The sequence below is a fragment of the Dendropsophus ebraccatus genome, chromosome 9 (genome assembly GCF_027789765.1).
Source record: "Dendropsophus ebraccatus isolate aDenEbr1 chromosome 9, aDenEbr1.pat, whole genome shotgun sequence".
Lineage (NCBI taxonomy): Eukaryota > Metazoa > Chordata > Amphibia > Anura > Hylidae > Dendropsophus > Dendropsophus ebraccatus.
Genome location: NC_091462.1, coordinates 73749315 through 73889754, shown reverse-complemented (window position 1 = coordinate 73889754; position 140440 = coordinate 73749315). Strand labels below are relative to the sequence as shown.

The 140440-nt window shown below is 43.1% G+C and overlaps 4 protein-coding genes and 2 pseudogenes across 10 annotated transcripts; 2 read left to right on the top strand and 4 right to left on the bottom strand.

Moving 5' to 3' along the window:
• The first annotated feature begins 17399 nt into the window (after positions 1 to 17399).
• LOC138801793 (hemoglobin subunit alpha-3-like) lies at positions 17400 to 20672 on the top strand. The gene is made up of 3 exons (XM_069984892.1): positions 17400 to 17493; positions 20218 to 20394; positions 20560 to 20672. Exons 1-3 carry the CDS (start codon positions 17400 to 17402, stop codon positions 20670 to 20672), a joined length of 384 nt encoding a protein of 127 aa, XP_069840993.1.
• Positions 20673 to 27222: 6550 nt separating this feature from the next.
• LOC138802189 (hemoglobin subunit alpha-B-like) lies at positions 27223 to 28872 on the bottom strand. The gene is made up of 3 exons (XM_069985374.1): positions 28724 to 28872; positions 28051 to 28255; positions 27223 to 27441 (listed from the first exon to the last, which is right to left on the bottom strand). Exons 1-3 carry the CDS (start codon positions 28816 to 28818, stop codon positions 27313 to 27315), a joined length of 429 nt encoding a protein of 142 aa, XP_069841475.1. The 5' UTR covers positions 28819 to 28872; the 3' UTR covers positions 27223 to 27312.
• Positions 28873 to 47317: 18445 nt separating this feature from the next.
• Positions 47318 to 86009, top strand: NPRL3 (NPR3 like, GATOR1 complex subunit). 4 transcript variants are annotated; one of them, XM_069983647.1, is made up of 15 exons: positions 47318 to 47391; positions 49083 to 49212; positions 49989 to 50058; positions 53679 to 53717; positions 59637 to 59766; positions 60625 to 60699; positions 66082 to 66235; positions 68375 to 68456; positions 69909 to 70046; positions 71579 to 71735; positions 73353 to 73459; positions 74045 to 74174; positions 75802 to 75991; positions 77382 to 77574; positions 85754 to 86009. In XM_069983647.1, exons 1-15 carry the CDS (start codon positions 47344 to 47346, stop codon positions 85917 to 85919), a joined length of 1809 nt encoding a protein of 602 aa, XP_069839748.1. In that variant the 5' UTR covers positions 47318 to 47343; the 3' UTR covers positions 85920 to 86009. The 4 variants fall into 4 exon arrangements, with proteins under 4 accessions (XP_069839748.1, XP_069839746.1, XP_069839749.1 ...); XM_069983645.1 differs by lacking the exon at positions 47318 to 47391 and adding an exon at positions 47410 to 47495; XM_069983648.1 differs by lacking the exons at positions 47318 to 47391; positions 53679 to 53717 and adding an exon at positions 47411 to 47495.
• A 9747-nt stretch (positions 86010 to 95756) lies between these two features.
• On the bottom strand, positions 95757 to 115490 carry MPG (N-methylpurine DNA glycosylase). Of its 4 annotated transcripts, none has more exons than XM_069985372.1 (4): positions 114789 to 115490; positions 101284 to 101476; positions 98449 to 98653; positions 95757 to 96170 (listed from the first exon to the last, which is right to left on the bottom strand). In XM_069985372.1, the coding sequence occupies exons 2-4, from the start codon at positions 101473 to 101475 to the stop codon at positions 95803 to 95805; spliced, it is 765 nt and encodes a 254-aa protein (XP_069841473.1). In that variant the 5' UTR covers position 101476; positions 114789 to 115490; the 3' UTR covers positions 95757 to 95802. The 4 variants fall into 4 exon arrangements, with proteins under 4 accessions (XP_069841473.1, XP_069841472.1, XP_069841470.1 ...); XM_069985371.1 differs by lacking the exon at positions 114789 to 115490 and adding an exon at positions 107753 to 107861; XM_069985369.1 differs by lacking the exon at positions 114789 to 115490 and adding an exon at positions 102157 to 102323.
• Positions 98978 to 99106, bottom strand: LOC138802265 (U2 spliceosomal RNA; annotated as a pseudogene).
• LOC138802263 (U2 spliceosomal RNA) lies at positions 99295 to 99470 on the bottom strand (annotated as a pseudogene).
• Positions 115491 to 140440: the final 24950 nt, after the last annotated feature.

The following is a 140440-nucleotide window of genomic DNA, read 5'->3' as shown; positions in this document are numbered from 1 at the left end:
TGGTTTCCATTAGCAACCACATTGGCCTCACTTGTGTCAGTAAAGGCCACCAAACTCTCCATATTGTTTTCAGCCACAGCACATTCATCCCATGCAATACTCTGGTCCTTACACACCATGACCTCTAGGGGCAGCACTGTACCTTCATCACATGCAATCTTCTCATCATTACACATCATGACCTTTAGGGGCACACTAGAGATAATCCCCTCTACTGCTTTTTCTGCTTTAGAGGTTAGTTCACACTCTGCATTCACTAGAACTGCCTCTGTAGCACACCCATCATTTACCTGCTCAGGTTGTGTGACATAGTTATGGGTTAAATGCATGTTAGGCAGCAAATCTGACATTACCTTACTACTATCACATAACTGCGGGGTGACATTACTGCTGTCACATAACTGTGGGGTGACATTACTGCTGTCACATAACTGCTGGGTGACATTTTCAATAAACATTGCATGCAATACATTATCATTAAGTTCATCTGACTTTTCAAGTCCATGTTCAGACTGTGCAATAATCTCATCAGACATCAGGATGGTCTTGTCAGCCACAGGATTCTTCTCCTCACTTGGTAGCATTGCTGAACATTTGGACTTATTTTGGTCACAGTTCACACAGTAAGATAGTGAGGCTCCACCCACTGGTAACTCTGGGACATGTGTATATGGTTCTCCTGGTTCCTCCCCCTTAGGCAGTGGTACAGTACACTTTACTGGGGACTCTCCCTCCCACAACTGCCAGAAATAAGGAAAGTCTCTGCCAAGTATGAACTCCACCTGAAGCTCCGCACAGACCTCAAGCACATGATTTACTGTCCCATAACAAGTTTTAAAGTCAGCCAATGTGAGAAAGGTCACCGGCACTACTCCAGATCCAAGTCTGGACCTTGGATCGTGAACCTAGGACTATTGACAGCTCCTCGCGTCGGGGTGCATTTCAAAGTTCAGGTAAAGCAATAGCAAGCATAGTAGAAAAAAGCTGAAAGCACTCACCGCTCTGATGCAAGTTGACTTTATTACGTTTCATGAGAAACCTGTTTGTGTAGGAGTTAGCATCTGCCGTCCTGCAGGACTAATGTCCATGTTTTAATCCATCACGTAATAAAGTCAACTTGCATCAGAGCGGTGAGTGCTTTCAGCTTTTTTCTACTATGCTTGCTAAGTTTTAAAGTCAATTAGAATAGTCTTACCATACGCCTCTGGTCGACTCTTCACAAACAGTATAATATCCGGATGGACCCTGGACACCTCCTGGCGACAATCCAGGTCAACCAGCAGTGGGATTCCACCCACCAGCAATTCACAGGTTTTTGGTTTAAATCTCTCTGATCTCCTGACCAGAGGACAATAAGATGCACAGACACCTGCTCCCATGCACCTCCAACATGGCGCTCTCTGCTCAGTGACTGCCGCTTGCTGTTGGGGTTGGTTGCTCCTAGCAACAACATCATGGCGCCTCTGCAAAAGTGACACTTGGGCTTTGGGAAAAAGCACATCAAATTACACAACAGTCCATTCTCATACATCTCAAGCCTGGCTCTGGCTGGTTGGCTTTAGGGACGGCACCCTCACGCTTTTTATCTGGAGAATCAGACCAGGACGCAACTGGGACCTTGGTACAGCAACCACTGGGCTTGGACCCCTGTGCTTTCTGGTTAGCAGCCCCCTGCAGTGCAGTGCGGGGTGTAGCAGTACATGCACTTTGTACAGAAGCTTGCTTATCTAATGTCCTTTGCAGTTGGGCCTCAACAGCCTCCCGCTCTGCTTCAAACTGCGCAAGGTTATAACCCATCTGTTTGGCCATGTCTTCACGGCGCTGTATGTCCCATATGCGTCTGACATAGTCCTCTACTAGACCCATGGCAACTATATTCTTTATGCAGCAGAAACACCAGCTTCAAACATAAGCAATACTGGCCTTATCCAGACAAGACAGTCTCTGTAGGTCTCTCTCCACAGCAACACAGTCTCTGTATGACTCTCTCCACAGGGACACAATCTCTTATAAGGCTTCTGGCCCTTTAAATCCAGCCACAAACTTCATGTGCCATTTTCTTGCCCGCATCCTCCACCATAGGTGACAATCTGGGGGTTACTCACTCGCTGGGATCGCCATCTCCTGAGCCTGAGACGGTTGGCACATCACAAATTGCAGTCCAGTCAGTGCTGTATGCTTTATACTGACCTCAGTCAGCTTTATTTATCCGTTCAAATAACACAAGACATAGGCAACACTGCCAATAAAATAAAACCTGGGCTGTCTAGCCACTGACTAACACATTACAGCTTCCCTAGCTGACTTTCTGAGCCTACTGCTCTATTTGACCAGGTACACTGGTCTCACCCAGACTTCTTGTCTGCAGCTCCCACAGGCCTAGTGCTGCCTGTTCTCTTCACCTGGGAGCCTTCACCTGAGAGCCCTCACCTGGGCAGCTCTGGAGTCTCTAGTAGAGCTCCACCAGGTGGTTTCAGAGCCTCATTAGCTCTAGGGCTGGAGTGGAGTATCTGGAATAGGAGCTCCACCTGAACTCCAATTCCCACTCCAGAGGCATAGAACTGCTTCTTACAGTCCCACCATGCCACAATATATATATTATATATAGAAAAATAAAACTGCGGCACTCCAAACTTAGGCTATGTACACACTGCGTATATGTCCGGCCGCATATTTTCATATTTTCGCGGCCGGACATATACACGGTAAACTCCGCCCGGGGATTTACGCTACTTGCGGCCGGCTACATACAGAGCGCGAACTTACGCCCGAAGTCTACTTATGCTTCCCGAGTGCCCTACGTAGCGATCTGACAGCGCTCTTTTACTTGGAAATCTTCGCCTAGCCCCGGACACCCCACAGAACCTTTTGGATCGGCACAAAAAGCTGGCAAAATGAAGAAATCACCACTACGTACAGGACCGCATGTTACGCTACGGGCGTAAGTTAAGGCATTTTCGTCCTCAAACAATGGTCTGGTTCATATACGGCGCCGCGTACGATCCTCGCATAAGTTCTTACGTAGTGTGAACTGTGCAGCCATACACCGTATGCTTTCCATTGTACGCAAACTACGTAAGTTTCCGGACGCTTATTCACGGAACGCGCTACATCCGGAGACGTACGTAGTGTGAACATAGTCTCAAATTTATTGCATAAGTAGAAACACACGGAAAAACAGCAGCAATGTTTCAGTCCTTCTATTTGGACCTTTCTCAAGCTCAGTGAATACACACAATCAGGTGAACTTTATACCATACATAATTAACTCATTAGTGACGTGTACAAAGCAACATAAAAGACGTGATACAAATCAATACATGTTGTGATAAGGGAACCCATATGGCTCCAGATGCAGATTATTGTACAAAACCAGTGGATTTCTAAATACGATGACACAAGATACATTTGGGTGTGATCAATGGTGGTGGGCAAGTGTCCTGCTGACCCTTCCTCTATAAAATCCAAATGAGCTGAGACACAGCACAAACCTCTCAGATCTTAAAGGGGTATTCCATCAAAAAACTAAATTAAAAAAATTGTATTGCCTGTTTTGCTTAGAGTGAGTTTCTTTGGGTTCCGTTATAGAACATGAAAAGAAAGTCAGACAAATCAGCAATAGTTAAACATAGTTTATTGAAAATATAATATATCACTTACCACACTGTCACACTTCATTGATGAGTTCCGAAATGGGTATCGTCAGGAAAATATCCCCAAGCCTTTGCGACAGGTCACTTCAGGCTGCTTTAGGCGTCCCCAATAACTGCTGTCAATGGATGAATAACAAAGGCGTGGTGATGGTTAATTGCTTATATACCATTAAAAGTAGGCAGTTACAGATGTGGTCACACATCTGTAAGGCATTGCTTATATAACCAGCATATGATCCAACAAGGTCAAATAGGATCAAGGCCAAATAATGTTGGATGATGTCCCAGAAGAAGTACCCATCCCATAATATGTCAAGTTTGACAGAGGGAGGATATAATACTGTATCTAAACCATTACACAATACATGCGTTGAAGTCAAGGTTAAATAAACTGACTTTTATGGTCGGCCATGTTGTATGGCAGAAGCCATGACAGTATGGTTTGACGCCATTTTATAAGGTTCGCTGCCATCTTGGTGATTAGGCAGACATTTTATGTGCTCTGACCGCCATTTTATTTGCTTACGGAAGTGATTTTAGCTTTTGTATCACATTCCACCCTAGACAGGTCATGTAATCTTATATGTGCCATAAGCTACCCTAACTGCTTGGCGCTGGTTGGTTTACACATTATGTACAAGGATGTAATGAATTGAATATAACAACAACTTGTGATTAAAAGAACTATTATTCAGATTATGATCCCAACAGCTTGTCGAAGATATCCAAGATCGGGCAGGAACGCTAATAGCCAATCCCACCACCCTTGATTTACATCTTGTTTTATATGAGTAACCATTTCATGTAATTGCTGCAATTTATCATGAACATCCTCGGAATGATCAGATAGATTGAATCAACACATTCCTGCAAAACTATCACATCCATGACCATGTTTAAGTAATAGATAATCTATGGCAGCTCTATTTTGTAATATTGCTTGTTTATTTGAGTGCAAGTCATCCTCTAAAATAGCACTGGTAATATTAATATTTTTTACCATAAAACAAACCATGCGTGCTATAGTGCGATGATTATATACAGCTAGACCAGGTACTCCTACCAGTGTTGCAGCTAAACCTATATACTCTGCTCGTGATAGAAGCTATACATCATCATCACAATCCTCAGACAGCTGTTTAATGCTCCTTTTGTGTACAGCCCATTCCTGTGGGGTAGGAACCATCATTAACGCTAACCTAGCTAAGGCACATAGCCCTCTGGTTACATTATCAGGTATATAAGTATAGCTACTATTACTGCAAGATAAAACCCATCCTGGTGGTAGAGGTACATGGTTATATAGCCATGGAGGGGTCAATGTCCTATTACATTGCATTTTCCGTCTTATTTTTAAAACTTAAAAATCACTTTCAGTTCTATCGCACATTTTTAGTAAACTCTTTGGTACATTTTCCTGCTGTTCTGTTTGTACCTTTACTGGTTCTCGGGCATTCTCCTGCTCTTCTATATGTACATTTCTTTGTTCCTGTACATTTGTATGTTCCTCTTTTTGTTCTGCATCATCTGCTTGTGGTAGCACGGGGGGCTGTGCAGGGGTGTGTACAAATAATTTGTTACGAGGAATATAATCTTTATTACATGTGAATTCAAAGCATACTCTGCATCTGTCACAGCCCCGGTTGCTATTCTAATCATGTTTTCTTCAAAATTTGCATATGTAGGACAGACAGTTTAAACAAGCATAATAAGGACTTATCCAATCTCCTTGTGCAAGTAAATCAGCTTTTTCTAAATCAGTGTCATGTAGCTGAATTCACAATAACTGTGTCCATGTTGCAACAGGAGTTGGTACAGTGACTGAACAGGTTTCCCGAACATTTTACGACTATGCATTTTTCAGGCAAAAGTCTGTCATGTTCAGTACTCGAACTAGATATAGCCACATTTTCTCCTTTGTTCTCCATAGTTCTCTTTCCAAATCTCTTGCTTCTAGTTTTGAATTGTTCTCGGACCAGTGGGGGTCTTGATAGGACTTGTACCAGTCCCAGAACAGCCATTCTTATGCTCATATTTTTATTATAACTAGTTCTGTTCTGGAAAGCTATGGTCCACTGCAAACTGCGTGTATTGTGTCCCCCTTCTCAGTATTCAGGTCTGCCATTTCAGTCATTTATTGCATGTGTATTCAGGTATCAGTGTCTAAAGGTATTATGTCGCCTCCTAGTGTTCAAGGATGGTACTCCTCATGTATATTCCTCTGTATATGCCTAATGGTGTGATGATACAATGGCTGGATGTCACGTGACTGTGCCCTGCTTCCATGGTAACACCAATGGTCATCAAGCTTTTGGCTGGGGTTACCATGTGACTTCCTGTGCTACCTCAGTCTATTCCCTGCCACAGAGGGGGTAGGTTGTGAGTCGAGTCTTGTCCTCCACCATCAGGAGACAAGTTGTGCTTTTGTCCTCTCTCTCCCTGCTAAAGAGAGAGGCCTCTGTGTGCTCTGCTGCTCCAGGCCACTGGCTGTGTTCCTGTCTCAAGTCTCAAGATTCTCATCTGGGTGTCGATTCTTCAGTCATTCTTCAGTTCCTCTCATCATCATCTCCTCAAATCATCAACAGCAAGTATTTCATTCAAGTCTCATTCCCCCCAGCATCTCAGCTTCAGTTTCACTACTACTCCCATCATTCAGCACGCTACTCTCACAGCCTATTGCAGCATCACCCATTACTCTGCTTTATCCAAGATTGCCTTATTCCCGGTTGCATCCGGAGAGACTGTTACTACTAGTTACCACCGTTACAATAAATATACAACTACCGTTGTTTCTGAACCTTGGCATTGGTGTGTTCATTGGTGCCCTGACTAAGGACAACGAAGAATCGCACGCCCAGTATTCCCGCATGGTCAGGAGCCCGGTTTCCAGCTGTATCACCCTCGTGCCTACACCGTGACCACACTACATCCTACAGCTGCCCCGGGTTCCTGCACCCTCACAACATCTGCACTGCGGAAGTGGCCCCCAGGGGCCAGGGCGTAGCATTTGGCGTCACGAACAGGATTACGTTTGCATTGTGTGCCCCAAGACTGTGCCGCAGCCCCAAAAAGACTTTGCCATATCACCATGGGGGTAATCGAGGCACTCAGGGCCCTGAACTGTACACAAGATGGCCGCCGTCTTCTTCAATTTCTAACTGTGCCATACCCCGGAGAGGAGGGGGTTAATTGCCATGCTGCCCAAGCGCGGGAATCGCCCGGCGCCATGGACTTTGCATTGACTGCTCCTGATTGGCTGCCAGCGCCAGATGACGTCACTGTTGCCAGGCAGACTGCTGGGCCGGAACTTCAGCCTCTGCGCTCCGCCTCCCCCCAGGTCCTCAAGACCATGCCAGTGCGTAGCAAGATGGCGTCCTGTGAGGAGTGTAACTCCGCGGCTACTGTACTGCCTCTACCGGAGTGTCCTACGCTTCTGCCCGAACTCAATCCAGCCTGTTTGCTAGCCCCGCTGCCCTCCGATAGTGACAGCAGCTGGGGATCTGTCCGGTCCGAAGACGGGGATCAAAGCCGGGCCTCCGCTCCACGCTCCCCTGATAGCGACAAGGAGACGTCTTCTGGACTCAGCGGTGCCTCCAGCCCTGAGCATTCTGGCTCCTCCCGCTACACCTTCTCCACCGGACCATCGCTTTCTTCCGAGGACGACCGGATCCTGGACGGGTCTTCACCGGTGCCTCCAGACCCTGACCCCGGGGGTAAGACTTTCTTTAAGGGCCCAATATCTCTGGGCCTATGGCGGCCTCCAGGGCGTGATTCTCCGCCCCTACCACAATGGGTATTCGGCCGGGAGCCCAAAGTAATGCAGCTAGTAGAGGATTTACAGCGGGCTCTCTCTCTCTCTCCGCCTGCCACTAAAGCTGCCCCCGCTATGGCTACTACTGCGCCTGCAGCCTCCACTATTGCCTGGCAGTCTACCGCAGCTACTACCGCCAGCGATGCTGCCTCCACCAAAGCCGGCCTAGTGCCGGAACCACCGCCATCAGTGCCCTATCCTGATTATGCCCCACTCTGGGGTCATCCATATACCCCCTACCTGGAGTCTAATGCCGCGTCCGAGCGGCTCTTCATCCGCAAATTGGAAAGACCAAGACCAGGTGCAGCTCCTTTGGAGAGGAGAAGGGGGACTATCACAAAATTTGACAAGCAGCGGGGCTATGGTCTGGTGATGGACTCATACACCGGACTGCTGGTGCTGGTCAACAGGCGTGCAGTGATGCGAGATTACCAGCCAGCCTACCTTAACAACCTTACTCCTGGAGAGGTCATTGAGTACACCCTGATAGGGTACCCAAAAGGTCCCTGGGCTGCAGCAGTCACCCGGCCTAAGAATCCGATACAACGGCTTTTCCTACCAACTCCATCAGAGAACTGGGAAGAAGATTGGCAGGATTTCAAGCCTCTGGGCTCTATCACTGCTGCTTCCAAGGCCCCAGGTTCAGCCACTACCACTGCTCACTCCACTGCTCCTGCTGCTGTGGCTAAAGCCGCCTGCTCGACCACCTCAGTGACATACCACGTGGCTCCCATCATTTCCCCCATCACCACAGTGACCCCTAGCGTTGTGGTCACCACCGCGGCAGATGATGCTCCTGCTCCGGCTTCCTCCCGGTATCACCTCTGGGAGAAGAAGAGGGGTGCCACTTGGGGTCCTCCAGGACACCTCTATTAAGTGTTCTCCCCGAAGGCTGAGTTCTATGACTGTTTTTTTTCGTGTGCTGTTAAACTGTTTTGTTATGCAACGTTCAAGGTTCGTGCCTGGTCCTCCTGACCAAGTTCCCTTATTATCATCCAGCTATGTGCTGATGGACACTCATTGACCAAACTGTTCTTCAGAGCCTGTCCCAGAGCCTTTACATGGACGATGTTCTATATTGCCTAAAGAGACTCTACCACACAGAGACACTTATCCATTCCTTCCTAAAGCATTTTCCAGATTATGTGATTGTCAGAGGTTTATTATTGTACTTCAGTATTGCACTTCAGCATTGCACTTCAGCATTGCACTTCAGTAGTCAAAGGTCTATTTTCTTGTCAGAGTCATATATATATATTTTCCTACCTCTGAGTGAGCAGAAAAGTCATTTAGATAGCCTCAGAGAAAGTGTATTTTCTAAAAAGTGTATTTTTCAGAAGAATCTTCTATTTTCTCCATGCATAATCTCATTGTGTATTATTATCATATCTATAGCTGGAAAGATTTAGTTGAGCCAGTTCGTATGCAGATTTTCTTCAGATTTTCATTCAGATTTCTCTCAAGGTTTCCTGCAGAGTCATGTGAGTCAGTTCTCCTCAAGACCTCGCAGTATTTGTTGTCTTTTGTATTTCCCTTCCTTTTGTTTCCAGTATTTGTTCACCTCTGTCTTGTCCCAACACAGTAGTTATCACACATAGTCATACCTAACATTCACACTGGTCCATACATATTGCACCTTGGATACCCTTTCGTGTGTTTGGCCTATTGGATAATTGTGTTGTATGATTGACCGGTATGTAAGGGGCCCCCATGTATGTTTGCTTTTATTATTTTGTTCTTTTCTCTTTCAGGTGTCCAAGTCACTTCACACAGACACGCCATGGTAGTACACAGGTCTTCACAGTTTTCTTTCCAGTAGGGTAACTCATTTCCATTGGAAACCTACTGTCAAACTGACTGGAATATTGAGGGTCGCCCGCCAGCAGTTAAGTTGTCCTGACTTCCATGTCAGATGTTCCACGCACTAACTACCTGTAACCAGAGTACGTTAGGCACCCCTAGGTGAAGTCCTGCCACTAGGGTTTTTCTTTCTCTCTCTCTCTTGTCACCTGTGCCTTGAGTGTGGGAAACACACATCTACATATTCACTCACACTAACATTCCTTCCTCTTGTCCTGTTGTCCTGGTCCTCTATGTTCATTCGGCCACATCTACCTCAGCTTGTGGTTCGCCGAGGTCGGCTCATTTCTTGTCGGGAGGTATGCAGTGTCCCAGAACAGCCATTCCTATGCTCATATTTTTATTATAACTAGTTCTGTTCTGGAAATCTATGGTCCACTGCAAACTGCGTGTATTGTGTCCCCCTTCTCAGTATTCAGGTCTGCCATTTCAGTCATTTATTGCATGTGTATTCAGGTATCAGTGTCTAAAGGTATTATGTCGCCTCCTAGTGTTCAAGGATTTTACTCCTCATGTATATTCCTCTGTATATGCCTAATGGTGTGATGATGCAATGGCTGGATGTCACGTGACTGTGCCCTGCTTCCATGGTAACACCAATGGTCATCAAGCTTTTGGCTGGGGTTACCATGTGACTTCCTGTGCTACCTCAGTCTATTCCCTGCCACAGAGGGGGTAGGTTGTGAGTCGATTCTTGTCCACCACCATCAGGAGACAAGTTGTGCTTTTGTCCTCTCTCTCCCTGCTAAAGAGAGAGGCCTCTGTGTGTTCTGCTGCTCCAGTCCACTGGCTGTGTTTCTGTCTCAAGTCTCAAGATTCTCATCTGGGTGTCGATTCTTCAGTCATTCTTCAGTTCCTCTCATCATCATCTCCTCAAATCATCAACAGCAAGTATTTCATTCAAGTCTCATTCCACCCAGCATCTCAGCTTCAGTTTCACTACTACTCCCATCATTCAGCACGCTACTCTCACAGCCTATTGCAGCATCACCCATTACTCTGCTTTATCCAAGATTGCCTTATTCCCGGTTGCATCCGGAGAGACTGTTACTACTAGTTACCACCGTTACAATAAATATACAACTACCGTTGTTTCTGAACCTTGGCATTGGTGTGTTCATTGGTGCCCTGACTAAGGACAACGAAGAATCGCACGCCCAGTATTCCCGCATGGTCAGGAGCCCGGTTTCCAGCTGTATCACCCTCGTGCCTACACCGTGACCACACTACATCCTACAGCTGCCCCGGGTTCCTGCACCCTCACAACATCTGCACTGCGGAAGTGGCCCCCAGGGGCCAGGGCGTAGCACATCCACTGAGAATCACTAGGATCCAAACCTAAGGAGAACTAAATTACTCACGTAAATACACATTGGTGGCAGGAGTGTACTGATATTTGGTATAGGTTATAGTAACTAGCACATTGTCAGTACCCTTAGCAATCACTTCAGCCAGTGTGGGAGGACCTTGTGCCTGCTTTACCCACCCGTTGGCTCCATCTGAATGTCCGAAACCACCAGGGCCTCGTACAGTCAGCTGTGTAGGAGCTTCTCCTTTGGCTAGAGTAATCCGCAGGTACGACAGGACTAACAAACGTGCCAGTTTCTCTTCCTCCTGTAATCCCAATGTTTCTGTTCCAACATTCTGTAAATTACTTTGATTTCACCTTTGTCATCAGGATCAATTATCTCATTGTTTACCTGTACACCACGTAACCTCAGGCTGGATTGTTCTGAGATTAATCCTAAATGTTCTGGAGGAAATATTATTCCCAATCTGGTGCCTAAGGCTTTTATTTCTCCAGGCATAATGGATTCAGTCTGTGTACAATACAGGTCTAACCCTACTGATTGTGGTGTAGCTTGCAGGGGAGGTTTAGCTGTATCAGTAATTTTCCAATAGATCCCTGTCTGTTGATTTAATTCACTTTTAAGGGCATTACTTGTAGATTGGGAGTAATCATTCGCATTAAAGGAGTCTCTTGCTCAGCTATTGGTCTTTTATTTAAAATAGTAATAGCTTCATTTAACACTTTCCTCCAATTTCCCCATACCCCATCAGTTAGAATCCATTTACACAGAAAGATTATCTGACAGATTATCTGCCAAAGATTTGAAGCCAAAGCCAGGAACAGACTATAAACAGAGATCAGGTTATAAAGGAAAGCCTGAGATTTCTCCTTTTTTCAAATCCATTTCTGGCTTTGGTTTCAAATCTTTGGCAGATAATCTGTCAGATAATCTTCCTGTGTAAATGGACCCTTATGCTACGTTTACACGAAACGATAATTCGAACGATCATACGATTAACAAAGTTGGAGTAACGTTTTTTTTTTTTTCATAATGATCAGCGTTTAGACTGTATGCTATATCGTACGGAAAATTCGTTTTGCGATTGTTTTGCGATCGCTTAAGCCTATCTCACGCATTGGTTAAATCGGCATACGACTGTTCACACGGAACGATCTGGGAATTTTTTGCGAACGCAGATTTGAGAAGTTGTTGAAAGATCAAAATGAACGATTTCGCGTTTGTCGTTTGATCGTTCGCTGTGTTTACACCTACGATTATCGTTCGAATTTGATCATTATCGTGCAAATTCGCACGATAATCGTTCCGTGTAAACGCAGCATTAGTTTTTGTAATTGATGTTTTAACATCCCATTCATTTGCTCAATTAAGCCTGCAGCTTGGGGGTAATAAGAGATATGAAATATTCATTAAATGTTGTGTTGGGCAAATTGTTGCACTCTGTTGTTTTTAAAGTGGCTACCATTGAATTTGCAAAGGTACGCCATAGTACAACACTATATTTTCCACAGGCGAATGGTAGAAGTAGCATTAGCAAACTTACATGGGTGTACCATCAGTACACCTGAATAGGAGTCCACTGCAGTCCAGGCATATCGGCAACCTTGTGACTCAGTTATGTCCCAATATAGTCTTTTTGCCAAATTTGTCCAGGTAATGTGCCTCGCAAGATGTGTCCCTTTACCACCATGGGCAATACTCTGTGCTGTGAATGTTGACACACAGGACACTGTTGTATTATTGTTTTATAACCTCTAACCCGAGGAGGACACCTCGGGTTTGTCCCCACCGGAAGGTGGCTTTTTTCTCTCAGGTGTTCACACTTTTGGTGAGCTCATTTTAGCCAACCCCAATTCCTGGGAGTACTCAAGTTCTTCATCACTGATTTGAGCCTCGGCAATCTTTGATTGTTCATCAGCTATACTGTTGTAAAATCACACTGTAAAGAGAGTTTATGTTAGTATAAGCATCCACATGAAAAACTGTTACTTTCTTGAGTTTCCCCTGGAATTCTGTATTATTTTACATAAATTGTTTTTGTTGCTCTGGGAATCTGAACAGGCTTCATTTCCAATTTTCCCATCAAAACTGGATTAATTTGCACAGATTTACAGCTAAATGTAATTGTATTCCCTTTAAAATGTCTAGACCTATTGTTGAGATGTGGAATTTCTTTGTTATTTTGAGCTAAATAACAAAACAAATAATAACACCGGTCAACAGTTGTTCAAAAGTTGTTTGGTTCAGAAATAAAACTATCCATTTCTTAATTTTTTTTATGTGCTGAATTCAAATATCACAAGGAAAACTGTTAATTGGCTCTAGTTTCTATGATATCGAAGAGTTCTCATGTTACTATTTAGTGAATTGTATAGAATACAGTATAATAGCCGACATATTTATTACTTCTGCAATCATAAGGAAGCAAGTTTACTGCTCATAAACTTTTGAAATATATTCATAGGAAACTTAGTTCTATCTGAAATCAACGACAATTTACAGGCATATCCAAGAATTTTTACAAATCATTTATGTTTATTGAACTCTGGAATGTAGGTCCTTATTCAATGGCTTCTCGGTGCACTTACACATGTCTTTTGTATTCATACATGGGATTGTCTCTGATAACTGTCCAACAGTATTCTGCAAGCATTGATGGGTTGCATTTAACCCGATACCTTAGGCTAGGTTCCGACTCCGTTTTTGCATTGCGTTTTTTTCATCCTTTTTTTTTATGAAAAATGGATGCATTTCTGTGCATCGGTTTTGATCTGTTTTTCCATTGACTTCCTTTATTAAAAAAAAAAAAAGGATCGAAATGGATCCGTTTTTTTAACGGACACAAAAGTAGTGTTGACACTACTATTGTGTCTGTTAAAAAAAAAACGGATCTGTTTTTTTTTTGTTATAATGGGAGTCAATGGAAAAACAGATCAAAATGGATGCACACAAATGTATCTGTTTTTTTTGCAATACTGATGATGCAAACTTTTCCTAGTATTGTATCTCAGGCTGTGAGAAATATAGAAAGTATGTCTATATCTTGAAAATTAGAGCCAATTTCAAAATTTGAACATCATTTTTGATCTCAGCATCCCAAAATTAGTTGAGTTCAACTGTTTTCATGTCAAAACCTTTTTGGCTGTTGACCAGTGTAATCAGCAGATCAGGGAATTGTTGCAGCGCCTTCGTTTCAAGCAGCACCCTGCTTTCCCAGCTCACATGTCACGTGTCTTTATATACAAAATTTATTCAAAATGCCACACACTTAAAGCAATATACACATGTGTTTACATTTAAACATAAAAGTGTTAAAAATGTATCTTTTTCTTACACAGCATATAATCCTAATACATATTGTCAGGGCCGGATTGAAGGGAGGGCACCCGGGGCACGTGTCCCGGGGGTCCCACCAGCCCGAACCCGGAAGCAGAGTTCCGGGTGCAGGCTGGTGGATCTATGGGGAATTCTGTTTCGCGAGCCGCATTAGGCCCCCGACATCTCCTGAAGCAGCCCGCATGCACAGCGCTCTCCTGTGTCCAGCAGCCGGTAGACCCAGGAGAGTGCTGTGCCTGACAGCTCCTCTCTGGTGGGCCGCACGCAAGACGTCATTTCATCGCGTGCCGTCTGCCCGAGAAGGGAAGTGGGGAGGGGGGCTACCAGGACATCAGGAGGGAGATCTACAGCTACCAGGACACCAGGGGGGAGAACTACAGCTACCAGGACACCAGGGGGGAGAACTACAGCTACCAGGACACCAGGGGGAGAACTACAGCTACCAGGACACCACTGGGGGGAGAACTACAGCTACAAGGACACCAGGGGGAGAAATACAGCTACCAGGACACCACTGGGGGGGGAGAACTACAGCTACCAGGACACCAGGGGGAGAACTGCAGCTACCAGGACACCAGGGGGGAGAACTACAGCTACCAGGACACCAGGGGAGGGAGAACTATAGCTACAGGACACCAGGGGGGAGAACTACAGCTACCAGGACACCAGGGAGAGAACTACAGCTACCAGGACACCAGGGGGAAGAACTACAGCTACCAGGACACCAGGGGGGAGAACTACAGCTACTAGGACACCAGGGGGGAGAACTACAGCTACCAGGACACCAGGGGGGAGAACTACAGCCACCAGGACACCAGGGATGTGGGGGAACTACAGCTACCAGGACACCAGAGGGGGACTACAGCTACAGGACACCAATGGGGATGGGGGGGAATTTACAGCTTCCAGGACACCTCTGGGGGTTGACTACAATGCTAGGGGCATTGGGGGGCACAGTACTTTTCCTTGCCTCAGGTGCTGCTAACCCACACACAGCACTTCAGCACACAATATAAGATTAAGTGTGGGCACAGCAGGGGGCATTATTACTATATGGAGGGCACAGCAGGGGGCAGAATTACTATATTGAGGCACAGCAGGGGGCAGTATTACATATTACAATATGGAGGGCACAGCAGTAGGATGGGGCACAGCAGTAGGGGACATTATTACTATATAGGGGAACAGCAGGGGGCATTATTATGGGGACATAGGGACTTTATAACTATTTGGGGGCACAGCAGGGGGGCAACCCACATTTCTACTCACTTTACTGGAAATCACTACTGTTTGGGACCTTATGGGTTGGAATAAGGGAAGGAAGTTGAAGGAAAAGTGCAGAGTCTAAGATGTTTGTCTCGCAGGTTCTGAAGGGGGGAGAACTACAGCTATTAGGACACAACTGGGGGGAGAAGTAGAGCTACCAGGACACCACTGGGGGGGGGGAGAACTACAGCTACCAGGACACCACTGGGGGGAACACTACAGCTACAGGACACTACTGAGGATGGGTGGGGGGGGGTATTTACAGCTGCCATGAGACCTCTGGGGGTTGACTACAATGCTAGGGGCATTGGGGGGCACAGTACTTTTCCTTGCCTCAGGTGCTGCTAACCCACACACAGCACTTCTGCGCACAGTATAAGATAAGGGTGGGCACAGCAGGGGGCATTATTACTATATGGAGGGCACAGCAGAGGGCAGAATTACTTTATGGAGGCACAGCAGGGGGCAGTATTACAATATGGAGGGCACAGCAGTAGGGGACATTATTACTATATAGGGGCACAGCAGAAGGGGACATTATTACTATATAGGGCACAGCAGGGGGCATTATTACTATATGGGGACATAGGGACTTTATAACTATTTGGGGGCACAGCAGGGGATCCTACATACAGGGGGGCAACCCACATTTCTACTCACTTTACTGGAAATCACTACTGTTTGGGACCTTATGGGTTGGAATAAGGGAAGGAAGTTGAAAGAAAAGTGCAGAGTCTAAGATGTTTGTCTCACAGGTTTTGAAGAGATGAATTGTAGCTGCAAGAAATCATCATGGTGGTCTGGGCCGGATGGAGAGGAAAAGGGAAAGTGACGCATCAGATCACAGAAGACGTCACCTGTGAGTCACTGAATGATGTTTCTTTTGTATTTTTTAGAACATTATTCAGTAGGGGTGCCCTGGGGTAAAATAAAAGGTTGGCCATAATACTCACACTGCTTCTCCCTAGCACCCCCCCCCCCCCACACACACACACACACATTTAACTGATTCATGTCTTTTTACATGTTCAAAAATCATTGGCCACCTGCCAAGCATCGCTGCGTTTAATAGTGATGTGTGACCGGTCAGCTAGCATTTCATTCTTTATCTGTGAATAGTTTCCTGGGACTGAGGGGTAAGCAATTGCTGTTCTAGCTCACTGACACAGGTTTGTGTCTCATCCTGCTGCATGTAGGCTGATATCAAAGGTACCTTTTCTAAACATTTTACTACATCTACTGGGCTGCAGGTTCCCAGTTGTTTATCACAGTTTCCTCCTAGTCCTACAACTTTAGCCCATCCCCGTGCTAAAACCGAGTAAGGAGCCAGCTCCCAGCCCAGTATAATATCAGAAGACTTTTCAGAACTGGTTTGTGTCTTAAGCTTAAACATGTTCATAACTATGTTTTTTTTTTTTTTTTTTAATTCTATAATTGGAATCCTGCCGACTACGCCAAAATGTTTTGCTTAGAGTGAGATTCTTTGGATTCTGTTATAGAACATGAAAAGAAAGTCATCATCCCGGGGGGTCTCTTTCTCATTAGCCTGGGACGCTGTAACTCACTGGGGTACGGCTATGCTGTGTTGTGCGGTGCACACATGATAAGGCATCTGGCATGAGCAGATGGAGGAAGGGATAAGACCAGGATGATAATGATGACAGGTCACATCATCCCGGTTACATCCCTTCCTCCATGTACTGTATACATATGGCCATGTATCAAATGTAGCAAACAGTCAGGAAAGGGTCAATTTCAGTTACAACTTTGCAGGGCCGGATTAAAGGGAGGGCACCAGGGGCACTTGTCCAGGGGCCTCCACCACTAGGGGGCCTCCACCAGCCCAAACACGGAAGTGGTGTCTGGGAGCCAGTCCCACGCGCAAAAAGCATGTGGAAACCCTACCTGGACACAGCACTGGCCACACTGCATGCTGTCCATGGAGGGAGGGAGGTGTAGGGTTAATCCTGTGTAAGCATCTCCCTCCAGGCAGGCTCAGACTCCCCCCTGGTGGGTCTTTGAATGGATTCTTCCTGTCAAGCTGCTGGGTGCCTGTCTCCTGCCAAGGTCCTTACTCCCTCCTCGCCCCTCTCCCTCACTGAGGAGAGGACAGTGTGGGACCTCAGCAAGGAAACCTGATCTCTCCAGCAGGGATGTGACATCATGGAGCTTGCTGCAGGATCTGTGACAGCGGCTGACAGGCTGAAGGAACAGAGAAGAGCCAGAAGAGAGAAGACCTGTCATCTGCCCAGATCAGGTGAGTATGAGGTTTTGTTTTGTATTGGCACATCAGAGCAGGGGTATGTAATATAGAAGCATATATCAGAGCAGGGGTATATACTATATGGGCATATATCAGAGCAGGGGTATATACTATAGGGGCATATATCAGAGCAGGGGTATATACTATGGGGGAAAATATCAGAGCAGGGGTATATACTATAGGGGCATATATCAGAGCAGGGGTATATACTATAGGGGCATATATCAGAGCAGGGGTATATACTATAGGGGCATATATTAGAGAAGGGGTATATACTATAGGGGCATATATAAGAGCAGGGGTATATACTATAGGGGCATATATAAGAGCAGGGGTATATACTATAGGGGCATATATCAGAGCAGGGGTATATACTATTGGGGCATATATCAGAGCAGGGGTATATACTATATTACTATATGGAGGACATAGCAGAGGATCCTACATACAGGGGGTAACCCACATTCCTTCTCACTTTACTGCACATGACACCAAGCAGCAGAGTCACTGAATTAAGTTTTTTTTGTTTGTTTTGTAGAAAACTATTTGGTAGGGTGCCCTGAAGTGAAAAGGGATACGTTGCTCTTTGCTATAATACAGAGTTTTTCATAGCAGAGTTTTACTGTATAAGCGGAAATTGTGGCAAAACTGCATGAGAAAATAATTCTATTTGTGAATACAGGATAAGTACGAGGAGAATTCTCTACACCCAATAGTTTACTACAAGAAAAAGGAATTCCTGTCAGGTTGATAGGAGTCCCCCCTTCACTTAGCAGGTGAGAATACCCCTTTAATGTTTTCCTAACTGGACCAGGAACCAAAAATGTATGTGGCAGGCACTCTGTGCTGTGTACATATGGTGCTACAGAAACAATTGTAGCAGTGACTGGCCGTGTTCTAGCATCACTGGTCACATACATGGCTATATGCAAAGTTGCTGTGCTAATGTGTCTGGCCTTGTGCTAGCATCACTGGTCACATACATGGCTATATGCAAAGTCGCTGTGCTAATGTGAATGGTTTGCTGCTGCTGGTGAAATCTGTTTATGTAGGGTGGAACCCTAGAGTCACTTTTCCTGGTGGGCCCAAGTTACCCCAGTGTAACACTGTGGCCCCGCTCCCAACCTCTGCTCCTACCAACTATGAATTGCGCTGTTTCCATTCTCACCGCCACATTCACCAATCCCTTTCCTCTCCAGTGTGCTCTGGCTCCGGTCCAACTCCTTCAGGCAGGATGAACCAAAAGAGTGGACAGGCCAGCCCGCTATATTTTGCATGGGACTGCACAAGTAAAAGCTACTTTACAAAAGGGACTTGATGTTAGGGGACATTGCAGGGACATTACAGGGAAAAACATCATATTACCTCAAGGAAATTCACTTCTGCTACATCTGTACTGAAATTCAGCTCTTCTACTGTATTTGTGTGTTGAATTTCGGCTCTGCTACATCCCTGTGCTTAAGGGCGCCATTACACAGAGTTATCTTACAGATTTTATAAGCCAAAGCCACTGCCTGTGTGCAGTGTATGGTATATAGCCTGTGTGCAGTGTATGGTATATAGCCTGCATGCAGCCTATGATATACAGCCTGTGTGCAGCCTATGATATATAGCTTGTGTGCAGCCTATGATATATAGCCTGTGTGCAGCATATGGTATATAGCCTGTGTGCAGCATATGACATGTAGCCTGAGTGCAGCATATGGTGTATATATAGCCTGTGTGCAGCATATGGTATATATAGCCTGTGTGCAGCATATGGTGTATATATAGTCTGTGTGCAGCATATGGTGTATATATAGCCTGTGTGCAGCATATGGTATATATAGCCTGTGTGCAGCATATGGTGTATATATAGTCTGTGTGCAGCATATGGTATATACAGCCTGTGGGCAGCATATGACATGTAGCCTGTGTGCAGCATATGGTGTATATATAGCCTGTGTGCAGCATATGGTATATATAGCCTGTGTGCAGCATATGACATGTAGCCTGTGTGCAGCATATGGTGTATATATAGCCTGTGTGCAGCATATGGTATACAGTATAAAGCCTGTGTGCAGCATGACATGTAGCCTGTGTGCAGCTATATATGCCGCTATAGATTATACACAGCCTTTAAGTACTTTCTGGGTGCTCTTTACTGCTTCAGGTAGTTTATATGGTTGGGAACTGAAGATTGGACCTAGACTTGCAAATCCAAGTTTTGCCTGCAATTCACAACTGCATATGCTAACTGTGGTGGCTAACACAGTGGACAAGAGAGCACAGAAAGTGCTAAAGTGCTGTGTTCTCGCATTGAATTAAGTTGGAACACTCTGTGATGCTCACCCCTCCCCCATCCTGTCTTACTGTAAGTCCCCTACAGTAATCAGCCACCTGTATAGATTGCTGTATGGTTTATTTGTGGGGGAAGGAAATAGGGGGGCCCCAACAAAATTGTTGCCCAGGGCCTCCACCAACCTTAATCCGGCCCTGGTTACAAGATATGGTAAGCTAACCTCCGATTGAAAGATTCTCTTCCAATGGCATTATGATTTTTTTTTATATTATTTTTTGTAAGTATTAGAAAAAGGGCAAATACAAATTGTTAGAATATTTTTGGAAAGAAATATTCAGAAACTAAAACTGTTGAAAGTAAAACCATTAATATTTTGCTTTTATTTCAATCAATATTATCCATTTGTAAGATTGAATTACTTTTCTTTCTCTGCTTAGAATGTTTTCTGAGCTTCCCCCAGACCAAAACCTACTTCAGCCACTTTGACCTGAGCCAAGGATCAGCTGATCTCCAGAGACACGGAGGCAAGATTTTGGGTGCTCTTGTACAAGCTGCCAAACATCTGGACAACCTGGATGCAAAAAATGATAATGCAGATACCAGGAAAGTAATGTTTTAATATTAGGCAATGGTCTTTTTTCAGTAATTATTGGCTGGATGTTAGGCCATGTTCACACAAGCATAAAGGTTTTGTTCACAGAGCCCTACACAGCGTTTTATAGTAGTAAAATTACAGTAATAGGACAGTTTATACGATTATAGTTGTCTTTGTTATGTAGATGCTGTCTCACTCCATACTGGTTGTCCTGCTGAATTTGATGCCACCACCCATGCCGCTTTTGACAAGTTCCTTGCTGCAGTATCTCACATTCTCACCTCCAAATACAAATAAATGGATGAATTTACTATTTTTTTCTAAATAAAATCTTTGAAATAACGATTTCTGCATTTTTATTCTCATCCTTACAAAATAGATCACTTAGAGAGTGTGGGTGAAACCATGCCTGCACACGATGTCAAATAGCTGCACAATGTCCTTGCAACACTGTTGACATGGTGCACCTGTAGGTGTCACATGGGGGTGTGGTTTTGCTCGCACACAATGATGGGGATATATGCCAACCCCCTCATCTCAAAAAACTTTAAAGAGTCACTGTCAGTTTGTTGTCCTGTGCCAACCCCCTCATCTCAAAATACTTTAAAGAGTCACTGTCGATCTTTGTTGTCCTGTTTTGATCTTTTAATTTGCTCTCTCCATAGGGGAACGATGAAGACGGGGGAGCATTTTTCGGCTAATAAACCCAATAACAAAGTTTCTTAAAATCGCCTGGACTATGGATTTCTGCAAAAAAAAAAAAATTCACAACAGTGACACTTTAAAAGCTTTCTTTTGCTCATTAGGCAAGGGGTTAGGTTAAAATTATTGTAATTTGATACCTAATCTCCATGGAAAACTACTATTTAAAAATGCTGAAAAATCCAATAAAACTTTACTTTAAAAAAAAATAGTATTTGGTTGTATGATCCCAAAAATGGCAACACAAAATAAGAAAAATTAAGCTTCAGGAACTATAAGCAGATCACAATGACATATAAAGCAATTACTTATATACAAAAGCCAGAAAAAGCATCTGTAATCTGTAAATCGCTTATAGCTAGTGATGAGTCAACTTGCCAAATGTTCAAGTTTGTCTGAAAGCCCAGCATTTGACTCCCGGTGGCTGGAGAAGTTGGATGTAGCCTATGACTGTATCCATATTTTTCCAGACTTCCTGGGGCTGTATCCAACTTTTCTAGCAACAGGGAGTCAAATGCTGGATGAACCCAATTTTCTGCAAGTTCAAGCAAGAGCTTGTGAGGTACTCTTCTGTCAGGGGCTGACTCAGAAAACCCCCACCTAGCTTGGTACACACTCAATACACTATAAGTAGAGATGAGCGAACCTCGAGTATGCTCGAGTCGATCCAAACCTGAACTTTCGGCATTTGATTAGCGGTGGCTGCTTAACTTGGATAAAGCCCTAAGGCTATGTGGAAAACATGGATATAGTCATTGGCTATATCCATGTTTTCCAGACAACCTTAGCGCTTTATCCAAGTTCAGCAGCCCCAGCTAATCAAATACTGAACGTTCGGGTCGGATCGACTCGAACCCGAACCCGGTTCGCTCATCTCTAACTATAAGTAAAATGCTCACTGAGAGAAGTAACGTGGAACCATGAACCAATCTAATAGTATAGGTGACAATGGGGTATGAGTTAACAGGTAACGGTAAAACTTAAGCAATAGGTGAGGCTGTAGCCATATAGTCAAAAAATGTTGGGGCCCAGTTACCGTGGATATTGGAACATTTTAGAAATCATAGGTGCTTGCAGCTTGAACAATCCACGAGGTAACAATTTTTGTTAAAAGAACAGATTCCAACAGAGTTTAAGCTACAAGTCTTTATATGTCACTGTCAGGCCACAGCTTAACCAGCCATGTTACACATGGTTACTCGCACTTTTACTGCTGACCTACACATCAGGCTTAATCCAGGTTTCCAACATGGAGCAGCAGCATTTAGGAACGATTTCACAGAGGAAGTGGGTGCCAGGGTCCTCTTCACAGGACACATTGGAGCTGGGGAGTCATGTGTGGACTCAGTCCTTCCTTCCTTACTCATCTGTCAGGTCTCTCTCTTTTACCTCTGACACAGATATAGCACTGGCCAGCACAGGTGGGGGTCTCCTCTCCTCAGGCAATGCTGACCACCTTACACTGTCTCTCTCTGGCTTTTCTCCTTTTCCTCTGTCTGACAGTGCCCCCTTTTTTCCTCTCCACAATGCAGCATCACTTCCTTCTTGCCTCAGTTCACTGTCCTAGGGAGAGATAGGAAATGTAGTTTGAATGCCTCTTGGTGACACTGTGCCTGCTTCTCTTCATAAATCCTCTTCATGGGTTACATATATATTTTTGTACTTACAGATGCGGTCACCCCCTTAATACTGCTGCTCTAGGCACAGGACTATGAGAGTCTAATGGCAAATAGAGCCCTGGCTGCATGCAGTGTTATTTACTATGTCAAACATCCTTAAATTAGCAATGAAGGCTCCTGGTAGAGCCTTCGCCGCAGGTCTGGAGTATAGATTAGCAAACCGGCCGAGGTTCGGGTTCGTATGAACCTGAACTTTCGGCTTCTGATTCCTGCTGTCTGCCCGCTCCGTGGAAAGGGTGGATACAGCCTGAGGACCGCCTGAAAAACTGGGATACAGCCATAGCCATAGGCTGTATCCCAGTCTTCTAGGCGGTCCTCAGGCTGTATCCACCCTCTCCACGGAGCGGACAGACAGCGGGAATCAGAAGCCGAGAGTTCAGGTTGATACGAACCCGAACCTCGGCCGGTTCGCTCATCTCTAGTCTGAAGAGAGTCCAAGACCTCGTTCATACTTCCATAGTTGTGTCCGCAATTGTGGACAGCACTATTGACCCATTAGTTTGGATGGCCCTGTTCACACGTCCATATGTGTTATGGGGCTGTCATCCGTGCCACAAAATAATCACTGTTCTTCTAGGAATAGGTCCATGCATTGTGGACAACTATAGATGCACTTCCATAGTGCTGTCCATAGCTATGGGTTGGCAGCCATGGACAGCATTACAGAACATGTGAATGTAGCCTAAAGGTTCTTATACACCTTATACTGTTGGTTGCCAAACCCGCCCCTGGCTGACATTTATTGAAGATGTATAGGCACCTTTAGCGAATAATACATAAAGTATGACTTGGAGACTTTGTCTGTGTTCGGCACAGTTTGGCAAAAAGTCCCACATTTTTTTGCAACTGGGCATGTGTGGAAGAAAATGGTTAATCCTTGAGCCACAGAAATCCAGCAAAAAAGCAAGGACACCGTGGCACTTACCAATTCAAAATGCTAAATTGTACACTTTATTCCATAAAACGCATGGTATGGGACCGACCGATCACCTGTTAGTGTCTTGTACTATGCGCTTTATGGAATAAAGTATCCAATTTTGCATTTTGAATTGGTAAGTGCCACAGCGTCCTTCCTTTCTTGCTAGATTATACATTGGACTTTGTCTGTACACTGTTGAGCAATGCCCTGGATTTGAAGGGTCTGCAGCACGTGGGTTATCCATGAGGTCACATACAAGACAACTGCTTAACAGGTAGCACTGAGACATTAATTTCTGCTGTATTGGAACTTGAGCAGCAGAAAGTTTACCACAGACTGGTGAATCTTAATTACCATCCAGATGATGCTTGAAGTCCATACCTAGCAATAAATGAGTAATGCTGCGTTTACACGTAACGATTATTGGCCCGATCGTACGATTAGCGATGTCGGATTTACGATTTTTTTTTTATAACGATCAGCGTTTAGATGGTACGATATATCGTACGAATATTCGCACTGCGATCGTTTTGCGATCGTTTAAGCCTATCTCACACATTGGTTAAATCAGCGAACGACTGTTCACACGGAACGATTTGTGAATTTTTTGCGTACGATGAACGACGATTTGATGACCTGATGAAAGATCAAAATGTACGATTTATCGTGCGTCGTTCGATCGTTCGCTGCGTTTACAAGTACGATTATCGTTCAAATTCGACCGTTATCGCGCAAATTCGCACGATAATCGTTACGTGTAAATGCAGCATCACTCTTGCCAGGGGTGGATTATAATGCGGGTTGTTTGGGTGGCCGCACTGGGCCCAAGACTCAAAACTGCCCAATTATCATACACTGCTGCCAAAAGGCACTGCAGTGCAGCACATCACTCAGAGGCCTGTCTACCCGAGGCCCACAGAAGGATAGAAAGAGCCTAGGCATAAAAGGTACAATGCCTAAGTTTCCCCCACCTGACTCACCCAATTCACATTTCTTGTTACCTGCTTTGCCAAAGAGTGACCCATGACAAAACAGAAAAGGTGTGTTGGGTGAGTAAGGTATTGTACCTTCTGTGCCTGGGCTCTTTCTATCCTTCTGGGTTTCAGAAGCATTATATCTTGGATTCAGTACATCACTAGAGATCTTTTTGCATATCCGGCACTTACTACTGCAAATATTTATTGACAGCACTTTTCCTCATTCTGTGTGGTTGGGTGTATCTCCAAAATGACCAGTGGTGGTGGGCAAGTGTCCATTCCTGCTGACCAGGGCCGTATTTACCACTAGGCACCCGTGGTCCGGTGCCTAGGGCAGCACCTTGCAGGGGGGCACCACCGTGCAGGGGGACAGAAAAAACTAATATTTTTGTTTTTATTTTTTTAGTTTCCCTCCTCCCGTTTTCCAGGGGGGTGGGGGGTATGGTAGTATTGGTCAGGTCTGGTATCGCCAATAGGTGCGTAAGGATGGGGCGTCTTCAGGTTTAGTGCCTAGGGCAGCAGCAGCTGTTAATACAGCCCTGCTGCTGACCCTTCCTCTATAAAATTAAAGTGAGCCAAGACACAGCACAAATCTCTTGGATCTTAACCTGTAGCTCATTGTAACTATACACAAGCAAGATGACTTTCTCTGACGCTGAGAAGGCTGCCATTGTGTCCATCTTGGACAAAGCCTTCAGAAATCTCACCGCTCTTAGTGCTAAAACTTAGGAAAGGTAATCATTTTATTCAGTAGTATCCACATCCAATATTCCCATATTTCAGTCACGGCTTATTCACTTTAGTGGAACTGGTCAAGTGAATACACAATAACCAAGCATCCCTGATGGTTGCAGCTGCTCCCATTACACCATATGACCCCCCCCCCTCTACACCCCCCCCCCCCCCTTCTTTCATGAAACTGTCTGAACTCCATAGCTTATACAAACTAGAAGGACTTTCATCATATACTGGGACACTAGTCTTTCGTCTAGGGGCTTATTGGGGCTCATTTGAATCTTGCCCCTCCTCCTTCCTTTTCCCCTTTGATAAAATGTTTCCTAGTTTGTTTGTAATGTTTTATGTAACAAAGTTTGGTCCCCCCCCCCCCCTCTACAGGGGAGGAGAGAGTTAAAAGAACATATTTGTTAATAAAAACACTTTATTTAAAAAAAGAAAAAGTGACTCTCATGGGGGAGAGGGATGTATCAAATGGTCAAATTCTAGGAGATTTGGCAGTACGTCCTTATCAGTGTAAGGGTATATTCACACGGGCGGGCTCGCAGCGAGAATCTCGCTGCGAGCCCGGCAGGTCCTGTCAGTTCCCATAAACTACATACTTGCTGCGGTCTAAACGACCGCAGCGAGTATGTAATTATACCGCGCTTAACCCCTTCTACTCCCGCCGGCTCCCCCGCTGTAAGCAGCATACATTACCTGTCCTTGCTGCACGGGTCCGGCGTCCTGCTCTCCCGCCCGGCCAATCAGTGGCTGCGGCTGGGCAACACACTAATTGGCCGGACGGGAGAGCAGGACGCCGGACCCGTGCAGCAAGGACAGGTAATGTATGCTGCTTACAGCCGGCGGGAGTAGAAGGGGTTAAGCGCGGTATAATTACATACTCGCTGCGGTCGTTTAGACCGCAGCAAGTATGTAGTTTATGGGAACTGACAGGACCTGCCGGGCTCGCAGCGAAAATCTCGCTGCGAGCCCGCCCGTGTGAATATACCCTAACAGTCTTTGCACTGAGGATTTAAAGTGATACTATCATCCCCTTACTCTCACTTCATTTAATTGGTTAACAGTGTCACCTGGGTGGGCTTCACAGCAGTTGGACCCCATCTCTCGGGTAGGGAGAGTGGGCCCACCTAGGTGCCACTGTCCACCGATAAAATTAAGCAATTATAGAGCTGAAAGAAGACACAGACAAGTGTTATACAGGTGTATATCGAATGTGTAGCATCTAATTTTATGGATGGTGCGAAGAACAGCACATAGAGTAAGGGGCTAACAACATACCTTTAAGTTCTTTAATTACCAAAGAGGCAATGTGACTAGAATTTCCTTAACCTGGGTATCACCCTCCAACCCTAAATGTACCTTTCCAAGCTTGTAGTGAAAAAGTGGTTTTGTTGGCACGTAGCACCTATTGCAAATGTCCCACCAGTTACCCCCTAGCCAAGCCCCGACAAAATATAATGTTCTGTAATTGTGATAGAAGTGATGACAGTGTGTCAATAGGTGAAAGCAGGGAAGGGAGGGGAGGGAAGAGATGCACCTATGGCTTGAAACCACCTATAAAACACTAAAAAAAAAAATAGAACGGTCCATTAAATTTCCCTACCACCTATCTACCTGGATCTGCAGCTATGTACCTGGTATGGAGTTGACAGATAGAACAGCAAATCTTGTTAAATCACATTCTTACAAGCCCAAGACTTGTCATATGCCATTGAGCCGTGTTGTGTCCTCCAGGATTCAAAATAAAAGAAAAAAAAAATCTTAATATTATAAATGATGTCATTTTCGCACAAATATTTTCATTTGAAAAAAAGACAATAGTGAAGTTACGCTTTATTGGTATTTCAGATTTTTATTATAACATCATTCCCATACTGCCGATTTGCAATCAAGACTTTTTATTGGACTGATCATCCTCTTGTTCATCTGTATTTGGAGCACAGGGTAACAGAGACGGAAGCCAGGAACTTATCCCAAGCGCAATGGGCACATGGAGTGAAGTCTTTTGGGAAATGAATGGCCAGGACAACCAGGATGTTGTGACAGAGAAGCTAGAAAACAAAGAACATTATCACTTATTATAGGACTGGATGAGAGAGCCGCGTCCCCTTCATTATTTACCATTCACAGCACAATATAGTTTTAGTAGTGGTTGCAACTGGTATATTAGTTTATTGTATCTTTTGAGACTACCGAACTGTGCCTGGTAAATAATGAAGAGTAGCAGCATTTAATGAAGGCCATTTGATCAGAGGATCAGCAGTGGTGCTAAAAGTCAGGGCCCCACTTATCTAATGATGGTAGCCTATCCTACACATAGCATCTTTTTATAAAAAGATCATTTCTTTTTTAAATACTCTTTAGTCTAGATCAGAGATGAGGAACCTGTGGCCCTCCAGCTGTTGCACAACTATGATTCCCATAATGCCAGGTCAGCCTGAGCTGACGCTTAGGGTGTCCAGGTATGATGAGAAGTTTTGTAAAAACAGGTTCCCCATCCCTGGCCTAGATCAGTGCTTCTCAATTCTAGTTCTCATGGCCCACCAAGGACTGAAATTGAGAAACACTGGCCTAGATATTGCTACGACTGGTAGATTGATACAATCTGAGCTCCGACAGAAGTTATATTTTACATTGTTTTCAGTAAAATGATGTCTCACCGGAAAGTTTCCTGGATCCACTCTAAGAATGAATGCGTGGAGGTCACTCAGCTGGCTAAGAGCTGCATCCAAGTCATCCAGGTGCTTGCTGGCTACACCAATGGCATTAAGGATCTTGCTTCCCTGACGCTTCAGATCAGGGGAACCGGCGTCTAGGTTGAACTTGCTGAAGTATGTCTTAGTTGCAGGGAAACTCTTGAAAAGTCTGTAAGAGAGGAAAAGATTATTTTTCCAACATCTGTACACATAATGGGCCACATTTACTATGCCTTATGCACCACAAATATGGATCTGTATGCATTTATTATGCTCTGTGTGTCAAAAAGAATAGGAAGATACACAATGCATGACTATGGTATGTGGCCTACCTAAATGGAGGAGGGTGTCTGAAAATTTGGAAAATTTTTCTTACTTTTTTGGCTACATTTTTTTAGACTGGAACTGTGATAGGCTAGCATGGTTTACCTCCTAAACAACCCCACATATAATAAACCTTACCATAATATTACTATATGTAAATGTATGCATCTGATTATTATCGCTATAGATAACTTACTGCAGAATATATGTATGTGTATATATAGATTTATATATCTATATAGAAAATATAGCTTCAATAGCTAATTGTGTATAGTTTTTATGCACTTTCAAAATCACAAAATCAGAGGCCCACCTGTCCAAGACTTCAGCTCCAAGATCCTCAGCATGGGCAGCAACTTTTCCCCAGATAAGGGCAATGGCTTCCCTCTCTTTAGCGTTAAAAGGCATTGTTCCTGGATTTCTTGGATGCAGTCAATATTAAAACCTGAATGTTACTGATGTTCCAGTTTCTTGGGGTTTAAATATGTATGGGCAGGTCCCCATGTGCAATCAGGGGTCACTTAAGGTCTCCACCCAATTTATTAACATCTGCTTATCAAATGTCCTTAAAGTAATGATTACAGGGTGTGCGACCTCATGATTATTTCGCGTACTTACTGTAATGTGAAGTCCATTACAGTATATATATATATATATATATATATATATATATATATATATATATAATTTTACTTTTTTTAGCCAGTAACTACATACTGTACAGTATATGCAGCAATGATAATGGTTCTCCACTCTATACATTAATAATGATCATACAGATAATAATAAGAATAATAGTAAGAATATAAAATATAATAAAAAGTCAGTTGGTATACTGTGAAATGTTTCCAGCCTATAAAGGTTGTTGTGACAGAGAATTTAGATTGTGAGCTGAATTTGTTGGCGTTATATAAGAAACAGAAAATAAATACCTTTTTAGCTATTGGCCTAAAAATTTTATACCTATTTTAATTGTCGTACTTTGCTTTTATTATACTGTGTGTGTGAACCTAGCCTTAAGGGTACAAACCCACTTGACGTATTTGCTGCGTGAATCAGTCTTAAAAATAAGCAGGCAAAACGCAGGTTGGCTTTATACGATTGTTCTGCATTAAAATACGCAATTGCGTATTTTTGAAGCGTGAAGCTTGTTGTTAGCAAAGCATCAGTTGTTAACAACCTGTGTGAAAAACGCATGTAGCTTCACGCTTCAAAAATACGCAATTGCGTATTTTAATGCAGAACAATCGTATAAAGCCAACCTGCGTTTTGCCTGCTTGTTTTTAAGACTGATTCACGCAGTAAAGTGGGTTTGTACCCTCAGGCTGCGTTCACACTACGTATATTTCAGTCAGTATATGTATATTTCAGTCCGTATATTTCAGTCAGTATTGCAACCAAAACCAGGAGTAGATTAAAAACACAGAAAGGATCTGTTCACACAATGTTGAAATTGGGTGGATGGCCGCCATATAACAGTAAAAAACTGCCATTATTTCAATACAACAGCCGTTGTTCTAAAATAACAGCAAATATTTGCCATTAAATGGCGGCCATCCACTCAATTTCAACATTGTGTGAACAGATCCTTTCTGTGTTTTTAATCCACTCCTGGTTTTGGTTGCAATACTGACTGAAATATACATATACTGACTGAAATATACATATACTGACTGAAATATACGTAGTGTGAACGCAGCCTCAAGAGGTATTCCAGGAAAAAAAAAATTCCCGTATCCTGTGGAGGAGGAGATTGCGGGGGAGGGGGGGGGGGTCCGACCTCTGTCCCCCCCTGCCCCCTATGATATCATATCGGGCCCCAGCTTCTGTATTATGAATAGAGCCGTGGGTACGGCACGTGACCCACATCTGTATTCATTCCTATGGAGCAACAGACAGAGCCAAATACAGCGCTATCCTGTGTACTCGGCTCTTTCAGTCGCCTCCATAGAAATGAATAGAGATGCGGGTCACATGACGTACCCACGGCTCTATTTATGATACAGAAACTGGGGCCCAATATGGAGATAGGTGGGGGTACAGAGGTCAGAACCCCGTGATCTCCTATTTGTCTTCTGGATAGGAGAAAGGTTCATTTTTCCTGGAATACCCCTTAAAGCTGGTGTTTCAAAGCAGTAATAGGCTATGTTCACACATAGTATTTCACTCAGAATTTGGCGGCCAACAACTAAATTTCAAGTGTGTGAACATTGCCTTTCTGTGTTTTCCTGACTTTGGTTGCAAAATACTGACCAAAATACTGAGAAAAAATATTGTGTGGGAACATAGCCATAGGCTGGGTTCATGGTATTTTGGTCAGTATTTGATCAGTTTGCTTTTAGCTAAAAATACTGACCAGAATAAGACATATCAAACCAATCCCTCTAGGTCTTCTGAAATGAATATTGGTCAACCTACAGTTCTATCTAGATTTCACATATGTTCGCTACTAGGTAATACAGATGCCATATGAAATTGGCCTTGTGTATTTTTACAGGAAAGTTTTACAAACACTTTAAGGTGTCCTTGATGAACATAGGAAGGAAAATAGGAAAGAAAAAGATGTCTTTACATCTCAGTGAGAATATCTGTAAGTACAGTTTTTATAGATATATAATGCAGAGCCCTTGGTCAGCTATGGGTCCTCTTGGGAATCTTACGTTGCAAAGAGGCACATAAAAAAAATTCCTTGTAATAATAATTGCATGCTCCATTACTTCTCCCCCTAGAGCATAGCAAGCCTCACACACATGGATGGCCCATAGCAGTCTATGAGTCCACACTCTGCCATTGTCCACATGGAGCAATGCTGAGGTCACTTCCCATGAATTCTGCACAAAAAAAATAAAAGCCCTGCTTCTGGTAGCCGCACTGAGGTACATCTGCTGCCAATAGCGTGACTTTTAAAGGGGGGGGGGGGTGACAAAGCTGCCAATAGCATGACAAAGCGGGACGAAGCGGGGGGGATGTCCTGTAAGAGTTCTTTTTGAGCGCTCACAGTTATATAGCCAGACACAGCACACATTGGCTGGGTGGGCCCCAGCACTTGTCCTGCCGTTGTCATGCACTGAGACCCAAGACGGAGTGCTGTAATAATTGATAAATGTAAGCTTAGGTGCTGGGACTGGCCGGTAGGGGATAAAATAGCTATTTGCACTGTAAAAAAAAAAAAGAGGGGAGTCAGCTCTGCCCACACTGTGCACTGTGTACTGTGTAGCCAAGTATTTCTTGAGGACAGTCTGTACTTTTGAAATGACCCACCCAAGCCTCCCTTTTTCTTAAAGTAAGGGTACACAGATATGCTTACATCTTTTTCAGAGCCCAAAGCAGATACAGCAGGCACACACCACAGGAGAAACATCCAATTGTTGCACTCTGCATGTGGGAGCTGAACCCAACCTAAACCCAATACTAACAGACTGGTGGGGGTCTCGGCAGCTAGACCTAAACAAGAGAAAACCCTTAACATGATGTGTAGTGAAATGACAGTGACAGCTGGTGCTAGAATTACTGTTTTGTCTCTTCACCATTATTAATACTAATAACCTTTATTAATGTTGAGCTGAATATATTTTGTATGTAGCAGGGGCACACCACCACACTAACCCATATCACCCAGAATATTTATATCATAAAAATGAAAGTCTGTCTGTCTGTCTGTCCCAAATAGACTTCCAAACGCCTGAACCGTTTGACCCCAAATTTGGCAAACAGATACATAGGGTGCCCGGGAAGGTTTTAGCGAAGGTCCCGTCCCCGCCAGATGTACAGGAGAGGAGAAGGAGGGAAAAGAGCGCCCCATAGAGATGAATGGGAAAATCTCCTCACTGCAAACACAGGTGATATAATTAGCTGCAGCAGACACGGCAGTTGGAGCCTTAGCAACCAATAGGATTACTGCTTTCATTTTCACAGGGAGCAATGGTTGCTAGGGAAGCTGCCTCACAACATCCACAGTAATAACTGGTAGACCCCTACTCCATCTATACAGTACATGTATACAGGACCCCCTACTCCATCCATACAGTACATGTATATACAGGACCCCCTACTCCATCCATACAGTACATGTATATACAGGGCCCCCTACTCCATCTATACAGTACATGTATATACAGGGCACTACAGGTATACCAAACTGTGACCGGGTAACACTGCCACACCAGACCTGACCAATACTACCATACTGTGACTGGGTAACACTGTCATAACACACCTGACTAATTCCACCATACTATGACTGGAAAAAACTGCTATACCAGACCTGACCAATACCGCCATACTGTAACTGGATAACACTGTCATACCACACCTGACCAATACCGCCATACTGTGACTGGATAACACTGCCATACCAGACCTGACCAATACCACCATACTATGACTGGATAACACTGCCATACCAGACCTGACCAATACTGCCATACTGTGACTGGATAACACCACTGTACCAGACCTGACCAATACCGCCACACTGTGACTGGAGAACACCGCCACACCAGACCTGACCAATACTGCCATACTGTGACTGGGTAACACCATCATATCACAGGTATATAGGACCCCAAACTATACACTACAGGTATACATGACCTCCACCAACTCTATACTACAGTTATACAGGACCCTCAAACTATGCACTACAGGTATACAGGACCCCAAACTATATACTACAGGTATACAAGACCTCCACCAATTATATACTATAGGTATCCAGGACCCTCAAACTATAAACTACAGGTATACAAGACCTCCACCAACTAAACATTACAGGTATACAGCACCAACTATATACTACAGGTATACAGGACCCCCGAACTATACAGTACAGGTATACAGGACCTTCACCAACTGTACACTGCAGATATACAGGACCTCCCTCAACTATACACTACAGGTATACAGCCCCCCCCCAACTACACACTACAGGTATACAGGACCCCCCCAACTATACACTATAGGTATACAGCCCCCCCAACTATGCACTACAGATATGCGAGACCCCTAAAAACTATACATTGTGGGTATACAGAACCCCTCCAACTATGCACTACAGGTATACACTAATTCCACTGATTAACTCAGATGAAACAATACCTTTAGCTTGGCCTCCTGGGCACCTTAGAACAAATCTAATTAACACACTGACACTTTATACCCGGGCAGCGCCGGGTACATTTTCTAGTACATAATACATATCCAAATGACCAAAACAAACTAGCGAACCCATTCTGATATCTAATTTTACTGTATATTTGCAGTTATAGGCTGGGTTCACACTATGTATATTTGAGGCTGTATTTGGTCCTCATGTCAGGTCCTCATAGCAACCAAAACCAGGAGTGGATTGAAAACACAGAAAGGCTCTGTTCACACAATGTTGAAATTGAGTGGATGGCCGCCATATAACTGTCAGGATGGTATCTTTGCGGAGCGTTATGCGCCCCTCGGCTCATGCTGTGCTGCCGAAAAGGCGCTGAAATTCTTGTATTCTGTTTGTGTTTTTGTTTGCAGTGTGTGAACACTGGTTTATTTGCTCACTTTTGTTGGGAGACACACCCGAATTCACCTGCTGAGTTCTGTCTGGCCATGTCAGGGTTTATCTGTGTTCTGGTTCTGCTGTGACTGACAGGTCTTCCTGCCAGTGGATCTGTTTTGTTCTCAGGTGTCTGTGCTTGGAGATCAGGGGGATGGTCCAATTATGTTCTGGATCAGAACCCTGGCCTCCTATATAACTACCTCAGTCTGGGATATCATTGCTGGTTATTGACTTGTCTCTGCCTGCTTGTGTGTTCTGTTTTCTGGTTTCTCCTGACTCCTGCTTAGTATTTTTGACCTCCCTTGTTTGCCGCCTGCCCCTGACCTCATTGCCTGTTTTCTGACTACGCTTTTGGATCCGATTTTGTACTTTTGCTGCCAGATTGTTGTGACCCGGACTGTCGACCATTCTTCATTGTGTTTGTCTGTCTGTTTTGTATTTGTGTTCCACCTAGCCAGTGCAGGGACTGCCGCCCAGTTGCTCGCCGCCATCTTAGGGCGGATTGTGGCAAGTAGGTAGAGGACAGTGGGCGGGGCTAAGCTTAGGGCTCACTGTCTTGTATTGTCCTGCTGTCCGGTTCCTAACAATAACGGTAAATAACTTCCATTATTTCAATACAACAGCCATTGTTTTAAATAACAGCACATATTTGCCATTAAATGACGGCCATCCACTCAATTACAACATTATGTGAACAGAGCCTTTCTGAGTTTTCAATCCACTCCTTGTTTTGGTTGCTATACAGCCTCAAATATACGTAGTGTGAACATAGCCTTAGGCTATGTTCACACATTGTATATTTTCGTAAAACCAAAAAATTTGTGCAACAGCCGTGATTATTACGAGAATATACGTGCCATTGCTGCCTATGGGATTCCGGCCGGAGTGTATACACATAGTATGCGATCCGGCCGGGATCCCTAGCGGCGCCGCAAATAACCGACATGTCAGTTTTCTGCGGTCCCTATTCATTAAATAGAGGCCGCAGAAAGCCCTGTCAGTGCACACTATGGAGCGAGCGAGTGTGGGGAGTTCTGATGTGGGTGCACACAGATGCACCCGTATCAGAACTCTGCGGCCATAAAGATCATCCGGCTTGTACTGCAGTACCGGCCAGGATGATCTTTTCAGAGACCGTTCGTTCTGTGACCCAGCCGGGTCAGGGAAAGGCTGGTCTCTTACTAAGTGTGCACATAGCCTTACAAATAAAAACTATAAATAACATAAATTTCTTGCTTTTTGTGCACAAAATGTTACTAAAAAATTACAGTGATCAACTAGATTTGTATTTCCAAGGAAATACATAGGCGGAAATTTATCAAGGTTTTTGCGCCTATTTTTAGGTGAATAATTGAATTTTTCACTCATTTTCAGTCTAAGTCCTATTTTTTAGATGCAACTTTTTTTTAATCTGCCTGTTTTGAGTATTCACCCAAAAGTTTGCATAATCTGGGATTAGCGCTTAATTTATCATTTGCGACTATCATCTGCACAAACAGGTGCAGGCCTACGTCTGGTCAGTACCAGATGAATATATTTGCGCAATTTGATATTATTTTTGCACAAAAATGATAAATAAAGCAGACCCAGAGTCTGGCCCCACGTGCCGCCCCCTCACCGCCCCCCTGGCAACGGTGGAGTAAAATTGCCAAATGTAAATATTTTATTAGCAAAACAGCCATTTGCGAATAAATTAATTCACATCTGGCAATTTTACGTCAAAAAATACAACTTTTTACTTTGATAACTTTCCCCCAATATTTACTCCACTTATTCCAATGTTTCTAGAAATCCCCCATGTGTGGCCGCAGTGCGTCACCTGACTCAACCACAGGCCGCTGACATGACAGAGAACTGTTGAATTTTGGGGCCTTTTTTTATTTCAGTTTTTTTAGCCATTATACCATGTCAAAGAGTCCAAATATTTGTGTAAGACAACTTGACATTTCCATCTGTACCATTCGGGGGGACATGTGACTCCCTGATCATTTTTTGTTTAATTTTTTTATGAGGTGGTACAAATAAAAAACACAATTTAGCAGCTGTTTTTCCTCATTTTTTGTACCCCGTTTACTATACGTTACAGATGACATGTTATTGTTATTTGTCAGGTCGGAACAATTACAGTGATATCCAATTTATAAAGCTTTTGTTATAGTTTATGGCATTTATACTATGGCTATGTTCACACTGCCTATGTTTCCGGCCGTAGGTTGAGGTTGATGCGTTTGCTTGAAAGTATACGATATACGCCCGCACATTGCACACTATATATGAGCTTACGGCCGGATCGTGTACGGCGCTGTGAAAAATGAACAAGACCATTGTTTGAGGACGGAAATGTTCCAACTCATGGCCGTGGATTTCCATGTGGTCCCGTACGGAGTACTTATTTCAGCCAAATTGAACTTGATTTTTCAATCCAAAAGGTTCTGTGTGGTTTACGGGGCTGGGTGAAGATTTCCAAGTAAATGACCTGTTTCAGATCGCTTCGAAACAAGCTAGGGAAGCATAACTGTACTATGGGCGTATGTTCGCGGTTCGTACGCATCCGGCCGCATGTCTACTTTTCCCACACCCGTAGTTTCAGCCCCACATGTACGGCGGCGTATGAAATGCGTCCGGACTCATACACAGTGTGAACATAGCCAAAAACTGTTTGTGTCTTGCATATTGTAAGAGCAGTAATATTTTTATTTTTTTCCCAAAGGAGTTATGTGAGGGCTTTTTTTTTGCAGCATAAGCTTTTTTTAGTGGTACACCTTTTGGGTACATGTGACGTTTTGATAGCTTTTTTCTATATTTTTAGGGGGCGGGATTAAAAAAATGTAATTTTGGTTAGTTTTAAAAAATTTTTACAGCATTAATCAGGCAGGATAATTAATGTAACAGGTTAATAGACTGGGTCATTATGGATGCGGTGATACCAAATATGTGTATTTTATTCATAGGCGATCATTTCTAAAGGGGGGGTGGGGAATGGGTCATTATGGACGCGGCAATACCAAATATGTGTATTTTATTCATAGGCGATCATTTCTAAAGGGGGGGTGGGGAATGTGTATATATATATATATATATATATATATATATATATATATGTGTGTGTGTGTGTGTGTGTGTTTGTTTGTATATATATATATATATATATATATATAGAAGAATTTTATGGGTACAGAAAAAAGTACAGAGTAAGGGTCATCAGCAGGTACAAAGTTACAGTAGATACAAGTCAGGCATACTGACATTAGTCACTATGCTGATAGCAACACTCCATTTAGCTTAAATTGCATACATTGAGACCCAAGAAAAAAGAGAATAGCTTTAAACCATTGGTAACATTTTAAAGATATCAAGAAAAGGATATAGAGAACAAAAAAAGAGAGAATAGGGAAAGAGAAAAGCCAGCACAGTACCAAAGACGAGAAGAGAGAAATACATAGAAAAAATAAGGCACAGATCCTCCCAAAATACCGCCTCCTATTAAAGGGGTAGTGCGGCATTTAACTTTTTTTCACTAAATAACATACATTACAAAGTTATACAACTTTGTAATGTGTGTTATTTAAGTGAATGGCCCCCTTCCCCATGTTTCCACCATTTGGCGGCCCGGGTCGACAGCGAACACGTAAATATAATGCACCAACACTTCCGGGGTGGGGGGAACATGGGGAAGGGGACCATTCACTTAAATAACACACATTACAAAGTTGTATAACTTTGTAATGTATGTTATTTAGTGAAAAAAAGTTAAACGCTGAACTACCCCTTTAGGCTCTCCTCAGGCAGAATAAAAGCGATACAGCGGAGTGTCCATAAATGCGGTCCATACTGACCACATTGCAGAAATAGCAGCAGAATTTTTATCATGTTCAGTCCTAAGTTCTTACATCCTCTGCAGAAACTGAATTTCCGCAAACCATTCCATAATCGTGGGTGGAGTCTCCAACTTCCTCTTTCTAGGTATCACTGTCCTGGCCACAAGAAGTAGAAAGCGTGTTATAGTCTTTTTACATTGTTGTAGAGTACCGGGAATCATGGATAATAAAAGCATAGAAGGGCTATTAGTCAGTTTCACCCCAGTGATCTGTTTATTTGTGCAATCACTAAAGACCAGTATCCTCGGCATTTCAGGCACTCCCACCATATATTCATAGTCCCTTAATTTTGCCTACACCTCCAACACACATCAGAGACTGAAGGACAGAAAGAGTGCAGCAAAGTCAGTACCCTATACCATCTGGATAAGATTATCCATTTATTATCTATTATTTATTTATTTATTTATTTATTTATTTATTTATTTAATTTATTTATGTATTTATGTTTGTGTTTGTTTTTTCACTTTCAATTTACAGGTACACCTATAATACATTACAGCACATGATTTGTGCTGTAATGTATTATAGAGTGAACGAGCTGTCAGAACACTGACACCTCATTCAAACGTTCAGACCCCTGCTTCAGTGCAGGGGCCTGATCGTTATATACCATAGCAGCCCAGACGCCTTAAGCAGTGTCTTAGTTGCTATGGTAACCCCCTAGGAGCTGGGTGATCGCTCGCGCGGCTCCGGGGGAGGGGGTAAGGGGGGTCGGAGGGAGCGGAGGGAGCGTATTCCCCATAAATGCTGCGGTCCCACCGAGCACGGCGCCTATGGGGTTAACTGCAGGGGGGAACACGGCTCCCCTTTGGGCAAGGGCAGCAGGAGGAGGCTGTGTGAGACAGCCTTCTCCTGCTGCCCGATCGCCGCTAGGGACAGCGGGGGGAGGCAGGGAAAGCATGACGTTGTTGGAACATCATGTTGCAGGAACTACCTGCTTTACATGACGTTCCGGAAATGTTATTTTGCGGCAAGGGGTTAAGGTGCTGACCTTTTAAGAGTGACCTACATATGTACTATCTTTTTAAGACCAGCTTATGTACTGGCCCTTTAAAAGCGACTAAGGTACAACCCTTTGAAGAGAAACTTTAGTGCTGTCCCTTTAAGAGTGACTTTGACCCCGGCCCTTTAAGAACAACTTTAATACTGTCCCTTTAAAAGTGACTTTAGTATTTTCCCTTTTATATTAGCTTATGTACCGTCCCTTTAGAAGTGACATATGTACCATCCCTTTAAGAGTGACTTATGTACTGTCCCTTTAAGAGTGACTTTGGTACTGTCCTTTTAAAAGCCACTTTGGCACCTTCCCTTTAAGGGTAACTGGTATCAGCTTTGCTACATCACCGACTCAGCTCTGCTATGTCATGCGGGTAACAGCTCTGCTAAAAAACCAACTCAGCCCTGCTGTGTCATGCGGGTATCAGTTCTGCTAAAACACAACTCAACTCTTTTTTGTCTTGCTGGTATCAGCTCTGCTACGACACTGACTCAGCTCTGCTATGTCATGCGGGTATCAGCTCTGCTAAAACACCAACTCAGCTCTGCTGTGTCATGCAGATATCAGCTTTACTACAACACTAAATCGGCTCTGCTATGTAATGCGGGTATCAGCTCTGCTATGATACCGACTCAGCTCTGCTGTGTCAAGCGGGTATCAGTTCTGCTACCACACCGACTCAGCTCCGCTGTGTCATGTGGGTATCAGCTCTGCTACATCACCGACTCAGCTCTGCTACAACACCAAATCTTCTATTGGCCAATAGTGGACATGTGACTGCGTGGATGTTGTCAGGCATTGACTGACAAGACCTTAAAATTTCAATTGGCTGATATATTTCAGCTATTTGCATATGTGCGCCACTTGATCATACACTGTAAGTGATACCAATGATGATAATATTTCAAAAAATAACTTTATTCTGTTCAACACGTATTGAAACAACCAATTCCTTCATCAGGGACCTAAAGAAATGAACACATAGGAGGAGATCTACGAAGGGTACGCCAGAGGCGTACACCAGGGAGAAGGTGAAGATTGGCTTCTTCTCCCTGGCGTACACCCTCCGTGCGCCCCGCTCGCCCAATGGAAGGGCTGGCGGAGCTTGCGGGGGCGTGATGAGGCGGGGAGGAGGCCTGGCCTCCTCCCGCGCCTCATTTATCATCATTTTCGCCTGTTTGCAAGCGCAAATCATGACGCAAATCTACACCTGCTGGAAGCTGGTATGCCTTTTAGTGAATTCTGCTGCGAAAAAGGGGGCGGGACATAATTTAAGATTTCATAAATCCCCCCCATAGTATCCTTTTTTAAAACTTTCATGTTAAAACTCCTCTCCTACATGGTAACACTTCTGGGGCTACTAAGCCAGTAAAAATCTTATTAAAACCTATTAAGGGTGTGTTCACTCGTACAGGATCCGCAGGAGATTTCATCTAAATAACTGAACAAAGCATCAAATCTGAACCATCAAATCTGCTGCAGATCTGCTGCGGATCCTATACGTGTGAAAGCACCCTAAGGGTAGCTTTACATTCACCGCTTTGCAGCGGATTTTCTGCTGCGAATCCGCAGCAGATCCGCAGCAGATTAGGTCTAAATAACTGAACACAGCATTAAATCTGCACCATCAAATCTGCTCAGATCTGCTGCGGATCCGGTGTGTGTAAAGGCACCCTAAGGCTATGTTCACACTGCGTATGAATCCGTCCGCAGTTCTTACGCCGCCATACATGTGCGGCTGAAACTACGGGCGGGTGAAAAATCGACATGGTGCCGGATGCGTACGCACCGCGAACATATGCCCGTAGTACAGTTATGTTTCCCTAGCTTGTTTCGAAGCGATCTGAGGCAGGTCATTTACTTGGAGATCTTCGCCCAGCCCCGTAAACCACACAGAACCTTTTGGATCGAAAAATCAAGTTCAATTTGGCTGAAATAAGTACTCCGTACGGGACCACATGGAAATCCACGGCCATGAGTTTTAACATTTACGTCCTCAAACAATGGTCTTGTTCATTTTTCACGGTGCCGTATACGATCCGGCCGTAAGCTCATACGTAGTGTGCACTGTGCGAGCATATATCGTATACTTTCAAGCGAACGCATCAACCTCAAAACTACGTGCGTATATTCGCGGTTTGCACTACGGCCGGACTCATACGCAGTGTGAACATAGCCTAAGACTGTATCACAGTAATTATAAGTGCAATTTAAACTCTCTCTATTATTTCATTAAGTCCATTAGGCACTAAGGTATTTAATTTAAATATCCAAAAACTTTCTCTTTTACAGAGTTTTGTGAACCTATGCAATTGGAAATGAATTCTTTCTATTGGATACATTTTTAGTAAGCTATCATTAGCTTAGAAATTGAGCAAAGTGACGGGAAACATTATGGGGGAGATTTATCAAACTGGTGAGAAGTAGAATTGTCTTAGTTGCTCCTAGGAACCAATCAGATTCCACTTTTCATTGCTTACAGAGTCTTTGAAAAATGAAAGGTGGAATCTGATTGGTTGCTAGGGGCAACTAAGACATTTCTACTTTACACCAGTTTGATAAATCTCCCTCTATGTTTTGGAAATTTAGGTCTAATATTAAATCTATGGGGAAGATTTATCAAACATGGTGTCCCTAGCAACCAATCAGATTCCACCTTTTATTTTCCAGTCTGTGAGGAATGAAAGGTGGAATCTGATTGGTTGCTAGGTGCAACTAAGTCACTTTCACTTTACGCCATATTTGATAAATCTCTCCCTATGTGTGTTAATTCTGTTGCGCAAAGTCTGACTGGTCCTTTCCACACACTGGAGGCCGCACAGGCACTCCAGTATGTACAGTAGATGACATAATCAAATCCACAATGCAAGTAGTATGAAACTGCTACCTCTTCTTGGGATCTTGTACTTTTTATACTCTTTGTATTATTTTCTACATAGGGGAAAGTTTTGCACATTGTTTTGTTACATATAAAAATTCAAATTTTTTTCAGACACCTTATTCTTCCCATATCTCCCTACTTTGAGCCTCTGATATGAGGGGACTATTTGTTGCCCTACCATTTGGGCTCTCCTATAAATCATATTTGGGCCTTGATCAATGACGAACGGATCTCTCAATAGAATAGTCAAATTTTTCTTCAGAATATTTTTTATTTTCACATGATTACTAGATTCTAGATGCATGGGCATTATTTATATACACAAGTAGCCTTGTCCGGCCTGCAGTTATGGGCCCTGATTCCGGACTTAGGATTACACTGCTAACAGCACTGGAACACCCGCACAGTAGGGGGCTATCAGCAGAATAGATTCATCTGCTGTCATAGCAGTGATTGGCCGGCTGCATCAGGTGACCTGGGTGTATATAGACCCAGGTTTCCAGACACTTGAATCACTTGCAGTCTGTTAGCTGTCAGGGAGAGCTGCAGGAGCAGGGACAGAGCAAGTGTAGGGCTTAGATTGGCTAGTTAGATAGGCGATTAGCTTACAAACATACCCAAGAGTCCTTTTAAGGACTAGTAGTAGTAATTAGTCAGTCAGTGTGACTGAACGAGCTAGTTCCATACAATATACCAATATTGGCAGGAATAGTGTAGTGATATATAAGGTAATAGTTGTAGTATATTGACATTCCACAAATATAATAAAGTCCTATTTAAGACTAGAAGAAGAGAAGAAACATCATCTGCGACAGTATACTATGAGGATAGGGCCAGGAAAGGACCCAGCAGGCCAGTTGGTTCCCCTTTGTGTGGTACAGCGAACCTGCTGTACCACACAAAGGGGAACCTACTGGCCTGCTGGGCCTCTCCCTATCCGCATTGTGTCATACACCACGTCATTGGAGTGGTGCCCCCGGATGAGCTGCGGTGGTACTATCTATACACCTCACTTGAATTAGCGCTATATTGTGATACTGCACCAGAAAGCACTCCTGTCTCTTTTGTTTTTCACAATACAGTATACTACCAATATTATCTAGTCTAACCAGTAGCATAGAGCAACAATCTTGGGTTGGTAATCGAGTATACACTGCTGTATGCTGTGCTACACTTTTTTGCTGAAAGTAATATACTCACTGCTGTACAAAACTTTTCTGACTAGTGTTATCTCTTTATCTTTCTGGAAAACAAAACACAAAAAAATCATCTGCCATACAGTATAATACCAGTGTCATCCAGTATAACCAGTGTTCTAGTCCGACAGTGTAGTGGTGGGGATTAAGAATACGACGCTGTATACTGTGCTACACTTATTTGCTGACAGTACTATACTAACTACTGTCTAAATTTGAATATGTTTTTCTGACTAGTGTTATCTCTTTCTTAAAAACAAAGCACAAAAAAAAAATCATCTGCCATACAGTAATATACCATTGTCATACAGTCTAACCATTGTCCTTGTGCAACCGAATAGTGGTGGGGATGGAGTTTACATTGCTGTATACTGTGCTTCAAGGGGTAGTGCGGCGGTAAACAATTATTCACAGAATAACACACATTACAAAGTTATACAACTTTGTAATGTATGTTATGTCTGTGAATGGCCCCCTTCCCCGTGTCCCACCACCCCCACCCGTGTACCCGGAAGTGTGGTGCGCTATACAAACCTGTGGTGCGCTATACGACTCGTCTCTGATCTTCAGTCTGCGATGTCGTCTTCGGCCGAATCCCTCCGTCCGTCCTGAGTGCCGGACACCCTCTGCCGCATCATCGGCTGCTCAGCCGCGATTGGCTGAGTATAACTGTGTTCAGCCAATCACGGCTGAGCAGCCGATGACGCGGCCGCGTCATCAGCTGCTCAGCCGCGATAGGCTGAGCCAAACTGTGCTCAGACAATCGTGGCTGAGCATCTGATGACGCTGAAGAGGGCGGCCGGGCCGAATCCCTCTGAGCGTCCTGAGTGCCGGCCGCCCTCTTCAGCGTCATCAGATGCTCAGACGACATCGCTGACTGGAGATCGGAGACGAGTCGGCACGTGACAGATATTTATAGCGCACCACACTTCCAGGTACACGGGTGGGGGTGGTGGGACACGGGGAAGGGGGCCATTCTGTAACGCCTGGAGTAGTGGATCCACTGAGCCGACACTAGCGATGGCACTAAACCGCACCAGGGAGCGGAGTCTAAGAGGCCGCTGGTTTTCACCAGAGCCCGCCACAAGGCGGGATGGGCTTGCTGCGGCAGGCGACCCCTAGGTCGCTACCCCTGGTTTGGTTGCTAGTGACAGCAGGCGAGGCGAGGCAGGAGCAGTAGGCAGGAGATGGTAATGGCAGAGGTCTGTAGGCGTAACCGCAGGTGACAGGCTGAACACAGGAGCAATAGTGGGACAGAGGAGCAGGAACCAGGAACAAGGACTAGGGACCAGGTAGCGAACAGGAATCAGGAACAAGGACTAGGGACCAGGTAGCGGACAGGAATCAGGAACAACAGGGAGCTGGGCCAAACGCTATGGGAAGCATGTAGAGGCTCCAACACCTGGGAAGGGGCAGGGCAGGAACTTATAGGGGAGTGATTAACACTCAAGCCAATTAGGAGCGCACTGCCCCTTTAAACCTGAGACAGCCGGCACGTGCGCGCCCTAGGAGGCGGGGACGCGCGCCGGCCGGCACAGCATCGGGCAGGAGCGCGGTGAGGTGAGGCGTCCCCCGGGGCCGAAGCAACAACAGCGCCGGGTCCCTGCATATGGACACCGGCTGATGCAGGAGTGGGAGAGGGGGTGCGGCGGCGGTCCGGAGCACGGGACGCCGCCGTGGCCCTAACACATTCACAGACATAACATACATTACAAAGTTGTATAACTTTGTAATGTGTGTTATTCTGTGAATAATTGTTTACCGCCGCACTACCCCTTTCACTTTTTTGCTGTAAAAGTTGTGTAATTCTGGAGTCTATAATGCTTCCATGCATGCTCCCCCTGCTGTGCCAGTTTATACCTACCAAGTGTCCCTCTTTTGGAAGGACAATCCCTTCTTTTGCCCCACATCCCTGTCCCTCTTTGCCCCTTACATTTTCCTCTTTTTGAACTAGAAATGAGATTTCCTTTAATAAACTTTCTATGTTGCTCTAGAAAATGTCTGGTTTCTTACTGTATAATAGGCCCAAATTTGCATATTATTCTATCATGTGGTGCCAGCTGGATCCTGGAAATTGTTATATTCAGATGACATTATGGCCCCTGTCACACACCATTTCACACATGAAGACTCACTGATTTCTTACACACTATTCGGTTTCTATACACACGCCTATAGGTGTTACGGATATGTTTTCGGGATATGATCCGTGCCACAAAAAAACAAACAAACGAAAAAAAATAAATTAAGGCCTCATTCACTTGTTCAGTAATTTTTCTGGACTGCAAGACCTCCCGCTTTTTTTACTTCGTGGTCCATATAAATTCATCCGTATTTGCATCCGTATTTCATCCGTTTCCATTTCCATAAAATATGAATAGTACTAGTTTGCATATATTTGATCTGTGTTTTTTACAGATGCCACGGATGTGACATCTGTGATGTCCATAAAAAATACGGATTTCATAGACTTCTATTGGTAATCCGTACCGCAATGACGGTCCACACTAAAGCATGTGGAATACGAATCAAAACTAAAATGGACTGTGTGAATAGCCCAATAGAAATCAATGTTCTCTAAGTTGAACTGTGATTACAGATCCGCAATTCCAGACAACTTTACGGGACATGTGAATAAGGCCTAAGACATTGCGCGTCTGAGTCATCTATCCGACATTGGGTCCCTACAAATTACGGACAACTTTACGTTACATGTGAATAAGGCCTAAGCCATTGAATGTCTGTGTCACCTATCTAACATTGGGTTCCTACAAATTACGGACAACTTTACGTTACATGTCAATAAGGCCTAAGCCATTGCGTGTCTGTGTCACCTATCTGACATTGGGTCACTAAAAATGCAGTTACAGAAACACATCTGAAATTCTGTCCGCAGTTGTGGGTCTGCAATTACAGACAGGGTTACTGATGTGTGAATGGGACCTAAGAATGCAGTCCCATATACAGGATCTCCTGCAGATTTGCAGATATCAGTGTAACTAAATGCATGCATCAATATGCAGCAGATCCTATATGTGTGGATCTTTGAATTAAAAAGTATAGAAAAGTCTGTAAAATTTTCCTAGACTGAACTACAAGTGTCGATCTTTGTTCAAAAAGTCCAAAAAGTTGGGAGGTATGCCAGTTCCATTTCTGTGGTGTTTTAATTACCCCCCCCCCCCCCAAACGATCAGAAAGCCCCTGAAAAAATGCTTAAGTCCCCCATTGAATTTAATGGGGCTCATTACTTGAATCGAGCACTGGAGCATCGGAAAATACTCGACTCTAGTAACGAGTATGCTCATCTCTACACATTGGTACATATTAACTATTTATGATTTGGTTTTACACATTTACACTTAAAGAAGAAGTTCAGCGAAAATTTTTATTAAAGTATTATATTGCCCCCCAAAAGTTATACAAATCACCAATATACACTTATTATGGGAAATGCTTATAAAGTGCTTTTTTCCCTGCACTTTCTACTGCATCAAGGCTTCACTTCCTGGATAAAATGGTGATGTCACGACCCGACTCCCAGAGCTGTGCGGCTTTGGCTGCTGGAGAGGATGATGGCAGGGGGATGCTCAGTGTCCCCCCAGTGCCCTGTGTCCCTCAGTGTCCCCCTGCCATCATCCTCTCCAGTAGCCACAGCCCGCACAGCTCTGGGAGTCGGGTCGTGACATCACCATTTTATCCAGGAACTGAAGCCTTGATGCTGTAGTAAGTGCAGGGAAAAAAGCACTTTATAAGCATTTCCCATAATAAGTGTATATTGGTGATTTGTATAACTTTTGGGGGGCAATATAATACTTTAATAAAAATTTTCACCGGACTTCTCCTTTAATTTTAGATGAGAGATGTAGGTCACCTAATTTCTCTTTTTCCCCTGATACTACATATAGCACGCACATACTTTGCACTTTACTTTGTCTAGATCCGTTGCACCATTTAGTGGTTCTTTGACATGAATGACCATTATTATGCATTTATGAACACATACACAGTAACATACACACATAGATTATTCATTCATCTTGAGGATGAATTTTACAATTGCTTTTTTTATAATCTGTAACCTCATTTTAGCACAATGCACTTTTTTGGCTCAGTCACTCAGCACTTTACACACCAATAGAATTTCCATGCACTGCACTTCATTGTCACTAAATGGCACTCTTATCTATGTATGTTTACAGCTTATGCAATGTGCAGACATTTGGAATCCTATTATTTTGAGTATGTAATGTGCATTGTAATTAGTTGTGCTTATGCAGGTGCAGCAACAACCAACAACAGCAGTCTGCAATTGTCCGTGCTCTTTTACTGTGCCCTCTTCCAACATGGCTGCCTGCTGTAGCCTCTGGATCTGAGCATGCTCGGTCTGTGTGACGTCATGCCGGGAGGCGTGTCCAGCAGAGAGTGTTCTGGGACATCTGATGTCATCAACATGTTCCGGATTTAGAATCACAACACATGCGATACAGGTGATTTCCAATCTCTGCAGCCTATCCGCGCACACTGCATAATGTCTGTGCTGCTCTCCACCTCAGTGCTCCCTGAGGAAGCTGGGATTGTGGTTACACTGAGGGTATGCATACAGGGAGCTGCATTATATGTAATGCATTCACTGGCTGCCCTGGGCTGTGAGGCAGTACTGTATACCACATTGTACACCTATGGGAGTCATCATGCACCCTATATATGTGTTTTCCTATGTTCCCCATGTCTGTGTCTCTAACAGTGAGTGTCAGTCTCATGAATAAAGTGTATACTCTTTCCTGATTTTAAAGGGGTACTCCAGCAAAATTTGTTTTTCAACCTAAATGGTTTCAGACAGTTATATAGACTTGTAATTTACTTCTATTTGAAAATCTCAAGTCTTCCCATACTTATAAGCTGCTGTATGTCCTGCAGGAAGTGGTGTTTTTTCCAGTCTGACACAGTGCTCTCTGCTGCCACAACTGTCCATGTCAGGAACTGTCCAGAGCAGTAGCAAATCCCCATAGAAAATCTCTCCTGCTCTGGACAGGTTCTGTCTCAGACAGAGATGTCAGCAGAGAGCACTGTGACAGACTGGAGAGAATACACCACTTCCTGTAGGACATACAGCAGCTGATAAGTACTGGAAAAAGTAAAGTGGAAGTAAATTACAAATCCATATAACTTTCTGAAACCAGTTGGTTTGAAAGAAAAATATTTTTGCTGGAGAATCCCTTTAAGTCTTCCATGTCTGTTTTGTTGGACCTAGTGGTGATAGTGGAATCTGCCACTAGAAGTAAGCTCATAATTTATCAAACTTGAATCTATTGAGTCTGCAGTGGATTCACTTAGACTTGTAAAAGATGCTACGATTTCCCAGAGAAGTGCGGAATGAGACTGTGGGCTGCGTCACACCTGACCCGGGATTCGGAATGACTTGTAAATGAATGGCGGATTCATGAGATGTGATTTGTGGCACCAGTCTGAGGAAAACTACTTGCATCCCAATAGTAAGGGTCTGTTGCCCATAGCAACCAGTTAGCTGAGCTCTGATTGGTTGCTGTGGGCAACAATGAAAATCGTACCATAAGACAACTTATTAAATTTCCCCAGTAGTTTTGTGTCTGCTTAAAGGGGTATTCCGCTCAAAAATAACTTTTTATATGTTGCTGCCCATGAGGAGAACATAACAGCCTATTCTTACCTTTCCTCGCTCCCATCTTTGGGGCCCCGCCTCCACTTCAAAGATGGACCCGTCTCGGCAGTGACAAGCCATTCAGCCAATCACTAGCTGAGATAGGACGGTGCCGTAGCCAGTGATTGGCTGAGTGTCCGATCACTGCCAAGAAGTGAGTTTTGGTGCGTCTCAGAAGTATAGGTGGAATGGTTCAGCCGGGAACCCCTAAATGCTGCTGTAAGGATGGGGCTACATGGGGATTTTGGCCACAACAGGGGTCAGAGTTCACCATGTTGCAAACCTTAGATACAACACAACAATCCTGGCTTTGTGGCCAAAATAACTATCCCCTCTCTTATCCTACTTTCTAAGGCCAATATCCCCTGTAAATTTCACTCACACTGAAAGGATCCCAGTGTGTCCACTGATGATCTAGGTGAGCTGTGTAACCTGTGTGGTAACCTGGTGGAACGCTGCGGATATTGTTTTAGTGTCCTAATGACTCTCTTCATTTTGCAGTCTCTAGAGAGGATGGGGGAAAACACCAGCCCTATCAGTGTTATCCTGGTGAGTTCTGGAAGCAGGGGGAACAAGCTGCTCTTTCGATATCCTTTCCAGAGAACTCCAGAGACACAATCCTTACAGACAAGTAAGTGGAAAGATTTGCATACATTAATGCTGAGGACACAGGCACATGGAGTCTTCATACGTCTCACTATATATATATATATATATATATATATATATGCACCTAATACCAATATATGAAGACACTGAAACCCTGAGAAAAAACAAGCCATTAGGCCCCCTAAACCCCCGATCTGGATAGTGCTACCTGTATGAGCTCCCTGCTTTATTTAAGGCCGGTTATATTCAGTTTGAGTCATACTAAATAAGGCCAGGCTGGAACTTGCGTCCATAATTCAGATGCAGAGGTGTATGTACGCTCGTGTGACACCAGCTTCTTGGAGGAACCAGTGTAGTGGTGAACCCAACCCAATAGGATGTTTCAACAAGATGCAAAAACTTGATGTGAACCTAATGCTATCTTCACCATTTATAGTGGAATGGGCCATAATGTAATGATGTCAAGATGTGTTAGATAGTCTGCTGGCAGGAAAGACAGTCAGCAACCCTATAGTTTAGCCAAACCCTTATTCTAACAAAACTATATTATGTTAGTGAAGGTTTACAAAAGTTTATCATATATTTGACCTATAGTAAATTTTATTCTAAATTATTGTTTTTAAAAAGTACCAGTCATGAAAAGTAGCTCGAAGGTAGAGAGCACAGCAGCAGCGCATTTCACTCCCCGGTCGGCCACTAATTCCGACTATGTAGTCTCATAGAAATCTTATTGCCAATGAGATGTAAAAAGTTATTTTTCATGACAGGTACTCTTTAAGACTATTGTTGTTGTTTTAGGTAACCCAAGAAGCTGCTATGCCTTAAATAACACTGGAGACAATGCAGAAGATCCTGATGGCGATTCCAAGTACGATCATAATGCTTTAGTATTGCTTCAATTCTCCCTGGCATTTTACAGACTTTGTAACATATGTTAAGCACAACAAGAAACAACAACATATTTGGTCAATAATCAAAAAGTAAAAGGGAGGCATAAAGAGGCTTTCCCGGACTTAAACATTGATTGTCATCCATATCAGATCAGAGAGAGTCTCCCCATTGACCAGCTGATTGTGGGAGTGTGACACTTGGGTGAGCACAGCCCCATACAACTTATAGCAGCTATGTCTGCATCTTATCACAGCTCAGCCCATTCAAGGGAATGAGACTAAGTTTTCTGTAGTACCCGTCATAGCTGCTAGAAAATGTATGGATGACCCATTCTAGGGATAGGCCGTCAATGTTAAGTTCCCAGAAAACTTCTTTTAGGGGTATGTGCACACTGAGGAACCCAGGTAGATGAGAAGTTCATTCTTCGGGTGGACAGCGGAATCTGCCTGTGCATAGAATGGAGTCTATGGCACAGGTGGAGATGCGAGCAGGGGGGAGCTGTGGAATCCGTGGCAGGTGATCTGCTTAGGTTTCGTAGTGTGCACATACCCTAAGGGGTGGCTCTTTTACAATGAACCAGTTTTTTTATGACATTCACACAGTCCTGACAAATCATGATATGTTGCCGCTATAACCACAAAATTGCAATAAAATGCAGTCTTTTTCAGATATTTCATCATAACTGTTTTACCACGGTTTTCAGTAATCATGGGGAAAAACCTGCACTTTGACTGCACTGTGTGAATATTCCCTTGGGTTACATTTACATGTACCATATCACAGCAGATTTCACACTGCTAGTTTCGCACTAAAATCCACTGTGGAGCAATCGGAGAGCAAATGTATCTGCACATGATATACTGTAAGCCCCGTCTTTTGGTAAATGACCAGCTCTGCAGAAGAACTAGGCACCGGATCTCTGTATGGATGGCACTGCTGGAATCAGCGCAGGGGGGCGCCAGTCTGCTTATGTCAGCACATATGCTGATACATTCACTTTCTAAAGATTCACAGCAGATTTCAGTGCAAAACTCAAAGCATGAAATCCACTGCAATACGGCATATGTGAACGTACCCTAAGGGAATAGTTTTTCTAGATGTTAGAGTTATGACAAAAGCCTTCAATACGTTGTATGTGAATAAACAAAAAAATTGGTATATGTTCTGACCTGATATGTATAACACGTAGACAAGCCTGCCTCATAGTTTGCTGGTAAACTACATTGCATTACAAGTAGAATCAGGTCGTGTAAACTGTATAGGATGTAGCATGTTATATGCTAATAGGTGTGCAGGAGAGTAAGAACTGTCGTAAATGTATCTGTACTTCTAAGATGGAAACTACATTCTACAAAGAGAAGTCAGTTGGTAACTAAACTGAAAGTTGTCTTGACATGAGAAGGTGTTTTTTTCACCACATGGAGTGCCCATATTAAAAGGGGCTATCTGGGTTAGAAAAATCACAGCTATTTTCTTGCACAGAAGAAAAAAGCGCCACTCCTGTCCTCAGGTTGTGTGTGGTATTAGAATTCTTCAATGGAAATGAGCTGCAAGAGTGATGCTGTTTCTGGAAGAAAGCTGTTCTATTTTTCTAAGCGTGGCTAACCCCTTCAAACCAAGAGCAGCAGTCTGTGACTGTCGGCCAAGAGCAGCAGTCTGTGACTGTCGGCCAAACAGTCTCTTGGTGATGCTGGTCACTGAGAATATTTCCATCTACTCTGCTCAGATGAGATGTTCTAGATTGCAGGCCAGAAGATAATATAGCATAATATACGGTGACCTGCATGTCTCATATCTCTTACTGCCAATGAACAGCTAGTGAACTTATCAGAATTATGATCATTTATTGCAATTTGTTAGCGATCCTTTGTCATCCACTCATTTCTGTATCTCAGTGATGGAGAACCTTCAGCTGTTGCAAAACTACAATTCCCATCATGCCTGGAGAGCCAATTCCAAGCTTAGCTGTCCATGCGTAATGGGAATTGTAGTTTTGCAACAGCTGGAGGATCAAGGTTCTGCATCCCTGCTGTACATTATGACTATGGAAGAACATCAGAATAGAGTTTCACGTCACATAACTGTACTGTACTGTACATCCACTTTGGACACCTGTGAATGTTACCTCCTATGGAGTGGGTAGTTTTTTCCAGTTAACTTCAGGGACACTGATCTCTGGAATCATCTAATAAAAATCCAACCTGGACAGCTATTTTCCCCAAGAACAGAAACCAGATGGTGTGTGACAACCTATATAGACACTGGACTGTGTCTGTGGACATGTCAGCATGTGACTGTTCATATTACTGGCCTGTCCAGACACATTAATCTGGATGTCAGTCTGTTACACAGCTGTGTATGAATAATAACTTGTGCTTCTACTCCTGGATGCTCTCTGCATGGTCTACAAGGTGAGCCCGTGTCTGATATTTCATTATGTGTAATACTGTGTAGGTTAGGCAAGCTCTATGCACAGACCTTTGAGATGATTCACTTAGATTCCACTTCTTAGGCTGCGTTTACATTACGATGGCAGGCACATATATGTCAGCATCATTTTAAAATGGGATGCCAACATATCTGTGCACAGACAAACGGGCCCCATTGACTTTAATTGCCCAAGGGTATACATCTAGTGCAGGGTTGGTGAACCTTCAGCACTCCAGGTGTTGCAAAACTACAATTCCCATCATACCTGGGCAGCCAAAGCCTTATTTTTAGTTGTCTAGGCATGATGGGAATTGTAGTTGTGCAACAGCTGGAGCTCTAAAGGTTTGCTGTCACTAATTCAGGTAATATGTCTATTGTCTTGGATATAACTGTGCAGAAATCCATGCTTCTGAGTCCAAGACAAAACACATATCCCCACAAGAAATAGCCCGAGCGTGGTCAGTAGCTGAGTATGTTTGACCCATTGAAATTGGTGGGACTCATGTCTTTTTGTGTATGCACAGTCAGGCTGGGTTCACACACAGTATTTTTGCTCAGTATTGTGGTCCTCATATTGCAACCAAAACCAGGAGTGGATTGAAAACACAGAAAGGCTCTGTTCACACACTGTTGAAATTTAGTGGATGGCCACGCCACCATTTATTGGCAAATAATTGGCGTTATTTTAAAACATCGGCCTTTGTTAAGAAATAACGGACATTATTGGTCATAAAATGACGACCATCCACTAAATTTCAACAGTGTGTGAACATAGCTGTGTTTTCAATCCACTCATGGTTTTGGCTGCAATATGAGGACCAAAATACTGGGCAAAAATACAGTGTGTGAACATAGCCTCATAGTGTAAAGAAGCCCTTAGTTGTTTGGCTCTTTCTAACACTTCATATTTGTATAAATGATCATTTTGTTGCAACACCATGGGTAAAAAAAGTTAGCGTTGGGAGATCAACTTATGAAGGTATCAGCTTGAGTAGGGCTGGAAGTCCCCTTATATACTGTGGCAGCCAGGTGATAAAGGTCTGTGTGTAGTCTTTGCCTACTAGTTCTTGTATAATGTGTGTGAGTACTGTGTTATGTAGTGGTTGGCGTGCACTGTTACGTTGTGTTCTCGTTTTTCTCTGTTGATGGCTCCCGTTCCTATTCCAGAGAGCCTTGTCCTCTTACAGATGAGGAGTTGGTTGCAGGGTAAGACTGGATGTTCTAAACAATAGTGACTTGTTTAGAATGTGCCTCCTTCAGAGTCTTCAGCTCTTCCTATCTGTGCTGGTGTCTGTATCACATTGTAAATAACAGAAACTGGAATATTCCCACTTCTTAATGGACATGTAATTGTCTACTAACGCTTCTTGGCACAGATCTATGCTTTACTGAATTCTGAGAAATTCTTGATTGTGTATTTGTCTTGTCATGAACTGTTCAAATGCTAAATGAAACTGCACAGTGACTATATAAACCAGACTGATGAAGATGATGAGAATGATGATGTATACGTCTTTAGTAAGGTAATAGAGCTCAGAGGCTGCGGGGGATCAGAGTTCTGCTGCTTTCAGCATTTGCAGCATGTGCTTTGACAAATGTGGGCCTATGGCTTTTGTGTATGGACAGAATACACCCTACCCTAAAGAAAAGCCAGTCGACAGACAGATAGGTCAGTGTCAATAAATGTGATCCAGTTCTTTCTCTGCTTTTTGATCCCATCCAATTATAAATGGAGCAATAGATGAGCACTGGAAACTATACCAATCTCGATCAGTAAGTGTCCTGTAATGTAGTTAAGGCCCCATTCTCATTGTGTTTTTGCCACCTGCTTATTCTGACAAAGTCTCAGGTCCATAGGGGTCCATTGTCAGATGAAGGCCAATGAGTGTCTTTTTGGCATCTTTCATGCCAGTATAAGTCAGTTTAAGTACAGTACAAAAGATATCTACCAGATAGGACACACATTATTGTACCACCTCTCTGGAGGGAGCTCCAGAGGAGATCTGATGTTGTAACTTATCATACATGGACAGGTACAGTTTCTGAGCTTCCCTGGAACAACTTTCTCTCAGGTAAAGATGTGTCTAGTACTTACATGGGGCTGGTCTTGACTGAGCACTGGCTGGACATGAAGTACTTGAGACATGCCCGCTGCCCCCCAATGTGACCATCTCCCTTCTGTGACACGGCTCTATTAGAATCAATGGAGCCGCGTCACAGAGGTGAGGGGAGATCGTCACACTGGGGGCCAGTGCTCAGTATTAGACCAGCGCTATGCATGTACTAGTGGTACATTCCCTTTAAGGCTGGGTTCACACTATGTATATTTGAGGCTGTATTTGGTCCTCATGTCAGGTCCTCATAGCAACCAAAACCAGGAGTGGATTGAAAACACAGAAAGGATCTGTTTACACAATGTTGAAATTGAGTGGATGGCCGCCATATAACAGTAAATAACGGCCATTATTTCAATACCACAGCCGTTGTTTTAAAATAACAGCAAATATTTGCCATTAAATGGTGGCCATCCACTCAATTACAACATTATGTGAACAGAGCCTTTCTGTGTTTTCAATCCACTCCTGGTTTTGGTTGCTATACCGCCTCACAAATACAGCCTCAAATATACATAGTGTGAACCCAGCCTAAGGCTGGGTTCACACTACGTATATTTGAGGCTGTATTTGTGAGGCTGTATAGCAACCAAAACAAGGAGTGGATTGAAAACACAGAAAGGCTATCTTCACATAATGTTGTAATTGAGTGGATGGACGTCATTTAATGGCAAATATTTGCTGTTATTTTAAAACAACGGCTGTTATATTGAAATAATAGAAGTTATTTACCGTTATATGGCGGCCATCCACTCAATTTCAACATTGTGTGAACAGATCCTTTCTGGGTTTTCAATCCACTCCTGGTTTTGGTTGCTATGAGGACCTGACATGAGGACCAAATACAGCCTCAAATATACATAGTGTGAACCCAGCCTAAAGGTGTAAAGGAGAACAAAGATATAAAGGAGAACAAATGTGCTGTTTTTCAGTAGAATAACTTTTGTTCATCTATTCTAATGGATGTGATCACTTGAATCATGTCTCATGAATGAAAAAATATTCCAACAATCCACCTTGCTTGCATGTGCAGTAAAGACCCACTGCCAGGACTGTTGGGACTGATCAGGAGACTGTAGTTGAACTGACCCACTTTAGGGCCTGATCTCCAAGGTTGGCACTAGTTTACAGAGCCTATTACAAGGCTAGATGATCATGCAGTCCTGGCTGGATTGTTTGTGCGGCCCTTTGCTTTAAAAAACCCTCAGCCACAGGTAACTATTTCTGACTGGTCAGAATTAAGTTCTGGCCTATTACACAGGGAGATATCTGCCTGGCTGTATTACACAGGGAGTTATCTGCCTGGCCGTATTACACAGGGAGTTATCTGCCTGGCCGTATTACACAGGGAGATATCTGCCTGGCCGTATTACACAGGGAGATATCTGCCTGGCCGTATCACACAGGGAGTTATCTGCCTGGCCGTATTACACAGGGAGATATCTGCCTGGCTGTATTACACAAGCAGATATCTGCCTAACTTGACAGATAATTGTCCTGTCTGCTCCCCGGCGCTCCAGCACTTTAGAGATGAGAGGGGGCAGGTAGCAAGACACAATCATCACATGTGGGCATTATCATGCCCCCATGCGATGCCTAATAGCTGCACAATGTTGTGGTGATATTGTGAAGCTATTGGGCATAGGTTTACCTTCACACAGTGATCACAACTTACCTGTCCTTTCTCGTCTTGGAATGTAGTCTTCCAAAATGTGCCAAGGGTAATAGTGAAGTACCCAGGGAGCATAACGGGTCCATAACCTGTCCCCAGGTCAGCATCTTTAAAGGGGTTATCCAGCGCTACAAAAAGATGGCCACTTTCTTCCAGAGACAGCTACACTCTTGTCTCTAGGATTTTGCTGATCAGTTCCATTGAAGTCAATAGAGCTTAATTGCAAACCGCACCTGAACTGGAGACAAGAGTCATGTTGTCTCTGAAAGAAAGTGGCCATGTTTTTGTAGTGCTGGATAACCCCTTTAAGGGTACAAACACACACGGCATATACGCTGCATATTTACTGCTGCGATACGCAGCAGATTAGATCTAAATAACTGAACACAGCATCAAATCCGCACCATCAAATCTGCTGCGTATCTGCTGCATATATGCTGTGTGTGTTTGTACCCTAAAGAAAATAAAGAAGTGAAATAGACTTTCTCTACTTCTCTACCCGGGTGTTCAGTTAGCAAGCCATTGCAACACTAAATCTACAGTGGTGAGCATTATTGGGTTTTGTGGACGCTGACAGCTTTCCATTGGAGTTACATAAGGAGTCCTCCAGTTAATGTCAGCAAAAATGTAATGGGGATGAGTTGGACACTTGTTTGGCTGTCGGCTCTCTTCTGACCCCCCTATAAACATGCAGGCATTTCCATAGAGTGAAACTGCTGACAGATACCTGCCCAAAATGAATTAAAAAAACTTTTTGCAAATATATATATATATATATATATATATATATATATATATATAAAATCACATATATAAAATCACATTTATTCATGTTTTTATTGCAGTAATAAATGCAGGCAGTAAGATGTGTGACTTTGTCTCCAGAGATAAGTGGGCCGTGCGGGTTACACCCTCTGCGGAGCTCCTAGATAGGCACCTTACAGTGTTATCTCCCTGACAGCAGAGTGGCCGCTCACGTCTGTTCTATGTCTGACATCAGCCCATATGCCCCAGCTCACATTCACACTGTATATTTATATCACATTGATTATATGGGTTTTCATATTATATAAAATGTATTTAGCATGTGCCCAATGGTACCATACTGTTACCATATTTATTAGAGGTAGTGGGCGCACGTGTTGAGGAGTTTTACTGTTTATAAAGGCAGTAAAGAAAATAAGGATTGGATGGGTACAAACATATGTCCACAATATAACATTGATATCACTAAAATGCTACAACAACTAAGTGTCCTTTATGTGTGGAGATATTACTACGTGCCATAACATAGTATTTCCTCCCTGTGTATAATTGAGCTGAGGACATGTTGGCCCATCGGCAGACACACTTTGCTGGCTATAGAATAAGATTACCGCCATCCCATCCAAGGAAGTGAGAGATGGACATTTCAGGAGCACCATTACATTACTATAATGTAGAAGTAGTGATGTCGTCCTGCTTCCTAAAATGTCAGCACAGTAGTAGCAGCTCCATAATACACCACTGCATATCTTACCACCAGTCTGAACAGATTCCAGGGCAACATGGGGATTTTGATGCAGATTCTGCCGTTTTCACCCCAGTACATTACAGGGGTGAAAATATGTGACATCTCCACAAAATAATGACCATAAACTAGAAATTCAACAGCTTGCTTGTTGTGTTGTGGAAATGTAGAAGGGAAACCAAAGATCAATCTGCAGGGAAGTCTTCATGGCACACATGCGGTTGGTGTGAAATCACCATGGATTTGTATGTGTAGACCTGGGCTTAAAGGGGATGTCTGTTATTAGGAAAACATGAATCATTCCTTCTACAAACAGATCCCCACCTGTACATGGATTGTTTCTTATATTGCAGCTCCATTGACATAGGAAAAAAACAATACAACCTGTCAACTCTCCTTGTTTTCCCACCACCACTACCACCACTTTCAGGTAGTCCCTCTGCACATCTCTTCTGGGATCAGGTCGGCACGTGGACTTGCCCATTCAGCCAATCAGTTGTTACAGCAAAGTCTTGCTTTGGCCACTCATTGGCGAAGTGGTGGAGCCAGGAAGGTAAGTATATGTATTTTTTTTCTTTTTCTATTTATCACCTGCCTGTGCACCAAATTACTACACAGACAACCCCTGTAGGTTTACAGAATACGCATTCAGATTGTGTGCCACCATTTCTACTCCTAATGGCTGCACAATCTTGTTGATAATCCCGCTATTGGGGGGAAATTGGGATGTGGTTTCCTCTTTGTTCTGAACGTTTTGTGAAACACAGCCATAAGCTAACTATAGGTGGTCTTATTGCTGTTGGCACTCATACGCACACTTATAGTCATGCATGTATCCTAAATGGGGAGAGGGGAGAAAGCAGCTCTGGCAGTGGCTTATCTCCACAAGAATAAGAGGATCTGGTATTTTGAAATCCAGCATGCCCAACTTTCTCTTACATCTCTTGTTGCGAGACCTCCCCTCCATACACCTTACATAGTGAGCCAATCCCACCGAATTCAGCTGCTTCAGTCAACTTTTCTTTAAGGTATTTGTGCCCAATAAGGGAACATGTAGAACACTCTCCATCATGGTTTGTCCAGTATCACACAAGCAGATTACATGTGCATTACATGTGTGCACGCTCAGGCCCGACCGAAGGTCTGATGACCCGACCAGACAGGTATCCCTTTGGGTCATCAGACTCTGGCTCTGACATGTGTCTGTAATATGGATGTAGAAATGCGCATATAATACACTCATGTGATACCAGCCTTGTGGAAAGGACTTTGATTGGCTGCTTTGAATTGCAAATGGAGTTTTCCAAACCTCTATTCTCCTGACATCTTAGAGCTGGGACCCCCCTTTATTAGGCATTGATGGCTTCTCTTGAGGATTACCTTTACACAATATTCTTCTAACCTCAAGTTAAAATATTGCTTTTTACCTTTATCCACAAGATCCTTGTAATTTATAAGAGTGATCTAGTAATACAGATGCATCTCCGGATTTTCATTTGGATGGTCACATGACTCTAATTTGACACGTTTCCCCTTTAATTCCTGGCCCCTCTCACAGATCAGTAGCTGTTGCGTATTGTGGTACAGTATTGGCTTTGTGATTAACAATCTCTGCTTTTATCTCCAGTCTATGTGACTGCCACAGAGCATGGAATTAATTTGCATGAAGTCACCCTCTGTCATTCCTTCCAGTGTTTGATCACATGTAATTGTTTCACATTTAATAAAATGGTATTTCTTGTAATGATCTGTCACATAGGCCTCTGACCACTAAGCTGATAAGTGCCGTCTCTGATACTTTGTATGGTTCTTTTATTATCTCTTTAAAGATTTTCAGACGTCATACTTGCCACCATATTGGCTACCAAATCTGATATGTGCGGTAAGAAATTTGAGTTGAAGATTGACAATGTGCGTTTTGTTGGACATCCGACTCTGCTGCAGCATGCACTGTGCCAGGTAACGTTCCCACTCCACATATGTTGGTATGTGTAGTAGTAAAGCCTCACACACATTGTATAACAGTAAGAAACATGGAACTCACTAGTGATGTTCACTCTGTACATCAGTGATCTGTCCCAGTCTGAAATACAAAAGTGAAGAATGTTCAAGTGTATTTAGGGAGTGCAGCTCCTGGGGTATAACTACCTAAGAGCAGGAGCCAAGCATAACAACACTATATACAGGGACCTTCACATTTGCTGTTATTTCTGCACCACACAATGTACATTAACATGTTTAGTTATAAAGACGTTAGACATGGGGTCCCCAACTTGAGATCAGCCTCCACTTTGGCAGACAAATCCCGACCATGTAGTATATAGTCATCGGCACTGTGTAAAATTAAATTTCCTGTGCATTGTATATATAACTGACCAAAACTTTCAGGTTTTGATGATACAGTCCTTTTAGTGTATATGAAGCATATATATGTGCCCACTGTGATTAAGGAGAAAAGTATTGTGTTTCCATGTACTGGTCAGGGCTAAACATATGAGGGCACACTCATGCATACATATATTGTATAGAGAAATATTTATCATAGCTGTTTGACATTTTCTGTCCTGGAACTGTGCACACTCCCTCTGGTGGTGAATAGGTGTACTTCAGCTACAGAGTGAACATGGATGTAGTAGAGAGATCATAGTACAATATTAGTTTATTCACTGCTTAATAAATCCTACCATTGTATTTGAAACAAGCTCTGATAGTTATATCCATAGCTTATTTCAGAACAATATAGATCACTACTGATGTGTAAAATGGGCTGAAAGTGCACATTGTACAATATTTATTATGTTTCCATGTTTGTTGTAGGTGTCAAAAACAGATCCTTCACCAAAAAGAGAGATGCCCACAATGATCCTCTTTAACGTCGTCTTTGCCCTGAGGGTAAGGGACTTAATGTTTTTAATCTGTAATAAATGTAGTATGTATTTTTTACTGGTTATCTGAACTTTACTAATCTACCTGCCTACCAGGTAATTCAGGTTTGCCTCCTTCACATACAATGTTTTTTATAATCTCTCTCAATCTCAATTTTACACTGTAGGTTGAGACTATGCAAAGGTAATTTGAGGAGAATTTGTATCTGCTTATAGATACTGCTTCCACATCTAATAACAGATTAATAATTACAACATGATCACAGGGCCCCTTACCAGCATTGCTTGTTATTTAGGGGATGCTGTGCACCTGCTCCTGTAGATTTTTTTTAGATAATCCTGTTGGCACCATTATGTTAATGGGGATGTCAATGTATTATGTAGTTAAAGCAGCATAATTCTGTGTACTGTGTGTGTGTGTGTGTGTGTGTGTGTGTGTATATATATATATATATATATATATATATATATATATATATATATATATATGCTTGATAATGACCTCGTGAGGAGGTCGAAACGTCGCATCTTTTGTATCTTTTGTACTTTATGGAATAAATCACTTTTTCACCACCTATGCTGGCGTGCTGAGGAATATCTGGACACACATATATATATATATACACACAGAAGTAGTGTTTGGAATTCGAACTTTGCTCGGTTTTTGAACGTTTTTCGAACGTTTTTGCGAGCGTGGATGGTGGGTTGTACCTGGCGAGTTAAGCAGTGGTGAGGCTTCACATACAGTACAGTGCTGTATAAGACTGCTGGAGTGCATATACAGTAGTAGTACAGGCAGTGCACCACCATCTCCCATACTGTACTGTATAAGATAAGACTGCTGGAGTGCATATACAGTGCAGTAGTAGTACAGGCAGTGCACCACCATCTCCCATACATTACAGTGCTTGGATGGGGGGGAAGCTATACAGTAAAGGATGGGTGAGGAGTTGGTAACTACTGTAATATAATTGCTGGTTCTGATGAACATTTCTTATGTTTAATGTCCTGTACAGTATAGTGCTGTTTTGTACTGTACTGTAGTGATTATACTGAGCACTTAACACTGTAATAAATGAGTATTGTAGGTAATTATTGGTGGCTGCTGGAACCAATTAATCACATTTACATTATTTCCTATGGGAAGACACTGCTCGGTTTTCAAACTGCCTTCCGGAACCAATTAAGTTTGAGAACCGAGGTACCACTGTATATGTATATCATATATATACATATATACACACACACACACACACACACATACATACACACAGTATGTAATTAATATACACACACACGCATACATACACACAGTATGCAATTAAAGTAAACCTGAATAAAGCATATATACCGTATAAAATACTCTCATTGTACAGTATATTAGGGCTCCGTGCGTGTATGTGTTTGGTGAGATACAGTGACGTCCAGCAGACATTAGGCGTGTCCTCCTGTGCTTGCAGATTCCATTTTCTTTTTTTAATCTATACTGTTCCTGCGGTAAACACTGTTAGTCAGCAGTATAGCAGCTAAAGACACCCTATGGTGATAAAGCAGAATTAGGACTGTACATATCTTATCTGTATACCTCCTCCCTGCCTTCCTGTAATCAAGAGACCATCCCTCCAAATCAGCCCCTACAGAATCATGACACATCAGGAATGTCCGCTTCAAGGAATGCTAAGTCACCCATCCTGGACCAGCTCAAGAATTAAGATCATGACGGACAATTAATTTCTCCTCTCTGGCAATTAATATTACTTGTAGGACATTTTTTTTAGTGTGGCCTGACGAGTAAGTATAGTAATATTAATGTGTTATACAGACTGGGCACTGCTGTAAGTAACATGACAATACCACACATGTGCATAAGGCTCCATTGCCTATTTAATATAATGGGGGTTAGGCCAATGCAGAGCACCCGTTGTAGCTAGACACAGGAAAATGAGTGACCTACTATATCTGCTGCTGGCTTGCTGCTCCTGTAGATTCAATGTTGTGTTCAACTACTCGTTTGATTTGACAGCAGCAAATCTGCAGCAGATCTGTAAATGTACGCTAATGGAGAGCGGCCATGCGTGCACTGCTATTTCTTTGCTGCAGTACAGACCCTTCAGTGTCCAGGCTCAGTGTTGGGCCCTGCAGTGTCACATACTATAACTCTGGCATTATACTGCTTTACCAATTTTAGGAGGGATCATTTACACAGAAGTTTGAAGGTCCTTCGTGCTATTTGGGGGAGGAGGGGGCTTTTCGTGCATTTTTCCTCATTTACTTGAATGGAAAACTGTAACCACAATGACAAGCCACAACCAAACCTTACTTGAGTTCTTCTTTGAATGTGGTAGAGCTATGTGGTTTTCTATAGAAGCCTATTCCTAGAAGCATTACACCACAGACTGCTAACACTAGTGTTTGCGGCCTCCGTCATGGGGTTTTCTGCCCACTTATGGCGCCTCTCACTAAATTGTCCCTGGTTGTAGATGTCTCTATGTTTATATAGATTAATATATCTATATATAACAATTGTATAACAACTAGCACAGTCCATTTACTTACTTAACTACATGGGTGTCCAGGATCTGAGGAGATCTACATTACTTTACCAAGACAGATATAATCCTCTAACACAAGGCTAAATTCACACATGGCGGAAATGCTTTGGATCTTATTCTATCAATTTGACCAGATAAAATCCTCAGTGGACTGTAGTAGCGGGCAAGAGTATGAGACATTACGAATCCCCATGCTGCGGACATTATTACACAGGTATATAGGCATGCTGTGGATATCACACAGGTATATAAGCATGCTGCAGATATTATTACACAGATATATAAGCATGCTGCAGATATCACACAGATATATAACATATCACATAGATATATAGATATATAAGCATGCTGCAAATGTTATTACATAAATATATAAGCATGCTGCAGATATCACACAGATGTATAACATCACATACATATATAGATAGATATCACATATATATCTGTGTGATATCTGCAGCATGCTTATATATCTGTGATATCTATCTATATATGTATGTGATGTTATATATCTGTGATATCTGCAGCATGCTTATATATTTATGTAATAACATTCGCAGCATGCTTATATATCTATGTGATATGTTATATATCTGTGTGATATCTGCAGTATGCTTATATATCTGTGTGATAATGTCCACAGCATGCTTATATACCTGTGTGATAATGTCCACAGCATGCGTATATATCTGTGTGATAATGTATGCAGCAAGCCTATATATCTGTGTGAAAATACCCGCAGCATGCTTATATATCTATGTGGTAATGTCCGCAGCATGCTTATATATCTGTGTGATAATGTCCGCAGCATGCTTATTTATCTGTGTATGCTATGTATGCAGCAAACCTATATATCTGTGTGAAAATACCGGCAGCATGCCTATATATCTGTGTGAAAATACCGGCAGCATGCCTATATATCTATGTGATAATGTCAGCAGCATGCTTATATATCTATGTGATATGTTATATATCTGTGTGATATCTGCAGCATGCCTATATATCTATGTGATAATGTCCACAGCATGCGTATATATCTGTGTGATAATGTCCGCAGCATGTGTATATATCTGTGTGATAATGTCTGCAGCATGCTTATATATCTGTGTGATATCCGCAGCATGCCTACATATCTATGTGATATCTATCTATATATTTATGTGATATGTTATATATCTCAGTGATATCACATAAATATATAGATAGATATCACATAGATATGTAGGCATGCTGCGGATATCACACAGATATATAAGCATGCTGCAGACATTATCACACAGATATATAAGCTTGCTGCATACATAGATATATATAAGCATGCTGCGAACATTATCACACAGATATATAGGCATGCTGCCGGTATTTTCACACAGATATATAGGTTTGCTGCATACATAGCATACATAGATATATAAGCATGCTGTGGACATTACCACATAGATATATAAGCATGCTGCGGGTATTTTCACACAGATATATAGGCTTGCTGCATACATTATCACACAGATATATAGGCTTGTTGCATACATTATCACACAGATATATAGGCTTGCTGCATACATTATCACACAGATATATACGCATGCTGTGGACATCACACATATATATAAGCATACTGCGGATATCACATAAATATATAAGCATGCTGCGGATATCACATAAATATATAAGCATGCTGCGGGTATCACACAGATATATAGGCATGTTGCGGACATTATCACACAGATATATAACATATCACATAGATATATAAGCATGCTGCGGACATTATCACACAGATAAATAAGCATGCTGCGGACATTATCACACAGATATATAAGCATGCTGCGGACATTATCACACAGATATATAAGCATGCTGCGGACATTATCACATAGATATATAAGCATGTTGCTGGTATTTTCACACAGATATATAACATACATACATACATATATGGATAGATATCACATAGATATACTGTATAAGCATGCTGCTGGTATTTTCACACAGATATATAGGCTTGCTGCATACATTATCACACAGATATATGAGCATTCTGTGGACATTATCACACAGGTATATAAGCATGCTGCGGATATTATCACGCAGATATATAAGCATACTGCGGATATCACATAAATATATGAGCATGCAGTGGATATTATTACATAGATATATAAGCATGCTGCAGACATTATCACACAAATATATAGGCATACTGTGGATATCACATAAATATATGAGCATGCTGCGGATATTATCACATAGATATATAGGCATGCTGCCGTCTGTGCTGTTCGTCATAGAAATATTGAATGCGTGGTCAAAATTATGAGTTGAGCGAATCTACAGTAGGAACTAAGCAAATTGCTTCTTTCCTATCTGCATTCTGCTCTCCCAGTTTCCCAGGACTGAATCCATCTTTTCCCAGCACCCGGGGAGGAGCGACACGGAGTGGAGTAGACTTCAAAGCGTGCAGCCTGATGAGCAGAATGCAGATAGGAAGGAAGCAATTTGCTACGTTCCTACTTTATATTTTTTCATCTCTGGTCACAATACCCCCTGCCCTGTGATCACTACTATATATCAGTATATATACTGATACTATATATATATATACTATCAGTATATATAGCAGTATAACCAGGGACCCTACATACATGTGTGTAAGTGATGTAAGCAGCTTTTTATATGAAGTTTAGTGCCCCTTTAATAGTGTCAGATCATTTCTGCTCGTGGACACATTGGTTGTTCTCCTCTCTTGAGCACATTGCCAGCACTTCCCATGTCTGATGTGGCCTTGTGTTTGGCCAGTATTACTAATAATCATGGCTGTCTCTTCTCTTGTTCTCAAGGCGAATGCAGACCCATCTGTGATAAACTGCTTGCACAATCTATCTCGAAGAATCGCCATTGTATTACAGCACGAGGAGCGCCGCTGCCAGTATCTAACTAGAGAGGCAAAGCTGATCCTGGCAATCCAGGATGAAGTGACTGCAATGTCTGAAAGTGAGTAGAAGAATGACCTCTGTGGGTATAAAGGAGGTGATAATAATATCAGTGTTATTGTTCTCACTATTCCTGAGAGTTTACAAGGTTGCTGCAGTCAGTGAATGGAGACAATCATTGTTAATTTTTGTGGCTATAAACCCCTCCTGACCTAAAGCTGCACACAACACTTATATAACTCATATATAGGTACTGGTTTATAAAGCACACAACACCCTTTTCCATACAATGTAGCTCAAACACAGCTAGTTGTACAAAGCTGTATGATCAGCTAACGGCCATTGCTCCTGATCTCTCTGCTTGGCTCAGCAGGATGTCCATGTATTGTAAATGCTGAGAGAGCCATTGCCAGACTCCTCTGGTGGCAGCTTATTTCCACTAGAATAAAGGGATGAGGTTGGTTGAAATCCAAATGCCTATAAATCCGGTCAAAATCTGTGTGTTTGGCCCACCTTAAAGGGGTTATCCAGCGCTACAAAAACATTCTCCAGAGACAGCACCAATCGTCTCCTGTTTGGGTGCAGGTTTTGTAACCACGTTCCATTGAAGTGAATGGAGCTTAATTGCAGATCGCACCTGAACTAGAGACAAGAGTGGGGCTGTCTCTGGAGAAAAGTGGCCATGTTTTGTAGCGCTGGTAACCCCTTTAATATAATGTGCCTGGCCAGCTTGCTTCTTTCTAATAGGCAGATACATTTTTGTGGAAATAAGGTAATATTATTGGAATTATTGCTGCCCCGGGCTATCACCATATGCGAAGATAGAGAATGGTACTGATGAAGGAGTGTCGTGGGGTTTGTCAGCTCTGTTATTGTTCTGGAAGTAGGTTCACAAACAACGTAAAAAAAAAAAATGTCTAAAAATGTTCATAAATAAAGTGTGTGAATTCAGGGATAGAGAAAAAGAAAAAAATTCAGGGAAAGAGGGATTAAAGAGCAACAAATCCTTGATAGGCCTTCTAAATAAAGGGGTTTTCCAATATCAATGTTTATGGTTTATTCAAAGAAAAGATGCATGTCCTACCTCAAGGACCCACACATGTCCTGATAATAAAGCCTCCCTCCTGGTTGAAGCTGACTGTTTTACACAGTTTGTGTGGCTCTTTACTTTATAGTAACTTAAACGGTGTAGCACTGTGAGCCATGCTCTGCATAACATCAAACAAAGCAACAAATTTCCGCTTCCCAGCCACCAACAGCAGCCTCAAGCAGGCCAGAGGGGGTCGGGGGACCCTTGATGTCCGGATGTAGAACCCACATCTATCATACATTTATAGCATGTCCTATCCATATGCCATGTCTAGATGGGAATACTACTGTATAAGTATGTCTCTATGGAATCATATTTTATAGTTTATATTGCCACCTAGTGGCCAATTTAAGTAGCTACATAATTCGGTAAGTTTATATAAGTTATTATTCGGTAAGTTTATATAACAGTAAACCGAGAACTCTAAGCAAAATATATCCATCAGTGCACAACATGTTAGGAAGTAAATGGGGGTGTATGTACTGTCATCTTGTGTAGCGTGTGCAGAGATATAGGGTATAAATGAAACTTGCCTATAAGACTAGCTATAATTATAAGATTTCATGCTGCACATATTTTATACTTGTGAGGTGGACCAGGAACCAAAAGTTACACATTTTTGATGAAATGATTGCACAAAAACGTTAAACTTTTTGACACAAAATCTTGAAAATCCTTTATGTTGTTGTAGTTTTATTCACATATAAATAACCAATGGGTTGTCATCAGTCGCCTCCCAGATTGTCCCATTACTATTTGCCACCAAACAAATGAGTGAAAGTTGTAGTTTACATAAGATGAGATGCAAAGCGCTGTATGTGATATATATTATTTTTAATCACTGGCTGATTGTACGGCATTATCTATAGTCCTGTCCGCTGACTGTTATCTGAGGTCACGCTAGTATTTTTTATATGTGCAGCAATACTGGTTTTGCTGTAAAAAGTAGGCGCTTTTTTTTTTAAACTAACACAAAATCTGCAAAGAATGTAACAATTACCATGCCCCTAACATTATCACCCAATGTGAACATGCTAGTACACATTTCACTTTTGATTGCATAGTTATTATGTTTCTTGGCCAATGCTTATCATATTTGTGCTTTTACAGCGGATGAGGGTCCGCAATCGCCATTCCACCATATTTTACCAAAGTGCAAACTAGCAAGAGACCTAAAGGAGGCTTATGACAGGTATGTCTTGTATTCATATCCTAAATATATTATCATGTACGTTTTAAATTGATTCCACTTTATAATTTTTGTGGGTAATACTCTGTTTTATTCTATTTGTGTGTTGTAAAAATGCAAGTATCCCATGGCTGAAATGGTATTTAGCAGTTAACATCGCCACCTAGTGGCTTTTCTAAATAGATACATGTTTAAAATGACATGGTCTTTTCTAGTGAAATATTGCCATCTGGTGGCTGATTTAAAGACTTTTTTATCAGACGGCCTTCACATAGCGCAAATAACAGCCGTTATTATACAAAAAAATAAAATAAAAGCTGTTATTTGCTGTTTAAATGACTTTGTGAGCATATAAACTGAACAACCCTGGTTAAACCATTATAATATTAAATTCTCAAAAATTGGTTTTATCTTTACAGTGTAATATGGGAATAAAAAACATTTTTTTAGGACTTTCCCAGTCTCTGATATCGCCAGTTATCCGTGACATACATATTCCAGCCCTCTGTATTCTAGATGTACCCACTCAAAATACAGGAATAACACCAGACAGTTTCCTGCTCATCCAGTAGTATTACAGCCTATAGCATGTGAATAGTGTATGTGGATATGGCCATACATGCATACATTAGCAAATGGTGCCAGTAATACGTTCGTTTTACATGCAAAATTGTGCGGCCATTGGCCACAGTGATTTTGTAGGCATGCACTATTCACATTGTTGAACCATACCCTTATTCTTGATGGTAATTCCGCATTAAAAACACTATGCATTAACTCCATTGAACTTCATCAGAGCTAATTCAGGGGTGTATCTGCATATATACTTTGCAGATTACAGAAAATGTCAACTTCAGATGTGGATTTCTCTCAAAACGTGCAACAGAATGATTAATAGCCCAGACGCATGTAAAAGAGTGTCCTTGTGGCATGTGATTGGCTATTCTGGGTCAGCGTATGATCATTTTTTACCCAATCAATTAAATTTCAAACCTTGAATGTCATAGGATTCCCAGGGTCACTGACTTTGGGGAAAGTTGGGTGTTTCAAAGCACTGATTTTATAGGATTAGGATACCAGACTGCTAGATGGCTTTATCCAGGGCAACATATACACATCAAGGCTGTGTTCACACTGCTTTTTGCAATCAATTTTTTTTCATATATTTATGCAAGAAAAGGATGAAAAATGGATGCATTCGTGTGCATCCGGTTTGATCTGTTTTTCCATTGACTTCCATTATGAAAAAAAATAGTATTCTTAAAGGATGTGTTTTGAGCCGTTTTTTTATTTTTATTTAAATGGAAGTCTATGGAAAAACTGATCAAAATAGGTGCATACAAATGCATCCAATTTTTTATCTATTTTTTTGCATAAAACCTGGCATCTAGTGAAGCAACAGGACCTGTGTATATATTGTGTTCATTATCTCTTCCATGACTTGTTCTCTTCCAGTCTTTGTACTACAGGTGTGGTCCGTCTCCATATAAACAATTGGCTGGAAGTTAGCTTTTGCTTACCACATAAAATTCATTGTGTTGGTGCAAATTTTATTCCTCCAGAAGCAATAGAAAGAAGTTTAAAGTCCATCAGGTGAGATACCAACATGACTTAATTCAGCGTATAATTCCATGCAAAAGCTTGTGCACCAATCGTACAATAAACTGTATACACTGTGTTTAGATATGTCTTGGTTTAAAATTACACCCCAAAAAAAGATAACGTTTCCTTATATTTTTAAAGGGGTTGGCCACTTTATAGTGAAATAGTTCAGTGTACAGTATTAGTAAGTGTACTCACTGTATATACTGACAGCAACTCCCTGTGTACCTCATAGAATCAGACTCCCCTGGGCTGCCCCGCTCTGTGGTAAGTCTGTCCAAAGGATGCCAACATGGAGGCACATGTGACCATGCCCCGCCCCCTGTGTCCTCCATAGAAATATGCAGTTTCAGTGGTAGACACTGGGGGGCAGGGCATGGTCACATGCTCCTCCATGTTGGCCATCTTGTTTTGTGTTGTACTTTTCAACCAATTTGACCCTTTTCAAACTACTTTAATGGTAGCACTTAAAACATGTACCTAAGGATACCTATCATTCCACATTATTGGCTTATCTGGCAATTTTTTTTATAAAAGGAATTTGTCTCCTTTGGTGTACAAACCCACAAACCGGATCCGCAGCGGATTTCTTGCTGCAAATTTGCAGCAAAACCAGCTGCGGATCCCTTGTCTTTCAGTTTCTATGAGAATCCATACTCACAGCAGGATGGACAGTATGTAACCGACAGCCCAGTTAAACCCCCCGCCAGCTGGAGCATACTGTACCTGGTCAGCCAATCAGTGCGCTGCCCTGCCGCACCACACTGACTGGCTGAGCGGGACATCCAGACACCGGGAGCTCCTGAAGCAGGCAGCAGCGCGGACCAGGTACAGTATGCTGCAGCTGGCGGGGTTTAACGGGGCTGTCAGTTACATACTCGCAGTGGGATGTCAATTTGCAGCGAGAAATCCCCTGAAGATCCAGTACGTGTGTGTGTACCATTGACAACTGCTCATCTATTTTCTTCTGGATTTTTTTTTTTACCATACTGTGTTATTCTTCATAAAAATCGTTTTATCAGAGCGCTTACCCTTTAAATTTCTCCTTTAGGTGATACTGTGATAATGTAATAAAGATTTTTGTCAGATTTAAGGCCCTATTACACAGCCCGATGACTCTCTGTAAGCTTACTGAGCCCATACACTGCCCGATAAAAAAAAATAAACTCCTACATATCTGTCCATGCTCCCTAACGTCATGCTAGCTTCGGCCCACTCCGGGCACTGTGTAAAGTCACAGGCCGCCCAGCCAATCACTGGGACAGTGCAGTGGAGCTGTCCTGGTGATTGGCTGAAAGGCCTGTCACTTCAGACAGTGCCATAACTATTACACGTAGCAATGTGCTGCCGATAATTTTAGGTCTGGACCTGAATGAACGATCAGCCAATGATAGTTTCATCAGCTGATCGTTGTCTGATTCGGCCGATTTTTGCTCCGTGTAATAAGGCCTTACGCTCGTGTAATAGGGCCCTCATGTCATTTAAAGACAAATGAAGAGCTCAGCTGACCTTTCTGCTTGTAGGCCCTATCATGCTCTTCTGCTCCTTAAGGATGAGAAAAGTTTGCTGAATGACCTCCCACTGGATTGTTCTCCAGCTTTAGTAAGAATTATCAAATCTGCAAGTGCAGTAAAGAATCTACAACAACTTGCCCAGGACGCTGACCTCGCCCTATTACAGGTACCGCATGCATATTATTCTTTCTATTGTGTTACAGTGTTCTGTGCCACTATTCTGTACACATCAGAAGTGACCAATTTCTACTAAGTAATCTTCTCCTTGCAGGATCTGCCTTGTGTGAATATACCCCAGAATGGGTTCTTTCTGCGAAGATGCATTAATTTACGCAAATGTATGCAATCATTGTGTGACTATACCATAAGGCAGACTTGTTTACACTGCAAATGGTAATAGCAACTTATAGCTATAATGATTATATTGGCTTCATCTAGAGCATTGCACTTTGACTGTGGTACAGTATCTCTGTATGCAATGCATGTAGAAAGTCTTCAGACCCTTTCAGAGGACAGGCATCTCTCCAGATGGTGTCTCCAGATGATAGGTTGGGTTTGAGTCAGGACTCTGGCTGGGCCACTCAGGGGCATTCAAAGAGTTGTTGCGAAGCTGATCCTGTGTTGTCTTGGCCATGTGCTTAGGGTCATTTTCTTGCTAGAAGGTAAATCTTTGGTCCAGAGCGCTCTGACTACAGTCTTGAGACTGTTTAAGAGTAACTTTGGATTAAGAGCATTTTGCAAGAAGAGCTCACAGTTTTACAAAGTCGTAACTTGGTTTAAAAGCATTGCTTTGGTTTAAGAGCTCCCTGTACTGGGTGGGAGTAGGGGAGGGGCATGGCCTGTACAGGTTGGTCTACAGCACTGTACTCTGACCCAGGAAGTCTCCCTCATCTTCCAAATCATGGCAGATCCACTTCAGGCTAAGGTTTGCATCAGGGGACAGGACTGTGAAGGTAATCTCTTCATAGCTGTAACCTCTCTCTCCCTGAACAGAGAGTGCTGCATGTATGTGCCCACATCTGCCCTGATCATTCCTTCATGCTCCCTGCAGTCTCTGTCAGCCCTTGTGTTTCCCATCTCTATTTCAGCTATAATGTGCCTGCACTCACTTTCAGCTATACACACTGCTATTATAATGTGCCTGCACTTACACCCAGCCATTCACACTGCTGTATAGAAAAGTTTCTGTCACTGTCATCCTGTATAGCTCAGTAATTCTCAATTCCTGATTGGTCCATGCTGAACACACACCCCTTCCCCATTGCTGTCAGGTGACCACACAGACCTCTGACAGCAGCCCTGCTTCTCTATTCTAGCCTGTTGTACTACACTACTGCATTATGGGGATCTGCAGCTCCATCCTGTATCTACAAACTGCGGCTGTTTTTCCAGATTTATGCACATAGAATATATTTTACTCAGTGTGATGATTGCTATACTGTACAGTAACTTATAATAGCACCTATTAAGCGGTTTCTTGTTTGTTTCATCTGTTCTCATCTGTTATTCAGAATTTAAAAAAAACATTATTTTTGGGGTGTGGAACCAGTTGTCTGCATATCAGTGATTTCTTATGGGAAAATTTGATCATAATCCAAGGCACCACTGTGTGTAATATATATATATATATATATATATATATATATATATATATATATATATAGAGAGAGAGAGAGAGAGTGAAAAGGTTCTGAAGGTTCTAAATGCATTGTAGATATAGTCCCTTGTGATGGGTATAAGTATTAGCAGCTTGTATTATATATTTCTATCTCTCTTCCTCCAGGTGTTCCAGCTTGCTGCACACTTAGTATATTGGGGTAAAGCGATTATCATTTATCCTCTGTGTGAAAACAATGTCTACATGTTATCTCCAAATGCAAATGTTAGTCTGTAAGTATATTCATTATTTGGTAGCAAGTTTGTGAATTCCAGTGCATTTGTAACATTCCAGTGCAGACAGTATGATAGGAGGAACAGTAGGGACATGTTATGCCTCTTCATGTCTTACCATAATACCATGGGATTGTATTAGTAATGAAGAAAATAGTAATAAAGGCCTCGCTTGTATCTCTGTGCTGTTTATTTTATTCAGGCTCCTCACTAGAAGATTTCAGCATTTGATTACCTGTGGCTGTTGGATACAGCCTTAGGACTGCCTGGAAAACATGGATACAGCCATAGGTTGTATCCATGTTTTCCCGGACTCCCTAGGGTTGCACCCAACTTCTTCAGCCACTGGTATTCCAATGCCGAAATGCTCGAGTTGCGCTTTTCTCTAGTCCTGATTTGCTGCCTATTACACAGTACAGATAAATTATCAGATGGTACAGACTTACATTATAAAAAAGGTCCGTAATGTTTGGTCACTTATCAATTTTTTTTTTAAACAAATATGTTAAATGAAAACAAAAACACGGTGTGAACACGCTACTAAGAGATAAGATGTAGTTTTTGTCTTTCTTTTATGTTTTCCAGTTATTCTTCTCTGGCAGAGCAGTTTTCACATCAGTTCCCTGCACATGACCTCCCCTCAGTCCTGTCCAAGTTCTCACTGCCTGTTTCTTTATCAGAATTTAAGAACCCATTATCACCACCAGGGCAAGAGGTAAAGTCATATTAAATGTCCTTTATTATTCTATTACTGCTTTACTTGCCCCTCCGCGACCACCAACATTCTTGTCAGGAACTGCAGGGCTGTAGTTCCCAGTCGCCTGCTTCGATATAGCGCTGCCGCACAGTGTTAGTGATACAGAGCAGGGTCCCGGTCCACACTTGTTCTGTGTATTTTTGTGTCGATCCACAAGTCTGCTTTAGAGTGTGCTTATGCCCCAAGGCTCATCAGTAGTGTTGCCCCAACTTCAGAAAGGTCAAACCCAGACACTTTTCTGAAGTTCACCTAACACGTGGCCGAACTTGAGCGCTCAGCAATCAACTCCTGGCGTCTGGAGAAATGGGATGCCGTCCCAGGGAGTCCTGGAAAACATGGATACTCCATGTAAATCCATGAAGTCCATTAGTGCTGGAGACAGTGGTACTTACATGTACTGGTAACAGATGAATAGAACATGAACAGGAAAGCTATGTCATGTACACAGGTTTGGCCAGATGTCATCACCCTTAACGTCTTTGTAAGAACATTCATTGCATTGTTTGTCCTTGTACTTTAAAGATACACCCACAACATGGGGTCACTGGTCCTGGGCAGACAGCAGAGGGGGCTGTTTGGTATATACAGCAGTCTTTATGTTTTTGTCCTTGTAGAGCACCTCTTTTTATATAATAGCCTTTTATGAGAACAGGAAAAGAAGTAGAAAAGTATCTATTTGATCTCTTTATCAAAGAATAACTAGTCTTAACACCAATAGCAACTAGTGACTGCACCACTTTCATTTTTCCAAATCTGATCTGTTTATGTGGCCAAATGACCAGCTTCCCTGTTAGTTCTGATAAATTGGGCCCAATATCCACACATGTTTTAATTTACAGCACTGCTACATTAAACACTATCTAACATATTTGTCTAAAGTGTTTCTGAAACATAGGTAATGTAATGTAAAGGCCTATTATTCAGAGAGATTATCAGGCACATCTCCCCTTATAATGGAGCCAGCGATCAGCAGACCAGAGAGCATTGGCCACACGAGTATAGAGCTGTATAATAGAACCACATGGTGGGTTTGGTTGCTTAATTTGGCCTTAACATACATCGCTCTATTGCTCCACTGAGCAAGTCAGCATTTTGGAGCAAATAAACACATAGGGGGATATTTATCAAAGCTACGGCTGTGGTGTACGCCAGGGAGAAGGCACAGATTTGCCCTTCTCCCTGGAGTACACCTGCTGTATTCCCCACTTAGCCAATGGGCGGGTGGACAGGTTCGGGGGGGGGAAAGGCCTAAATCATGATCCAAATCTACACCTGCTGGAAGCAGGTGTAGATTTTGTACACTGGGTGCAATTTAGGACGCCCGGCCGCTCTTGATAAATGCCCCCCCCCCCCCCCGCCATATTGTATATAGAAGATATGGATATGGAGGTAACATTGTCAGCTTCTTCACAATATAATGTTAATATTGAAATGCTTTCCTGTACATTTTAGTCTTTCCTGTATTTAATTAGAGATTATGCACAGGATTTAAAAAAAAATTCTTAAAAAGTAGAACTGAGTGAAACATATTTTGCCCTTTAGATTGTTTTATGTTTCCTAACTAACGTCCATGTTGATTTTGCAGCCGCACCTCATTCAGATGGTTATATGGATGCTTCAGCGTCGACTTCTAATCCAGATCCACACATTTGTTTGCCTATTGGTTCCACCCAAAGAAGATGCCAGCTCGTCAAAAGATGAAGATACACCTTTCGCTGCAAGAGTTGGTGGTCGAAGTTTAAGCACGCCAAATGCACTAAGCTTTGGCTCACCAAGTAATGTCTTTTTCTTCGTATTATTACTGATAAATATAGGTATACATTTTGGATGGCTAGTAAAGCCACATCAGCTAAAAGTGTTTTTTTAAAAACCTAAAGTCATAAAAGGTTGTATATAACACAAGCCCTTCTTAAAAGCTTCACAAAGCAATCGGCTGATCAGGTGTGTCTGGTGTGACCAGCCATCCTACTGACAGTGACACATAGAATAGGCTATCAATTTGTGGTGGGTTCTGGTTTTTCTTCCATGACTCCACTAACCATCAGAACAAAAAGGCTGTAGCACTAACTATAGCCCGTCTGTGGAGTACCAATACAGTAAGGGTACTATTACATGGCCCGATAATAATTGTAAACGATCTGCCCTTGTTTACTGGGCCTATTACACGGCCCGATAATACAAGAGCTGCATGGACATTGTTACCGATGTCCTTGCAGCCCTTGCTTAAACTGCATACATTACCTATCCATGGTCCAGGGCTTGTCTTGCGGTCCGCTTCTCCCTGGGTCCCACTCACGGACCGCAAGACGAGCCCTGGACCATGGATAGGTAATGTATGCACTTGGCACATCGTCAGCCGGCCGCGCACCAATGTTACACGTAGCGATGCGCGGTCGGTGCCCGAAAATTATAGGTCTAAACATATATCAATGATCAGCCGATGATCTTTGTCATCTGCTGATCGTTGTGTTTATTACATGGAACGATTATCGTCCGGATAGGGCTGATTCGGCCGATTATCGTTCCGTTTAATAGTACCCTAACATCCACATTTATTTGGCCATGTCTGGTTTTGCAGTTCATCTTTGTTAACTTGAATAGACTGAACTGCTATACCAGACAGACACATGTCAAATGTTTTGATTGGTCAGGGCCTGGGTGTTTGTGTGTTTGCGATCTCTGTCCCACTGCAGGAGATGCTTTGCAGTGAGACAGAAGGTATCGAATCAGGGATTAAAGCGCTTAGCCAATCGCTCCCTTTGGCCCCTTATAGCCTATTGAAAGGGGGTAGGGGGAGGAGTGACCAGAAATAGCTGGTAAATAGCCTGGATTCACATATCAGACTGCTCAGTGCTGGTCTGGGAACTATTGAAGGTTTGCTATAGTGGGGGTGGGATTGCCAGATCGTGCTTTTAGCGATTTCAAAGATTATAGGAGCCAGCACAGATGCCTCTGCATCGACATTGCAGCCATGCATAGGAAATGCAGACAAAGAGAATGGCATATAATAGAGATAGAATGACCAGAAATAGTGTTGCTCTTCATGTACAAACACAGGACAGCTCGTTCTGGAAAGTCACTTTACAGTTACACTATAATACTTGCCTCTAAAACAAAGCGACTGCTACATTTCCTCTGTGGTAATAAATGTCTTCTGCTCACCAGCCAGTAGTGATGATATGACCCTCACCAGTCCAAGCATGGACAATTCCAGCGCAGAGCTGCTCCCAGGAGGAGACTCTCCCGTTAATAAAAGAGCTACAGAGAATCTTCTTGCAAGTCTTTCCCAGAATGAGAGGGAAGCCATTCTTAATGTTCCTGCTGCTCAAAATCAGGAGGACCTCAAAATGTTTGCAAGGTAAGGATTAAGTATAGGGAGTCATGTGCCAAATGCCAGTCACAGATTGTCAGAATAGTGAAGGAGAGCTGTACTGAGTGTCCATTGACCAGAGCATACCCACCTTTATGGCTATTAGCTAAAACTGTAGAAATGAAGACCTTCCTGACCAGTTGCACAATGCCTTTCCGTTCAGTCTCTGTGGGACTGATGGATACAGCTAAGTACAATGCTTGGCTATTCCATCAGTCTTGTAGAGATCTAATGCCGAAGAACTGTGTTTTTTTTATCTACTGCTCCTTTCAAAGAGGACATGGGATCCCCGTTCTCGTCTGTGATCAGACACTTATCACCTATCCTGTGGATAGTTACATGCCTATTTTGGGACAATCCCAAGCACATTGGTAGTAGTCCTTGACCCTAGTCTATAACATTGTTAAAGTCAGTGGAACAGCTGGGATCATAATACTTTAGTGATAATGATAATCCTACAGCTGTGGGTCATATATAAACCCCAATGGAGTGAGAAAAGTGGAGTCATTAAAAACAAGGAATCAGAGAAATGTCTTCAGTGGAATCATTAAGTTCTATTCTAAGATGTTAGTATAGCAGGTAAAGAGCACTCCTCCTCCAAAGCACTACCTGTATGTACTGTATGTAAGGTGGGGGACCACCTTAGCACACAGAACCCCCCCCAGACTATTGTTAGGGAGATGGTACTATCTGCTATTGGCATCATGTATATACCCATATTGAATTGGGCACATTTTCATGACTGTGGTACTTAAAATGAAAAATAGAAGTATATTGTGAAAGCATAGCCCTAATAGTATACAAAATAAATAATACCACATAAAAAGTCCCTATTACATGGGGCGATCTCTGGGAGCAAGCAAGGTCAGCTCTTGCTTGCTCCTCGTTCCCCGCTCGCTGACGGTCCTATTACACATGCCGACTGTGAGCAGGTAAGTGCGGGGAGGGGGCAATCTTTAGATCGTCCGGGAAGCCCATAGGGGATAGCAGCAGTCTGCTGCCACTGTGCTCCTATTACACGGGGCAGCAGCAGGAGATCATTGCCATTGTTGTCCCTTGTCTTTCAACGTGTTGAAAGAAGGCGAGAGACAACAATCAGCCAACATCGTGCATGTCGGCTGATGGTTGCCTTTTATTACACAAAGTGATTATCGCCCATAATGGCCGATAATCTCTTTGTGTAATAGGGCCTTTAGAGCTCTGTATGGCTGTTGCTATGAACCCCCTCCACTGGACAGAATTTGATCCTTTTATCACTGGATTATTGTTCTGACAGCACTTCAGAGGGACAGACATAGAGACTGCGGATATCATCTCTGGTAAATGGTCTGTATGTTTGGGGAACTCTGCAGGCAGTGATGTTCTGTATAGCATCAATGTGTGACAGTGCATTGTGCTGCCGGTGGGTGTTGTCGGTCTGCCTTAATGGAAAGTAAATGTACTGGCAGGAGGAAAAATGATAATGAAAACAGGCCTGTCAGATAAAACGTATTGGTAAAAACAGTGTCTGCTAAGTAGAAAGTATTTTCCATTGCAGCGGGTGGACAGCTACATCATTGGGTCTGTGTCATTTGTCTAGTCAGGCAGTGATCTGAGGTTGCTGCACTGAAGTCTGATCCCACAAGCAGCGATTCTTATACAAACTCCAGGGCTTTGAGGCACATAGAGTGGGGGGAATAAAGATTTGATCCACTGATAATTTTGCAAGTTTTTCCACCTACAATCACATTGTATAATTTATAAATAATTATTTTGCATTTTATTGCATGAAATTAGTATTTGACCATCTGTCAATCTTCCTCAGTCTTTGGCTCCATGCAAGAGCTCGTTTGGCCTCGTTCAAACCCGAGCGTGCAGCATTTGGTTACCGGTGGCTTAAGAAGTTGGATGCAGCCCTAGGGAGTCTTAGAGAACATGGATACAGCCTATGACAGCTTTTTGGCAGCCTTAGGGCTGCATCCAACAACTTCAGCCACTGGTAATCAAATGCTGCATGCTCGGGTTCGCTCATCTCTAGTAAGATTGGTTCTGAAGGAGGTCAGGAATCAGTCCAGAAATACATTGGAGGACCTGGTCAATGACCTGAAGAGAGCTGGGACCACAGTCTTATACATTACCATTAGTAACACACTATGTCATCAAGAATTAAAATCTGTCCGGCCATGCAAGGTCAGCCTGCTTGCAACAGCACATGTCCAGGCCCATTTGAAGTTCGCCAAAGACCATCTGGATGATCCAGAACATCATATTATAGGGTTCTTTTCTGCAAAGGTGACAGGACAACTGCACCGTATTAAAGGGAGGATGGATGGGGCCATGAATTGTGAGATTTTTGCCAACAACCATTCCGATTTTCAAGGTCCTGAGAGTGGAATAAAGATTATAGACCTCTCCACTCTTTGTTGGTGGGAAAAGTTGCAAAATCGACAGTGTATCAATTACTTATTTCCCTCCACTGTATGAGTGGAGGCAGCAAAACTTTGTATTTGACCTCCTGTGTTCTGTAATTTGTTAAATCAGATGGTCATTTTTATTATTGGAATTTTTGTCATGTTAGCAAGAAGCAAAGCTACTAGGAATTCCCTGCCCCTGTCCTGTAGTTATAAATGGGGCACGGAAAATAGTCTGTGGTAAACGGTCTGCCTAGCCTTAAAGTTCTCACTGTTCCTGTCCTATTCGGTATTCCCCTGTTAAACATGGAAGCCACGCCAGTATCATACTTCTGCACCTACATAAATGCGGCCCCACCAGAACAAGCAGTTGTTAAAGGAGCTGTCCCATTGAACATGCTATCAGAGCTGCAGACATTTAACCCCCTTCCCTATGCAGTAGTTTTTGCTATGTTTATTTTATTTTACTTGAAGTACTAAGATAATATCTTCCAGAGGGAGTCCCAGGAAATGTGAAAATGGCAGGCAGGGGGGGAGCGGGAACATAATAAAGAAAGCATACTTACCCATTCACATGCCTGCATTGCGCTGGTCTCTCCCAGCTTCCCAGATGTCATCTTCGTCTGGCATCCGGATGGCATTGCCCATTCAGCCAGTCAGTGACTGCAACTGTGTCCTGTCCTAGTCACTGATTGGCTGAGCAGGCAAACCATAAATGGGCCCATGCTGGAGATAACGGGAAGGCATCACTGCAAGGGCACAGGGATGGGTAAGTATACCCTCTTTTATATGTTGCCACACACCCCTGCCTTCCTGTAATTTTTAGGATTTATGGGACTTCTGCTTTTTGTGTTCTGCACCCACAATCAGATTGGGGGGAGGGGTGTATGGGAAATATGAAGGGAGTATAATCTCTGCTGAAACTTTTGTCACAAAACTGTATCTCCTGCTCTAAAACATACTGCCTGGAGCTCAGGTAGCAGATTCAACATGACAGTTTCTCTTTATAGAATAGGAGAACGTGTTTTCGGTTAGATGACATGGAATGGTGACATGGAATCACCAGAGCTAAACCAATGAGCTTTACTTACAGGCTTGTTCAGGTGTATTCTCCACCAGAAGCCTTTACGTATCAGTGAACATATTGGGTGTACTAGTATTATACCAGCAATGTGGAGTTTACAGGGAAAATAAATTTTAACTGTCTGGATATTTTTAGCTGCAGGATATAACTGTGTTCTGTCAGTTGTATTAAACATCTGTTCTATCCTAAGGCTATGGAAAATCCCATAAACTAAAATCCTCAATTTGTTTATTATTTAAACAAGCGTATTCCCCAGAGGACGAGCGCTGGCAGATGATCCGAGAGGAAAAGCAAAGCAGATATTACTTTTCCCACAACAATGTTTCCACCCAGCAATTATGAGAGTACAATGGTTTGGCTGCTGGAAGTGCTGTAGTAAGCGCACAAGAGTGTTTGCAGCTGCACAAGACTCAGGGAGGGTCACACTTTAAAAGCGAGTGTGAATGAGAGCCGCATAGTTTTGCCATAGTTAGCCAATTGGGTTATAGTCCAGTGTGTGATAGGCAATCGGAAGCAATACTTCCGTTTTCTAACCAATGAGCCGAGAAATGGTTGCATTAGAATTAAAATGACTCAACCTCCAGGTATATCTACGTTTGCTGTGCGGAAGAATCTATTGTCTCCTGTTATCAGCTGTCCCATTTATTTCAGTCACTTCTTTAAGCCATATTACACTGGCCGATGCACCAGGTAAGCAAGGTCCGACCTGTCAACTCAGTGCTCGCTTCCCCCTCGTTCCCCGCTCATCACACTGTACTATTACATGCACAGACAGCAAGCGGGGAGCAGTGCATGTCGGCTGATCGTTGCCTTTCAAATTGTATGATTACCGTTTTTTTCGGTTTGAATGGTCGGTAATCGGCCAGGTTAGGCCGATAATCGTTCAGTGTAATAGGGCCTTAAGTCATACGTGTTACAGGAAAGCTGGGTAATGTGTAAGGGCCATATTACTACATGAAGGATGCCAGGATAGGAAGTCTTTAGAAACAGGCAAAGCAATTCTACATGACTGGCAGTTCCGTATAGCTCATTTTGGCTAAACAGAAGTAAGAGGTCAGTGGCTTGGCTATGTATTGTTTTCAAGTAATAAAAGATATTTACTTACACATTTTTAAAAAATTAATGGTGATTAATGTTATATTTTAACATTTCGCACCTTTCATTCTGGCCACTAGGCCTAAAACTAAACCGAGGCCTTCTGTTTGGTACTTGTCAGTAGTGTCCTCCTTATCATCACAGGCATGATTACAGTGAGAGGTGACATCAATGTATGGTCACAACAGTAGGTACACCCAGAAACTTTTTCCCTTTCATGGGACAGCTCCTTAATACTATGGAAAGAGGGACAGCTCCTGTGTATATGGGGCTTGCAGCGAATGCCCTTTATACTGATGTAAAATAATAAAATAAAAAGAAAAATGACAATCAGAAAGTAGAATCTGATTGGAAAAAAAACATGTTTCAGTATCTGGCTCTAATTCAGGGGTGGGGAACCTTTTCCATGTCGAGGGCCGGTCGGGCATTAATAAAATCATTCGAGGGCCGCATACCGTGCGCGGCAGTTAGTAGCGGGGGTTTGCAGCACCCAGGACAAGGCATAGTATTGTTCCCCTAGTGCCCCTGCTATTGTAGTTAACCCCCAGTGATGCCCCTTGTAGTCTAGTTAACCCCCAAGTCATGTCCCTGGTAGCCTAGTTAACCCCCATCAGGCATGTCCCTTGTAGCCTAGTTATTCCCCCCCCATCAGTCATGTCTCTGGTAGCCTAGTTGTCCCCCCCATCAGTCATGTCCCTGGTAGCCTAGTTGTCCCCCCCCATCAGTCATGTCCCTTGTAGTCTAGTTAACCCCCAAGTCATGTCCCTGGTAGCCTAGTTAACCCCCATCAGGCATGTCCCTGGTAGCCTAGTTATTCCCCCCCCCCATCAGTCATGTCTCTGGTAGCCTAGTTGTCCCCCCCATCAGTCATGTCCCTGGTAGCCTAGTTGTCCCCCCCCATCAGTCATGTCCCTGGTAGCCTAGTTATTCCCCCCCCCCCCATCAGTCATGTCCCTGGTAGCCTAGTTATTCCCCCCCCATCAGTCATGTCTCTGGTAGCCTAGTTGTCTCCCCCATCAGTCATGTCCCTGGTGGCCTAGTTATCCCCCCATCAGTCATGTCCCTGGTAGCCTAGTTAACCCCCAAGTCATGTCCCTGGTAGCCTAGTTAACCCCCATCAGGCATGTCCCTGGTAGCCTAGTTATTCCCCCCCCCCATCAGTCATGTCTCTGGTAGCCTAGTTGTCCCCCCCATCAGTCATGTCCCTGGTAGCCTTGTTGTCCCCCCCATCAGTCTTGTCCCTGGTAGCCTAGTTGTCCCCCCCATCAGTCATGTCCCTGGTAGCCTAGTTGTCCCCCCCCCCATCAATCATGTCCCTGGGATCCTAGTTAACCCCCAAATAAAAAAATAAACATCCCACTCACCTTACCTCCGCTCCCACGCAGTCCAGGTCCTCTTCTCTCCCAGGTCCTCTGTGCCGGTCTTCTCCTGCAGGCGGCGCGCGATGAAATGACGTCATCGCGCGCGGCCCGCAAGAGACTAAAGACACGCGCCGCTCTGCTGGGGAAGAAGCCGGCACAGACAGCATCCTCCGGTGTCCGCCAGCTGTCACAGACACCGGAGGATGCGGTGTATGCCGGCTTCTTCCCCAGCAGAGCGGCGAGCATCACAGGGGAGCTGCGGGCCGCGGGCCGCATCGGGAGGTCTCAGGGGCCGGATGCGGCCCGCGGGCCGGAGGTTCCCCACCCCTGCTCTAATTGGTAAAATAAAAGCTAGGTGATACATTCCATTTACTGCCATCCTATCACTTTGTGTATGCAATGGTTGCCGCCCTGATAATCTAATCCGATAGACCCTTTCAATATTATGAAAATTTTATGACAAATTATTACAGCCTAGGGCAGACCTGGGTATTGTGCAGCCTGCGGGCCACATCCGGCCTGCTAACTAATTTTTACCGGCCCGCATCCCCCTTTCAGCATCCTGCCGCGCAGCTTCTAGGGATTCCACGCCGCTGTAATGTTAAGCCCGCTCACTACAGAGTGAGCGGGCTGAACAAAAGAAACAGAATAGAGCAGTAGGACCTGTCAGCGTCATACTGTTCTATTCATTAGTATGCAGGAAAACTCATCACTCGGAGTGCCGAGTTTTCCTGCATACTAAAGACTTTGTATTTACGAACACCGGGCTTGGCTGATGTGCCGTTCTTACTCCTGATTCTAGACTGTTATATTCATTGTTATAGGCTGTAGGAACTTTGTGCCTTTAGCTTATGAGAAGCCGGGATGTGATCTCTCCAGCAGGCGCAATGATATGATATCATTGCGACTGCTGGAGGATCTATCCCCACAGCTCATAAACTGGAACCAGAACATGAGGATACCTGCTGCATTCCTAGAATAGGTGAGTATGATTTTTTTTCTTTAAATGCTGGAGCACAATGGGGGGAGGGGGGAGTTGTATACAGCAGGGTGCATTATTACTATGGATGGGGGGGGGGAGTATACAACAAGGGGCATTTTTACTTTGGGTGGGGCAGCTGTACACAGCAGGTGGCAATATTACTTTGGGTAGGGAGCTGTACTCAACAGGGGGCATTTATTATGCATGCGGGGTGCATAGCAGGGGCATTATTACTATGGGTGAGTGGGGGTCTGTTCACAACAGGGTCATTATTTCTATAGGTGGTGCATAGCAGGGGGCATTATTACTATGGGTAGGGGGCTATATACAGCAGGGGGCATTATTACTATGGGTGGGGGGGGTCTGTAAACAACAGGGGCAATATTACTATGGTTGGGGGTACATAACAGGGGCAATGTTACTATGGGGGATGGGGGCATCATTTTATCTATGGGCGTAGGAGTCATTATTATTATCTTGGTAGGGGACATTATTACTATGGGTGAGGGTTCATAGCAGGGGGAATTATTACTATATGGGGGCACTGCAGGGGAACATTATTACTATATGGGGGCACAGCAAGACACATTTTTTACTATGTAGGGGGCATTATTACTAAATGGAGGGAACAGCAGGGGGAATTATTACTATAAAGGGGGCACAGCAGGTGACATTATTACTATATGGGATGCACAGCAGGGGACATTATTACTATATGGGGGATCCTACATACCTACTATGAGACAACCCACATACCTACTAACCTTACTGTGCATGAAGAATTACTACTGTATGGGACTCTATAGGTGAGAAAAGGGAAGGAAATTGAAGGAAAAGTGCGGAGCCTAAGATGTTTGTCTGGCTGGTTCTGAATAGATGATTTGCAGCTGGAAGAAATCATCATGGAGGCCTATGCCGGATAGAGAGGAAAAAGGAAAGTGACGCCTGAGATCAAAGAAGATGTCACCTTTGAGTCACTGGAAGTTTTTTGTATTTTGTAGACCATTATGTGTAGGGGTGTCCCGAGGTGGAAAAGGTTGGGAAAAAAAAACACTCCTGCTTCACGGCCGTCTCTACGTACCACTGTTCCCACAAGAACCGAGTTAAATATATTGGTCTGGCCTTCAAAAAACATTTCAGTTTTGTCATGTGGCCCACACCTGGCCTTAGGGCAATGGCTCTCGAGCCAGGCAATGAATAATTTAGTATTCAGATGATGCATGTATTCATACAGTACCTCTCTCTTTCCTCTTAGGCTTTTGCACTATTTCCGAGGTCGACATCATCTTGAAGAGATTATGTACAATGAAAACATGCGCAGATCGCAGCTATTAATGCTGTTTGATAAATTCCGGAGTGTACTAGTAGTGACCAACCATGAGGATCCAGTTATTTCTATCTTTCAGTCTGTCTTTCCTTGACAGATTTGCAAAATGCTGCTAATGTTTTACTTTTGTACATATTTTATTTATTAAAGCACTGAAAAAATGCATATTGTTTGACTATATTTCACCTAGTGTTGTGGTCAACATTATTGGAGCTCACGGAATATTATGTACAACATCTAAAATATCTCCCAAAATAAAGTGCAGTATGTAAACTGAAGTTTGATACAGAAAAACTCAAGAATAACATAATAATGCCAAGACATTGGTACTGGCATTGCATCACTGAGTGTTCATAAGCCGATTCAGCTGTAGAGGGGCCCGTATTCGGCCGATAATCGTCTTGTGTAATAGAGGACAACGATCAGCTGACATGATCGTTGTCGGCTGATAGTTGCTGTCGTTTATCTTTCAACATGTTGAAAGACAAACGACCAGGATAGCGGCGATATGCTGCCGTAGCTCCATGGCGACAGCAGACCGCTGCTATCCTCAATGGGCTACCCGAACGGGCTGCTTGCTGCCAACGTGTGGAATACATGTGTGGTGTGTGTGTGTGTGTATAAATATTTATACATATATATATACACACACCAATTCTCTCTGCACAGAGGTCCCCTCTACCTCACTCTACCTCAAAATCAAATATGCAAAAACTAAATTTGTCTCTCCTCTTAAGGGGTGTAAATGCCTGTTGTATTCAGCTTAAAACAAAGAACAAGATAAGACTAACCTGCGATTAAATAGGAACCAAACTCCCATGTCTCTCCCTTATCTGCCTTGACATGACTTGTCATCATTCTATGCATGCTAGCTTTTATGCTTAAAAAGTCTTTTATTATGTTTCTGTTCACAATAGCAGAGACAAGAAAGTCTTAGTGCTCTTTTCATGGAGCAATTTTCATCTGTCTGCAGCTGCAAATGTAATTGGCACTCATTTGCAGTCGATTAATAGCACGGCCGGCCATTAACATTTATTGTTATTAGCCACACATCCACTATTTACAGAGATATGTGCAGCCGATAACAATAAACTTTACTGCCAGTCAAAAGATGTGATCAGCCCAAGAGTAGGCGTTTTCCTGCTCATTAGCTGATTGCTGGCATTTTTACACTGGCCGTTTATCTGCTGAATCCGCTTTTCTAGGAACACTCATTGCCAATAATCGTCCCATGTAAACAGGGCCTTAAAGGATAATTATTATTAAAGCATACTAGTCAGTTCAATCCCTGTTGGTGCACAAGTCCCCAGCAGTCTCCTCTACTTCATGTAAGTATAATTCAAATCATAATGACTGAATGGAAAAAAAAATATTTAAAGGGGTATGGCGGAGGCTTTTAACATTTTATTAATACATTGCTTTAATACAGTTATATTACTTTGTAATATAGCTTCATTAATATAAATGTATACTTTTTTCTGTACTTCTCAACCTCTGTTGAGTGGCAGCAGTAAGGGGTGACATTGGGACCGATACCCAGGGGGGGGGCTACACGACACTATAGGACAGTGTGGCAGCCTCTGTACAATGAGGTGATTGCTGCCACCATCCACTCTGCTAATGGCAGTAGTATACTACAAAATCCCCTAAAGAGCTCCTTACTAGAGGTGTGCACAGCTGGAATCTGTCCAAGCTCAGAAGTCACTGGTTACCAAATGCCGAGACTTTCAGGCTCATGCGCCCGCATCGCGGTTCAGTAGAATTGAAGTTTATCCTGGCCGGTATAAACTTCACTGACACCGGCCATTCTGTGACATGTGAACCGGGCCTTAAACAGTATTTCATGACACACCCACCTTGAAATTCTGTGCTTCTTCTGATAGAAAACTCAATGCATCAAGATTTTAACCCTGCTGTTCTGTTTGGTCAAAAATGACCGAATTTGAAATTTGATATTTTTTGAAATATTCATTATGTGGTTCTGATATTTGTGGTTCATTGACTTTTCCTCATTTGAGGGGTTCTTACTAATAGCAGTTTTTATTTATTTATTTTTTGTTTACTTTTTGTTCCACGTCTTTTTTTACTCTTGTACTGTTAGGTCAAAAATGACCGATAGCCTTTTAAACTAATCTAAGCCATTTTTTGAAAAAAATAAAGCAGTTATAATCTCATTTTGGTCTATATAGTTCATCTACTACTATTTATCAGTTTATTTAGGTCCTTTTGGTCCATGCTGAGTTACACATACACATACATTTTATATAATGCTGGTGAAAATGTGACTGTAGATGAACAACTGGTGTCATTCAGAGGTAGGTGTCCATTCAGACAGTATATTCCAAGTAAGCCTGCAAACTATGGCATCAAAATATGGACTAATAATAATATGGAATAAGTTCATACACTGTAAACGCTCGGGTATACCTAGGAAAAAACCTTGGAGAAAGAGCTGAAAAAATCAAGGTATGCGAGTAGTTTTGGATTTGACACATGGGCTCAAAGGATGTTACATCTGACAATTTTTTCACATCACACCAACTGGGGAAAAAGAAAAATTACCATGCTGGGTCCTGTTAGAAAAAAGAATCCTGAACTGAGGCAAGCTATCCTCAGTAAGAGATGTTTATAGTTCTACGTTTTATTTTACAACAGTAGTTTCTTACGTTCTGATGAGCACAGTGCACCATGATAATGCAATCAGTAACTGAGATGACAGAAAGCCAGACAGGATTGTACATTACAATGCCACAAAAGGGTCAGGTGATACTCTACATCAACTCTCTAGGCACTTACACCTGTAAACGCAAAAGTAATCGGTGGCCAATGGTTGCTTTTTATAACATTCTTGATGTGTTGGCACACAATGCATTTGTGTTATGGCGTGAAATGGACCCAAATTTTTTTCGCAAATAAGGCCATGTAACATTTTTTGACACAAAAAAATAAAAATTAAGTTTTTGATTTCATTTTTAATTTGTTTATAAACAACCATGTTCACATACAGTATAAGGCTATGTTCACACTACGTATATTTCAGTCAGTATTGTGGTCCTCATATTGCAACCAAAACCAGGAGTGGATTAAAAACACAGAAAGGATCTGTTCACACAATGTTGAAATTGAGTGGATGGCCGCCATTTAATGGCAAATATTTGCTGTTATTTTAAAACAACGGCTGTTGTATTGAAATAATGGCCGTTATTTACTGTTATATGGCGGCCATCCACTCCATTTGAACATTGTGGAACAGAGCCTTTCTGTGTTTTTAATCCACTCCTGGTTTTGGTTGCAATATGAGGACCACAATACTGACTGAAATATACGTAGTGTGAACCCAGCCTGCTAATGCAAAAGAAATTCAAATAAAACACTTAAATTAGTTAAAAAGCCAGACTTTAACCCTTTGAGGACCAGGCCCAAAATGACCCAGTGGACCGCGCAAATTTTGATCTTAGTGTTTTCGTTTTTCCCTCCTCCCCTTCTAAGAGCTCTAGCACTCTCAGTTTTCTATCTACAAGCCATGTAAGTGCTTGTTTTTTACAGGAATAGTTGTACTGTGTAATGGCGTCATTTATTTTACCATAACATGTATGATGGAATTCCAAATATATTATTTATGAAGATATAAATAGGTGAAATCGTAAATAAGAATGCAATATGGTAACATTTGGGGGGTTTCTGTGTCTACGTAATGCACTATATGGTAACAGCGACATGACACTATTATTCTATAGGTCAGTCCGAACACAACCATATGCAGGTTACACAGATTCTCTAATGTTATATATGTATTTTTTTATGAAATCCTTTTTTTTGGCAATTAAATATTAATAAAATGGGCCTATTGTGACGCTTATAACAGTTTCATTTTTTCACCTACGGGGCTGTATGGGGTGTCATTTTTTCCGTCATGATCTCTAGTTTTTATTAATACCATATTTGTGAAGATCGGACGTTTTGATCACTTTTTATTGATTTTTTTTAATATATAATGTAACATAAAATCGGTAATCTGCGCACTTTTCCCCCTTTTTTCGTGTACGCCGTTCACCGGTCACAATGACGCTTGTTATATTTTAATAGATCGGACAATTACGCACGCTACGTTATATTATATGTTTATCTATTTATTTATTTTTATATGTTTTATTTATATAATGGGAAAGGGGGGTGATTTAGACTTTTATTTGGGGAGGGGTTTTGGGGTAGTGTAATAGTGTTTTGAACTTTTTTTTTTTTTACACATTTGAAGTCCCTTTGGGGGACTTTTACATACAGTACTTGGATTTATACACTGATCATTGCTATGCCATAGCATTGATCAGTGTTATCGGCGCTCTGCTCATTGAGCCTGCCTGTGCAGGCTTAGTGCAGCAGATCGCCGATCGGACCGCACGGAGGAAGGTAAGAGACCTCCGGCAGTCCGCTTCAACGATCGGGACCCCCGCAGTCACACTGCGGGAGTCCCGATCGGTAAGTGACAGGGGAATCCCCCTGTCACTTACACTTAAACGCTGCGGCGTTTAAGGGGTTAATGACACGCTGCAGCGTGTCATTACCGGTGAGGTCCCCCGCATCACCATATTAGGGAGACAGGGATAAGCTGGGGTGCCGACCACAGAGCCCTTTGGCACCCCAGCTTATCCCTGTCTCCCTAATATGGTGATATACAGCCTTGGTCATTTTCTTTTATAGCTATCATTATTTAAACTCTTTAGCATCTCTCATTTCTATCATACTTTTGTTGTATATCTTATATGTATTGTTGTGCTATGGTGGTTTTTCTTATACTTTATATATACCTACATCTTTTTGCTGTATCTCTACTGTACGCATTGTTGTATCTTTGAACTAGACAGGGATACTGTATGTATTGTATATGGGGTTGCCACCTTGGATAGCATTGGATCTTATGCTCTCCCTGGAGTTTTTTGGGGATTTTAAATGGTTTTAATGGGGATTTTTCATTTGTATCTTTGTACCTGATTTAATAAAGTACTTTTATATATCGTACATTGTGGTGTGCCGATGTTACCATTATAGTACACGTCTTTTGTTTTTTCTTTCGGAACATTATATGTGTATAATAGAACCGAACAGAACAGCAGGGTTAAACAGTATTGGACGAGTGTAATACAATAGCTATGCTGTGTATTCTTTGGGGTAACAAGAACTGGTCCAACCATAGGTCTGATAACGAACCGATTCCATTATAGGGATCTATGTGTCTGTATTATGCTCATGTGACACATCCCATCACGCACACATCTAACGTATTGTGGAGAGACTGACTGTTACCAAAGTAAAATAATCATTTATTGTAACTTGATTTACTGCTGTTTTTTGTTAAATAAAAATAAAAGCCCCAGTGTGTGGTCAGATGTGTGCGCTGTACAGCCTTGGGTATAACATTTTATCTCATTTTATGTGGAAAAGTTTCTGGACATAAGTGATGGAACAGGGTTGTAGTGGGTTGGGCAGAAGAGTGAGATGCATGAACAATAAGTATACAGTACAAGTAATATGGAATGAATGAATTATGTGTCAGGCATCCAAAAACAGTGAAAAATGAGAGGTCTGGGAAGAATTCCTACAACGGCATGGCCTGTTACTGCTGGAATGCTTCCCTATGTTGTGAGCATGAAGAGCACTTCATGCATTAGTTTGTTTGTTAATGTCATGGTGTAGATCACAATATGGATGCTGGCCAGTTCTCTGCACAGTCCACTACAGGCACTATTATAATGTATGGTTCTATAGTCAATAAAACATCACATCTTCCATCTACCTAGCTAAGTGCATGGATAATAAAAACAACAGCTGCACAGAAAAGCCACCATGGTGCCAAAAATGAAACTCTGTCATCTATCCCCCTCCCGGATTCCCTACCAGTGTGTTCATGTCAAAACATTTGGGTGTGGAGTATGTGACATCATACTATGAAAAGGGGGAAAACAGCAGGTCTACAGCGTCCTCAGAAATGGTCAAATTTTAGCAGAAGAAATGGCAGAACATTGGTTCTTGAATGCCAGCTGTAAAGACCGAAAAGTAAAGAATAGGTCAGAAAATGGCTTGTTCTGTGTCATTCAATATCACACACCCTTCAGTGCAATCTGTGGACACTGCGAAAGGGGAGAACATGAAATTAGGGTGTGGTAAGAAAATATGTCTGAAATAGACCAGGATTAGGGGTGTGACCCTCGTATGAGCCAAGAGCTTTAGAGATCTTGAGTAGGAAGCGGTGGAAGACCTCTGGCAATCCGTAATATTTAAGGTTTCATTTTACTAGTCAGACTCAAGGCTGGGAATGAAGCGAGGATGGAGCAGAGAGAAATGCTGAAAGGCCATAAGAAACAGTAAAGCAGTAAAAACGTAAGACTTCAGGCGTTTTACACCCTTGGTCACTTGCACCCACACAACTACGTATGGATTTGGGTCTGTTTTAAATATCTCAATGCAAAAAGTTGATTAGCATATAATAAATCATGTAAATGCCCAGGTGCCCACTGTCATGGCTGCAACATAATGCAAACACAGAAACTACAGCAGCACCACTGTTCATTGTAGTCATCATTCATCTGTTTGTTTGCAGGGTGCAACAAGGTGGTATCTGGTTGCCCAACCTGTCATGATTTGAATTTCTATGTAGCCCTAGCCCAATGCTGCCTGTTGGCTTATTCTTTCCCCCTGAGCTATAATTAATAGATCTACATCTACGGCTATGTGGACACACTTTACTTCTGCGTCTCTATTAGGCGCTCAATGTGAGATACATAGAAGGCAATAAATTCCTGTATACACAGCAGTAGCTGTCATTTAGACAATCAGCAGGCTGGAACGGCATTGTAACCAGGATATTAAACTGGTGGGAGGAGAATAGGATTATGTTAGGGCTTTACTAAGTTATTTTTGTCCTGTATCCACAGGACAGGTGACAAGTATTCGATCGCAGGGGGTCCAACCCCTTGCATTGTCATACTTGTTAAACCCCTTTAAAGGGGCTGTCTAGATAAAATGCTGTGGGAAATGTCAGTATTGTTTCCTTACCTGTTCCACCCTCCCTCCGCTGCCGGTTTACAGGCTGCTCACTCTGCACTGCTATAAGTGTTTTTATGACATCCGATGATGAAACCCCCAACTCCATTAGAATCCCTGCGCCAGCGCTGTTCTATTCTTGTGAAACACCTAAAGCGAACGTACCTGATGGTACATTTGCTTTAAGTAGAACAGAATGCAGCTGGATCCTACATGCCCTGAGTTAATTTTTTAGCACTAAGGCAAGAGAAAGTTGGCTCTGTTGAATGTTTGGGTTCCTTGTAATAAGGCTGTCTTTACAGAATGGATGGCCTGACACAATCTGTGCACGCTAAAAATCAAAATTTTTCACTGGTTTATTGCTATACTCTTTATAGTTAATGGAGCCTAAAATAGGACGCATCTTTGTTTAGTCTGTACTTACATCTGTATTTGAATCCCATCTGTGAAAGGGTAGACATTAAGCTGTAGACAAAAGCTACAACATATTTTGAGCATTTTTCTTTTTTTTTGGGGGGGGGGGGGGGGGAGGGGGGTAACTGTTCCTCCACTGGTCTCTCTGTGGGTCTCAAAAGTAAACAACCTGATGTAAATGGAAGTTTACTAAAACTTGGTATGGATGGATGTCTTTTAAAGACATGTCATAGTACCTAGCATTACTGAGGAACCAGGACTCAGGCTGAATTATTGGTCCCTTCGTCTTGGGAACTACACAGGGTCGGTGGACTAGACTATGTATATTCCCACATATTATGTATAGGATTTCCCATGATATTTCTATTAAACGTCTGCGCTTATTATCCCAGCCCCCCCTTTTTCTTTCTCTCATCACCTCTCCCCCCTTTCCCTAACCCCTATTCTTTCTGGTTGGTACCCCCACTGTGGGGTGTTTTCTTTTCCTCCTCCTCTCCTCTTCTTTATCTTGACCTTTTAGCTCCTCTCTTAGCACCCTACTGGGTGTATTTAAAGCGATTCTGTACCCACAATCTGACCCCCCCAAACCACTTGTACCTTCAGATAGCTGCTTTTAATCCAAGATCTGTCCTGGGGTCCGTTCAGCAGGGGATGCAGTTATTGTCCTAAAACACAACTTTTAATCCTACAGCGCTGTGTCTGACGGCCGGGGCTTACATTTGTATATGCATTAGGCTGGCACCACCTCTCCGTCCTTCCTCCCTACCCTCCTCATCATTAGGAATGCTCCAGGCAGATTGTCTCCTATTCCCCACCTGTGTGCATAATGAACATGGGCTGGATCGTTAAGACACCTGTGCAAAGCTCAAACTGTGTTCCTGGATCATTCCTAATGATGAGGAGGGTGGGGAGGAAGGACGGACAGGTGGTGCCAGCCTAATGCATATACAAATGTAAGCCCCGGCCGTTAGACACAGCGCTGCAGGATTAAAAGTTGTTTTTAGGAGAATAACTGCATCACCTGCCGAACGGACCCCAGGACAGGTCTTGGATTAAAAGCAGCTATCTGAAGGTACAAGTGGTTTGGCGGGGGGTCAGATTGTGGGTAATGAGTCGCTTTAAATGGTTATAAAAACCTTCTGGATGGGCTATTAGGCTATTTCAGGTCTGAGACCACAGTAGCAGACATTTTAACTAAGTGTATCCAAACTTTTGCATGGCACTGTAGCCCTTACCTAATAATTCTCCTGCCTTGAGCACTCAATATATGATTTATCAATGCTTACACCATAAGGCTATATTCACACATCAGGAAAATGTCGGCTGCCTTTATGGACGCCCATCATTTAAGGGCAAAACATGGCTGCATATAATGAACAATATTTCTGGCCATCTATTGATAATGACAGCCGCAAATAATGTTCATGTTCATTATTTGCGGACATCTTTTGCAGTTAAATGATGGGCATCCAATAAAAATGGCTGTCATTGTGGCAGCATGTGTATATAGCCTCGTTGTTGCAAATTTGTACACAATGCTCGCAAAATGGGATTTACGTAAATGTGACTTTTTTACGGCAGAAAACTGGCAAGCAAGCCTTGATACATTTCTCTCTCTATACACAGTATATATATATATATATATATATATATATATAGGACTATGTCTATAGTAGGTTCTACTATTGTTTACTGTAGAAAGTCTGCCTGTTCTGTATATTACATGGTATTATATCATGTGCTTTTATTTTACCAATAGTTCATTTAAAGGGTAATGTATCACCTTGAAATTGTTTTACTGGTACTGAAACATGAATCTGTTTCTATTTTCTGATTGTATTATTCTTTTGTACATTTTTATGGTCATAGATTGTGAGCCCTCGCGGGCAGGGTCCTCTTCCCCCATGTACCAGTCTGTCTTTTGCCTTCATGTAATGTTTTCTGATCTTGTATTGTTCCTGCCTGTTGCCTATCTATTGTATAGCGCTCTGGAACTAAGGGCGCTTTATAAATAAATAATAATAATAAATAATAATAATAATGGTGGCTGCCATCTTGCCAGGAGTTGTTTTAACAGCATTTAGAGCTATGTTTTACAGCAGTCCCAATGGACCATAGGCTACAATAGATAGGATGGGTCCCAGTCAGATTAATAGGCAGCCTCATTGACCATAACAGGCTCCTGGGAAGGCTCGATGACCTTCACAGTGGTCATTCTACAGGGAGGAAGCTAAATTTTGAGCAGCAGCCATTGTGTGTACCTTTATTATCTATATACTGGTGTCACAGTTCTCCTGTCTGTATTGATAAGAAGAGCACTGCTGGGAAATGATCTGCACAAAACTGGAAATCTCAGCTTAGTTTTGGGTTTAGTGGCCAGAACTGCGATTTTTCAGGTTTACTTTAAAATCTAATTATTAGGTTAAGAATTAAATTCTTAAAAAATATGTTTAACATAAAACTTGATTTAAACAACAGGTCATTTTCTGATGGCACATTCCCTTTAAATCAATGTTCTATTCATATTATGCATTTACATTAGTCTCTGCAGTTTTGTCCTGCACACTGACAAACTTGTTGTCTTTAATATAAAATCGTAGAGGTTTCCGAGTCCATTCTCCAGCATTACTTATGCCTATCCGTGCACAAGATACAATGTCCTCCTCCAAAATTTCTGGCCCAGCTTCTAGCCATGTGTTCTCATCACTTGAAAGGTCTTGTCGATCAAAATTCTTTTCAATAGAAAGAGCCTGGCAAAGTTTTGAGGGTCCATTACAAAGTTCTTTATCTTTTAGTGGCTTCTGTACATTTCTTTTTACACTTCTGAACTTTCTCATTGTTTCAAGACCTTCAATTGGCTCCAGTGAGCGCAGGAGGACAGCGGCTCCATCTCCTGCAGACAGTAAGAAATTAGTAGAAAATTACAATTTCATAAAGACAAATCCGCTTAATGTCATCTATATGGCTTGTACGTGAACTCCACAAAATGTGATTACATGGATAGAGTCACATGAGGAACAGACAGCATGTGAGATACCAATGAGATCATTTTAAGAAACATGTAGAACATCTATTTAGACATGCCACTAATAACTATGAAACATTGACAATATACAAGTACTTCCAGATTATAGTGAAGACATATTTATGCCCTTTTATAAAGAAATAAACAGTGAACTTACTTCTTAAAGTGTCTTTGTCATAAAAAAAAAATATGAACATGTCACGGAAACCTGTAAAATTTTTGATTAACCCCCACAATCAATAGAAAGAGCAAGAAGGGTGCACTTCTCTGCACAGCCTCATGGACTTAAAGTGGATGTCCAGAAAAAATGACTTTTCCCCTATCCACAGCTTAGGGGAAAAGTAGGAAGTCGCGCGGGGGTCTCCCCCGCCAACTTCTGTATCAGGCCCCGCCGGCTGCTTATGGATAGAGCTGCTGGTCTGGCACACGAGTCGCAGCTCTATTCATTCCTATGGAGCTGTCAGAAAGAGCTGGGTAAAGCACTCTTCCAGCGTACTGTCGCTTCCGACCTCCTACTTTTAGATAGGGAAAAAGTTATTTCTTTCTTGGACAACCTCTTTAAGGGTCTTTTAAACAGGCTGATTATCAGCAATGAGTGTTCCTAGAAACACTCCTGCGGCTGATAATCGGCCGTGCAGTGATCAGCTGAGGAGCGGGAAACTATCCTCGGCTGATCACATTTTGAGAACATGCTTCAAAATTTATTGTTATCAGACGTAAATCTCCCTGTGTAAACAGAAGAGATGTGTGGCCATTAGCAGAAAGGAAATCAACAGCACAGATATGCATATATCTGTGCTGATGCCTAGTACACAAGCAGTGCATACTTACCATCAGCGCTTCTTTGTGATCCGACATCTTCATCTTCTTGCTGAGTGTCACAGATGCATCCTGCTCCTCCGATGCTTCTCCATCTTCAGGCCCCCCCCACTTCTCCAGAGTGACTGACAGCCAGGGCAGTGGCTACGAGAAATATAGTGGCAGCCAGAGAGCAGGACAGATCTGTGACACTCAGCAAGAAGGTATGTATGCTCTGCTTGTATATCCATATCCATGCTGTCAGTTTCCTTTCTGTTATTGGTCTCCTGTTTAGGGAGATGTGCAGCTTATAACAATAAATTATGTCACCCGTTATAAAGATGCGATCAGGCAAAAATCGCGGTCACTTTCACATGGGCTGATTATCAGCCGCAGGAGCGTTTCTAGGAAAGCTCGCCACCAATAATCGATCTGTGTAAAAGGCCCTGGAGTCGACTGTGCGCTGTCGTGTATACTCACCATCGGGTGTCCCACGGCGTGGCTTTGTTGCGGTCCTGCGGCACTGTTCAAATCCCGCACGCATTCACATCACCGCTCTTCTGACGCCTTTTCTGTCTCCATGGCGATTAAAGACCGGAAGTCACGCTCTCCCATAGAGATGCATCGGAGAGTGTGACTTCCAGCCTTCAATTGACATGAAGACAGAAATGGGAAATCAATGCGGGATTTTAAAATTGCCGCAGAACCAGAGCAAAGCTATGCATCGGGACACCGATCATCGTTGGTGAGTATACACGCCAGCGTGCAGCAGCGGGACAAATAAAAAAAATTGCTTCTTGCTCTAGTGGTTGGTAGGGCAGTACCGGGGGTTTTTCTGTGCAGCCCGTGGCATCAAATATTGTGCCATGTAAAGGCTTGTTGATCGTTGCATGTTTGCGGCTGTGGATCTTTTGGTCTGAAAGGACTGTTAAAATGGAGCCATATAGAGAAGCTGGGTAGAGATCGCTGTAAGCCCAGGAACAAAGAGCTTAAAGAGTACCTTTGTCAGAGATGTCAAAAGTTTTTATGGTTCAGGAACTCTGTTCACTGCGTAGTGGTGGTGATGTGTAACTGCAGCTCAGGTCCCATGCAAGTGAATAGAAGCTAAACTGTAGTTACAGGTCGCCACCACTACACAGAGAACAGAGACAAACTCTGTTCACTACGTAGTGAACCCTGATGATCAGTGACTGATAAGCTATCCTGTAGAAAGCTTGTCAGTCCATTTTGCCCAGAAAAACCCTGATGAGTACTTATCACTGCAGAAAAACTGCCACACACATAGTGATACTACACCTGATGTCCACCTACACTTCATTGTCTGTAGGTTAAAAGGCTATGAACTTACCATGACTGGAGACGTTCATACAGAAATACATGCCATAAATCTGATAGACGTATATGGTCCCAGGCTTCATGTACATTGCTACGTTTCTCTCTGTCCTTTTTCCTCCTCTGGAATGTGAAGCTTCATCTTCCCCTCCTAAATAAGATTCTGTTTCCACAATCCTTCCACGAAGTTCAGTCCCATCTGGGAGCCTGCGAACCAAAATCTTAAAAACAAACCACATAATCATAATTCCATTCACAGTTAATTCTTTACAGACATAAAAATGTGAAAAACAAAAGGATCAATGTAGAAATCCGACCACCTAGATGTAGGGGGTATTGTGTCTCTTTATGGAGACCCAGCTGGTGAGGGGGAGATTCTCACTGGATAAAAGTGTGCACATTCGCTCTCCCCCAAGTTGAAAAAAACTCACTCTGTGGTGCCCTCTATTGGTAGCTACCATGTACATCAATGACCCACTAAAGTAGCACACTGGGATTTCTTTTTCCCCGTATAATCCACACTCACCCCCAGTATTTTTTTTCTTTTTTTGTGCACTGAACCTGGAAGCACTGCAATACCAGGTCAATGCCTGGAGAGGAAAGAGCAAGCACTTTTTCCATTACCCTGTTCTAAAAATCCATTTATTATATAGTCCCCAGGCTCCAGCCGGGATCCCATACGGGGCCGCAAATAACTGACATGTCAGTTTTCTGCGGCCGGAATTCAGTGAATTCCGGCCGCAGAAAGACCTGTCAGTTCACACAGTGAAACGAGCAGCTCCGGACGCTCACTTCACTGTGCGCTATGGGAAGCTCTGATGTGGGCGCGCGCTGACGCTCCCGCATCAGAGCTCTGGGGCCGGACGGATCATCCGGCCGGTACTTAAGTACCGGCCGTGATGATCCGGGCACAGACCGGCCGTTCCGTGACCCGGCCGGGCTCATGGAACGACCGGTCTGATACGTAGTGTGAACATAGCCTTAAACTGATAAGAACAGATACTACACTTGATCTTAGCCAAAAGGCCAAGAAGCGTTACCACCAGTATTTCTGCAGTGCATCTGTTTCTTTCCGGCTCAGTTACATGCATACATTTTAAGCGGACCTGTCAGCACCTATTTGCTAAAGTAAAGGCAGCGTATGATTATGCCAAAATGTAATAGCCCGCTCTGTTTAGGTTGACAAGCTAACCTTACATCACAGCGCTGAAGCGGCAGACTAAAATTAGTTAAACCTCCTGATACAGGGTCTTTACTTTAGTCAGCAAAAGCTGCTGTCAGTTCCACTATAACTTCTGCAACTAGGTCACGTAACTTCTCAGCCACTATGTTCACCTTTATTCTGCTGTATGCTCTGCTATTAGTTCCATGGGGCATTAGCACAGCATTACATGACCGGTAGAGCCAGTACCATTTCTGTCTTTTGGGGGGACACTGTAATAATCCTCCCTTCTATAGTCTCTTAAATAAGCTAAGAGCCATATTACACAGGGTGATTGTCTGCCGAATCAAGCAGATATCGCCCCGTGTAATAAAGACAACGATTAGCGAGGAGCCCGTCATCAGCTGATTGCTGTCTTTCAACATGTTATAAAATAAATCGGCCACCGGCTGCTCATTGCTACATGTAATAGTGATGCACTGCTGATGAGAGGGTAAAGAAAATAATAAAGATGTTTTACTTACCTCTCCACACTCCCCCAGTGTCCTCCTGCCTTGTTTCTTGGATTCCCCACTGATTGCGGCAGTCTCTGACACCTCTGAGCCCATCTCTAAAGTGACAGGCCAATCACTGGCCACACCGCTGTCCCGTCTCGGCTAGGGATTGGCTGTCACTTTAGCAATGGGCTTGGAAGTGTCAGTCAGGTGGCTGCAGTCAGTGGGGAATCCCAGAAACAAGCCAGGAGGACGTGGAGAGGTAAGCAATATGTTTATTATTTTCTATAGGGGCTGTACAGAGATCCTGCCACATGATAATGGAGATGTAGTCTAGTAGATTGGCGCTCACTTACACTGCACATCATTGCCATCTAATATGGCTGTAAGAGACCATTAGGATACAGTCAGTGAAGCGGGACTGTAATTATCTCCATTCTGCGAGACAAGAGCTGTGTAATCAGTATATGTGATGGAGACTATTGACACCACAGATGCCATGTAGTCACTCCACCCAACTGAAGTAAAGCATTCCAGGAATTTTGTTGGGAGAATAGATAATGATTTAAAAATAAGGATCCTTAAAGGGGTAGTCCACCAAAAAAAATTTTCTTTCAAATCAACTGCTACCATGAAGTGCCAGAGATTTGTAATTTACTTCTATTAAAAAATCTCTAGCCTTCCAGTACTTATCAGCTGCTGTATGCCCAACAGGAAGTTGTATTATTTCCAGTCTGGAGAGCAGGAGAGGTTTTCTATGGGGATTTGCTCCTGCTTTGGACAGTTCCTGACATGGACAGAGGAGGCAACAGAGAGCACTGGGTCAGACAGGAAAGAAAACACCACTTCCTGCTGGACACACAGTAGCTGATAAGTACTGGAAGACTTAAAATTTTTTAATAGAAGTGAATTACAAATCTCTGGCACTTTATGGCACCAGTTGATTTGAAAGAATTTTTTTTTGGGTGGACTACCCCTTTAAGGTACAAACACACACACCGTATACACAGCAGATCTGCAGCAGATTTGATGGTGCAGATTTGATGCTGTGTTCAGTTATTTAGATCGTATCTGCTGCGTATTTGCTGCGTATCGCAGCAGTAAATACGCTGCGTATACGGTGTGTGTGTTTGTACCCTAAATATGTGAAATATCACATGATTTTATTACTGGTGGTGAATAAATGCAGTATTACCTGCCCCAGGAAAGCCTTAGCCAGCTCAATGCAGGGCTTATCGTAGAAGTCAGATAAATGGCGCATCTTCTTACTCTTACTCTGGAAGTATTTGCTATGCACTGAATCACTGTCCCTGTGAATTCCCATGGTCGTCTTCTCACCAGCCTCGTCTTCATCCTGGGCTTGTACCCGTCTTCTTTTGGAAGGCATTCTGAAAATTGTATAAGTTTATTCGTTATATAAACGTTCTAGAACTGAACTAGTAACAATTGGCCATCTCCACACTCCGGCCACACTGAGCAATGTATGAAGACAAAACCGTTTCCTTAAAGTACCAAATCCTGTGTAATGCAGCGCACAAAAGACCGCCATATTGTGCACTGTAATACAGCTGGGGTCATTTACTGATTTGTCTGAATTTCTGTCTAGAATCACACTTGTCATTGCAGAAAGTGTACACTTTAAGAGTTGTGAACAATAAAAGAAGCCATGCTATACAATCCCACAACCCAGCTCACACCAGTTCTTTACTTATCCCTCATGACACGGACACCTAAGTCACACATTACCTTGTAATACATGCGCAGTATCCTGTATGCGGCGCCCCCTACCGGCCTGTGCTGGGTATGGCAGTGTACTGTATGCGGCGCCCCCTACCGGCCTGTGCTGGGTATAGCAGTGTCCTGTATGCGGCGCCCCCTACCGGCCTGTGCTGGGTATGGCAGTGTCCTGTATGCGGCGCCCCCTACCGGCCTGTGCTGGGTATAGCAGTGTCCTGTATGCGGCGCCCCCTACCGGCCTGTGCTGGGTATAACAGTGTCCTGTATGCGGCGCCCCCTACCGGCCTGTGCTGGGTATAGCAGTGTCCTGTATGCGGCGCCACCACAGTACCTTGTAACACACGCGCAGTGTCCCGGAAGAAGACGTCCGGACCCGCCCATTCAGCAGGGGGAGTGATAGCTGGAGATGCACTGCTCTTTCTCTTCTCTCCCTTCCTATAATGGGCTCGTCCACAGCCGTGTGACTCCTGTGCAGCGCTGTGCCGGGATGTAGCCGCTAGTACAGTGTGCTCATACAGTGTGAGTGCGGCCATAGACTTGCGTGCAGTGTCGGACTGGGGTACCTTGGCCCACCAGGGAAATTGATTCTTGGGGCCCACCCAACATATAAAGACATAATCAGCGCCAAACCTTTCACGTTAGTACAGAGACTTTGCATAGAGCTGTGTATGTGAGCAGCAACGCTAGTGCAGTGCCAGTCACTTATACAGTTGTTACTGATTTATGCAGTTGTGGTAAAACTGCACCATTTATGTAGAAACTTTAATGAAATTCCAACAATATTGCTGTAAAAACACATAAAAAATGTCATGTGTGAACACAGCCTCAGAAGATGAAGGAAAAAATGACCATCTAGTCTGCTCCTCTATTACAATCTCCAGCAGAGGAGACCCATGACGGTTTATTCTAGCCTCACCACAAGCTGTTGGGCTGGAATAAGACTTTAAAGGACCATCATGAAAAGCACATCAGTGGTCATTAAAGCGTTAAAGGGGTACTCTGGTAAAAAAAAATATATATATATTTTTTTTAATCTGATGTCAGAAGTTACAGATTAGTAAATTACTTCTAATTAAAAATCTTCAGTCTTTCAGTACTTATCAGCTACTGTATGTCCTGCAGGAAGTGGTGTATTCTTATTAATCTGACACAGTGCTCTCTGCTGCCACCTCTGTCCATGTCAGGAACTGTCCAGAGCAGCAGCAAATCCCCATAGAAAACCTCTCCTGCTCTGGACAGTTCCTGACATGGACAGAGGTGGCAGCAGAAAGCAATGTGTCAGACTGGAAACAATACACCACTTCCTGCAAGACATACAGCAGCTGATAAGTACGGGAAGACTGGAGATTTTTAATTAGAAGTAATAAATAAATTCGTATAACTTCCTCACACCAGTTAGTTTAAAAAAATATTTTTCACCGGAGTACCCCTTTAAGGTCAATACAAAATGTCAGACAGACGTGATTAAAAGTTTAATCTGTCTCAGGGGTGAGACACCCAACAATGGCCAGAATGTCACTCAGTCCATCATAATGCAAGTGAGGGGCTGAGCACTCATTATAGGAGATGGGTTCCATTATAGTCTATGGGCCCGTCATGTGTAACATGACTGATGGAGTGATGATCTAGCCACCACAGGAGGTCTCAGCACTGACACCCCGACTGATCGAAACATTTCACACATCTGCATGATGTCAAAAGTTTTTATAATGACAGTCCAGGCTCTTGCACACATCCGTGTATGCCTCCATAAATGCACCGTCCATAACCGCACGCTGCCCAAGTCTATGCAGCCCGGCTGCAATCTGGGCCATTTAATAACATGTATTTCTTAGGGGTTCTGCTGATTACAGGAAACAAACTTTATATAATATAGTGGAGACAGTGACCTGTAATCAGCCGGACTGCGCACAAGGTCTGGGAGTGATGCTTCACCTGGCTGTTACTATCAGAGAGACCCCGACCAAGCTAAACCTCTCATATGTCAAAAGTTCATTTAAATAACAGTTAACACTTTAAAGACTGCAAATATTCACAATCAATGGCTGCAGCAGGTCATTGCAGTGATTGGCTGAGCGGGTTCTCAGCGAGTCAGGACCAGTAGAAGCAGCAGGAGTGCACCAGTGGAAAGAAAGCGGTAAGCATGGTGTCACACAGCTAGGTTCACACAGTATTTTGGTCATTTTTTTTGTAACCAAAACCGGGAGTGGATTTGAAACACAGAAAGGCTCTGTTCACACCCTGTTGAAATTTAAAATAACACCAATTATTTGCCATTAAATGGCGGCCATCCACTAAATTTCTACAGTGTGGGAACATAGCCTTTCTGTGTTTTCAATCTACTCCTGGTTTTGGTTGCAAAATACTGAGCAAAAATACTGTGTGTAAACCTAGATTTAGGCTGGGTTCACACCACATATAACACAGGCTGTTTTGTGACGCAGCTGGGTCACAGAGCGGCCAATGTTACTGGAGATCATCCCGGATAGTACTGCAGTACTGGCCGGATGATCTTCATTTCTGCTGAATTCGGATGCAGGTGCACCAGTGTGCACCCGCATCCGAATTCACCACTGCACACAACGGAGCGTGTGGCCGGAGCCGCACACTCCATTGTGTGAACTGCCATGTCTGTACGGCCGCAGAAAAATGACATGTCAGTTTTTCGTGCGGCTGGAGCGTATACTATGTGTATACGCTCCGTCTGGGATTCCATTCATTCCAATACAACGTATGTTTTGCATAAATCACGGCTGTTATTGCAAATTGCAACAACAGCTAAGATTTATGCAAAACATATGTTGTGTGAACATGGCTTTAAGATGTAATCTGCCATTTTATACATCTACTAGTAGAAGAGAGAGAACACCATGCGGCGCACATAGCGTATTACTGCAGAACAAATGTGTGTAAGTGGCTAAACTTGCTGCTCACCTTGGGCGGTCATGCTACAAGCCCAACACCGCCAGTCACCTTAGCGGTGGTTTGTACACCTTGATGCCGCTTTCAGCCCTTTCAACGGAACCAGGAGACTTGGTACAATAATTCAGCAGCGAAGATAGCACCAAAGTAGTAAAAAATCTTGTGACTTTATTAACTCCCTCTTGTGCAATGTTTTGCCTTACTCAGAGCTAAAACGAAACATCGCGCTAGAGGGTGTGAATAAAATCACAAGAATTACTACTACTTTAGTGCTGCCTCTGCTGCTGCTCCGGAGGGGGTGCAGTCTGGTGAGGCGGTATTATCCTACCTATCACTGATACTACTGCTCCGGAGGGGGTGCAGTCAGATGAGGGGGTATTATCCTACCTATCACTGATACTGATGCTGCTCCAGAGGGGGTGCAGTCAGATGAGGGGGCATAATCCTACCTATCACTGATACTACTGCTCCGGAGGGGGTGCAGTCAGATGAGGGGACATAATCCTACCTATCACTGATACTACTGCTCCGGAGGGGGTGCAGTCTGGTGAGGGGGCATAATCCTACCTATCACTGATACTACTGCTCCGGAGGGGGTGCAGTCTGGTGAGGGGGGCATAATCCTACCTATCACTGATACTACTGCTCCGGAGGGGGTGCAGTCTGGTGAGGGGGGCATAATCCTACCTATCACTAATACTGCTGCTGCTCCGGAGGGGGTGCAGTCTGGTGAGGGGGTATTATCCTACCTATCACTGATACTGCTGCTCCGGAGGGGGTGCAGTCTGGTGAGGGGGCATAATCCTCCCTATCACTGATACTGCTGCTCTGAAGGGGGTGCAGTCTGGTGAGGGGGGGCATAATCCTACCTATCACTGATACTGCTGCTCCGGAGGGGGTGCAGTCTGGTGAGGGGGCATAATCCTCCCTATCACTGATACTGCTGCTCCGGAGGGGGTGCAGTCTGGTGAGGGGGTATTATCCTACCTATCACTGATACTGCTGCTGCTGCTCCGGAGGGGGTGCAGTCTGGTGAGGGGGCATAATCCTCCCTATCACTGATACTACTGCTCCGGAGGGGGTGCAGTCTGGTGAGGGGGCATAATCCTACCTATCACTGATACTGCTGCTCCGGAGGGGGTGCAGTCTGGTGAGGGGGCATAATCCTACCTATCACTGATACTGCTGCTCCGGAGGGGGTGCAGTCTGGTGAGGGGGGGCATAATCCTACCTATCACTGATACTACTGCTCCGGAGGGGGTGCAGTCTGGTGAGGGGGTATTATCCTACCTATCACTGATACTACTGCTCCGGAGGGGGTGCAGTCTGGTGAGGGGGGGTATTATCCTACCTATCACTGATACTGCTGCTCCGGAGGGGGTGCAGTCAGATGAGGGGGGGCATAATCCTACCTATCACTGATACTACTGCTGCTGCTCCAGAGGGGGTGCAGTTTGGTGAGGGGGGCATTATCCCACTTGTGTCTGTGTCTGCTGCTTATATCTTTATTCTTGAGTCGGTACAATAGTTGAGAAGAAGTTCACACTCTGGAGGTCCCAGTTGTGCAGGAGATCCGTGAGGCTTGGGCGCTGATCAGCTGATTCAGGATTCTTACATTAAAGATAATAGGTGTTGTAGTAGACGTAGGAGTAAGATTTAAATCAATGGATGAGGCGTTTCTAAGGGAATCCTCAATAGATCTGATGATCTCATCTGATGAAACCCGTCATCCATTGATTAAAGTCTTACTGTTATATCTACTACAACACCTATCATCTGTGATGTGAGAATCCTAGGCTGATCAGAGCCTAAGCCTCACGGATCTCCTGCACAACTGGACCTCCAAAGTGTGAACTTCTCATCACATACATACAGTATACATATATACACAAATAGACATACTGCAGACATACATACTGTATACATATATACACAAATAGACATACTGCAGCCATACACACAGTATACATATATACACAAATAGACATACTGCAGCCATACACACTGTATACATATATACACAAATAGACATACTGCAGACATACACACTGTATACATATATACACAAATAGACATACTGCAGACATACACACTGTATACATATATACACAAATAGACATACTGCAGACATACACACTGTATACATATATACACAAATAGACATACTGCAGCCATACACACTGTATACATATATACACAAATAGACATACTGCAGCCATACACACTGTATACATATATACACAAATAGACCTACTGTAGACATACATACATACAGTATACATATATACACAAATAGACATACTGCAGACATACACACTGTATACATATATACACAAATAGACATACTGCAGACATACACACTGTATACATATATACACAAATAGACATACTGCAGACATACACACTGTATACATATATACACAAATAGACATACTGCAGACATACACACTGTATACATATATACACAAATAGACATACTGCAGACATACACACTGTATACATATATACACAAATATACATACTGCAGACATACACACTGTATACATATATACACAAATAGACATACTGCAGACATACATACTGTATACATATATACACAAATAGACATACTGCAGACATACACACGGTATACATATATACTCAAATAGACATACTGCAGCCATACACACTGTATACATATATACTCAAATAGACATACTGCAGACATACACACTGTATACATATATACACAAATAGACATACTGCAGACATACACAAACATGCAGACACAACACACCTTACATATATACATCTAATCATACTAACACACACAGACTCACCAACATGGATACACAGATACAAAAGCATGCAGATTACACATATAAACCATCTATAGAACTACATTACATAATATACACTATATACATGATAGAAAACACACATATATCACTCACATGCATAAACACATGACACATGTACAGACACACACTGATGACAGATAGACAAGTATATACACACACACTCACATGTTCAGCAGGGCAGGAGGCTTCAGTCTTCTTGTCTCCATCTTCTCTTCTCCCAGCCAGGCAGCCTGCAGCCTCTCCCCATCTCCTGTGCACCGACTGCACACACACAGCAACAGGAGAGTCACATGACTGCAGAGGGGAGGGGGGATGGAGGAGGCCCTGCTGCTGCTGCTGCTGCTGCCGCTCTCCTGACAGGCAGGAAGAGGTCAGCGCTGAGGCCCAGAGCTGATGTAAGGAGCCAGGTGAGCAGGGGGGAGGGGAGGGCCAATGATTACAGAAAGAACGGGCCCTGATGCCGTGCTGAACTCACCCCAGCAGTGTGGGAGCCAGCAGGGGGCCCGTTGAGCTCCCGACACTAGGCAGCTTCCAAACGGGAGGCCCCTCTCTGGCTTAGGGGAAGGGCCCTGCAAGAGGGAGGAGGGGGTGGGGCCCACCGGGGGATCCCCCGGCTCCCCGGTGGCCCAGTCCGACGCTGCTTGCGTGCACTGCTTTGTTAGGATCATAGCTGATGTCTGAACTGTTGATGGATTTCTCATCTTATAGTCTGAAAATGTTAGTTATTTTGATTTCTTTTTTTTTTTTCCTCACCTTCTAGGGATGTGTGCACACAGGACATAGGGACATTCTTGGCTTTATATTGATTAAATGCAATTAAAGGGGAACTGTGAGTGGGTGTCAGCTGAGCCCCCTGCTGCATACTTACCTGATGCTGGGCTCCGGCATAGCAGTAATAAGCAGATGGGTTCTCAGGATTTGTGTTATGCTTTCTATTAGGATCAAACCCTTTCCTATGCTGGCTATACTGACATGGCTGTTCCCATGTTGTGACCATGGGGGCCAACCACTATGACATGAGCAGCCACAAGGATGTACAGATATGTGACATGCCATCATTGTGGTCTGACATGGACGCCATGGGTGCTAGACGCTCCTTATCTTTCCCCGTCACTGCCCAGTTCCTTGATGGGATATCCTAGTTATATGCCATCATTTCTTACAGTACCGGTGTAAGTTGTACAATAATGATGACGCTAGCTCATAAGCCCCTGGGTTATGTTTGCAGTTGGCATGTTACTAGATTCCAGTGACCCCAAATGATTTCTGTTCATCTGCAGATTGGCTTGGGATGTGGATCTGCTGCAGATTTGCCTGGGATGTGGATCTGCTGCAGATTTGCCTGGGATGTGGATCTGCTGCAGATTGGCTTGGGATGCGGATCTGCTGCAGATTTGCCTGGGATGTGGATCTGCTGCAGATTGGCTTGGGATGTGGATCTGCTGCAAATTTGCCTGGGATGTGGATCTGCTGCAGATTTGCTTGGGATGTGGATCTGCTGCAGATTTGCTTGGGATGTGGATCTGCTGCAGATTTGCTTGGGATGTGGATCTGCTGCAGATTGGCTTGGGATGTGGATCTGCTGCAGATTGGCTTGGGATGTGGATCTGCTGCAGATTTGCTTGGGATGTGGATCTGCTGCAAATTTGCCTGGGATGTGGATCTGCTGCAGATTTGCTTGGGATGTGGATCTGCTGCAAATTTGCCTGGGATGTGGATCTGCTGCAGATTTGCTTGGGATGTGGATCTGCTGCAGATTTGCTTGGGATGCGGATCTGCTGCAGATTTTGACTTTGCTAAGTATTGTACTGAAATGATGCAGTAACGCAAGAAATAAAACGTGTGAACCCAGCCTTAAGGGAGTTGTTCACCAAATTTTTAAATCTTTTTAAATCAACTGGTGCCAGTAAGTGCGAGAGATTTGTAATTTACTTTTATTAAAATGCAGTCTTCCAGTACTTATCAGCTGTTGTATGTCCTACAGGAAGTGGGGTGCAGGGCAATTTTTTGTAAAGTGGCCGGGAAGGGGGAGGCTAAAAGAAATAATGTGTACTCTTTACTCCCTGGCTCCAGTGCTGATGTCGCATACAACCTCTCTGGTCCTCCGGGTCCATGGCTGCTTCCTGGTTAGAGAGGGTGGGACCCCGTTACGGCTGCTAGCTTGCTGAGCGGCCCTAAAACATCACAACCCAGGTCCCCTCTCTAACCAGGAAGCAGCTGGGGGACCAGAGCATCAGTACACAGCATCAGCGCTGGAGCGGGGGAGGTGAGAGCACGTTATTCAGCCTCTCCAGCACTTTTACAAAAACTGCCCTGCCCAGAGTTCTCCTTTAATCCAGTCATGTGATGGCTGAGGAAATGAGTGCCGATCACATTCAGTCCTGCGGAAAAGTGTCAACAGATGAGCATTATTCTCCGCACTAAAGTTTCTGCTTATTATAGGCTTAGGAGTCCAGTGGGCGGTCATAACTTGTGGCTATCTCTGTGGTCACACTCACACAGGAAATATACCTAAAGAATCCACTACAGTTAATATTCACCCATCTGTAGACAGCTATTTCAGGGGTCCTTGTCCCTCACTGGTACAGAACAGGAGCCTGACTAGAGAGATGCCATAGATGGTACCATAGAGCAGTGATTTTCAACCAGTGTGCCATGTGACACATGGTCGGGTGTGCCGCGGGGAAAGTTCCCCAAACTTTGGTGCCCCTGCAGATCGCCCTGCTGCTGCTGTCCGCCTCACCTACTGGCCGCCTATAGCGCCCGGACGTGCTCCTCCTATCCAATCAGCGAAGACCCGGAGCGTGGTGCGCTGCGGCCGGCCGTGACAATCAACGTGTGCGCTACGGCCTGCCGCAGCACACCACGCTCCCGGTCTCTGCTGATTGGAGGAGCACGTCCGGGCCCCACAGGCGGCCAGTAGCTGAGGCGGACAGCAGCGGCGACCATCTCGGAGGAGTTGAGGAGGAAGGGGGGGGGGAGAAACCTGGGGATGGGGGAGAGAAACAGGAGAAAACAATGGGGGAGAGAAACCTGGGGATGGGGGAGAAACGGGGGGAGAGACAGGGAGAGAAGCATGGGGGAGAGAAACCTGGGCATGGGGGAGAGAAACATGGGGATAGGGGAGAGAAGCAGGGGGGAGAGAAACATGGGGATGGGGGAGAGAAACAGCGGAGAGAAGCAGGGGGGAGAGAAGTTTGGTGGAGAGAAGTATGGTGGAGAGAAGCACAGGAGAGAATAATGGGGGAGAAGTATGGTGGAGAGAAGCACAGGGGGGAGAAGAAAACAGGCCCAGGTTTCACACTGAGTGAGTATAAATACATTTAGAATCTATATTATTAACTATATGTATAATATGTACTGTTTGAGTGTCATTTTGTGCCATTTTGGTTGGTGGTGTGCCCCGGGATTTTTTAAGTATAAAAAGTGTGCCGCGGCTCAAAAAAGGTTGAAAATCACTGCCATAGAGTACAAAGAAGACATGTCTTTCACATAAATCATGTGGAAATTTCAGGCAACGCTCTGAATGGTAAATAGGAAAAAGTCACTCTACTCTAGAAGGAAGGCAATTTTTTACACTAGGCAAACAAGTATACTCCAAAAGAGTGGGCATATATGGTATCTGTAGGCACTGTGTTCTTGCCCCCTTCAGTACAGAGCAGAGTGCTGTCTGACCGATTGAGAGGTTTTTGAGGTGTAGAAATACTTAAAGGTGAATATTCACATTACACACAAGGCTAGTTTTACTAAGGCCTATATTATAGGTGCTAATCCTGACCCAACTACAACCCACACTGGCAGCAGCATGCTAGGATGGTGAATTCATGAGCTTCACTCCCTAAAACTATTGTAAATGTATTTTTGAATGATTTCTGTTCAGGACAAGTCTTACGTTCCTTCATACTGTCCAATGAATTCTAGTCAGACTAAAATTAGACCCTGGGATCTATGCACCAAAATACATTGATAACAACTAAGAGGATCTGGGTGATATTAATGGGTGAACAGCTGGAAATATTAAAGGATTTAAATAAACCATCTTGAGTATGTTTATAAAGATGAAACTGGTTTCACTTGAGAAAAGGGTCTAGAAGTGGCAAAAGATATGAACCATAAATACATGGGCCGAGAACCAAGACTTACATAATTCCTCATCCTTATTATAGAACTCTAGGATTACACTGCCTTTCTGCTTAATCCTATGTTGCAATGATCCCTTTATAATATATCTTTATAGCTTACTTAGCACCTTAATAGTTACTCATATCTTGGAACTACAGGGACAATATCCTAATCCATAAAGACTATTCTGACATTTTACAGATAAAACGGTAAATTCACCAATAAATGTTTGCTTTCAGATCAGCTGGTGCCAGAAAGTGCCAGAGATTTGTAATTTACTTCTGTTGAAAAATATAAAGTTTTCCAGACTTCAGAGGGCAGGAGAAGACCGGAAGCTTGGAGAGGTAATGTCTAACAGTTTAGTCAATTGTCGGCTGCACGTTGCTATTACACATAGCGATGCGCGTTCGGCGACCGATCATTTTAGGCCATTGTCATTGCCAGACCATTGTCTCTATTACACAGAGCGGGAATCAGCCTGATTCGGTCAATTATCGTTTTGTGTAATTGGGCCCTTAGTGTCTTAGTATATGGGCACTAAATTGTGACCTGCATAAAAAAGCTGTTTACACAGTTATATCAAAAATGGACTGAACATAGTAAGGCCCTTTTCACAAATCAGCATTATACCTTCCGCAATTACAGATGCATAAACTCGTACAGTACAGTACCCATTTATTTGAATGGACCCTTTGTTACTGATCCATGCAGCAAAGAATACTGGCCGTATTTGTGTCATAGATCAGCCATTTCAATCAATTGGTCCATGGAAGTGCGGATGGGGACAAATACACATCTGAAACCTGTTTCTAGTTGTTGGTCCGCAATTACGGACAGGGTCACTGATAGGGCCTTACTACTAGACTACGTTTGGCTTATTAAAATCAATGGTTTGGGCATGGGTATGCAGCAGTATATGTCCGCACAGCATTCTACTGGTTTGTTAGGTTTTACTAATGTAGGCTACTGTATTTCAGATGTAAACATAGTCTAAACCAGGAGTCCTCAGAAACAGTAGATGGCCCTGTGCCAGGTGGACATGCAAATGTGCTAATTGATTCCCTTTAAGGGTGCCTTTACACGTAACGGATCTGCAGCGAATCCAGTCCCATTCATCCCTATGAGAACACATACTCGCAGCGGGATTCACATCCCGCTGTATGTGAGTTAACCCCCGCCACCGAGAGCATACATTACCTGTTCAGCGCCACGGCTGTATGTGAGGCTCCCGGTTCTCATCTGTCCTGCTCAGCCAATCAGTGCACGCCAGCTCTGGCTGAGCGGAACCAGAGTCGGGAGCCTCACATGCAGCCGCGCCGCCGAGCGGGTAATGTATGCTCTCGGTGGCGGGGGGTTAACTCACATACTCACAGCGGGATGTCAATCCCGCTGCAAGTATGTGTTCTCATAGGGATGAATGGGACTGGATCCGCTGCAAATCCGTTACGTGTGAAGGAACCCTTAAGGGAATCTGTCAGCTGCAATTCAAGTTCCACACTGCTAACACTGTTAGATAGCTGTTGGGTAAAGGAGACACATGGTGCCTTTTATATATCTATCTGTGCTTCTAGAACATAAAAAAAAGCTAACAGTGGCAGTGGTTTGGAACATAAATAGCAGCTGACAGATTCCCCTTAATCTTTATAGTTTGCTGCACATTCCCATCTACCCAGAAGATATGCAGCCGACTACCAATGATTTAAATGTCCGCACAGACAATGCGCTCAGCCAATGAACAAGGAATTTTTTGTTTCGAACAAAAGATTTCAGAGAATTGCAGCAAGGCTGCATGAACAATTTACTGATCATTTGTAGAGATGAGCGAACCTGCCGGATTTCTGATTCATACGAACCAGAAATCTCAGCATCTGACTCCCGCTGTCTGCAGGCTCCGTGCAGCGGGTGGATACAGCATAAGGAACGCCTGGAAAACTGGGATACAGCCTATGGCATAGGCTGTATGCCAGTTTTCTATGTGTTCCTTACGCTGTATCCACCCGCTGCACGGAGTCGGCAGACAGCGGGAGTCAGATGCCGAAATTTCTGATTTGTACGAACCAGAAATCCGGCAGGTTCGCTCATCTCTAATCATTTGCGTGGCCCAGTCGCATAATTGAGCCTTGGAAACTTTGTACAAAATAGCACCAATCTAGCGGTTCAGCACTCGTTTGCAGCGTTGCATCACGCCATATAAAGGGGCCCTTAATGTCATAACTCAATCGATTGTTTGTTATAGCAGCATGTAAGAAATCTTTATTTCACTTAAAGAAGTACTACGTGGCCTGACCTATCTTATCTGATCCTAAAATAAAGTCTGTAAATACTTCAGAGCTGCAATCTGACTTCTTGTTTGAACTATCAAGCATTTATAGCTGTGCAACATCTGTTGATGCTCTTAAAACTTAAACTCTTTGAAAATGTGTAATATAGTTCCGAGGTAAACTTATGCTGGGCTTAGAAGTCGAATTGACAGTGCTCCTCAGTGACTGATAACTATCTGTGTATAAACAGAGCTGTCAATCATGGAGTAGCACCACCCACTTGACTACCTAGTCCAGAATAAGCAGAGATTTACTCGAATAAATTACTAGTTATCCTGAAATGTTTCCCACAAAACTTTATATCAATCTACTTGTCCTGCTCTATGATGCCTGCAAGGTGTAAGGAATTTTCAGCTTGATAGGTTGACTATAAGAATCTGATTTGCATTAAGGGAAATGACATTTTTATAACATATCACAGTAATCTGGTTTAGAAAAGATGAAAGCCACCCCTGCACATCACATAGAAATCAGATGAAATTACCTATTACAATCAATGCGTGTATAAACATATGGGGGGTAATTTATCAAACATGGTGTAAAGTGAAACTGGCTCAGTTGCCCCTAGCAACCAATCAGATTCCACTTTTCATTTTCCAAAGAGTCTGTGAGGAATGAAAAGTGGAATCTGATTGGTTGCTAAGGGCAACTGAGCCAGTTTCACTTTACACCATGTTTGATAAATCTCCCTCATAGTTCACATTGGCTGACTCAGGATATCTTCTGAAAAGTTGGTCACTATGAATTTTTCCACCTACTTTTATGAAATATATTCATCCAGAATAACAGCCAGGCAATCCGTCTTCCAGTGGGATGGTTCATATGTCTTTGCCGCTGGTCTGTTTTTTCTGCCATTTACCTCTTAAAATAAGGCTGAGAAGACTGTGAGCATAGCCTCTGACTGATCGGCCAAGTGCTGGCCACTTTATCTAATATGTGCATGACTGCTTTTACTCATAGTACATGTGAATGCCTGAGGACAGCACCGTCTGCCTGCCTGCTTATGTTTAGCCTTAGGCCTAATTCCTCTTCAATGCTAGACAAATACATGCAGAAATAGGTCTCTATATATAGAAATGTTTGTTAATTGATATATCTCTTTCTGGCCTGAGCAGCCTGTGAAGTGGTATTTTCCCAAGCACATCCTTTCTGTTTCAGCCTTCTTTACTGTATTCGAGGAAAGCCAGACATAACTGGAACTGGAAACCTTCCCAGTAATGGAGGCTGCTAAAACAAGAATGTTTGCATTACTGCACAGTACAGATATATATATCTATATCATAAAAATCAGTCTGTCTGTCTGTCCTTCTGTCTGTCTGTCTGTCTGTCCTCTATAGACTTCCAAACGCCTGAACCGTTTGACCCCAAATTTGGCACACAGATACATTGGGTGCCCGGGAAGGTTATTGCGAAGGTCCTGTCCCCGCCAGATGTACAGGAGGGAAGGGGGAGGGGAAAGAGCGCCCCATAGAGATGAATGGGAAAATCTCCTCACTGCAAACACAGGTGATATAATTAGCTGCAGCAGACACGGCAGTTGGAGCCTTAGCAACCAATAGGATTACTGCTTTCATTTTCACAGGGAGCAATGGTTGCTAGGGCAGCTGCCTCACAACATCCACAGTAATAACTGGTAGACCCCCTACTCCATCTATACAGTACATGTATATACAGGACCCCCTACTCCATCTATACAGTACATGTATATACAGGACCCCCTACTCCATCTATACAGTACATGTATATACAGGACCCCCTACTCCATCTGTACAGTACATGTATATACAGGGCCCCCTACTCCATCTATACAGTACATGTATATACAGGACCCCCTACTCTATCTATACAGTACATGTATATACAGGACCCCCTACTCCATCCATACAGTACATGTATATACAGGACCCCCTACTCCATCTATACAGTACATGTATATACAGGACCCCCTACTCCATCTATACAGTACATGTATATACAGGACCCCCTACTCCATCTATACAGTACATGTATATACAGGACCCCCTACTCTATCTATACAGTACATGTATATACAGGGCCCCCTACTCCATCTATACAGGACATATATATACAGGGCCCCCTATTCTATCTATACAGTACATGTATATACAGGACCCCCTACTCCATCTATACAGTACATGTATACAGGACCCCCTACTCCATCTATATAGTACATATATATACAGGGCCCCCTACTCCATCTATACAGTACATGTATATACAGGACCCCCTACTCCATCTATACAGTACATGTATATACAGGACCCCCTACTCCATCTATACAGTACATGTATACAGGACCCCCTACTCCATCTATACAGTACATATATATACAGGGCCCCCTACTCCATCTATACAGTGTATGTATATACAGGACCCCCTACTCCATCTATACAGGACATATATATACAGGGCCCCCTACTCCAACTATAGAGTACATGTAAATACAGGACCCCCTACTCCATCTATACAGAACATATATATACAGGACCCCCTACTCCAACTATACAGTACATGTATATACAGGGCCCCCTACTCCATCCATACAGTACATGTATATACAGGGCACTACAGGTATACCAAACTGTGACTGGGTAACACTGCCACACCAGACCTGACCAATACCGCCATACTGTGCTGGATAACACTGCCACACCAGACCTGAACAATACCGCCATACTGTGCTGGATAACACTGTCATACCAGACCTGACCAATACCGCCATACTGTGACTGGATAACACTGTCATATCAGACCTGACCAATACCGCCAAACTGTGACTGGATAACACCGCCATACCAGACCTGACCAATACTGCCATACTGTGAATGGATAACACCGCCACACCAGACCTGACCAATACTGCTATACTGTGCTGGATAATACTGTTATACCAGACCTGACCAATACCGCCATACTGTGACTGGATAACACTGCCATACCAGACCTGACCAATACAGCCATACTGTGCTGGATAACACTGTCATACCAGACCTGACCAATACCACCATACCGTGACTGGATAACACCGCCACACCAGACCTGACCAATACCGCCATACGGTGACTGGATAACACCGCCATACCAGACATGACCAATACCGACACACTGTGACTGAATAACACTGCCATACGGGTAAATACAACCCTGCAGGTATACAGGACACTACAGGTATACAGGACACCAAAACTATACACTACAGGTGCACGGGACCTCCACAAAACTATATACTATATACTGTATGTATAACTATATACAGGACCCCAAACTTTAAACTACAGGTATAAAGGACCCCAAAATGATACACTGCAGGTATACAGGACCTCCACCAACTATATACTTCAGGTATACAGGACCTCCACCAACTATATACTACAGGTATACAGGACCCCAAACTATACACTACAGGTATACAGGACCCCAAAACTATACACTACAGGTATACAGGACCTACACCAACTCTATAATACAGGTATACAGCACCTTCACCAACTCTATAGTACAAGTATACAGGACCCCGAATATACTACAGGTATACAGGAACTTCACCAGCTATATACTACAGGTATATAGGACCCCAAACTATACACTACAGGTATACAGGACCTTCACCAACTCTATACTATAGTTATACAGGACCCTGAAACTATTCACTACAGGTATATAGGACCCCCGAACTATATACTACAGGTATACAAGACCTCCACCAATTATACACTACAGGTAACCAGGACCCTCAAACTATAAACTACAGGTATACAAGACCTCCACCAACTATACATTACAGGTATACAGCACCAACTATATACTACAGGTATACAGGACCCCCGAACTATACAGTACAGGTATACAGGACCTTCACCAACTGTACACTGCATGTATACAGGACCTCCCTCAACTATACACTACAGGTATACAGCCCCCCCAACTACATACTGCAGGTATACAGGACCCCCCCCAACTATACACTATAGGTATACAGCCCCCCCAACTACACACTGCAGGTATACAGGACCCCCCCCCCCCAACTATACACTATAGGTATACAGCCCCCCCAACTATGCACTACAGATATGCGAGACCCCTAAAAACTATACATTGTGAGTATACAGAACCCCTTCAACTATGCACTACAGGTATACACTAATTCCACTGATTAACTCAGATGAAACAATACCTTTAGCTTGGCCTCCTGGGCACCTTAGAACAAATCTAATTAACACACTGACACTTTATACCCGGGCAGCGCCGGGTACATTTTCTAGTATATATATATATATATATATATATATATATATATATATATATATATTTCAGTAACAAGGAAGATAATTTCACATGATCTTATGATATGTAATATCAATGCATTCTGAATTATTAGCACATGGTCTTCTTCTCAGGACCCCCCATTGACCAGGTCAGAGTTGATCTCATTGTGGTATATCCAGGGTACCAGTGTCACAACTGGCCAATGTATTCTCATGAGCAGCAAATGCAGGTTCTTCTTGGTGATTCCCAGATCATCTGGAATGGGAGTGTTTTAAGAAAAAAAAAATGCTAAAACTTTTTTCTGTGGGCTGAGATCATATGTTCCATGTCTTTATAAATGCTATATACAGTGGTACCATGGTTAAAGAGTAACTTGGTTTATTAGCTTTTGGTTTAAGAGCTCACATTTTTTCAAAATTGTGACTTGGTTTAAGAGCATTGCTTTGGTTTAAGAGCTCCCTGTACTGGGTGGGAGCGTGAGTGGGGGAGAGGCATGGTCTGCATAGTGTGGTCTATAGCACTGTACTCTGACCATGGAAGTCTCCCTCACCTTCAAAATCTTAGCTGATCCACTTCAGGCTGGGGCTTAAATCAGGGGACAGGACTGTGAAGGTAATCTCTTCATAGCTGTAACCCCTCCCTCCCCAGACAGAGAGCGCTGCTATACTGTGCCCACATCTGTCCTGCTCATTCCTTCATGCTCCCTGCAGTCTCTGTCAGCCCTTGTGTTTCCCATTCTCTCCATTACTGTACAGTAACTTATAATATCACATATTCTGCTTTTTCTGAATGTTTGTTTCTTCTGTTCTACATGTTATTCAGAATAATAAATCATTATTTTTGGGGTGTGGAACCAATTGTCTGCATATCAGTGATTTCTTATGGGAAAATTTGCTTTGGTTGACAAGCGATTTGGATTACAAGCACGATCCCGGAACAAATTATGCTCGTAATCCAAGGCACCACTGTACTTGGCCTTATACATAAAAATAATTACGGTACAAATGTAACACAAGTTGACCAATGAAAACAGATCTGAATGGTTGCTTTAATGGGAAAAGACCATCTGTACCACTCAACTAGTTTAGATGTAGGCCTCCTTGTTTTCACCTTTTAACCCATTTATAAGGATTTGTCCCTCACTGTATGGGACTACCCGGTTGCTCTCTCTGATTGTGGTCTTGTTGAGGGCAGCAGCTAGCCATGAGACACTGTACAAGGCACTAAACAACAAGCAGAGACAAGTCTGGATCCAGGCAGGGGGCTTGGGCTTGCAGTGTAATAGAATGGTCAGGAACAGGCAAATAGGTTGGAGTGAACTCCAGAGATTCATAGTCAATCAGTTCTGGTCAAACACAGGAGAGGAGCGGGGATAAATTAGTTAAGCAAGTCTGGGTCAAAAAATTGATGGCCGATAATATAGGACACATGGGCAGTTCCTGCAACCTCCAGTATGGAGTTGTGAACTTTCCTTGTGTGAACTGCAGCTTGTAGCCTCCAGAGCAGTCGTCAGTGGGTGCCAGTTACAGAGGATAATGGCAGGCAGGGAGATGATACAAATCAGCAGGACCAGGATTAATCCAGACGTATGCAAAATAGAAAAGTCATGTCAATATTTAAGTCCAACATGGACGATATTAGTTGTAAAAACGAAAAGAAGATAGGAAGGAAAACAGAACATGGTCTGAGTGTATAACCAAGATCACTGCAATACAACCCATAAGATGTAGACAGTCAAGAAGCACAAAGCTGAGGTTCAGGGGAGGCCTGAGAACAGTTCCACTTTAAGCAAGCTGCCTGTGGGGACGTCATTGGGCTGCGCTGGTTGTCACAGAGGAGAACGGTGATGGACTCCAGAGAGGTGAGTAACATTTGGCAGTCCAGTCTCATGAGTCACGCTTCATGTTGGAACACCTTATGTGTCAGATCTTTTCCTTCTCATAAGATTGGCTCATTATTGAATAATCCAGCAATGTTTTTAGCAGAAATGTGGAAATTTTGTTTACATAACTGTCCTAGTGGCGTAGAATCGAGTAACAATAATCATCCTTGTTAATGTTCATAGGATATTGTTACAGGAATTGCCATCTGGACGTTGCTAGTTTTCATTCAGTAATTATGTTGTAAAGAGGTCACATTTTCCATCTTTTGTTGTGAAATGAAAATGTTCATTTTTGCATGTGTGTCTGGTCTTCAGAAACATCAGCTGCCTCCACCTCACACTAGGAGCCAGACCTGACGAGCAGATGCCAGAGGACTGAGGACAACGCGGAAGCGAGGCAGGTGAGTATGAAACAGTGCACATTATACCTTAGTAAGGGGGGCATAATGTTACTATATTACACTATGTCCCCTCCCCCTTAATGAGATATAATACACTATGTCCCCCCACACTACTTAGATATAATCAGTGGCGTAGCTACCATAGAGGCAGGGTAGGCGGTTGCTATGGGGCCCGTGCAGGAGGGGGCCCGGGTGAGAAGGCAAGAGCGTGTGTCCTTCTGCTTAACCCCTTATGTACTGCAGTCTGTAAGTGACCCAATGGTTACTTACTTGCTGCAACACAAAAAAGGGTTAACAAGCAGAAGACAGAGATCTCTGCTTCACTGCTCTGATAACCTCTGACCTCTGTTCTCCAGCTAACAATCAAGTAGAAATGTGCAGAGCTCCGTGCAAAGGTCAGGGGTTATCAGTGCACCAGCATTAAACCATCTATATATATATATATATATATATATATATATATATAGATACATACATACATACACACACAGTGCTTTGTGTTGTGCTTAGGGGAGGGGGCCCATTAAAACATTTTGCTATGGGGCCTCGTGAATCCTAGCTACGCCCCTGGATATAATGCAGTATGCATGAAATATAGCTCATTATTGGGAGGGTTTATTGTTTGAGTTTGCATAATGTTTTATGGATAGTATATTATTTCTTTATTAAGGAGGGGGTGGGCAGAGTCCATTATATCTTGACATTATATCTCTAGCTGTCATACCCTAAGCCTATGTAGGACATTCGCATGTAGTAGCTCTATCTTTTCAGTTATTTCTAAATTTTCTAGGCTGTTGACCAAGGATAAAAAGGGTTTCCATGAAATGGGTTCACCTCTTTCCCTGGTAACATATAATACTCTAACTTCACCAATCTAAAGGTTCCCATACACTTTACAGAAAAGTTGGCCAAGTTGGATGATTTTCATGGGACCGGCTGACCCTCACCTGAGCAGATGACGTTGGGGAAGAGGAGTATTGGGTATGTTGAATTTCCACATCCAGTAGGAATCATTAGGAATAGCTGTTTGCCAAACCAGCAAATGCTGTGGGCACCCTAAAGGAAAGCTATTAGCAGGTTAGGAGCATCTAGCACACAGAGCGTTGAGGATCAAGGTAAGTTTATTACCTTTATACTCTGTGCCGTTTCCTTGCTATAAGGAGTGTATTCTTTATGCTAATTAAGCATTTTGGTGCACTGGGGGCAGGACTACAGCTCCCAGTGCACTGATCTGGTCCCGGCCGTCCCGCCACTTCTAATGAATATAACCACAAGCCTGGACGACAGAAATGGCTGCACATTGCACCCATGGTTGATAGGAAAGGCTATTAGCTACAGTAAAAACCAACATCAGAAGTTAGTATATAAATTGATCAAACCATAATGCCACATGAGTCCCTACGCTAAACGACACTGTGCCAGTCAACGAACACCAACCCTGCAAGCGCAAGCAGGGAAGGGAGGCCATAGAATGGCGCTGCAACCCCACTGTCACAGGACCAAATCCCAAGGGCCTGGTGGCGGCGCCTGCGGGGTTTGGGGGGGCCCTTGGTGTTTGTTTCTGTGACAGTGGGGTTGCAGGGCTATTCTATGGCCCCCCTTTCTTGCTTGCACTTGTTTTGCGGGGTTGGCGGTCGCTGACCGGCGCAGTGTTGTTTAGCGTAGGAACTCGTGTATCAGAAGACCTGCACGTGATACATGAGGCAATATGGTTTGATCATATTATATACTATTTTCTAAAGTTGGTTTTTAATGTAGCTGAACAAGCTTTAGTATCAACCATGGGTGGGATATGCAGCCATTTCTGTCCTCCAGGCTTGTGCATATTTTGTGTACTCTGTCCCTTTTTTAATTGTGGCTAGCCCTCCTCCCTTGTAAAACCCACGTGATCCAAATTAGCAAGAGGCACCTGTGTACATGTGGTAAGTACCTACTCTTTCTCCTATTCTACCTACTGGGGATTTGGTGAGTAGTAACACCATGTTCACACTTACTAACTTCTGATGTTAGTTTTTAATGTAGCTGATAGGCTTTCGTACTCAACCATGGGTGCGATGTGCAGCCATTTCTGTCCTCCAGGCTTGTGCATATCTAATAAATATTGTATAAATATAGAGGGCTTCCAAAAATACATCCGAAAACAATCGTTGTGTAAACCTAAGCTAATAGTTAAAGCAAATGTACTACTATGCTTACTTAAATTTATTTTTTCTTCTCTCGCCTCCTCTGGTTTCTCTATGTGCACTTCGGCCCACTCTATGCTCTGGAGGTGGGCCCACTGCCCCCAGTGTACCGATACTCCCTCCCCTCGGTGATGGGCCTCCATCAGAATCAAGTCTGGCCCCGCCAAAAATGGACTACGCCATTATGTGCATTATGTACACGTTGGCGCCAACCAAATAGCATAAAAATAATTTGAGCAAACAAAGTGGTACATTCGCTTTAAACAAAGGAATTCATGTACTTTTCCCCATTTTAACATGACCTTGAATTCTGTCCCTATAATATTAGAGCACAATCTTAGTACGCTGGTGTTCTCGGCGTGAGTTAAACTGATGGATTGTGTGTAAAACTGCATGTTTATTACTTATGAATAACACATTTTATTAAAAGGAAGGAATCACTTTAGTTTCTAAAAGGGCAGTTCTGTCCATATAAAATGACCACATTCTTGTTTAATTGCATTGCATCATTTCTGCCAGCCTGTGTCACAAAGGAGTATTCAATGGTTTCCTTCCTACACATTTTGATGCCAAAAACGCAGTCTGGATCATACTATAAATAATGACTTATACAGTAACTTTCCTCCATGATAAACGAGGAAAGATCCATTCCATTAATTTTGTATATTTTCCTATTTTATTTTTTATTTACTTCCATCATTGTCTATAGCATTCTAATTACACTATTTTTCCTGTCAAGGCTTGTATGACTATGTAAATTATTAGGGCCTTTTTACATGTTATGGGTTTCTTGTATAGGAATTTACTGGGGATTTTTTAGAAAGTCAGTACTAATAATTCAAAGCTCAAACTTTCTGCCAGCAGATCTGCATATGGATTATCCCCATTGCAATTCATTGGCGGAAATCATTCAAGTAATTTTAAAACCCATTTTTCTGGATGGAATGGAAATCTCAATGTGTAAACATGAGCTTCTAGAGTAATTCAAGCTTTACAGTAAGATGTATTGAGTACGTAAAACATGATGATGACTAGCCGGACATTGCCTAATGGCCTGGTTTGTGCACAGTTACAACCTGTAATGCTGGTGCTGGGCAGTGTCAGGTCAGTGTTACAGGCATGTGCTTCTAGTGCACAGATCACTTCCAAATATCCTATCCAGCTGTTACATCACTTACTATGAGTTATATATCTATTTTCTTCTTCTTTTTTTGTACAGTTTATTGACTTGCTGACACTTTGTTGGGGAGAGTTGTTAAAATGACTCTTTTACATTAGAGTTTGCTCTTGTTTTTCCATTTATGTAGTGCCCTGATATGTCCTAAATATATCTGATAATTCCTTACTTTTTTCAATTCTTTATTTTCAGTAACAAGCACCAAAAATAATAAAGCAATAAAGAAGGAAATCACAACACCACTTAGTCAAGACAAAAGGCACTCAGGCCAGTATGGTAAAGGCAAAGCGTAAAAATAAAAACATGAAATACAATATAATGGCTGACAAAAGCGTTGGATAAAAATACACTTGGAGAGTGTAACGAAACTGAAAAACTACACTAAAAGCTAAAAGAAAAGGGACTAGTAGCCCTAAAAGACCATTCTGAGACTATGTTCATACTGTGTAAAAAAAAAAAAAAAAGAAAATGGTGTCCACTTTTATTTTTAAAAATAACGTCCGAAATTAACAATTTTTTATTGAAGTAAACGGAATGATGGCCGCCCAGGCACATAGTGTATTGAATAACCAATGTTTTTTGCACGGATGTCAAATTAATGTTCATGACAATTAATCGTGGACGTTATTTTGTAAAGAAGGGATGTTATTTTTATTTGTTCACACACCTTTTTTTTTTTTTTTTATGTCTTTACTGCTAAATTTAATGAGAACCACACCGAAAAAGGGCCTGAACTAGAATGAAGTACTAACAGCCATCATTGTAATAACAGGCACCAAAAACATGAAATGACGGACATCATTTGGTACTGAAAATGACAGGACGTCATTTTGAGACCAAATGAAAAAAGGACAGAAAAAAAATATCATGTGAACATAGCCATAGTCTGTTGTCACGGCATTGAGGTGGTGTCTCACCACTGATCGTATAAGAGAAGAGGAGAATCTTACACAGATACAACAGAAATAAGGCAAGACCTTTAGAACAGGACACTTCTAATTATTACTATTTTTTTGAGAAGGTGACTTTGATACAGTCTTAATGTCCTCAATCTTCGGAGGTTTGAACCTTGTGTAAGGTAATGTACAGTGTAAATACATTTTCTCAACTGTTAAATGGGACAATCTTATTCCATAGAGGGTTTCACCTTGCTGGGGTCCAAACTATATTTGTTACAGCAGTTAACCACTGTGTTAGATGGGTGTCGTGTAATACCGCATTTCTCCTCCAGTGGCCGCCCAAAGCTTCCTGCGTCAGTAACATCTGATCACCAGGGATTCAGCTGCCACACCTGCATCAATCTGGAAGTTGTCAGCGTGTCCTCTTTTAGAGAATGGGTTGTCCAGATGGGGCTCAGTACAACTGTAAACTCACCCAGCCGTCAGAACTAACAATGTTTTACATTATGTAGTCATGTGAGTCAGATGTTTCTAGAGCTTCCAACATTCCTAATTGAAATTTAGTAAAAAATAAAAATCCTTGGTACAAGAGCCAAGACGTATTCCTCTTAAATTAAAAACTTCCAGTTTAACAGTATTATGGTTCAGACATATATGTGTATGCAGGAGTACTTTTTAATAGGAACATTTATACATTTATACTACCATATAAAACAATGTCCACTTGTTCTATTAAAGGATATTCTGATTTAAAATATAACATACATACATACATACATATATATATATATCTCCTGCAAATTGTAAAGTGTTGAGGAATATATTTCCGTTGTATAAATAATAATAATTATGGGGCAGATATTTATCTTAACTGTTCGTATTCCTATTGAGGACCACCACAGTAAGTCTGGCCTTAATGTAAAGGTCCCCATACACCTCAATTGGTCACCAGTTATCTCTCTCAACCGTCCCCTGTCCTCCCTATACACAGGAACGTTCAGCACGGCCGAGCGTTACTGTGTTCTCTATGGGGAGGGGTAAACTGCAGCAAGAGTGCTCGGAATGCAGTTATCATTCCCAAAACAATGGTTTTTGCATCACATCCGACCCCTATCTACGCTGTGGCCTTCACTACAGTAAACAGTGTAGTTGGTCTCTGAACATCACTCCTTAGGAAACAGCCCTGCACTTCCGTGAGTATAATACCCGGGGTGGGCGGTGGTCATGCCAGTGTGGGGGGGTCCTGTGGGTGGCTAGCTCGTCGTGTGAAAAATCGTTTGAGGCGTGTGATAGGATGGTGTCGACACTGGCGGGAGAGGCACCATTTCAGGTTTGCCTCAGACAGCAGGAAAACCTAGAATCTGCCCTGTTGACATCACCTGTCGGTTGTCATTCAAGAGAGCCCCACACACCTTATATCGATGGCCGAATCCGTTGTGAGCCACGGTATGGCTGATGAAAGTATAAGGTGTATAAGGATAACACTAGATTGTATTACAGGCAGCAGAACACTGGTTTGTAATACAGGCAGCAGAATACTAAATTGTATTACAGGCAGCAGAACAGTAGTTTGTATTACAGGCAGCAGAACACTACATCACTTGTACCTTCAGATAGCTGCTTTTAATCCAAGATCTGTCCTGGATTCCGTTTGGCAGGGGATGCAGTTATTGTCATAAAAACAACTTTTAATCCGGCAGCGCTGTGTCTTAACGGCCGGGGCTTTCATTTGTATATGCATTTGGCTGGCACACCCTCTCTGTCCTTCCTCCCCACCCTCCTCATCATTAGGAATATTCCAGGCAGATTGCTTCCTATTCCCAACCTGTGGCAGCCCGACACATGGGCTGGATCGTTAATACACCTGTGCAAAGCTCAAACAGCAGTAAATGTTCCTGGATCATTCCTAATAATGGGATGGGGGTGGGGAGGAAGGACGGAGAGGGTGTGCCAGCCTAATGCATATACAGATGAAAGCCCCGGCCGTTAGACACAGCACTGTAGGATTAAAAGTTGTTTTTAGGACAATAACTGCATCCCCTGCTGAACGGACCCCAGGACAGATCCTGGATTAAAAGCAGCTATCTGAAGGTACAAGTGGTTTGGGGGGGGGGTCAGATTGTGGGTACGGAGTCGCTTTAAATTACCCCGTAATCAACCTCATGTTACATTCCTTTATTGCATTAGAGAACCCAAATAAGCAGAGTCAGGTGTGGTCATGGCCCTGTCTCATGATGCCCCCCACCCCCTTCCCATTGTAGCAGTTTTCTCAGATTGCCGACTTTGAAGTGCGGATTTGATTTTGGGTTCTGGATACACAGCTTGTGGTCATTGGGGTTGTGTGTAATTCAAGTTTCCTGTCTGTCTGTTTATTTATTTTTTAATTACATTTCTTTTCACTTTGCTTTTATAGCTGCACATGGCCTCTCATGGAAAATGCTAATTTGTATGTATTAGCAGACCTGAAATGCGTCTGGTATGCTCGGCTTTTGTCATAAGTAAGCATACTGTACTGTTTTATTCACTGTGATGGTGTTTAACCTGTTGCAGACTTATGAGTTTGCTCATTACATGTGGTCGGCAGATACCACATCATGATGATTATAGCCACCATGCCAGAGTGATCAGGACAGAGCAAAACAATGCTGTAAAACTTAAGTTATATAGGCCTCCCAAGGCTTAAAATAGGACTTATTATATATTATTAGTATTATTTTGTATAGTCATGTTTGTAATAATAATATAATACTATAATAATAACAGTTGCAGTGAAATTGCCTTTTTTTCAGCATTTTTTGTCAAAATTTTATCTCATATACTTTAAATGCTAGCGTATTTGTACCAAATCTACATGCAGAACAACTGCAGAAAACTAAGTCTTATACACTTCTGTTGAACAAAAAATGTATGACGGACAGAATGCAAAGAAACAAAATAAAAAATGTTTTAGTGTCCTCAGTTGCTCAAGAGGTTAAAGGGGTACTCCAGTGGAAAAAATATTTTCAGATCAACTGGTGTCAGAAAGTTATACAAATTTGTAAATTACTTCTATTAAAAAAAAATCTCAATCCTGTACTTATCAGTTGCTGTAGGTCCTGCCGCAAGTAGTGTATTATTTTATGTCTGACACAGTGCTCCCTGCAAGAAGAGGTTGGGGGGGGGGATTTACTACTGTTCTGGACAGTTCCTGACATGGACAGAGGTGGCAGAAGAGAGCACTGTGTCAGACTGGAAAGAATACACCATTTTCTGCAGGACATACAGCAGCTCAAAAGTACTGGAAGGATTGAGATTGTTTAATAGAAATAATTTATAATTATATTACAATTTTGCATAAATTTTTGACAGCAATTAACTGAGTACCTCTTTAGCATGTTTATTATAATATCCATAAATTTTACAGCATCAGATGTGAAGAGTATAGTCTCAATCTTTATGCACACAACAGAGCTGTGTGTAGAGGGATGTGTGGTGGAATATAGAGACGCCAGTGGTGCTTCAGAATAAAAGTGACTTCATGTGCCAAAGTATGGTGCTCCATGTAGCAGGATATATCAGCTTCCCAAGAAACAACACTTCTAGGGCAGAATCCCTCTGTAATATGAAATTTAGGTACAAGATGGCACAAAAATGCTGCATTGGCTTGTATGTAGTTGGAGGTATAGAGAGGTACAGTACGGAACCATAGAAGCTTTGGGTGTATGTATGTATTTGACATTCATTTTTGCAAGCACACTTGCATACTTATACTTGATACCAACCAATCATGAATATTTGCGCTGTTTGTTGTTGTATTTAAATGTGTACAGTGCCTTACATGTATGTGTCCTGTAATCTGAGGAAGGGAATCCAATCCCTGAAACCTGTTATTTTTTATTATAACAGATTTTACGATTCACACACCAGGCTAGTGGATGAGATCTTTTCCCTGAGAGTGCACCTCCACCTTTATCGGGTAACATTACTAGGTATATATCAGATTACGGCCCATGTTTGTTTGTTACTGTTCATTGCCCCAGGTAAACGCATCAGCAATCAGATGATGAACCAGCAAACGCTCCTGTGTCAGCTGATCCCAATTATATCTACACATAAAAATCATTGTTTGTTGACAGCACATCTCTCCATGTAAACTGGGAATGTGCTGCAGGTTGATAGTTGTGTCTAACTCTACCCAAAGTGTAAAAGTGGAAGTAACAAGCACTGAAGATTCCTCTATTCCATAATGAAGGACCCATAGAGTGTTATTCATTGTTCCTTTGATGATAAGGTATAGTACACCAGTGGGAAAGTCTGCTGATGCTGCTTAGAATATTTTCTTGGTAGCTAGCCATCACTGCTGCAATCATATGACCATCAGCTAAGAGTTTCCCATTTAAGGATCTGTATATGTTAAGTTGTCATGAATAATCTTATCTATAGTCCACCAAACTTTTCTCACAGGAGCTGTTCCGCTAGTTATACTTGATTATGTTGAATTTTGTTTAAAGGGGTATTCCTATCAAACATAACTTTTAATATGTTGCTGCCCATGGTGAGGCTAAAAATGCCTTTCATACGTGTTATTATCTATTCAGTCTCCTTCCCCCAGTTCTCAGCTGCTGCTTTCTGCTGAAGGCACAAAAATCTGTGTGTAATCTTTTCTATGTGTCCCCCCCTCCTTCCCCCTCCCTTCTGAGACAGTTTATGTAAACAAGTCCCTGGCAGGCTTTATCTGTAACACTGTAGCTTCTTTGTAATGCTGAGAGCGTTAATCACAGTGAATTCATTAGCAACTTGACCTCATAATAATCCTCCCAGCATAACAAAGAAGTTACAATGTTGCAGATAAAGCCTGCCAAGGTTTAAATCAACTGTCTCAGAAGGGAGGGGGGAGGAGGGAGAGGCAGAGAGAAAAGCTTACACACAGATTTGTGTGTCTTCAGCAGAAAGCGGCAGCTGAGAACTGGTGGAAGGAGACTGAATAGATAATAAGTATGGAAGGAATTGTTAGACTCATCATGGGCAACAACGTATCAAAAGTTTTGAATAGGGGAATGCCCCTTTAAATGTCATAAAAAAAGAACTGGCCCACAGATATTGTCAAGTTTTGATCAGTTGAGATGTAACTGGGAAAAGCATGTGGTTTTGCTCTTTACTCCCTTGCTTGCTGCTCGATTGAATGCTGATCAAAACATTTGATGTGTCTGGATGACGAGTCTAAAGTTTTTTTTTTAGATAACAGTGACAGTTTAGGGCTCGTAGAATGCTGTGACACTGCTTTTTTTATTACAGTACCAAGAGACATAGCACATAAAGCGACTCTGTACCCACAATCTGCACCCCCACTCCAAACTGCTTGTACCTTCGGATAGTTGCTATTAATCCAAGATCTGTCCTGGGGTCCGTTCAGCAGGTGATGCAGTTATTGTCCTAAAAAACAACATTTAAACTTGCAGCCTTGTGTCAAACTGACGTGGCCTAGAGTGTCTGTGCATTAGGCTGGCACAACCTCTCTGTCCCTCCTTCCCGCCCTCCTCATCATTAGGAATGCTCCAGGCAGATTCATCAGCTGTGTGAACACTGCACATGGGCTGGATCGTTGGGGCACAGGTATTCTAGGCCACTGCAGTTTGACACAGGGCTGCAAGTTTAAAAGTTATTTTTTATGACAATAACTGCATCACCTGCCGAATGGACCGCAGGACAAATCTTGGAGTAAAATCAGCTATCCGAAGGTACAAGTGGTTTGAGGGGAACAGATTGTGGGTACAGAGTCACTTTAAAGTTACAATAATTTACTACATCAAGTATCTGAATATACAGGCTCATGCACAAGGCTGTATTTTGTTGATGTAAATTTTATAAAGCTGTAGCACAGCACCCATGCTATACGTCAACATTAGAGATAAGCGAACTTAAGGCCAGTTTCACACATACAGTATTGCCATGGATTTCATGCTGCGATCCTATCATTTCTATGGCTTTACATACTTCATTTCGCTGTGAGTATGTAAAGCCCGTCCCCCTTCGTGAAATCTGCTGCAGATCCTGTACGTGTGAAACTGGCCTAAAAAAAATGAATGCCGAGGGCTGCCTGGAAAACATGGATACATTGCTGTAAAGTCACATGCCCTTATATTATTAGTAGAGATGAGTGAACTTCAGGCAAATATGGGTTCCCCCAAACCTGAACTCTTAGTATTTGATTACTGGTGGCTGAAGAAGTTGGATGCAGCCCTAGAGAGTCCTGTAAAACATTGATACAACCTATGGCTTGATGTTCGATCATCTGTAATTATCAGTACTAAACAAGGTCCATATGCCCATGGTTCAGAAAAATTGAAGGAAATCTGTCAGCTGCATTTTACATTCCGACTTGCTGACATTGTTAGATAGTTGTTAGATCAAGGAGACACATGTTACTTTTCATATATCTGTCTATGATTCCAGAATGTAGAAAACTGCTTTTATTATATAGTAAGAAGAATCAGAGAGACTTTCCCGAGCTCCTGAAGGGCAGCAAACTATAACCCTCCCTTACTCCCTCTCCCATACCTGACCCTGCTTGGAACTCAGTTTCTAGGAGACAAGGAGGTAGAGAGGAGACATTCCAGCTTACAGCTATTCAGGAGCTTGGAAAAGCCTCTTTGACTCAATGTACCAGAGAATAAAAGCATTTCTCCACATCCTGAAGGCACAGCTGGATATATGAAAGGTACCATGTGTCTCCTTGTCCTTACAGCTGTGTAACAGTGTCAGCAGTTTAGAACATGCCTTACAGATTACCTTTAAGTCCCTAACTATTACTTTTCTGACATTTGACAAACATGATACCATTACGTGTCAATACTATTTGACTTTTTGATACTGCGTCCTGTTTTGTCCAGTATTGTACTGTCTGGCATCTTGTGACATTTGGCAGCTCTAATCCGTTATTAACATAGCCCTTACAAACGTTACTTGGATGAAGTTTAGGAGGATCAGCCTGTAATTCGTCTGGAGGATTACCTACTTGGACTTATTAATAACTGCTAACACTGTAGATTTAGTGCCGTCTCTACTCATAGTCCCCTAATCCCACTCCTCACATTAAGGGCCAGTTGACTCAGTGTGCTGTATTTGGCAGCACAGATAACAGTAAACAAAGTAGACAGTCAACTTTAATCTGTCCCTAATCATCTTCTTACTTTTCAGTGCACGGCAGATCTCATACATCTGTGGATCCTTCCCCACTATGCTTGGAAAAGAGACATACAGGCTTAGGGCCCTATTCCACTGGACGATTATCGTTCAGATTATCGTTAAATCGTTCGAATCTAAACGATAATCGTTCGGTTGAAATGCAGTTAACGATTAACGACCGAACGAGAAATCGTTGATCGCTTTATAAGACCTGGACCTATTTTTATCGTTGCTCGTTCGCAAATCGTTCGCGTTGAATAAGACATCGTTCGGTCGTTCGCAATAGATACGAATGCAATAGCGAATAAATAGCGAAGAAAAAACGATCGCAATTACGATCATAAGTAACGATTATCGTTCAATGGAAATGAGTGAACGTTTTCAGGTCTTTCGCAATAGTGGTCGTTTGCGATCGTTAATCGTTAATGATATGCAAACGATAATCGTCCAGTGGAATAGGGCCCTTAGACTGGCCCACAGTGGAACAGGGGATTCCCCCGGTGGGCCCTACCAATTGCCTCTCTGCTGCCACCTCTGTCCATGTCAGGAACTGTTCAGATTAGTAGAGGTTTTCTATGGGGATTTGCTGCTGCTCTGGACAGTTCCTGTCATGGATAGAGGTAACAGCAGAGAGCACTCTGTCAGACTGCAAAGAATACACCATGTCCTGCAGGACATACAGCAGTTGATAAGTACTGGAAGACTTTTTTTTTTTTTTTTTTAATTGAAAGTAATTTACAGATCTGTATAACTTTCAGACACCAGTTGATTTGAGAAAAGAAAAAAGTTTGTCGAAGTACCTCTTTAAATTAAATTGAAAGTCAATGGGCAAAAATTTGAAAATTTAGACTAGACAGTCTAATAATGTGCCATATTTAGGTCCTGTTCAGGACCAGGTTTTTATTGTTTTCACTCCTTGACAGATACCTCCCCATATAGTTATGATGGACGCCGCTTTATACCATCTGTTCTACATAGACTCCCAGAATTCATACTGAATTGCTTTTCACTCTTCATCATAATGTTATGTTTGTGATTTGTCTAGAATGTTGCACATGTCTAGATTTTCTGTTTCGGTAAAGAAATCCTATCAGGACATATTGCACGGTTTTAGTCGATAAAATATAAAACACTACTCTCAACGTGACCATATTACATTATTATTATGCTCCATATATAGAAGACCACAACCCCCAACATGACCGCAATCTATTTCTATTATATCCTCTGCATAGATCACCACAACCCCCAACAAGGCCCGACCACTGGACAAGAGCAAAATACTAATTCTATAATATTGTATACCTACAACACTACAAGCCCCAGTATAACCATAATCTATTTCTAATATACCCTCTCCATAGAACACCACACAAATGGACAACACCATAATACAATTCTTTTATTTGTTATACATAAAGCACTACAACCCCCAACCTGATCATAATGACCTGCTACATAGGACCCTACTGCATTACCGTCGTGTATGTACATAGGAAGGCGGGAAGAAGGTCTAGGTTCAGAACAACCTGGCAGCATCACACCTGTCCACAAGCTGCAGGTGGAGTCCTATTCATTTCAATGGAGCCGGCTGCAATAGCAAATACAACCTTATAGACAGGAGTGGTGCTGTTTCTGGGAGAAGGCTGTGTTCACACAATGCGTTTATCTGTTGCATTTTTAACATGCAGTTTGATTGGTGAACTAAGGGCTCGTTCCCACTGAGCAAAAGCAGCTGAATTTCTGCGCTGAATCAGCGCTGAAATTTCAGCCGTTAAAATAGGTGCAGAGCTAATTTCCATTGTGTTGAATGGAAATTCTGCTCTGCAGTTCACACAGTGGAATTTCCGCACTGAACTAATCCGCTTTCCGCCAGAAGAATGAACATGTTCATTCTTCCGCTAGCAGAAGCCTATACAAATCAATGGGGCTCTGATTTTCTGTTTCAGCGCGGAATACGCGCGTATTCAGCGCGGAATACAAGCGGAAATTACTCGCTGAATCAGCGCGGAAATGGGGAAAAGGGGGGGGGGGAGGAGGATTCTAGTATATGTTCTGGTATAGTCTAGTTTACTCACCAAATACTCGCTGAATTTCAGCGCTGAATGCATGCGGATTCAGCGCGGATTCCTCGAGTATTCAGCGCTGAATTTGTCAAGAGCTGATTACGAGCTGAACACTTTCCTAGCAGAATACGCAGGGATTCTGCTTACATTCTGCTTATATTCTGCTCGGAATTCAGCGTCAGTTGATTTCAGGCGGAAATATTTCCTTGCGTAATCCGCTCCTTTTGCTCTGTGTGAACGTAGCCTTAGAGATTTAGGAGTTCACCAACCAAATCGTATCAATGTGACCCAAGCCGAAAGTTGCCAAGTCTAATCATGTAGCTACAGGGAGTCACACGCTGAGTGTTTGGGTTCAGATAACGTTACTGAACCCAAACATTTTGACAGGTCGACTCCACAAAACTCCTCAGCAATACACCTGGAATATGTGACATTTCAGCTTCCTTATATCATGTATATAAAAATACACAGTGTGAACTGCAGCGTGTATTGTAGACATCACATACATTTTTCCGCTCATATTTTGGTGTGTAATAGTTGAGAAGTGTTATCTTCTAATATATATTTTATAACATTTGCTGCTCTTTAGATTTTTTATTTTATTTTTAGAGAACTCCTTTAAAAGCTTAAAGGGGTACTCCAGCAGAAAAATTCTTTCAAATCATCTGGTGTCAGAAAGTTCTATAGATTTGTAATTTACTCCTCTTAAAAACCCTCAAGCCTTCCAGTATGTATCAGTTGCTGTATGTCCTGCAGGAAGTGGTGTATTCTTTCCAGTCTGACACAGTCCTCTATCCTGCCACCTCTGTACATGTCAGGAACTTACACTGGTCAGTTCCTGACATGGACAGAGGTGGCAGCAGAGATCACTGTGGCAGACAGGAAAGAATACACCACGTCCTGCAGGACATACAGCAGCTGTACTGTACTGGAGACTGGAGATTTTTTAATAGATGTAAGTGACAAATTCTGGCACCAGTTGATTTGAAAGACTTTTTTTTGCTGGAGTACCCCTTTATTACTATGAACTATTTTACTTTTAAACCACTAGACAACCCCTTTTGTACAGTCAATGCAGTTTCTCCAGTGATCACCTATTTCCTATAAAAGTCTGGGAAATGTAGTGTTACATGCCACCCATACTGCTTGTCTTTACTCTGGAGGATTTCCTGGTAGGCATCGTCTCCTTCTCTATTCATTTCACCAGCTTTATGTATAATACTCCTTTGCAGCCCTTTCAGCATACAATTACGTCAGATTGTCAGCAGTCTCCAGGGCCGTTTCTAGAGGCGGGCGGGCCGGGCGACCGCACGGGGCGCCGACAGCTAGTGGGTGCTTGTGGCACCCCAGGCCGCCCGCCCGCTCGCCCGCTCCATCACTTGCCCCTGCGCCCCTTTGCCCCATCACCTGGCTGGCAATACTGGCGCCCTAACGCAGCTCCGCCCCCTCCCCGGACTGCGCCGACCCAGCCGAGCACGACATCTTCTCCCTCGAGCAGGCGTTGCTCGGCTGGGTCGGCGGGGTCTGGAAAGGGGGCGGAGCTGCGTTCGGACGCCAGTTTTGCCAGCTAGGTGATGGAGAAAGAAGATGTGTGCGGTGGCGGCCTGCTTCTTGCAGGCTGGAGAGAAGAGGAGAGAGGGACCCGCCGCATGCCAGAATAAGGTGAGTATAATGTGTTTTTTTTTGTTGTGTGTGTGTGTGTTAAGCAATACAGGGGAATATATTACTATGGGAGGGGAGCAGAACATGGGGGGAATATTACTATGGGGGGAGCAGAACATGGGGGGAATATTACTATGGGGGGGAGCAGAACATGGGGGGAACATTTGGGAGGGGAGCAGAACATGGGGGGAATATTACTATAGGGGGGAGCAGAACATGGGGGGAATATTACTATGGGGGGAGCAGAACATGGGGGGAATATTACTATGGGGGGAGCAGAACATGGGGGGAATATTACTATGGGGGGGAGCAGAACATGGGGGGAATATTACTATGGGGGGAGAAGAGCATGGGGAGGAAAATTACTATGGGGGAGCAGAGCATGGGGGAATATTACTATGGGGGGAACAGAGCATGGGGGAATATTACTATGGGGGGAGCAGAGCATGGGGGGAATATTACTATGGGGGAGCAGAGCATGGGGGGAATATTACTATGGGGGTGGGGCAGAGCATGGCGGTATTATTACTATGGGGGGGAGCAGGGGGGACTATTACTATGGGGGGAGCAGATCATGGGGGGAATATTACTATGGGGTGGAGCAGAGCGTGGGGGGAATATTACTATGGGGGAGCAGAGCAGGAGAAGGGAATATTACTATGGGGGAGCAGAGCATAGGGGGAATATTACAATGGGGGAGCAGAGCACAGGGGAAGGAATATTACTATGGGGGAGCAGAGCATGGGGGGAATAATACTATGGGGGGAGCAGAGCATGGAGGGAATATTACTAAGGGGGTAGAGCAGAGCATGGCCGAAATATTACTATGGGGGGAGCACAGGGGGGAATATTACTATGGGGGGAGCACGGGGGGGATATTACTATGGGGGAGCACAGGGGGAATATTACTATGAGGGGGAGCACAGGGGGGGGGAATATTACTATGGAGGGCGCCTAGGGGGGATTATTACTATGGGGGGAAGCACAGAGGGGATTATTAGTATGGGGACAGCACAGGAGGGGGGTTATGGGGATAGCACATGGGGGATTATTAGTATGGGGACAGCACAGGGGATTTTTTTCTATGGGGGCAGAGTACAGGGGAGGATTATTACTATGGGGACAGCACAGAGGGAATTATTATAATGGGGACAGCACAGAGGGGGATTATTACTATGGGGTAGAGTATAGGGGAGGGATATTACTATGGGAACATAGCACAGGGAGGATTATTACTATGGGGTAGAGCACAGGGGGGATTATTAGTATGGAGACAGCACGGGTGGATTATTAATATGTGGACAGCACAGGTGGTATTACTACTATGTGGCAGAGCACAGGGGGATTATTACCATTGAGGAACTGCACAGGGAGCATTATTATATAGAGGCAGTTATATTATTTGGAGGCAAAGCAGGTGGCATAATTACTATATTAGGGTACAGCAGGGGACATTATTACTATATGTGGTACAACAGGAGACATTATTACTATATGGGTGTACAGCAAGGGATCCTACATACAGGAGGCAACCCATATACCTGTTAAAGGGAACCTGTCACCCCCCGTGCCGGGGTGACAGGCTCCCGACCCCCCGTTAGAGCCCCATATACTTACCTAATCACGCCGGGTCCCGCTTCTGGAGGTGGTCGGGTGACGGAGATCTCAGCCGCTGCAGCCCGGCGTGCGCGCTGAGAGATGAGTCCAACGCTCATAGAGAATGACGGAGCGCTGGACTCTCCTGTCATTCTCTATGGGTGTTGGACTCATCTCTCAGCGCGCACGCGGGCTGCAGCGGCTGAGATCTTCATCACCCGACTGGATCCAGAAGCGGGATTAGGTGAGTATAGGGGGCTCTAACGGGGGGTCGGGAGCCTGTCACCCCGTCACGGGGGGTGACAGGTTCCCTTTAACTCTACTGCACATGACACAAAAAAGTAGAAGTTTTTGTAAAAGTGCAGAGCCTAAGATGTTTGTCTGGCAGGTTCAAAAGAGATGAATTGTAGCTGCAAGAAACTGTCATGGAGGCCGGGGCCAGATGGAGAGGAAAAGGAAAGTGAACAAAGAAGTCACCTGTGAGTCACTGAATGCCTTTTTTTTTTTTTTTTTTTTTTTTTTTTTTTTTTTTTTAAAGGGTTGAATAACTGTGCTCTATGCCATAGTACACACACTGCTTCTCCTTAGCAACAACCCCCCCCCCCCCCGGCATCACTTGAGGGGGGGGGGGGGGGGGCGCTTTTAGCAAGATTCGCCCTGTAGTTAAAATTACCTAGAAACGGCCCTGGCAGTCTCCTTCATGTTAATAAATCTTACGTATATGGCTGGGTTCACACTACGTATATTTCAGTCAGTATTGTGGTCCTCATATTGCAACCAAAACCAGGAGTGGATTCAAAACACAGAAAGGCTCTGTTCACACAATGATGAAATTGAGTGGATGGCCGCCATATAACAGTAAATAACTGCCATTATTTCAATATAACAGCCGTTGTTTTAAAATAACAGCAAATATTTGCCATTGAATGGTGGCCATCCACTCAATTTCAACATTGTGTGAACAGAGCCTTTTTGTGTTTTCAATCCACTCCTGGTTTTGGTTGCAATATGAGGTCCACAATACTGACTGAAATATACGTAGTGTGAACCCAGTATAACTGTAGACCAGTGGATTCTAAACTGAGTGACCGGAAATGCTGGAAATTGTAGTGTATAGAAATGTCTGTGAACCACAAGTGTCCCTCCAAAAAGATGGGAGATATGGAGGAAGGGCTGACTGCAAAGCATTATGGGGAAGCCTGATGTCATGTGTTTCAGTCATCATCATCATCATAAGATTTACAGCAATGGAGCAACTTAATCAATCTGCCAGAGACAAAAACCGGTCTGATTTGCCCATAGCAACCAATCACAGCTCACCTTTCATATCCTAACAATATCTCTTATAAAAATTAAAGCTAAGCTGTGATTGGTTGCTATGGGCAAGTTAGACTGTCTAAGTTGCGCATGACAACCAATCACAGTTCAGCTTTTATTTTACCAGAGTAATTTGAGAAATGAAAGCTGAGCTGTGATTGGTTGCTATGGGCCACAATCAAACCATATTATTTAGTGTTCTTAGTGTGGCCTAACCATAAGCTGTTTGCTTGGTCACAAGTGTGCTTAGTGACCTCTGCAGCAAAGTGCATCACCAGTAATCAATGGGTTAATGCTTCAGATGTGTTTACCTGCAGTAACTATGGCAACCGTGCACTGTGATGACAAGCTCTTATGTCATAAAGAAGGTTCCATATAGCAATGCACCGCACCCTGATCAGTGCCATCTTGGATGCACCAGAGGACCTTGAGCTTGATTACTTTATTTCCCCTACCCTTGATGTAAGTTGGAGGTTCTAGCAGGGGATAAGGGTGATCTGCTTCTGCCTACCCCTTCATCTAGTCTCCTCCTTTCTGAGACGTGGACCTGGATCTGTGAGAGAGAAGAGATACATCCGTATTACAGCCAGATTTCTCACACATCCCGTTTATTATATTTATAGTATGGTATTACCCTCTAAGCCCAGGGGAGGGGCAACTCTCCAGCCATGGCTCCCTCGAGGTTTCCCCCACAGGGGTTTTTTCCTCGCCTGAGTGCTGGAAGGTGACTCTTCGTGAGTCGAGGATCTGCCATTTTCAGTGTCATGTCATTTTAAATAAAATTGGGACCCTTTGACACCTGATTAAAATTTGTTGTGTTTTTATTTTGAATTCTATGGTTTTACTTATTATGCTTGGGAGTTGGGGATCCATGACATATTGCAGAGTCATACAGCTGGACATCGGCCTGCTATACAGATCTATCACCAGCAACAGGGTCACACCAATCATAGCATATCATAGCAACATGGACACTACCATAAATATACATCATATATGCAGCATCAGGGGCAAGAAAAAGTATTGCACCCCCTTACACATACATCCAGGTGTGGCCTAGGTAGCTGTGCTCCCCCCCCCCCTCCTGTCCCCAAATTCACAGGATAGGGGATATCAAGCTAATTGGTGGGGGTCCCAGGGGTCATGAGAATGTGGGGAACGTGTCCCCCTCAAATAAACAGAGGGGATGGTGCTCTATTAGTTATCTATAGGCCTTGTTATCCCTTATCCTGTGAATAACTTTAAAAAAGGGGTATGTTCTCATGTACTATATGGCTGGACTCGTTTTTCATTTTTGGTGGTCAAAAATGCTGCAACCTGATGTTTGCTGATAGTCAATAGGGAAAACCAATACCCATATGACATTTTTCTGCTATGTTTTTTTTTTTTGTGTGAAATCGTAGCAGTCTATGTGTTTGGTGTTTTATCACAGAGTTCTATGGGGGGGGGGGATATTTTTATGTCTATATGGAAATTAGTATTTTTCCCCAGTTCTTCAACTGAAAACCTGGAATCACATGATAAAAAACAGAGGAAATAAAACACCAATAGTTATCAATATTTACACTAAAATGCAAAAATGGCAGAAAAGGTACCAGAAAAAAACACCAAAAAGAAGGAAAATGTGCAACAATCTTAACCCCTTCGTGCTGCAGCTAGTTTGGGCCTTAATGACCAGGCTAATTTTTCAAAATCTGACCTGTCTCACTTTATGCTCTTATAGCTCAGTGATGCTTTAACGTATGCTAGCGATTCTGAGATTGTTTTTTCGTGACA

What these genes read in the sequence shown, in the direction of transcription:
- LOC138801793 (XM_069984892.1), top strand. Translation starts at nt 17,400, where the DNA reads ATGGAGCTTGCTGCAGGATCTGTGACAGCGGCTGACAGGCTGAAGGAA. An exon ending in CTGTCATCTGCCCAGATCAG is followed by an intron (nt 17,494 to 20,217) that starts GTGAGTATGAGG and finishes TTCTCTGCTTAG; the next exon opens with AATGTTTTCTGAGCTTCCCC. An exon ending in AGATACCAGGAAAGTAATGT is followed by an intron (nt 20,395 to 20,559) that starts TTTAATATTAGG and finishes TTTGTTATGTAG; the next exon opens with ATGCTGTCTCACTCCATACT.
- MPG (XM_069985369.1), bottom strand. Translation starts at nt 102,206, where the DNA reads ATGGGCGGGTCCGGACGTCTTCTTCCGGGACACTGCGCGTGTGTTACA. An exon ending in CACTGCGCGTGTGTTACAAG is followed by an intron (nt 101,477 to 102,156) that starts GTACTGTGGTGG and finishes TACAATTTTCAG; the next exon opens with AATGCCTTCCAAAAGAAGAC. An exon ending in TATGAACGTCTCCAGTCATG is followed by an intron (nt 96,171 to 98,448) that starts GTAAGTTCATAG and finishes TACTGTCTGCAG; the next exon opens with GAGATGGAGCCGCTGTCCTC.
- NPRL3 (XM_069983645.1), top strand. Translation starts at nt 47,433, where the DNA reads ATGTCTGTGCTGCTCTCCACCTCAGTGCTCCCTGAGGAAGCTGGGATT. An exon ending in GGATTGTGGTTACACTGAGG is followed by an intron (nt 47,496 to 49,082) that starts GTATGCATACAG and finishes TTCATTTTGCAG; the next exon opens with TCTCTAGAGAGGATGGGGGA. An exon ending in ACGTCGTCTTTGCCCTGAGG is followed by an intron (nt 60,700 to 66,081) that starts GTAAGGGACTTA and finishes CTTGTTCTCAAG; the next exon opens with GCGAATGCAGACCCATCTGT.
- LOC138802189 (XM_069985374.1), bottom strand. Translation starts at nt 28,818, where the DNA reads ATGCCTTTTAACGCTAAAGAGAGGGAAGCCATTGCCCTTATCTGGGGA. An exon ending in GGAGCTGAAGTCTTGGACAG is followed by an intron (nt 28,256 to 28,723) that starts GTGGGCCTCTGA and finishes CCTCTCTTACAG; the next exon opens with ACTTTTCAAGAGTTTCCCTG. An exon ending in TGGATCCAGGAAACTTTCCG is followed by an intron (nt 27,442 to 28,050) that starts GTGAGACATCAT and finishes TTTGTTTTCTAG; the next exon opens with CTTCTCTGTCACAACATCCT.